At 37.2% G+C, this 144,179-nt stretch overlaps 1 protein-coding gene and 1 long non-coding RNA gene across 5 annotated transcripts; one reads left to right on the top strand and one right to left on the bottom strand.

Moving 5' to 3' along the window:
- Positions 1 to 58,554: 58,554 nt before the first annotated feature.
- On the bottom strand, positions 58,555 to 76,195 carry ZNF658 (zinc finger protein 658). 4 transcript variants are annotated; one of them, XM_059924426.1, is made up of 6 exons: positions 76,100 to 76,195; positions 74,388 to 74,431; positions 73,760 to 73,818; positions 68,388 to 68,514; positions 68,035 to 68,145; positions 58,555 to 61,547 (listed from the first exon to the last, which is right to left on the bottom strand). In XM_059924426.1, exons 3-6 carry the CDS (start codon positions 73,772 to 73,774, stop codon positions 59,209 to 59,211), a joined length of 2,592 nt encoding a protein of 863 aa, XP_059780409.1. In that variant the 5' UTR covers positions 73,775 to 73,818; positions 74,388 to 74,431; positions 76,100 to 76,195; the 3' UTR covers positions 58,555 to 59,208. The 4 variants fall into 4 exon arrangements, with proteins under 4 accessions (XP_059780409.1, XP_059780408.1, XP_059780410.1 ...); XM_059924425.1 differs by lacking the exon at positions 74,388 to 74,431; XM_059924427.1 differs by lacking the exon at positions 74,388 to 74,431 and having other exon boundaries at positions 68,035 to 68,130.
- A 135-nt stretch (positions 76,196 to 76,330) lies between these two features.
- On the top strand, positions 76,331 to 122,967 carry LOC132367722 (uncharacterized). Its single transcript, XR_009503844.1, has 6 exons — positions 76,331 to 76,392; positions 106,868 to 107,353; positions 115,359 to 115,406; positions 117,279 to 117,352; positions 122,686 to 122,711; positions 122,886 to 122,967. It is a non-coding gene; the product is annotated as an uncharacterized LOC132367722 (long non-coding RNA).
- The last annotated feature ends 21,212 nt before the right edge of the window (positions 122,968 to 144,179 follow it).

Below are 144,179 nucleotides of genomic sequence, written 5' to 3'. Positions count from 1 at the left end.
AACAAAGTGAAGGAAGCTCAGGACAGAAGCTCTTTACCAATCAAACAAAAGTGTTGTAATATTGTTACAACTTTACACCTGGTACAGCCACACTGCCTTGTGCCAACAAAAAACCAGCTGTAAGAATATAAACATTGAATCAGTCACTCTGGTGCACCCTGGACATACTACTACATTTCATTTATGTCACTATTATAGACCTCTATAAGTATATAACTTTATATTCAAAGATAAATATTTCGTCCCAGCATAGACTACGTCATCCTTGATGCTAAGGCATATGTAAAGTTTACATTTATATTCACAACATAAGGCCTAGCACTTTGCACATGACAGGAATTCAATAAATGCTTGTAGAATAACTGATTTAAACAAAACAGTTTTGTCTCTATGTGTATAAACATTTACTTTCCATAATTAAACCTGAAACATCTTGAAAGTAGTAAAGTGGACAATGCCTGAATGATAGACCAGTGTTTTCTCAGGAACTGGTATATATAATGGACACCTCTGGGACAGCCCACAAAAGCTGCTTTTCCAAGTGTTCATAGGAAAAAGAGAAAAATAACATTTAACTTTTATATCAGTATAGTATCATTCCAGAAACAGATGGCATGTGCAAGTGGTTTTCTGAAGAACATATAAAGGAGCTGCTTATAGAGCTGTGGGACAGGTAAAGGATCTAGGAAGAGATGGCAGCCAGAGACTAGTAATAGTAGGAAGAACATTCCACCTCCAGATCTGAAGAGGCAGGAGAGAAAATGTGTTATTGGAGCTTGGCTAAGGCTGAAGTCATGAAGCAGGGTAAATATAAAATATTTTTAAATGATTATTTAAATCTCTTTAAAAAAATAATTGACTGTCTAATGTGGTATGGTAAAATAATATGTAAAATGTGTGAGAACAGCACAAAAGCCACGAGGGGAAAAATGGAAGTATACAAGTTTAAAAAATTTTTATACTATATATTAAGTGGTGTAATGTCTCTTGAAAGTAAACTGTGATAAGTTAAAGATGTGAACTATAAACCCTGAAACAATCACTATAAGTAATTAGTCAGACTTATAGTTCATAAGCCAACAAAGGAGATTGAATGGAATCATTAAAAAACAATTAATCTAACAGAAGGCAGAAAAAGATGAAACAATTGAAAGCAAATAGTAAGGTGATAGATTTAAACCCAACTATATCAATAATAATATTAAATGTAAATGCTCTAAACACCCTGGTCAAAACCCAGAAATTCTCAGACTGGATTAAAAAGCAAGGTCTATATATATTCTACCTACAACAAACCTACATTAAATGTAAATATAAGATTAGGTTAAAAGTAAAAGAATTGGAAAATATATATATATATATATATATATACACACACACACACACACACACACACATATATGCACACACTAATCTAAAGAAAGCTGAAGTATATAAATAACAAAGATTTCAGAGCAAAGAATATTATAAAGGACACAGAAGGTTAATTATAATGATAAAAGGGCCAATCAAGCAGACACACACTGTTAAATGTCTATGTGCTTAATAACATGGTTTCAAAGTACCTCAAGATAAAACTGATAGAACATAGAATTTCAGGGAGAAATATTAAAGTTCACAATTATAGTCAGATTTCAATACTCATTTCTCAATGAGATGAAACATGTAGATGGAAATCCAATACTAACATAGAAGACTTGATTAACACTACTAATGAACTTGCTTTAATTGATATTTATAGAATACATCTAAAACCAGCAAAATACATGTTCTTTGCAATGCACATGAAACATTTAACTATTCTAGGCCATAAAATAAGTCTCAATAAACTTAAAAATGTTCAGTTCTCACAATGTATGTTCTCTAACAACAGTGGAATTAAATTAGAAGTCAATAACAGAAAGATCTCTAGAATTTCTTTACATAATTGAAAACAGAATTAAACACATAAATAACTCATGGGTTAAAATAGAGTCAAACAATTAAAATGTATTTTGAGCTGAATAAAAAAGAAAACATATTTTAAGATTAGTGGGATCTCCCTCATTGAGAATGTAGAGGGAAATTTATAGCACTGAATAATTACATTAGAAAAGCTCTCAAGTCAATGACTTCAGCTTCCACCTTAAAAACCAGAAAAAGAAGAGCAAATAAAGCCAAAATATGCCAAATAAAGGAAATAAAAACTATCAGTGTGGAAATCAACAAAATAAAAATGAGCAAAATAAAACTACAGAAAGTTAATGAAACTATAACTTTGTTCTCTGAGAAATTCCATATTTGTAAATATCTATTCAGGCTGATCAAAAAAATGCATAAAAAGACCATATCAGGAATAAGATAATTAACATAACAATAGATTCTACAGATATTAAAAAGATAATAAAGGATAATTATAAACACATTATTCTAATAGATTTGACAACTAAGGTGAAATGCACAAATTCCTCAAAAGACAAGCCTACCTAACTTCACTCAATAAGAAATAGCCAGAATAGCCCCATACCTATTTTAAAAACTGAATTTGTAGTTTAAAATCTTCCCACACAAAAATAACCTCTAGGTCAAGAAGGCTGTTGGGGGAGGTCAGTGAGAAGATGTAACCACAAGTTGACCCTCAAAATGGACCCAGGCAATTGGAGGCTCCCCACCCACTCCTCTGTCTTTGGAATGTGTTCTGCTTGCCACCCCCACTCCCAAAAGTTACCCCAAGGATACAGCCTTGAAATAGAAATATGGTGTTGAAACTATCCAGATGGTATATGTGACTGAACCAGTTAAGGGCTCTATATAAATTTTTAAGATTTAGCAGACAGATGCAGAGATCTACTAATCTTGAGGCCACCCCAGACAAGCCTCATAAGTAAGTTCCCTTGTTTATTAAACCTGTCACTTACAAATCTGAAGTGATCTGTCTCTTTCTTTGGTCTCTCCCTGCCTTCTGCATATGGGGTCAGTTTCATATTATATCTGGGAAACTCCCAAGGAGGTTGTGAAGCAACAGTGGCTTCACTGGCAAATTTTACCAAACATTTAGGAAGAAATAATGTCAATTCTACATAAATGAAAAGAAAATTAAGAGATAGGGCTACTTTTCAGTTTATATTATGAGGTCAACCTTACCCAGATTCTAAAACCAAAGACATTAAAAGAAAAGAAAACTGCAGGCCAATATCCCTCATGAATATAAGTGGAAAAAAATCTTAACACAATTTTAACAAATCAAATCCAGCAATATATAAAAAGGCTAATACATACACAAGTGGTGTTTTTCTTAGGAATGCCAGGTTGGTTTAATGTTCAAAAATCAATCAATGTAATTAAACTTATGAATAGATTACAAAGAAAAAAAAATCTGAATAAACACACAAATGTCATTTGAAAACAACCCATACCTGTTTCTAATAAAATCCTTTGGAGTAGCACTATTTGCAATAGCCAAGACATAGAGGCAACCTAAGTGTACTTGGACAGATGAATAGATATAGATGTGGAATATATATATATATATATATATATATATATATATATATATACACACACACATATATATATATACACACACATATATATATACATACATACCCCCAGCCATGGAAAAGAATAAAATAATGCCATTTGTAGTAACATGGATGGACCTAGAAATTATCAAACTAAGTGAAGTAAGTCAGGCAGAGAAAGACAAATATCAGATGATATCACTTAAACATGGAATCTAAAAAAATGATACAAATGAACTTATTGACAAAACAGACTCACATACACAGAAAACAAACTTATGGTTACCAAAGGGGAAGGGGGGGAGGAATAAATTAGGAATTTGAGATTAACAGATACACAGTACTATATAAAATAGATAAACAATAAGAACCTACTGTATAGCACAGGGAACTCTATTCAATAACTTGTAATAACCTATAATGGAAAGGAATATATATATATATATATATATATATATATATATCTCACTTTGCTATACACCTGAAACTAACACAACACTGTAAATCAACTATACTTCAATTTTTTGAAAAACTTTGGCAAACTAGGAATAAGAGAGAACTTCTTCAACCTGATAAAGGGGGCCTATGAAAAACCTGTAGTTAACATCATAATTAATAGTGAAAAGCTGAATGTGTTCACCTAAGATCAGGTGCAAGGCAAGTATGTCCATTCTCACCACTTCTGTTCAGCATTTTGCTAGAAGTCCTAGCCAGTGCAATAAGACAAGAAAAAGAAATGAGGCATTCAAGTTAGAAAGGGAAGAAATAAAATTGTCTCTGTTTACAGATGACTTCATTGTCTGTATAGAAAATCCTATGATCTGCACAAAAAGCTTTTAGGACCACTCTGTGTGTTTAGAAAGTTTTTTATATAAGATTAATACACAAAAATCAACTGTCTTTCTACATACCAGCAGCAATTAGAAATTAAAAAAATATTCCACTTACAATACCATCAAAAATACGATTTATTAAAAGGTAAATCTGATAAAAGATGTGCAATAAAACCACAAAACATTGTGGAGAGAAATTAAAAAGAACCTAAATAAATTCAGAGATATGCTATGTTTATAGATCAAAAGATTCAATATTGTAATGATGTCATTGATCTCTAGAGTCAGTACAATCCCAATCAAAACCCTAGAATGTTTTTTTGGTAGACACTTAAAAGCTGATTCTAAAATTCATATACAAAGGCAAAGGATCTAGAATATCCAAGGCAACTTTGAAAAAGAAGAACAGAGTTGGAGTCCTTAAACTATCTGACTTCAGACTTATTTTAAAGTGACAGTGCCAAGACAGGGTGGCATCAGTATCAAGATAGACCAGTAGAGCAAAGGAAAAGAATGGAGTCCAGAAATAGATCCACACATTTATAGAGACTTAATTTTGACAAAGGTGCAAAAATAATTATTGGAGAAATAAGATTTTCAACAATGTGATGAAATAATTGAATATCTATACATAAAAAAATATTAACTTCAATCCATACCTAACATCACATACAAAACTAATTCAAAGTATTTAATAAATCTAAATGTATAACCTACAACTAAAATAAGAAGAAAATTCTGTTATTTGCAGCAACCTGGATGAACCTGAAGGGCATAAGTTAAACGAAATAAAGCCAGACAGAGAAAGACAATGACTGCATGGTATCACTTATGTACGGAATCTTAAAAAAAAAAAGAAAAAAAAAAGGTTTTTTTAAAGTCAGAAACATAGAGTAGGAATGTGGTTGCCAGGGTCCAGTGAGGCAAAAAGAGAAAGTTTTGTAAAAGGATATACACTTCTAGTTATAAGATGAATAAGGTCTGAGAATCTAATGTTGACTATAGTTGATAACACTGTATAGTATAATTGTGTATACACACAATATTGTATAATTAAAATTTGCTGAGCGTAGAACTTAAATATTCTCACAAAAAAGTTTTTAAAAAGTAAATATGTGAGATGATGGATGTGTTAATTAACTGAATGGGGGAATCCTTTCACATTGTATACACATATCAAATCATCACATTAAATATTGTCTGACAATGCATTTATTTGTCAATTGTAACTCAAAAAAGCTGGAAAAAGTTAAAGCACACTGTAGGTAAAAATTTCCACTGGTGGGGGGAGGGGGAGGGAAGACTGAACACACCAAGTGCTGGCAAAGATGTGAAGCAAGTGAAGCACTCATACACTACTTGAAGGAATGTAAAAACAATTTTTCAATTTTATAAGAAGGCAAATATACATAGCATATGACCTATCCATTCCAACCTTTGATATTTAGCTTAGAGAAATAAAATTAGATGTCTGTACAAAGACTTGTCCATGAATGTTTATAGAATCTTTACATTTAATAATCAACAACTAGAGAAAACCCAAATGTCAACAAATGACTGGATGCTGTATATTCATGAAATAAATTTTGATACATACAATAACATGTATGAGCCTGACAAAATTTGTTTGAATGAAGAAAAGCTGACAAAAAAGTAAATCCTACCTAATTCTATTTATATAAAAGTCTATAAAATAAAAAATAATCCCAAATATCTAAACAGCTCATACAACTCAACATCAAAAAAAATCCCAGTTATGGTAAAAATGGGCAGAAGACCTGAGAAGACATTTTTCCAAAGAAGACATACCTATGGCCAACAGGCATCTCAATAAAGAGATGTTTAATATTACTAATCATCAGAGAAATACAAATTAAAATTGTAATGAGATGTCACCTCACACTTGACAGAATAAAGGTCACAAACAACAAATGTTGGTGAGGATGTGGAGAAATGGAACCCTCATACACTGTTGGCGGGAGTATAAATTGGTGCAGTCACTGTGGAAAACAGTATGGAGGTTTCTCAAAAAAAAACCCCAAAAACTAAAAATAGAACTACCATATACCCCAGCAATTCCATTCCTGGGTTTATATTCTAAAAAAATAAAAACACTAATTTGAAAAAGATACATACACCCTAATGTTCATAGCATAATTATTTATGATTGCCAAGATATGGAAGCAACCTAAGTGTCCATCAACAGATGAATGGAAAAAGAAGATATGATATATATATATATATATATATATATATATATATATATATATATATGCAATGAAATACTACTCAGCCATAAACAAGAATAAAACTTTGCAATTTGCAACAGCAAGGATGGACTTGGAGGACATTATGCTAAGTGAAATAAGTCAGACAGAGAAAGACAAATACTGTATGATATCACTTATATGTGGAATCTAAAAAATAAAACAAACCAGTAAATGTAACAAAAAAGAAACAAATGCACAGATATAGAGAACAAACTAGTGGTTACCAGCGGGGAGAGGGAAGGGGATTTGGGCAAGACAGGGGTAAGGGATTAAGAGGTACAAACTACAATGGATAAAATAAATGAGCTAGAACAATATATTGTATAACACAGGGAATATAGCCAATATTTTATAATAATTATAAATGGAGTATATACCTGAAACGTATAATATTGTACAATTCTATCTCAATAAAAATAATTATTAATTAATCTATAGTGACAAAAGCAAATCAGTCATTGCCTGAGGATTTAGAGGATGGGGGTCCTGAAGTGGGGTAGCAAAGAGGGATTCCAAAAGAGCATTAGGAAACTTTTAGTGTGATGGACCTGTTCAGCATCTTGGTATGGGTGTGGTTGTATGTAAAAAGTTATCAAACTTACACTTAATAGATGTATAATTTATTGTGTGTCAATTATACTTCAATAAAGCTGTTTAAATAAAGGGGTTGTAAATGTCTTCCTTAGTGCAGTCACTTAACTAATGGAGACACAAAGGCACAGAGATATTCTCCAAATCACACATTTACCCATTATCCACATCTTATAACTCAAGCCAAATACTCCTTTTGTTACTCCAAACAATCTATTTGAAAGAGTATCTTCACTGATAATCCAGTTGATAGATATCCTTAGAATAAAACCTTTCAAAATATCAGAGCATGTTACATATTATATCATAATTTCAATGCACAAAACTAGAAAACAGCACCCTATGCAGGCTAAGTCACAAAGATTTCAAAGTACAGAAAATATTCTTGATAAGTAATTTGTCATTTAAAGGAAATATCAAAGAAACTTGACCTTATTAGCTTTCATGTAATAGCAATGCTGTATGATGTTTTCTACTTCTTGTGTTAATTTTCTATACCTGCATAGCAAATTACTATAATCTAACAGTTTAGAAAAACATAACAAAATTTATGATCTCAGTTGTCATGAGTCAGGAGTCTAGACACAAGTTAACTAGGTCCTCACTTCAGGATCTGACTGGGCTAAAATCAAGGTGTCAGCCAGAGCTATTATCTTATCTGAGTCTCAAGTCTTCTTCCTAGCTCCCTGGCAGTTGGTAGAATTTAGTTCCTTGAGGTTACAAGACTGCCTGCTATTCCTTGCCACAGGGTCTTCTCCATAATTCTATAGTTTGTTTCTTACAGGCCAACAGTAAATCATCTCTGCTGCTTCAAACCTCTCTCTTCAGGAAGGACTCAACTCCTTTTAAGAGCTCACCTAATTAGATCAGGCCCAGCCAGGATAATCTCCCTTTTCATTAACTCAAAGTCCTCTCATTTCAGATTTTAATTACATTTCTAAGATCCCTTCACCTTTGAAACCTAATCACAGTCATGAAATCCATTATATTCACAGTCCTACCCATACTCTAGGGGAAGGAATAATATAAAGTACATACCCCGGTGTGTTGGAATTTTCAGGCCCACCTCAAAATTCAGAGTTACATCACATCTCTTTGGATAAACTTCACTATGAAAAGTGTATATTTCTCTCAATGTTGCTACTGAAATTCTAAGTAATCATAACAGATTCTAAGGGGAAGAGGGATTTTTAAACATCAAAATTACACCAAATCCAGTTCTGAGAGATAACTTCCATGCTTTGTTCCCCTCCATCACAAGCTTGCCTCATACACAGGGAAGCTTCACTGACAGTAGTGGCTCCCAAGGTAGTGTTTAGACCAGGGGTGGCTGAACAAGACAGAACACTGGAATACAGGAAGAAAATATAAAAACTTTAATTCATACTTCTTTTATCCCATCATTTTAAAATTACTTTATATTTGCATAATATTAATAATCACATAAAATTATAGACCAGTACTATAAGCATACAATTTACAAATAAATGAATACACATACATTGGAGATGCACCCTCAAAAACCATTTTCTAATGGGGTGAGTAATACAAATGTTGAAGTACACTGACAGATCCAGATGCCGGGTCTTTTCAAAGGAGCAAACCCAGGATCCACAATAACCATAGGCCCTGGGTTTCTTCACCAGGCCAGTAACACCGGGGACTTTTATTGAGACAGAATGAGGGACACAGATATAACCTAAAGGAGCTATTTCACCAAACTCTGAAACCCAGTGGGCCCCATCTACCCAGCTCTGCGTTACATTCATTTTGTGAATCATTCCCGCCCACGCTTGCTGTGAAAACCACACAGATTTTCAAAGGGACCTTAAATCAATTGCAAGAGTTGTGTCAGGTGGAACAGAAAGATCAGATTTGGTTAAAATAGAATGGAGGTAGAATGGAGCAACCACAAAGCCTGTCATGGCCACAGAGTTGCAAGGGTATAGGGTCCCCAACAGGCATGCAGGGCAGCCTCCTGCTGGAGAATGCTGAACATTAGCATGCACTGGGCCTCCTGAAACACATGACAGAGTTGCAATGAAGACAGAACAGGATGGATAGTGTGGAGAATTTTTAGGGAAAGCCAACCAACAATCGTGCATGTGACAGCTGCCAATAAAGCTTAGTAGTAGGGTCACAGTGACCTAAGAGGTTCACACAAATTAATACAGACTTATACAACCTGGCACATTCAGGTTGTAAGTATCACAGCTTGACTCCAGAAGCTGTGATTGGTAAGAAACACTACTAACTTTTTGTGCTTTTCTTAGCCTTACTGGAATGACCAATTAATGGGGAGAAATTTATATTATTCATAGGTGGATTGGTCACAACCACAGACAGATTTCAATTTCTTTCCAGATTTCTTCATGGGAATATCTGAGAAAAACACAAGAAAGTGCTTCTGAAATGTAAACACTTTCTAGGAATAAAGAAATGGTACTTATATATGATTTTGACAATAGCCTTTGTGACAAAATTGAAATTTTAATGGAGTAATCATTATTCAGGCACACAAAAATGAAGTCGAGTAGCCATTGAGAACCTGGTTTCAGACATGTCCCTACACCACTGAGAAGTTAAACCTTCTGTGAACTATTCCTAACCCAAGAACACCAGCCTTTTAAAAAATGTCTGCTAACTGCAAATTTGTGTCTCTCCTTGTAACTATGCAACCATAATGGACCCCAACCAACTCTGATTAACAAGCACCCTTACTTCTTGCTAGCTCCAATTATAATTCTTGAAAAACAACTCATGTAACTAACTGTAATCTTGTGGTTTTTGCCTTTATAAACTTCCCACATATTGTAGTCCAGCAGAATACAATTGAAGTGCTTCTTGATTCTGTGTCTCTTAGGCTGCAGTCCTAACAACCCCTAAAATAAATACCTTTTTTATTTCAAACATGTCCTCATTTTTGAAATTTTGGTTAATAGCCTCTTACAAAAATGAATGGAAGACATCAATGCAATGATGTGTATTTTTATAGAAATGCATAATATTTTAATTGTTTTTGAAATAAAATTCTAAAGGTAGTTTGCCAATTTTATAAATTTTATTTTCACATATAAGAAAACCCACAGGAAGATTTAATTTACTTGGGATAATGTAAAACAATTCTGGGAGAGATAAGAAAAATAGACTCTCATTGACCACATAATTTGATTAGATGTAGTGACTAAACTAAAAATCAGAGAGGAGGTTGCAAAAAAATATTTGATAAAATTAAACATCAGATCAATATGCCTGGGGTGCAGAACCACTGATCATGCTCACAAACTGGCATATTGAGAAGGGATCCTGGATGCCAGGCAGAACAACTTCAGGGAGCCATCTTAAGCACTGGTGTATCTGAAGTCAATAATCAACAGTCTGTATTGAAAACAGCATCTTTGGTTATCAGTGCTTGTCACAATGAAGGAATATGTACAAAGAACAAGTTCAGCCAGAGGAGTACTTCAATTTATAATGCCTAAATCAGTCACTTTTTGTCATAATACTAGGCATAGATAATGGTTGATCCAGCACAGACGGTCTGCATTACCCCACAATTTCCTGCAGTAGACATGTCATTATCTGGTGCACCCTTTCAATATTAACACATCATAGTACTCAGATATGTTTGTCAATATCAAGCTAAGTGTCAATAGGAGACTCAGTGAAGGTTTGGAACTCTTGCAACTTGTTCTCGGAGACAATGCCAACAGAAAATTTTTTAAAAAATTGTCTTGTGCTACTATTCTCATTTAGGTACCAATAAGTGAAGCCATGCTGGGGAAAAAAAGTCGCTCTTTCAGATACCTGCCCACTCTGAGCTCAGAGCCCTTTCATCTCTGTCAAAGATAGGTACCTAGACACTGCAACCATTTCCTGAGGGGGCTCTTACCTGTGGTTTTTAAAGCAAAATGAGCTCATCTGTGACTTTTCTTCCAAAACTGCTTGTGAAGTGAATGTCCTGTATGCTAGTCATGTCTCTCCACCCCTGCAGTGTTTGTAATACTGTGTTCCCCTTTGTTCTTAGTTGCTGCTATTTCAATAGGATTCTGTGAAGTGGTGGGAGTGGGGAGTTAGTCAACCAGCTTGAATAGAAATAGAAGTTGTAATCTTAATACAAAGAAGAAAAGTGTTTGGGTGAGGGTGAGAGAGTCAAAGTCCTACTGTGCACATGAAATCACAGTACGTATGAAGTTGCCCTGGTTCTAGCACCACATTTTAGTTATTTTATAATATTGAAATAGAACAAATTCTACTAAATTTGAGAATAGTATCTCTTTCACTGTGACAGCCACCACATATGTTGATACTATTTTTCCAGGTAGAGTATAAACAACACATATACAAGGGCATATTTCCAAAAACTTGTATAATGTCTGTTATGTACATGTTTAATAAATACTCATTATTATAATAACACTTTCAAATAATGTGGTGGGACAATGTTCATTGCAGCTCTATTTACAATAGCCAGGATATGGAAGCAACCTAAGTGTCCATCGACAGATGAATGGATAAAGAAGATGTGGCACATATATACAGTGGAATATCACTCAGCCATAAAAAGAAACGAAATTGAGTTATTTGTAGTGAGGTGGATGGACCTAGAGTCTGTCATACAGAGTGAACTAAGTCAGAAAGAGAAAAACAAATACTGTATGCTAACACATATATATGGAATCTAAAAAAAAAAAAAAAATTGGTCATGAAGAACCTAGGGGCAAGACGGGAATAAAGACTCAGACCTACTAGAGAATGGACTTGAGGACATGGGGAGGGGGAAGGGTAAGCTGGGACAAAGTGAGAGAGTGGCTTGGACATATATACACTACCAAATGTAAAATAGATAGCTAGTGGGAAGCAGCCACATAGCACAGGGAGATCAGCTCGGTGCTTTGTGACCACCAAGAGGTGTGGGATAGAGAGGGTGGGAGGGAGGGAGACACAAGAGGGAAGAGATATGGGGATATATGTATATGTATAACATTCACTTTGTTATAAAGCAGAAACTAACACACCATCGTAAAGCAATTATATCCCAAAAAAGATGTTTAAAAACAAAAAAACAAAAAATGCGGTGGGAAAAAATTTAAGTAAAATAGAAAAAATAATCAAATTTAAATGAAGTAAAAAAACTTCCAAATCAGTAAATCCAAGGCTTTTATGGGTAAAATATGAATATCCTTACAGCTTTTGAATAGTCTTAATTGCAAATACCAGCTGTTTATAAAATATGAAGTAAAGAGCAAATTGGTTTCAAAATACTAGTTCTATTGTGCTACTGTCGAGGAGGGAAAAATTTCACCCTTAACCTTCTTTAGTTATTTTGGCTGATCTAATAATTAAATTGACACAAAACAGATTAACAGGAGAAAAAAACAATTTAATTTGTTTGTACAAAGTTCTCATAAAGATGGGCCTAAGGAGTGACCAGAGCAGGCAGATTTTTATACTTTTTAGACAAAGAAACAATACATTTGTGAGGAATTGACAGGACAAAGAAATTTAGGCTGTGGGTGCTTAATTAGTGAAGAATCTAAACAGAGTTGGGCTTAGGGTAGTAAATTAGTAGAGAAGTGACAAGGTTGATTTGTACATTCTTCTCAGCCCTGAATTCTCTATCTCTGGTGATAAGGGTGTCCTTCATGGAAGATTTATTTCCTGCTTTCAGGGAGACAAAGAGGAGGGTCAAGGAGCTCTCTTGCCTTGGACATTTCTTAAATAACTTTACTTCAAAATATGCCACTTTGGCATGTTTTGGAGTGACCTGTCCTAAGTCCCAACACCACAAATTCAAAGTACTGAAGAAGTAGTACCAAAGAAGGTAATCCCTTAAAAATTGCAAATTGAGGATTCTAAATATATGGAGTAACAATCCTTTTTTCTCTTTAAAATTTAATATGATAAAATGTTACTAATATATGTAATAGTGTTGTGACAAATTATTCTATATGTAATTTCTTCTATTTTTTTTCTGTATTAAAATATATAAAGAAAAAAGTTACAAAAATGCCTGTAGGCTTGCTGCCTAATAATTTTTACTTTAAATTATAAATCTATATGTTTTAATATATTTCTATTACTTTCTTCAATAAATGTATATTCTACATATATTGATGCTGAACGTAGACCAGTTTCAATCTTCTACATATCATGACTCCTCAAAGATCCCATCAAAACTGAAATTTACTGAAGCCCAGACAGCCATGTCAGCCAGGTCTGCATGCCCTTGGATTGGGTGAATTTCCTCTATAACTATATATTTCCTGTCAGCATCTCCAACTCTCCTCTGCCACTCAGGTTTCTAATTATGAAGCTTCATGAAGATATTGATTGGATCATTTATTTATCAACTTATGGGTTTATGATACATAATATACATAGAATTTGCCTGTGAATGCTGAAGGACAAATTAACATATGTCCTTTTCCCCCCAAAACTGAAGATACATGTCAATCTATTATTAAAATAATTTTTAAAATCATAAGAAATATTTAAATAATGTTTTTCATGGGTATTACTCTTTTTAATTATTCGACATGCCAAGTTGTATTTAATTTTACTAAAGTGTCCTTGGATTTTTATGGCTATCATATATATTACAGCTGTTGACTGAAAAAAGAACGACAGCCTCTTAGATAGCTCTGAAGAACTGCTCTGAAGATGTGGGGGAAGGTCAGTATATATATGGTTTTGGTGAAGGGGTGCATGCAGTCAAGCACACAACTCATTAGGAGGTTGCTGCTAGTCACTAGGAGCAAATGTCTTCATTAATGATTTTAGTGCTTTTTCTAGGTATGAGAAGATGCAAGAAACTGGGCTCATAACATTTTCCCCTGAAAATATCTAACTATCTGAAGATCTGTTTTGTCAGGTTTTTTCCAAAGCAAAGAGTGCCTAATTCCTGATCTCAACCCCGAACTACTTTCAGGGTGTGTTAAAGGTCAGCAAGTACAGTGGCTAGTGACTTCATTCTTGTAAAACTGGATGGCAAGTGATATTTTTTAATTTGCACAGTATAGTATATATTTCATACTGTAATGTGCCAGGAAAAATGTAATCTAGCTATGTGACAAGGTGAGCTTTGTTTTATTATCAAAATGATATTTAAGGTCTTACATAATTATAGGTATTTTTGTCCAAAATTTGCATCAGAAAGAATTGTTTTAAATATGTTAACTAGTTTGGTGTGCAGCCTGCAGTGCTTCAAGACACTTATTAGGAAGACAAATGGATTATTACTACCCCCACAAAAGTATTTTTTTTGCAGAATATTGATCCAATTATCCAAGAGAAGTAATAAACTGAAGTAATAAAAATACCAGTGTTAATAGGCTCTCATTTTTATTATCAATAGAGGAAAAGCCATTTTTCTCAGTATATTAATAGTTAATAAACCTAAATTGAACATAATTACTGTAAATATCAAAGAAGATTTTATCGCTGAAAAATGGTTCCAGTAAAACTACAGAATTTGAAATATTAAAATAAGAAAAAGAATACTAAAATTAGGAAAAACTACACCTAGAGATAAAAAATAAAGCAAAACTGAAGATTATTTTTGTCTAAAGATGTATAATTTTGCCATAAATTAACTAATGGTAATTTGTGGATAGTGTTATTTAAGCAATATTTGAGGTTTTAAAATATCCCATTCGGTGTAAAAGCTTAACACAACAAGTGTGAGAAAAAGATTTCATCAGCTAAGTTTATCATTACAATATATAAGTACGATTTATCAGACTGAACTGATGAATCTGAGTATGTAATCCTCTCATGGCTGAGGAGTGCCTGAGTCAGCACAGGTAAATCTTTTTTCTCAAACTGAATCTACCTCTTGAACAAAAGAAATACAAGTCAATAAATTGGCAAATTTAACTCCTTTTTCTTTTACATACAACAAAATTTACTCTTTGGGTGTACTCTTTTATTATTGAGAAAAGCATATAGTAATGTGTCCACAACAACATGACTCAGTGTTACCAAGGCTGTTGCCCCAGAATCATTCCCCTATCCCTCCCTTGAATGGAAACCAATTTCTCTTATCTAAGTTTCAGGAGGAAGCTGCAAAGAGAAAAACAAGAACTGGATAGAACTAGGACCAAGATGGTGGAAGATTTGAATTCCAGTAGACCTTGAGCCTCATTATACACTCATTATAATGCGTTAGCATGTTAAGTGACATACCCAACAATGCAGTTGCCATGACGACAACTGGAAATGTCCATACAAGGACTGAGAAAGAGTGTTGCATCAGTTCTGGGTCCAAACCACACCCCTTTTTTTGGATTAGTCATCAATATTCCTCCCTCTCTTTTCAATTTCCTCCCTTTTACCTCAACCCTCCAATATATATGGTGTTTCTGCCCGAATTAAGTTGAGAGTTGATTTGCAAACTAAATTCTAACTTTTCCATTCTTTGGTCGTTGAATAAAACTTGTGCCATTCCAGACTCAGCACCAGTTTCATTATTGGTTGTGCAAATCTGAGCAGAAAAAGAACACAGTAGCCAAGACAAGGGGTCTCCACACGGGCTAAGGATCCCAGAGCAGGTCCAGTGGACCTGTAACCTGTAACATCAGGGCTCAGAACACACCGCCAAGTTGACTCAGGATTAGTAGTGAAATGGCTTAAGCAACTTCACAGTAAAATACCATTCAAAGAGCACCAAGAAACAAGAATGCAAATGCCTGCTCTCAAGGATTATTAACAATAACTCTGTCCTTACTTGGAGTTGGTATCTACATCAAAACTGTTGTCTGAAAAAAAATACACAACCTAAAAGTTGAGAGTTATATTTTATTCGACAGACTTTCTGTGGACTTCAAGCCCAGGAGACAGGACTCTCAGACCACTCTAAGGGACCACTCTGAAGAGGTAAGGGAGGAGCCAGGATACATAGGAGTTTTTTGCAACAAAGACCAGGAAGTTGGAACATCAAAAGATTACGGTTAATTAAAGAAAGCCAGACATCTCAAGTTAAGGAATTTAGCACCTTCCTATGTATGGGAAGATGCAAGAGTCTGGGCTCACTGAAATTATTCCTTTGATATGCACTTCAGCTACCTGGGGCCAGTATCCTGTGCTTTCTCATCCTGAGTCTCCTCAGGGTGCACCATTCGGGTGAGCCTGTAATGTTGGGTCTTGATGGCTGCAATATCCTTTGTTTACAGATATGGCAGGCAGCATTTTTTCCTTTACAATACTGAGGTGCCAGAAGGGTGGAGAAAAAAGGGGAATTGGAAGTTCAGAGGTTTGAATTGAAAAGAAGTTAGAGCTACCACTATAGTCTGTTTTTAAACTGTGCAAGAAGACAGCCAGTGACAGCTTAATTGCCACTCTCTAAAAAAGAGTTGTATCCTAACGGAGTAAATTCATAATGCCAAAATTAACCTCTTGCTGGGATATTTGACTGAGGTTGCGGTTGACATATACTACAGATAGGAATCATGTGTTGGGGAGGAAGAAGGTTTCCTCTACACTTCTAGGTTTGTCTGGCTGGTCTAAAAATAAATTGACATGAGACAGATTAACAGGAGAAAATCAAACAAAAGTTTAATAATATGCCTACATAGGAAAGACCCAGGAGAACTGAGTAACTCACCAAAATGACTAAAACCCTTACCTTAAAATGCTATCTGCAGCTAAAGACAAAAGAAGATGTTGAGGGTAGTGGTTTGGGACTTCAAAGGTGAGGAAGGCAGTCCACAGGGACATTAAAAGCAAAGTCTGGTAAACAAATGTTTGCTGAGCCATGCAGAGACAATGAGACACAGTGTGAACGCTAATTTAAAAATTTCAGAGTTTTCTCCCCACACATAGCCCATATTCTTTGCAGATATTTCTGGCGATAGCTCTATTCTGGGAATAGGGCTTCTTTCTAAATTGCTTTTAGGCAGTTAAGGGGAAGGTCAGAGTTTTTTCCCAAGTCTTCTGGGGCTTGATTGTTTTCAGCTAGAAATAATCTGCATGCCAGAGACATTGGGGGGTGGAAAAAAATTTTTTTAACATCTTTACTGGAGTATAGTTCTTTACAATGTTGTGTTAGTTTCTGCTGTATAACAAAGTGAATCAGCTATATGTATACATATATCCCCATATCCCCTCCCTCTTACATGCCCCTCCCACCCTCCCTATCCCACCCCTCTAGGTGGTCACAAAGCACCAAGCTGATCTCCTTGTGCTATGCAGCTGCTTCCACTAGCTATCTATTTTATATTTGGTAGTGTATATATGTCAGTGTTACTCTCTCACCTCATCCTAGTTTACACTTCCCCCTCCCCGTGCCCTCAAGTCCATTCTCTACATCTATATCTTTATTCCTGTCCTGCCCCTAGGTTCTTCAGAACCTTTTTTTTGGATTCCATATATATGTATTAGCATCTGGTATTTTTCTCTTTCTGACTTACTTCACTCTGTATAACAGACTCTAGGTCCATTCATCTCACTACAAATAACCCGATTTCATTTCATTGTATGGCTGAGTAATATTCCATTGTACATATGTGCCACATCTTCTTTATCCATTCATCTGTCATTGGACACTTATGTTGCTTCCATGTCCTGGCTATTGTAAATAGTGCTGCAATGAACATTGGGGTACATGTCTCTTTTTGAGTTATGGCTTTCTCAGGGCATATGCCCAATAGTGGGATTGCTGGGTCATATGGTAGTTCTATTTTTAATTTTTTTAAGGAACCTCCATACTGTTCTCCATAGTGGCTGTATCAATTTACATTCCCACCAACAGTGCAAGAGGGTTCCATTTTCTCCACACCCTCTCCAGCATTTATTGTTTGTAGATTTTTTGATAATGGCCATTCTGACCAGTGTGAGGTGATACCTCATTGTGGTTTTGATTTGCATTTCTCTAATGATTAGTGATATTGAGCATCCTTTCATGTGTTTGTTGGCAATCTGTATATCTTCTTTGGGGAAATGTCTATTTAGGTCTTCTGACCATTTTTGGATTGGGTTGTTTGTTTTCTTGATATTGAGCTGCATGAGCTGCTTGTATATTTTGGAGATTAATCCTTTGTCAGTTGCTTCATTTGCAAATATTTTCTCCCATTCTGAGGGTTGTCTTTTCATCTTGTTTATGGTTCCTTTGCTGTGCAAAAGCTTTGAAGTTTCATTAGGTCCCATTTGTTTATTTTTGTCTTTATTTCCATTTCTCTAGGAGGTGGGTCAAAAAGGATCTTGCTGTGATTTATGTCATAGAGTGTTCTGCCTGTTTTCCTCTAAGAGTCTGATAGTGTCTGGCCTTACATTTAGGTCTTTAATCCATTTTGAGTTTATTTTTGTGTATGGTTTTAAGGAGTGTTCTAATTTCCTTCTTTTATATGTAGCTGTCCAATTTTCCCAGCCCCACTTATTGAAGAGGCTCTCTTTTCTCCATTGTATATTCTCTCCTCCTTTATCAAAGATAAGGTGACAATATGTGTGTGGGTTTACCTCTGGGCTTTCTATCCTCTTCCATTGATCTATATTTCTGTTTTAGTGCCAGTACCATACTGTCTTGATTACTGTAGATTTCTAGTATAGTCTGAAGTCAGGGAGCCTGATTCCTCCAGCTCCGTTTTTCTTTCTCAAGATTGCTTTGGCTATTCGGGGTCATTTGTGTATCCATACAAATTGTGAAATTTTTTGTTCTAGTTCTGTGAAAAATGCCATTGGTAGTTTGATAGGGATTGCATTGAATCTGTAGATTGCTTTGGGTAGTAGAGTCATTTTCACAATGTTTATTCTTCCAATCCAAGAACATGGTATATCTCTCCATCTGTTTGTATCATCTTTAATTTCTTTCATTAGTGTCATAGTTTACTGCATTCAGGCCTTTTGTCTCCTTAGGTAGGTATATTACTAGGTATTTTATTCTTTTTGTCATGATGGTAAATGGGATTGTTTCCTTAATTTCTCTTTCTGATTTTTCATTGTTAGCGTATAGGTATGCCAGAGATTTCTGTGCATTAGTTTTGTATCCTGCAACCTTACCAAATTCATTGATTAGGTCTAGTAGTTTCTGGTAGCATCTTTAGGATTCTCTATGTGTAGTATCATATCATCTGCAGACAGTGACAGTTTTACTTCTTCTTTTCCAATTTGTATTCCTTTTATTTCTTTTTCTTGTCTGATTGCAGTGGCTAAAACTTCCAAAACTATGTTGAATAATAGTGGTGAGAGTGGGCACCCTTGTCTTGTTCCTGACCTTAGAGGAAATGGTTTCAGTTTTTCACCATTGAGAATGATGTTGGCTGTGGGTTTGTCATATATGGCCTTTATTATGTTGAAGTAGTTTCCCTCCATGCCTATTTTGTGGAGGGTTTTTATCATAAATGGGTGTTGAATTTTGTTGAAAGTTTTTTCTCCATCTATTGAGATTACCATATGGTTTTTATCCTCATTTTGTTAATATCGTGTATCACATTGATTGATTTGCATATATTGAAGAATCCTTGCATTCCTGGGAGAAAGTCCACTTGATCATGGTGTATGATCCTTTTAATGTGCTGTTGCATTCTGTTTGCTAATATTTTGTTGAGGATTTTTGCATCTGTGTTCATCAGTGATATTGGCCTGTAATTTTCTTTTTTTGTGACATCTTTGTCTGGTTTTGTTATCAGGGTGATGGTGGCCTCATGGAATGAGGTTGGGAGTGTTCCTCCTTCTACTGCATTTTAGAAGAGTTTGAGAAGGATAGGTGTTAGCTCTTCTCTAAATGTTTGGTAGAATTCATCACTGAAGACATCTGGTGCTGGGCTTTTGTTTGTTGGAAGATTTTTAATCACAGTTTCAATTTCAGTGCTTGTGATTGGTCTGTTCATATTTTCTATTTCTTCCTGGTTCAGTCTTGAGAATTGCTACTTAAGCTTTCTTTTGATTTCCATTTGCATGGAATATCTTTTTCTATCCCCTCACTTTCAGTCTGTATGTGTCCCTAGGTCTGAAGTCTTTTGTAGACAGCATATATACGGGTCTTGTTTTTGTATCCATTCAGCCAATCTAAGTCTTTTGGATGAAGCCTTTAATTTACAATTAAGGTAATTATCAATATGTATGTTCCTATTACCATTTTCTTAATTGTTTTGGGCTTGTTTTTGTAGGTCTTTTCCTTCTCTTGTGTTTCCTGCCTAGAGAAGTTCCTTTATCATTTGTTGTAAAGCTGGTTTGGTGGTGCTGAATTCTCTTTACTTTTTCTTGTCTGTAATGACTTTAATTTCTCTGTCAAATCTGAATGAGATCTTTGCTGGGTAGAGTAATCTTGCTTGTAGCTTTTTCCTTTTCATCACTTAAATATGTCCTGTCACTCTCTTCTGGCTTGTAAAGTTTCTGCTGATAGATCAACTGTTAACCTTATAGGGATTCCCTTGTATGTTATTTGTTGATTTTCCCTTGCTCCTTTTAATATTTTTTCTTTGTATTTGATTTTTGATAGTTTGATTAATATGTGTCTTGGCATGTTTCTCCTTGGATTTATTCTGTATGGGACTCTCTGTGCTTCCTGGACTTGAGTATTTCCTTTCCCATATTAGGGAAGTTTTCAACTATAATCTTTTCAAATATTTTCTCAGTTTTTCTTTTTCTCTTCTTCTTCTGGGACCCCTATAATTCGAATGTTAGTGCATTTAATGTTGTCCCAGAGGTCTCTGAGACTGTCCTCAATTCTTCTCATTCTTTTTCTTTATTTTGCTCTGCTGCAGCTATTTCCACTCTTTTATCTTCTAGGTCACTTATCTATTCTTCTGCATCAGTTTTTCTGCAATTGATTCCTTCTAGAGAATTTAATTTCATTTATTGTGTTGTTCATCATTGTTTGTTTGCTCTTTAGTTGTTCTAGGCCCTTGTTAAACGTTTCTTTTATTTTCTCCATTCTATTTCCAAGATTTTGGATCATCTTTACTATCATTATTCTGAATTCTTTTTCAGGTAGACTGCCTATTTCTTCTTCATTTGTTTGGTCTTGTGGGTTTTTACCTTGGTCCTTCATCTGCTGCATATTAGTGAATGATAATCTAATGTCTCTGGCAATAATCTAATTATTTAATGCATTTATTTTATATTAATATCATGAAAGAAATATTAACTGGGGAATCTCAAGATTTTGGGGTTCTTAAAAAGAACCAAGCAAAGGCATCTGTGAAAAGATGGTATGAAATTAGAAGTTAGTTACAAGAAGAAAACTGGAAAACTCATAAATATGTGAAGATTAAACAATTTGCTCTTGAACAAACAATGGGTCAAAGAAAAAAACAAAAGAAAAATCAAACTATATCTTGAGGCAATGAGAATGGAAACAAAAAATATCAAAACTTATGTGATACAATGAAAGAAATTGTAAGAGGGAAGTTGGTACATTAAGGAACCTACAGTAAGAAAGAAAAATCTCAGCTAAATGACCTAACTTTATACATTAAGGAACTAGAAAAAGAACAAACTAGGCCCAAGCTTAGTAGAAGAAAGGAATAACAAAGATTAAATCAGAAATAAATGGAACAAAGACTAAGAAGAAAATAGACAAGATCATTGTAAGTAAGAATTGGGTTTTTTTTGAAAAGACAAACCAGAGAGACAAAACTTTAGCTAGACTAACTAAAAGAAAAAAAGAGAGGGGGAGCAAGAGAGATAGAAGACATGAATAAATAATACTATAAATGACAGAGGAGACATTACAACTGATATCACTCAAATACAAAGGATCATAAGAGAATACTATGAACAATTATACACCAACAAATTTGACAACCTAAAAGAAATGGATAAATTGCTAGACACATACAACTCTCCAAGACTGAATCATAAAGAAATAGAAAGATTTGAACACATGAATTACTAGTAAGGAGATTGAACTGTTAATCAAAAATCTCCCAATAAGAAAAGTTCAGGACTAGATGGCTTCACTGATGAATTCTATCAAACATTTAAGAAGTAATACCAATCCTTCTCAAACACTTCCAAAAACCAAAAGTGGAGGGAACACTTCCATTTTAACACATTCATTTTATGAGAGCAGCATTACCCTAACACCAAAGTCAGACAAGGAATTACAAGAGAAGAAAATTATAGGCTAATATCTCTGATAAACTTGATATAAAAAAACCTCAAAAAATTAGCAAATTGTATTCAACAGTACATTAAAATGATCATGAACAATGATCAAGTGAAATTTAGTCCAGGAATTCAAGGATAGTTCAATATCTGCAAATCAATCAATGAGATATACACATTAACAAAATGAAGGATAAAAATCATGTGACCATCTCAATAGGTGCAGAGAAATTATTTGACAAAATTCAACATTCTTTCATGATAAACTCTAAAAAAAAACTGGGTATAGAGGAATGTACCTCAACATAATAAAGCCATATATGACAAAATCACAGCTAACATCATACTCAATGGTGAAAAGCTAAAAGCTTTTTATCTAATATCAAGAACAAGGCAAGGATGCCCACTCTCTCTACTTTTATGCAGCATAGCACTGGAAGTCCTAGCCAACATAATTAAACAAGAAAAGAAAAGAAAAGCCATCCAAATCAGAAAGAAGTAAAATTGTTCCTATTTGCAGACAGTATATTATATATAGAAAACCCAAAAGACTCCACCAAAACACTGTTAAAACTAATAAATGAATTCAGTAAATTTGAAGGATGACAAATCAATATACAAAAAATTAATTGCATATTAATAAATTAATAACAAACAATCAGAAAGAGAAATTAAGAAAACAATCTCATTTACAATAACATCAAAAATAGTAAAATTCTTAGGAATAAGTTTAACCAAGGAAGCAAAATATATGCTGAAAACTATAGGACACTGAAGGGAAACTGAAGAAGACATAAATAAATGGGAAAGTTAATCCCTGTTCTTAGATTGGAAGAATTAATATTGTTAAAATGTCCATATTACCCAAAGTGATCTACAGATTCAATGCAATCACTACCAAAATTCCAATGGCATTTTTATAGAAATATAACAAATAATCCTAAAATTTGTATGGAACCAAAAAAGATCTCAAATAGCCAAAGCAAACTTGAGAAAGAATGAAGCTGGAGGCATCATACTTCCTGATTCAATCTATATTATAAAGCCATAGTAGTCAAAAGAGTATTGCATTGGCATAAAAATAGACATATACATGAATGTAACAGAATAGATAGCCCAGAAATATACTATATGGTCAATTAATTTTTGATAAAGTAGCCAAGAATATACAAAGGAAATAGGATAGTCTCTTCAATATACGGTGTGGGGAAAACTGGACAGCAATTGCAAAAGAATGAAACTGGACCTCTATCTTCCACCATAAAAAAATCAACTCAAAATGGATTAAAGATCTGAATATATGACCTTAAACTGGAAAACTCCTAGAAGAAAACATAGGGGGTAAATTTTATGACAATCGTCTTGGCAACGATTATTTGGATTTGACAACAAAAGAAAGACAACAAAAAGGAAAAATAAACAAGCATCAAACAAAAATGCTTCTGCACAGCAAAGAAAATCATTAACAAGATGAAAAAGCAACCTATGGAATGGGAGAAAATATTTGCAAACCACATATCCAATAAGAGGTTAATACCTAAAATATACATGGAATGCACATGACTCAATAGCAACAAAACAAACAACACAATTAAAACATGGGCAAAGGACCTGAATATATATTTTCCAAAGAAGATATACAAATGGCCAACAGCGACATGAAAAGGTGCTCAACATCACTAATCATCAGGGAAATGTAAATCAAAACCACAGTGTGATATGACCTCATACCTTTTAGGATGTTTATTATCAAAAAGAGAAGAGATAACAAATGCTGGTGAGGATGTGTAGAAAAGGGAACTCCTGTATACTGTTGGTGGAAATGCAAACTAGTACAGCCACTATGGAAAACAGTATGGAGTTTCCTCAAGAAATTAAAAATGGAACTACCATATACAGCAATCCCACTTCTGGGGTATCTATCCAAAGAAAATGAAATCACTGTTTCAAAGAGATATCTGCACCCCTAGATAAAAACACAATCCTTTGAAATTCAGTACAAAATTTTCAACTTAAGTTCACCAAAAGATGTATACATGGATAGTAACTAATTTGAGAGTTATTTCCCTTGAATTGATAAGTACATTCATTTCAAAAGAAATAAGAAAATGTGTACTGATCTGCAAAATAAAGTGATGAAATACAATTAAAATAAGTACTTTTTTATTTTTAAAATATAAGTACTATTTTAATGGTAGTTTTCTGTGTAATAATCTTCAATTCGATACTTTGTTAAGTTTTGAATTTCAGAGCTAACAATGAAATAATAATAATAAACCAGGAACATAGTGTTAAACATACACACAAAGTGCTTTAGAGATTTAGGCTTTTGTATTCACAGAGATGAATGAAGAATAAAGCAATTGTTCTTATAATCCTTTCAGCATTAAGACTATCTGACCTATGATCTCCAAAGGATTATTTTGAGATTGGGGGGAGGGGAGTGGGAGAAAAGCCAATTTATTTTGTGAAAGATGTTAGATAATAGGTTTATAGATTAAATGTAGCAAAATTCATGGTAAGACAATAATTGCCTTTTTATAACTGAAACAGAATGGATAAAATAAGACAGTGATTTGAAAAATAAACATATAGTAACCTGTAGCAGAAGACTGAGCCAATCTATTTGGAGAAAATTATGAAAACATGTAAGCCATCAGTAATGCTGATAACTTATTCAGTGGGCAAAAAGCAATTATTTTTCCACTCTGGAGACTATGTTTGCTAGTCTAATACTGGACTAGATGGTATATAGACTAGACTAGACATAAATCCAATGTACTTATTTTGTTTCGTTTTTTCATTTCTTTAATCTTGGAATAATTTTTAAGAGAAAGAAAACTTTTAGAGTTTGTTTCCTTTTCTTGAAACTGAAATTTATATTATTGAAAATGTAAATAACAGGTCATCATATAAATGCCCTTGAATTTTCAGAGAATAAACACATTCAGTGAACATAGTCAGGACTCTTTAGGATGTAAATGACAAGGGCACAATTCAAACGTGGCTTTAGCTCACTTAATAGTAATGATCAAGAACAGGCTTCAGTTATAGCTGTATCCATGGCACAAACAGTACCTGTAGGATTGGGCATTACCTTTTCCACCCTGTATTCCTCTGTCTTGGTTCTATTTTGTTTGCTTCCTGTGACAGCTCATATCTTGTGATAAAAATAAAAAAGACTGGTGAATATTGACTTCTACAGGACTACTCAGGGACTCTGTCACTAGGGATCTCCTCTGGATATGGATTTGACACTCAAGGCCCAGTATCTTTCTCCCCAAAGCCTTTTTGTTTCTGAACATCATAAAAGATGGTCCATCTTTTTATGATCAAAGTTGTTGCTCAGAGATACAGATATTTAAGGGACCTGGTGGTAGATCAAAAAAGAGTAATTTTCTAAGGTGTTCATATTTTCTAAGCAATTGCAGAGACATCAATCAGGACCCACCAACAGAGTGGGGATAGCCCAGTTAATTTTTGAAAAATCATGCTGGCTCACTTCTTCCCCACATAATAATCAGAACTTTTCATACTGTGTAAAAGATGAGTATCATAGCAATTAGATCAGTTCCCACACACTCAATGAAAATAGTGACTTTAAAAAAATGTTATATGTAAGATAGCTGCATTGAATTCCAATGGATAAATTAGAGACAAACTTTCTTTAAAAGTTAATGCCATGGGTGGAGATCAAGATGGCAGAATAGAAGGACGTGGAGCTCATTTCCTCCCACAAATACATCAAAACTACATCTACACATAGAATAACCTTCACAGAATATCTACTGCACACTGGCAGATCTCATACAACTAAAGCTGCAAGAAAGATCACCATATAACTTTGTAGAATGAAAGGAAGGAAAGGAATTGGTAGGAGATCTGCTCCCTTAGGAGGGAGCAGTGAAAGAGGAAAGGTTCCCTCACCCTGGAAACCCCCTTCACTTTCTCAGAAATCAGCCAGGACAGATAGGGAGCTTCAGAGGCTCAGAGGAGAGTGCAGCAGCAGAACAGAGAGAGACCAGCGCAGAGGCCCTGGCCACCTCACTTCCTGTCCCAGTATCAGATGCATGTCTGCTGGTGTGCACAGGGACTGGGTACTGAAATTCAGGCTTCAGCCCACAGACTTGGGGAGAGGACTGAGGTTGGATGCATGGAAACAGCCTGAAGGGACAAGAGTGTGGTCCTGTCTGCAACCAGGTGTGTGCAAACAATGGAGCCTGTGTCCACAATAGAAGCCCCATTGTTAATTAGTGAGGGGAGGGGTGGGGCCACACCATAGAAGCCTCATTCTCACAGTGGGCAAGGCTCTGCCTCTATAAGCTCTGAGAGCAAGCAAGCACTGGCGGGTTGCCCACATGCAGAAGGGGGCTGAAATCTGAGCCAATTCCTGATGGCTGTGACACTTTGGTGGATTTATACTGCTAGTGGTTTTGTAAGTGCAGCGCCTGTGGGACATTCAAGCAGATTACTGGTGCTTCAATGGCTGGGTCAGGTCCAGTGTTAGCAGTGGCGAACTTTGTGGGAATGTGCATGCAAAGGTGGGGCTGGGGTCTGAGCTGACCCGCATAGTTCCCACCCCAGGTCCAGGTGCATGACTATGGCAGGCGTGGGTGCTGAACTTCAGTGGATCTGTGCCAGTGGCTTTGTGAACTCAGTGCCTAAGGGACATCTGGGCCAATTGCAAGCATTCCCAAGGCTGAGGCAAGGCTGAGGGCAGTGCCAACCACAATGTACTTTGTGAGTGCATGCAATGGGTGACAGGTGACACCACAGAGTTCACTTTGTGGTGGAGAGCCCCTGTGGAGGAATACTCAGTGGCTCCTCTCCCAGTGGTAGTGTTCCAGTCCCACGTACCTCACATTGCAGATTAAAACCAGATCTGGGGGCTTCTACTCCAACAACTGAGGAGCAGACTCTGCCCCAGACAGGGCTGTGACAGTCACAGAGCAAAGAGGAGGCCCTGCTCAACATCCAGTGCAGGCTGTGGTCACCACAACACTGGTCACACTCCCTATCAAGGAGATAATGGTCAGCACACACTGAGGAAAGACGTGGCAGGCATCAATACTAAAAACAGCCCTTGCACCAAAATATTAGACTCACACAGTCTACACAGGTATGCTCCCACATAAAAACAGCCCTTGAAGATCACAGTAGATAACTATTTCCCCTAAATTTATAGAGTTGGAGAAATATAAGTAAAATGAAGAAGCAGAGGAAACAGTCCCAATTAAAAGAAGAGAATTCCCCTGAAAGAACAAATAATAAAACTGACCTCTATATACTACTAGACCCCAAGTTCAAAAAGGAGCTAATAAAAATACTGAGGAATTAAGAAAGGTTATCAATAGAAGTACAAATCACTGTAACAAGGAACTAGAAATTATAAAGAGGAGCCAATCAAAATTAGAAAATATTTGCTGAGATGAAACTGAGTTAAAGGCAATAAATAGCAAACTAAATAATGCAGAAGAATGAATAAGGGATCTGGAAGATAGAAAAATGGAAATTACCCAATCAGAACAGTAGACGGAAAAACAAATAAAAAAAGAAAGCAACATATGAGATTTATGGGATAATATAAAGCATGCTTATCTACACATAATAGGGATCACAGAAGGAGAAGACAGAGAAAAGGTGATTGAAAATGTATTTGAAGAAGTTATGGCTGAAAACTTCCCAAACCTAAAGAAGGAAACAGATATTGAGGTACAGGAAACCCAGAGGGTACAACAAGATGAACCCAAACAGATTGGGTTAAATTATATTTAACCAAGCCATATTATAATTAAAACGGAAAAAGTTAAAGAGAAAATTCTAAAAGCAGCAAGAGAAAAATGAAGAGTTAGTCACGAGGGAATCCCCATATGACTATCAGCTGATTTCTCTATAGGAACATTGCAGGCCAGAAGAAAGGGGAAAGATATATTCAAAGTCCTGAAAGGGAAAACCTTGAAACCTAGGATACTTTACTCAGCAAGATTATCATTCAGAATATAAGCAGAGAAAGAATCTCTCAGACAAGAAAAAACTAAAAGAATACAGCAATACTAAACCTATCTAAAAGAAATATTGAAATGTCTTATCTAAATAGAAGAGAAGCAAGAATCTACAGGAAAGAAAACATAACAATAGGAAAGTAAATCACTTATATAAGTCAGTATATAAATTTTAAAAAATCAAAAAAAAAAATTGTGAAAGTGATTATAACCTCAATGAATAGCGAAAGGATAAACATGAAGATGTAAAAGAGGACATCAAAATCACAAAATGTGGGAGAGGGGAGTAAGAAAACGTAGATTGTTTTTAGAATGTTTTTGAACTTATATGACTACCAGTTTAAAACAAGTAGCTAGAGAAATGGGTTTAAATACTTGAAAACCAGGGTAACCACAAATCAAAAACATACAATAAATTCACAAAAAACAAAAAGAAAGAACTCAGGCATTATACAGAAGAAAACCATCAAACCACAAAAGGAAAAACAAAGAGAAAAATAAAGGAACAAAGAAGAAATACAAAATCAACTGGAAAACAAGGTTTAAATAATAAATACACAACTATCAATAATTACCTTAAATGTCACAGAATGCCAATCAAAAAAACATAGAGTGGGAGATTAGATAATAAAACAATAGCCTACAATGTGGTACAAGAGAATCACTTTAAGATGAAGGACACACAGAGATTGAAAATGAGGAAAGAGAAAAAGATATTTTATGCATATGAAAATGACAAGAAAGCAGGGGGTAGCAGCACTCATGTCAGACAAAATAGACTTTAAAACAAAGGTCATAAAGAAAGATAAAGAAGGACACTATATGATGATAAAAGGATCAATACAAGAAGAGGATATTACACTCGTTAACATATATGCATTCAATATAGGAGGACCTAAATACATAAAACAAATACTAACAGACATAAAGGGAGAAACTGATGGGAATACAATAATAGTAGGAGCCTTTAACACCCCACTGACATCAATGGACGGCTCTTCCAGACAGAAAATCAAAAAGGCAACAGAGATCACAAATGACACAATAGAACAGTTAGATTTTACTGATATTTTCAGGACTCTACATCCCCCAAAACCAGAATACACCTTTTCAAATGCACATGGAACATTCTCTAAGATAGACCACATACTAGGACACAAAATAAGCCTCAACAAATTTAAGAGGCTAGAAATTATTTCAAGCATCTTTTCTGACCACAACAACATGAAACTAGAAATCAACCACAAAAAGAGAAATGAGAAAACAAAATGATTACGTGGAGACTAAACAACATGCTACTAAAAAACCAATGGGTCAACGATGAAATCAAAGAGGAAATTTTAAAATATCTTGAGACAAATAACAATGAAAACACAACCATACAAAATCTATGGGATGCAGTCCTACAAGGGAAGTTCAGAGCAATACAGGCCTTTCTGGGGAAAACAAAACAAAACAAAACAAAACAGGAAAACTCTCAAATAAACAATCTAACCTACCACTTGAAAGAATGAGAAAAAAAAGAACAAACAAAACTACAGTCAGCAGAAGGAAGGAAATAAAAACGATCAGAAAGGAAATAAACAAAATAGAGATTAAAAAAAAATAGAAGAATCAATAAAACTAAGAACTGTTTTTTAGAAAGGCTAAAAAAAATAAACAAGCCTCTAGGCAGATTCACTCAGAAGAAGAGGACCAAAATAATCAACATAAGAAATGAAAGAGGAGAAATAACAACTGATCTTGCAGAAATTACAGAAACAAAAAACAAAAAACAAAACTATAAGCAAATACTATGAACAATTATAACCCAACAAATTAGACAACCTAAAAGAAATGGACAAGTTTCTAGAAACGTATAGCCCACTAAAACTGAATCAAGAAGAAATATATAATTTGAACAGACTGTTCTCTAGAAGTGAAATAGAATCTGTAATAAGAAAACTCCCAGAAAACAAAGGTCCAGGACCTGATGTCTTCACTGGGGAATACTACCAAACACACAAAGAAGAACTTATACCAATCTTTCTCAAAGTCTTCTGAAAGGTTGAAGAGGAGGGCACATTCCTAAAGTCATCACCCTGATACCAAAGCCAGACTAAGACACTATCAAAAAATAAAATTACAGGCAAATATCTTTAGATGAATATAGATGCCCTAAAAGTGTCCTTTCAACCTGTCAATGTGCATAACTAAATGGATATCAGGTCCATGTTCATGAGTAAGATGAATCCATGTATGAAGCATCTCACATCTCAATTTAATCTATATAGTCAATGCCTTTTCTCTTAAAATATCCAACAAGTTGAGTGAGGACACTGACAAACATTTTCATGTTTATTTGAAAGAAAGAATATGAGTACAAGAAAACTCATAATATAACCAAAGAGGAAAAAAATACACTAGGAGGATGTACCTTACTACCAATCAAGGTCAGAAAGTTAGTATCATTTAAGACAGCATGGTATAGGTGCAGTAAGAGACAAAATATCCCATACGGAAAAAAATGGAGGCCTCAGAAACATACTTAGCATTTACAGTCACATGTTTGTTTGTTTACAGAGGGAACACATGTCAGTGAGGAGAGAAGACATAATTTAAATCATAGGATTAGGGTACTTGGTAATTAGGTAACTGATAAAAATAAAGTACTGTTTAATTTAAAATGTTACTAATAAATTAGTATTAATTTGAAATAATACTAATACATAATTATTAAACAATAATAATAAATTGTTTAATAGCAACTTGAAATACTATGAACTTGGGGTCAAACTGACCAAAGATAGAACATATTTTATAGTCACAAGTTACTACTGTAAAATATTTAATTTACCCAGGCTGATGGATACCACCGTCTCACCATTTTAAAGGTGAATTTATTCATAAAAGAGAAAAAGAGAATAAACAAATGGAGATTCATACTACAAGTATCAATATGAAAAGTCAAAATTCATTTTCAAAAAGTCCATTCTACCCAAATTATCAGTGTGATTCCAGCAAAAACCTGGACTATTTCCTGAGGCTCTTCATACACTGAGATTTCCTGAGGATTTTTATACTTTGACAGAAAACTTATCATAGAACAAATCTCCCCTTCCCCCCACCCCCCAAAACCCACAAGAAACACTTATACAGTAATTATGTAAAGAAACATTACTGGATATTAAAATTTATGATAAAAATAAATTAAGACATTTTTGTATTGGCAAGGTAGAGATAAAAAACCTAATGAAATTGAAAAGAAAAAACTGAGAGAGGTTGTACAGCAGAGCAATTTAGAAAGATGAATATTTTAACAGAAGTAGACCAAACAGATATCCACATGGAAACACTATGATCTATACTTTACACTTTACAGTAAAGTCATCCCAGAGGAATTAAAGACTTTAAAAAAACCCACAAATATTTCAGTCATTTGGTAAAATATATGAGAATTTCATCATGAATATTGTCTGAAAATAAATCCCAATAGGAGGGAATAATTGAATTCTTCCACATCTTTCCAGAGAAAGAGAAAATGTCTTCCCTAAAGAAAACAACAAAATGCTGATACTAGTTTCAGACTGGCAGAAAGTATTTGTAATGTTCCATATGCCACAAAGAATACTCAGAAAATATAAAGAATTTCTAATATCAATGAGAAGGACACTCAAACAAATATAACATGAAGTGGAAGACAGAAGTTGGTAATTTATCAAAAAGGCAAATAAACGAGCCTCACTGCATTTCTAATTTTTAAAATTAAAATGAGGTGGCATTGCCTACCCAACAATTTGGCAAATTCTGACAATTCTAAATTTTGAGAAGCTGTTGAACAAAGCAAAACCTTATACATTGCTGGAAACTGATAAAAAAACAAAACAAAAAAGAAACCCTTGTGGCAGACAGATTCTTAGGTAGTCTCCATGATCCCTGCCTCATGTTGTTCACAAACTTGCGTGGTTCCCTCCCTCCCTTTGAGTGGAAGTGGAACCTACAACTTGTTTTTAACCTAGATAACATTGCAAGTGTGATGTGATATTACTACCATGACCATTACATAGGATTGTGACCTCAGTCTTACGAAGAGACTTTGATGAATTCAGCAACCTTGTTGATAGGCCAATATTGGCAAGCAGCTGAGGACAGCCTTTGGCAAACATCCAGGAAGAAATTGAATTCTTTAGTCCAATAGCCACAAGGAAGTGAACTCTAGCAACAAAAACTATGTGAGCTTGGAATTTAATCTTTTCCCAACTTGAGCCTTCAGACAAGACATCTGCCCTGGCCAGCACCTTAATTGTAGTCTTGCAGATGGCCCAGCTAAACCGTGTCCAGACTTATGAGCCAAAGAAACTGTGACATAATAAATTTGTGTGGTTTTAAGCCATTAAGTGAACAGTGTTTCCAGATCCTCTTCAGATTCTTGGACAGCAATACCATAGAAAAGAATATCGCCCCCACAAGATTCTTAGGCAAGCAAAATTTTTATTAGAAGGATAGCTTGTGCACAAGGGAGAAGGCATAAAAGAGTACCACCTCCCTGAGGACTTTCAGGGAAGTGGTTTAAAGGAAGGGTGAGGAAGGGGGCCACATGGTGCTTGATCAGTTGTGCTCAATTCTCGGATTGGTTGGCATCAAGGTGAAGTTTCAAGTATCATCAATCTTCTGGTTTCAACTGATCTGGGGTCTACATGCTTGCAGTCAGCAATTTTCATCTGGTGGGGGTCTGCTTCTTTCAAAAACACCTTAGGAATGTGTGTCAGGACTTCATCTATATCTTTCAGGGAACTGGGAGTTCAGTAATTCTGCTGTATGGTGGATTTATACTCCCACTTTTGTCCTTTGGAAACTATGTACATACATCCGTGGAACAGAGTGAGAGCTAATCTTTTACTCCTGTGGGTCTCTGGTTATTGTTTCAGAAGCCCAAGCCTTTAGGCACTTTATTTTACAGGGCCTGTCAAGCCCACTTGCTTATGCTGTTCCCTATGTCCTTTTCTAAAATGGCTGTACTCTTCTTTCCCTGTAGTGTTACAAGCAACAGATAATAAATATTCCTTTTATCCTGCTCATCCTTAAATAAACACCCCAGAGAAACTTTCTGGGATGTGTCCATAGAGACATGTATAGAACAGGCATGACTTCTGTCTGCTATAATAGTTAGCATTCACCTGTATGCTCCCTCCATTGCCTTAACACACTTTCCCCAGCCCCTCCATACTCTCTCAAATTCTATGCTTAATTGAAACAAAATAAAATAACTGACAATAGACACATTTATTGCAGAGGGATATTTTTGGCCATTTTATACAAGAAAGCTTATGGCATCCCTCTTTATATGATAAAAAATAAACATATAAGTAAATAAATAACCTGACAGTTGATAATCTATGGATATGCCTACATTAGAATACCATACAGCAGAGGAAATGAATAACATACAGAATAGGATTATCACACCTGGAATCTGAAGAAAAAGGAGGCAAGTGGCAGAAGAATGCATACTCAAGCACCTTTCCCAAAGAGTTTCAGTACTTTCCAAAATACAAAATAGTATTATTTAAGGATATGTGCATTTTTAGTACAGAAGAGAAGAAAATATGGGAGAAGGAAACAACAATATCAGAAATATTTTCCCCATTGCAAGATGTCGGGAGGTATACGGGAAAGAGGGCTCCTCTGAGCAATTTAGATGATACAAAAAATGCAGCAAAGGGGAGCATTGTCCTTGATGCTAAGGCTGTGCCTGTTCCCTTGAGCAATCTGGTTAACAGTTGGCAGGAATGTCTAGGAACAAAGTGGACCTCATATTGGCCTAGTCATAGTAAAGGGAGCTTAAGGACCCTTCATCCTCTTATTTCCCCTTTAGCCTCCACCAAACACAGAGTCTTGCTAAACTAGATGCTGTATTTTTCTTCCCAGACTCTGAGGGTCACTGGGGAAAAAATGTAGGCTCTGGGGCCAGAGCTATGAGTTTGGATAACCGCACCTCAAAAAACTAATTATTGTTCTCCAAGATATTTTTAAAGTGTTTCATCATTTCTAAAATATAAATAATAGTATTTCTAATATCATAAGTGTATCCTGGGTATTAGTGATACAATCAATACAATCAATTAATGATTGATTGATAGAATAGGTATAAAGTATACTGATGGTTGTTGATACACATCCTATATAAATGTTCCCAGTTGTTATTAACCAAGGGAAGAGGAGAAAATTCACCTTCCTGAACACCATTCCATTTACGTAGTTAGCCTCACAGTCTCAGAGTGCCTCTGAAATCTCCAGAGAGCATACATCTCTGGATGCCTAGAACTCTCTCCCCTGGAGTCTTATGTGGGTCTCAGATGTCCATGGAAAACCTTAGAAACCCTGTAGGAGTAGTTAGTGGAATGTCTGTTGTGACATGACAATCATGTAAAGCCTGTCTTTCACATGCCATTTAATTAGAAGATGAGGATTTGGCCTTCACCTTTTCTCCCTTGTTCTCTCTTAAACTTCTCAAGTACTTCAGTAAGAAAGACAGATATAATTTGTTGATTCCCTTGACCCATCAATGTGAGCAAGAAACATGGCAATTTGTAGAGCTAAATGAAAATTTATTCTAGGTTCATAAAGCAATAATTTACTATGGGTAAGCATTTTGATTCTCACATTAATATATGTATTCAGTGCATTTTTCCTCAAAATTTCCACTGGGTTTCCTGAGTACATTGACAACTAATTATTACCTTTATATAGAAGGCAAAGGTCCAAGAATAGTTTTTTAAAATCCTCTGTAGAATTAAAAAAAAAAATAAGAAGATGGGAGGAATTGCCATACTTGCCATACTACCAATCAAGATTCATAAAACTAGTCATCAAGACAGCATGATGTAGATGTCATGATAAACAGAATAGATCACTGGGGAAGAACGGAAGCTTAGTAACTGGTCCATCTATTGGGTCCATTGACACTTGATTCATAACAGAGGAGGAACTGCACATCAGTGGGAGGAGATGGATACATAGAACTGGGATACATGCTCTTTCAAATTCTTCATTGATTGCTTCTTCATTGTGCCCACAGGAAGCAGAAGCAGAGGTGACAGATGAAACCATTTACTTTCAAGTACACCTCTCTTCCCACATCTTCAACTAGCCCTCAAAAATTATTTTTTCAGATAAGCTAAGAATATAAAAATGCTATTGTTCATCTTATGTTGTATATCTCTCAAATGTTAATTTTACTGTTCCAATAAACTATGTAACTGATATGTTAGTTGTCATAATTGGCATGAGGTGGATTTTGAATCAAGTTAAGTAACAAACAAGGGCAACCATAGAAAGCCTAATCAGCATATTTCTGATGAATGTTCCAAACTTACTGAGTCTCACGCTTATCAGCATATTTCTTTTGAGAGTTCTTCTTTAAACTTTTTCTTTTGAAGTAATTATAGATTCACATTATTTGAAGTTTCAAAAAATGTACATGGAGGTCCCTTGTCCCCTTAACAGGGTACCCGGTACAGGGTTATTTTTGAGAGTATGACAAATTCATATATTCAGACTTCATGGGGTTCTGCATGGATAAATGTCCTCAGGTCTCTGAGGCTCTCTCTTAGAAAGACATTAAGCATGCTTTAACACACAACATACTAGACACCACTGCAATTCTGGTGATTCAATTATTAAAGTTCATATGACTTCAAAAACATAATATATGACATATTAAAGTATAATATATGATATATACAAATACAGAAAAAGTCTCTTAAAGGTATAAAATCAATACAAGTTTCAAAAGTCAAGCCATTGAAAACAGTGCCCACAAGCAAAAAAAAAAAAAAAGTGATACAAAAAACTCTATTGGTATCAGCACATCTAGGATAAGTAGCTTCTTAGATTAACTACCATAGCTTAGAGGAGAATGTGGTTACTTCTTTTAGAAAATATAGAATTAGGAGACTAGGAAGTTAAGAAATCAGGATGTAAATGCAGAATATAATAAAAATGGCCTATATTTTGTTGCTCCAAATTAGATACAGAGAATTCAAGAGAAACAATCCCCATTTGGACAGTAGACATCCAGATTGTTGGCATGTTTTAAGGACATGTGAGGGAGTTTGGGGAATGGGGTTGTTTTCTCACGTGGAAAGAAACTAAGCTTACTCATACCTAGAGTCATTCATTCTATGTTAGTTCATAGATCTCAATAATCCAATTACTTGTTCCAACAATTTCCTTTTTTTACCAACAGAGGAACAATATGCATCAAACATTCCCAAGATTTTCCTATGTAAGAACCATTCCAAACAATTCTTTGGTTACATTGAAGAGAAACTTGAGTACAGTCCAGTGGGGCCAATGTTTTCCAGCCAGGTCCTATGGCCAAAACCTTCTATTCTTGGCATCTTAAATGCAATTTGCAGAAGGCTGATATCTTCAACAATACAACCAAGTTGCTTAATTAGACTTTTGGGAAGTACTATGGACGGAATGTTTGTTTACTCATCCCCCCAAATTTATATGTTGAAATCCTAACCCACAAAGTGATGGTATTAGGTGGTCAGGGTGTTTGGGAGATAATTAGGTCAAACATGTGGAGCCTCATGAATGAGATTAATATCCTTATAAGAAGAGACATGACAGAGCTTGGTTTCTCTCTCTCTGCTCTTTGCCATGTGAGTGTACAACAAGAAGACTGACATCTACAAGCTAGGAGGTGGGTTGTCACCAGATGCCAGATCAGCTAACACCTTGATCTTGGACTTCTAGCCTTCAGAACTGTGAGAAACAAATTTATGTTTTTTAAACTAGTCTATGGTACTCTGTTTAGGCAGCCCAAACTAACTCAGAAGTCAGTACCAAGAAGTGGGATGGTACTATAACAAATACCTAAAAATGTGGAAGTGTCTTTGAAACAGGCTAATGGGCAGAGGCTGGAAGAGTTTTGAAGTCTGTGCTAGAAAATTTTGATATTGCCATGAAGGGACTTTTAAAGACAATTCTGCTGAGTGCTCAGAAAAAAAAAGAGGAGAGCTGTAGTGAAAACTTTTATCTTTTTAGTGAATACATAAATAAATATGTACAGAATGTTTGTAGAAATGGACAGTAAAAGATATTCTGATGAGGTCTTAGATGTAAATGAAAAACATGTTATTGGATGATGGAGAAAAGAATATCCTTGTTTACAAGTGGCAAGAAGCTTGGCTGAATTATGTTTATGTTCTAGGGTTTTGTGGAAGGTAGAACTTGCTTGTGGTGAAATTGAATATTTAGCTGAGGAGATTTCTAAGCAAAGTATTAAAGGAGTGGTTTGGTTTTCCCTGACTGCTTATAGTAAAATGTGAGAGGAGAGAGATGAATGAAGACAAACTTTAAGCAAAAAGGAATCAAAATTTTAAAATCTGGAAAATTCTCATCCTATCTAATTTACAAAAATGAGAAAGATGTTCTAGAGAGAAAATTAAGGTTTTGGCAGATAATTGATAAGGAGATTAGTGTGGGTGTGAACCATGGAGTTAATCAGCCAACTCAGCTGAATCCAGGAATAGAGATGGGATTATACTAGCAGAAACACTGCAAACTGGGACTCAAGGAAACAGAGAAAAAACAGGATGGAAGGAAGGAAGGTTGTGAATGTGTGCTACACTTAATAAAAAGGGAAAAAGGACCAAAAAAGTTATTTCAGAGAAAATTGGGGCCACTGCTTAGGTTTCAACAGAGCAGATGGCCTCCAAGCAAAGGCATGAAAGTGGGGCCCCCTGAAGTGCTATTAGCAGTATCACCACTTGGCAGAGCCATGGCATGGACAAGGCCCCAGCAGAGAGCCATGGCATGGGTGGAGCCACTGCAGAGAGCTTTGATGTGGGCAGTGCCCAGCCAGCTGTGAGGGTAATATTGCTACCTCAGTGGGTCTGGGAAGCAGAGCATTAAGCCAAAGAAGATTCTTCTAGAGCCTTAACACTCATAGAGTTTGCCTTCCTAGATTTTAGACTTGCTTGGGACACATCACCCCATCCTTCTTTCCTGTTTCTCCCTTTTGGAATGGGAATGCCCATCCTATGCCTGTTTCAATATTATATTTTTAAAGCACATAACTTGTTTGGTTTCACAGGTTCACAGTTGGAGAAAAATTTTGCCTCAGGAAGAATTGTAACTCACCCCTATGTGTCTTTCCAATATATGATTAAAATAAGGAGGTACCTGGAGATTTTTACAATTGGCCCTTTAGTTATTTGCATAGTTCCATAGTTTATGGCCATTAGCAATAAAAAATAAATACCATTAGTAATAAAAAATAAATAAAGTGGCTCTTAAAGTAAATCTCTAGATTAGGAATAATAAAGAAGACTGGTTCTAGAAGAAACATTCACCAGACACAGGTAAACAATAATTCAATACCTGTCTTTGAGACTGTATGTCCATTTTAGTGAATCCTTCAGTACTTAAGACACAATTTCACCACCAAAATAATTGTTAGAACTAATAAATGAATTTAGTAAAGTTGCAAGACACAAGATCAATATACAAAAATATGTTGCTTTTCTGTACACTAAAAACAAACTATCAGAAAGAGAAATTAACAAAACAATCCCATTTACAATTGCATCAAAATAAATAAAGTACCTAAGAATAAATTTAACCAAGGAGGTGAAAGATCGTATGCTGAAAATTATGACATTGATGAAAGAAATTGAAAAAGACATGAATAAATGGAAAGATAGCCCATGCTCATGGATTGGAAGAATTAATGTTGTTAAAAGGTCTATAATACCCAAAGCAATCCACAGATTCAATGCAATCTCTATCAAAATTCCCGTGGACTTCTTTACAGATATAGACGAACAATCCTAAAATTTGTATGGAACCACAAATGACCCAAGATAGCCAAAATAATCTTGAGAAAGAAAAACAAAGTTGGAGGCATTAAACTTCCCAACTTCAAACTATATTACCAAGCTATAGTAATCAAAACAAAATGGTATTGCCATAAAAACAGGCACATATATCAGTGGAACAGAATAGAGAGCACAGAAATAAATCCACATATCTATGGTCAAATAACTTATAAGAAAGGAGCCAAGAATATACACTAGAAAAAGAAAAGTCCCTTAAAGAAAGGTGTTGATCAGAAGTGAAGGGAGAAATTGACAGTAATACAACAATAGTAGGAGACTTTAACACCCCACTTACATCATTGGAAACATCATCCAGACAAAAAATCAATAAAGCAACCAAGGTCCTAAAGGACACAATAGACCAATTGAACTTAACAGATATCTACAGGACACTACAACCAGAAAAGGGAGAATGCAAATTTTTTTCAAGTAAGAATAGAACACTCTCCAGGATAGATCACATACTAAGTCACAAAACAAGCCTCAACAAATTTATAAAACCAGAAATCGACTACAGAAAAAAAAAAAAAAGGAAAAGAACAAACACATGGAGACTAAATGACATGCTACTAAAAAAACCAGTGGATCAATGAGGAAATCAGAAAATACCTTGAAGCAAGTGAAAATGGAAGCACAACACTCCAAAATCTGTGGAAGGCAGCAAAAGCAGTTCTAAGAGGGGAATTCATAGTAATACAGGCCTCCAACAAGAAACAAGAAAAATCTCAAATAAACAATCTTACTTACCACATAAAAGAATTAGAAAACGAGCAAACAGACCTCAAAGTCAGCAAGAGGAAGGAAATAATAAAGACCAGAAAGGAAATAAGTAAAACCGAGATTTTAAAAAATTAGAAATGATCAATGAAACCAAGAGCTGGTTTTTTGAAAAGATAAATAAAATTGAAAAAATCTTTGGCCAGGCTCACCAAGAAAAGACAAAGGACACAAATAAACAAAATAAGAAATGAAAGAGCAGAAATAACAACTGATACCACAGAGATACAGAAAATCATAAGAGAATACTATGAACAGTTATATGTCAACAAATTGGACAACCTAGAAGAAACAGACAAATTTCTAGAAACATACAGCCTGCCAACACTGAGTCAAGAAGAAACAGACAATTTAAACAGACCTATCACTATAAGTGAAATTAAATCTGTAATTAAAAAGAAAGACTCCCAGCAAACAGAAGTCCAGGACCGGATGGCTTCACAGGGGAATTCTACTGAACATATAAAGAAAAACTTATACTGATCCATCTCAAACTATTCCAGAAGATTGAGGAGGAAGGAACACTCTCAAATTCATCCTATGAAGCCACCATCACCCTGATACCAAAACCAGAAAAAGGTACTACAAAAAAAGAAAATTACAGGCCAAAATCACTGATGAATATAGATGCAAAAATTCTCAACAAAATATTAGCAAACCAAATCCAACAATACACAAAAAGGATCATATACCATGATCAATTTCATTCCAGGGTCACAAGGATGGTTCAACATATGTAAATCAATCAATGTGATATACCACATTAACAGAAGAAAGGATAAACACCACATCATCATCTCAATAGACACAGAAAAAACATTTGGTAAAATTTAACATCCATTCATAATAAAAACTCTCAGCAAAGTGGATATAGAGGGAACATATCTCAACATAATAAAGGCCATTTGTGACAAACCCACAGCCAATGTAACACTCAACTATGAAAAGCTGAAAGCCTGCCTGCAAACTCAGGAACAAGACAAGGGTGCCCCCTCTCACCACTTCTATTTAACATAGTATTGGAAGTTCTAGCCACAGCAATCAGGCAAGAAAAAGAAATAAAAAGGTATCTAAATTGAAAGGGAAAGGAAAACTGTCACTATTTGCAGATGACATGATACTCTATATAGAGAGTATCTGTCTACCTTGAAACTGTCAGAACTAATAAATGACTTCAGCAAGGTTGCAGGATACAAGATTAATACACAGAAATCTATTGTGTTTCTATACACTAATAATGAAATACAGCAAATCCCCTACATAATAATGAGTTTCATTCTGAGAGCACATTCGTAAGTCCTATTTGTTCATAAGTCCAACAGTGTTAGCCTATGTACCCCACTAACACAATTGGCTATATAGTACTGTACTGTAATAGGTTTATAATAATTTTCACACAAATAATACATAAAAAACAAACACAAAAAATAAAGATAACTTTTTTCTTTTTAGTGTCAATTCTTTTATTTTATTTATTTTTTAACATACTTATTGGAGTATAATTGCTTCACAATGTTGTGCTAGTTTCCACTGCACAACAAAGTGAATCAGCCATATGCATACATATATCCCCATATCCCCTCCCTCTTGTGTCTCCCTCCCACTTTCCTATCCCACCCCATAACATTTTTAATCTTACAGTACAGTACACAAAAGCACAACTACTTGTAGAGGATGCATACACGTGACAATGTACACCAGACACATGAACTAACTTACATGATTGGACATGTGAATGCACGTTCACATCTTTGAAAGTTGCAACTTGAAGATTCATATCTAGGGGACTTACTGTATCAGAAAGAGAAAGTTTAAAAAAATCCTGTTTAAAATTGCATCCAAAAAATAAATAAATAAATCCAGGAATACACTTAACCAAGAAGGTGAAAGACCTAGACTTTGAAGAATATAAAATACTGATGAATGAAATTAAAGATTATTCAAATAAATGGAAAGATATCCTATGTTCTTGGACTGGAAGAATTAATGTTATGAAAATGGCCATACTACCAAAAGCAATTTAATGCAATCCCTACCAAAACACCCAGGAGAGTTTTCACAGAACTAGGACAAATAAATCTCAAAATTTATATGGAAACACAAAAGATTCTGCATTGCCAAAGCAATCCTCAGGAAAAAAATCAAAGCTGGAGGTATAACCCTCCCAGACTTCACAGACTATACTGCAGACTATACTGCAGAGCTACAGTAATCAAAACAGAATGGTACTGGCACAAAGACAGACACATAGATCGATGTAATGGAATAGACAGTTAGAAATACACACACACCTATGGTCAATTAATCTATGACAAAGGAGGCAAGAATATGCAATGGAGAAAAGAGAGTCTCTTCAAAAAGTGGTGCTGGGAAAACTGGACAACTACATGTAAAAGAATGAAATTAGAACAGTCTCTAACACCATATACAAAAATAAACTCAAATTGGAATAAAGACCTGACACTGTAAAACTCCTAGAAGAGAACATAGGCAGAACACTCTTTGACATAAATTGTGACAATATTTTTTTGAATCTGTCTCCTAAAGCAAAATAAAGAAAACAAAAAATAAACAAATCAGACCTAATTAAACTTAAAAACTTTATACAGCAAAGGAAACCATTGATAAAATGAAAGGACAACCTATGGAATGGGAGGAAATATTTGCAAATAATGCAGCTGAAAAGAGGTTAAAATGAAAAATAGATAAACAGGTCATACAACTCAAAATCAAAAAAACAACCAAATCAAAAAATGGGTAGAAGGCCTCAATTGACATCTCCAAAGAAGACATACAGATGGCAATAGACACATGAAAAGATGCTCAATATCACTAATTATTAGAGAAATGCAAATCAAAACTATAATGAGATTCACCCCACATTTGTCAGAATGGTTATCATCAAAAAGTCTACAAATAGGCAAGGACCTTCAAGACAGCAGAGGAGAAAAACGTGGAGATCATCTTCCTCCCCACAAATATATCAAAAATACATCTACATGTGAAACAACTCCTACAGAACACCTGCTGAACACTGGCAGAAGACCTCAGACTTCCCAAAAGGCTAGAAACTCCCCACGTACCTGGCTGTGTGGCTGACAGAGTCTTGGTGTTCCAGCCAGGTGTCAGGCCAGAGCCTCTGAGGTGGGAGAGCTGAGTTCAGGACATTGGACACCAGAGACCTCCCAGCCCCAAGTAATATCAATTGGCGAGAGCTCTCCCAGAGATCTCCATCTCAACACTAAGACCCAGCTCAACTCAACGATGAGCAAGCTCCAAAGCCCGACACCCCATGCCAAACAACTAGCAACACAGGAACACAAACCCACCCATTAGAAGAGAGGATGCCTAAAATCATAACTTCACAGACACCCCAAAACACACCACTGGATGTGGTCCTGCCCACCAGAAAGACAAGATGCCGCCACCAGAACACAGGCACCAGTCCCCACCCTATCAGGAAGCCTACACAAGCCATTGAACTAACCTTACCCACTGGGGGCAGACACCAAAAACAATGGGAACTATGAACCTGCAGCCTGCGAAAAGGAGACCACAAACACAGTAAGAAAAGCAAAATGAGAAGATAGAGAAATAGGCAGCAGATGAAGGAGCAAAGTAAAAATCCATCAGATTAAACAAATGAAGAAGAAATACGCAGTCTACCTGAAAAAGAATTCAGAGTAATGATAGTAAAGATGATACAAAATATTAGAAATAGAATGGAGAAAATACAAGAAATGTTTAACAAGGACCTAGAAGAACTAAAGAGCAAACAAACAATGATGAACAACACAATAAATGACATTAAAAATTCTCTAGAAGGAATCAATAGCAGAATAAATGAGGCAGAGGAACAGATAAGTGACCTGGAACATAAAATAATGGAAATGACAACTGAAGAGCAGAATAAAGAAAAAAAGAATGAAAAGAATTGAGGACAGTCTCACAGACCTCTGGGACAACATTAAATACACCAATATTCGAATTATAGGGGTCCCAGAAGAAGAAAAGAAAAAAGAAAGAGAGAGAGAAAATATTGAAGAGATTATAGTTGAAAACTTCCCTAATATGGGAAAGGAAATAGTCAAGTCCAGGAAGTGCAGAGAGTTCCATATAGGATAAATCCAAGGAGAAACACGCCAAGACACATATTAAACAAACTATCAAAAATTAAATACAAAGGAAACATATTAAAAGCAGCAAGGGAAAAGCAACAAATAACATACAAGGGGATCCCCATCAGGTTAACAGCTGATCTTTCAGCAGTAATTCTGCAAGCCAGAAGGGAGTGGCAGGATATATTTAAAGTGATGAAAGGGAAAAAATTACAACCAAGATTATTCTACCCAGCAAGGATCTCAATCAGATTCGATGGAGAAATTAAAACCTTTACAGAGAAGCAAAAGCTAAGAGAATCCAGCACCACCAAACCAGCTTTACAACAAATGCTAAAGGAACTTCTCTAGGCAGGAAACACACGAGAATGAAAAGACCTACAATAACAAACCCAAAACATTTAAGAAAATGGTAATAACAACATAATATGGATAATTACCTTAAATGTAAATGGATTAAATGCTCCAACCAAAAGACATAGACTGGCTGAATGGATAAAAAACAAGACCCGTATATAGGCTGTCTACAAGAGACCCACTTCAGACCTAGGGACACATACAGACTGAGAGTGAGGGAATGGAAAAAGATATTCCATGCAAATGGAAATCAAAAGAAAGCTGGAGTAGCAATTCTCATATCAGACAAAATAGACTTTAAAATAAAGACTATTACAAGAGACAAAGAAGGACACTACATAATGATCAAGGGATAAATCCAAGAAGAAGATATAACAATTGTAAATATTTATGCACCCAACATAGGAGCACCTCAATACATAAGGCAAATGCTAACAGCCAAAAAAGGGGAAATCGACAGTAACACAATCATAGTAGGGGACGTTAACACCTCACTTTCACCAATGGACAGATCATTCAAAATGAAAATAAATAAGGAAACACAAACTTTAAATGATACATTAAACAATATGGACTTAATTGATATTTATAGGACATTCCATCCAGAAACGACAGAATACACTTTTTTCTCAAGTGCTCATGGAACATTCTCTAGGATAGATCATATCTTGGGTCACAAATCAAACCTTGGTAAATTTAAGAAAATTGAAATCTTATCAAGCAGCTTTTCTGACCACAACGATATGAGACTAGATATTAATTACAGGGAAAAAAACTGGAAAAAACACAAACACACGGAGGCTAAAAAATACACTTCTAAATAACCAAGAGATCACTGAAGAAATCAAAGAGGAAATCAAAAAATACTTGGAAACAACTGACAATGAAAATACAATGACCCAAAACTTATGGGATGCAGCAAAATCAGTTCTAAGAGGGAAGTTTATAGCAATACAATCCTACCTCAGAAACAAGAAAAATCTCAAATAAACAACCTAACCTTACACCTAAAGCAATTAGAGAAAGAATAAAATAAACCCAGTGGAAGAAGAAAAGAATTCACAAAGATAAGATAAGAAATAAATGAATAAGAAATGAAGGAAACAATAGCAAAGATGAATAAACCTAAAAGCTGGTTCTTTGAGAAGATAAACAAAATTGATAAACCATTAGCCAGACTCATCGAGAAAAAAAGGGAGAAGACTCAAATCAACAAAATTAGAAATGAAAAAGGAGAAGTAACAACTGACACTGCAGAAATACAAAGGATCATGACAGATTACAACAAGCAACTATATGCGAATAAAATTGACAACCTGCAGCCTGCGAAAAGGAGACCACAAGAAATGGACAAATTCTTAGAAAAGCACAACCTTCCGAGACTGAACCCGGAAGAAATAGAAAATATAAACAGAGAAATCACAACCACTGAAATTGAAACTGTGATTAAAAATCTTCCAAAAAACAAAACCCCAGGACAAGATGGTGTCACAGGTCTATTCTATCAAACATTTAGAGAAGAGCTAAAACCTATCCTTCTCAAAATCTTCCAAAACATTGCAGAGGGAGGAACACTCTCAAAATCATTCTAGGAGGCCACCATCACCCTGATACCAAAACCAGACAAAGATGTCACACACAAAAAAGAAAACTACAGGCGAATATCACTGATGAACATAGATGCAAAAATCCTCAATAAAATACTAACAAACAGAATCCAACACCACCTTAAAAGATCATAAACAACAATCAAGTGGGGTTTATCCCAGGAATGCAAGAATTCTTCAATATATGCAAATCAATCAATGTGATACACAGTATTAACAAATGGAAGGATAAAAATCATATGGTAATCTAAATAGATGCAGAAAAAGCTTTCAACAAAATTCAACACCCATTTGTGATAAAAACCCTCCAGAAAGTAGGCAGAGAGGGAACTTACCTCAACATAATAAAGGCCATATATGACAAACCCACAGCCAACATCATCCTCAATGGTGAAAAATTGAAACCATTTCCACTAAGATGAGGAAGAGGACAAGGTTTCCCACTCTCACCACTATTATTCAATATAGTTTTGGAAGTTCTAGCCACAGCAGTCAGAGAAGAAAAAGAAATAAAAGGAATACAAACTGGAAAACAAGAAGTAAAACTGTCACTGTTTGCAGATGACATGATACTATACATAGAGAATCCTAAAGATCCTACCAGAAAACTACTAGAGCTAATCAATGAATTTGGTAAACAGGATACAAAATTAATGCACAGAAATCTCTTGCATTCCTATACACTAATGATGAAAAATCTGAAAGAGATATTAAGGAAACACTCCCATTTACCACTGCAACAAAAAGAATAAAATACCTAGGAATAAACCTACCTAAGGAGACAAAAGACCTGTATGCAGAGAACTATAAGACACTGATGAAAGTAATTAAAGATGATACAAAGAGATGGAGAGATATATCATGTTCTTGGATTGGAAAAATCAACATTGTGAAAATGACTATACTACCCAAAGCAATCTACAGATTCAATGCAATCCCTATCAAAATACCAATGGCATTTTTCACAGAACTAGAACAAAAAATTTCACAATTTGTATGGATACACAAAAGACCCTGAATAGCCAAAGCAATCTTGAGAAAGAAAAACGGAGCTGGAGGAATCAGGCTCCCTGACTTCAGACTATACTACAAAGCTACAGTAATCAAGACATGGTACCAGCAGAAAAACAGAAATATAGATCAATGGAACAGGATAGAAAGCCCAGAGCTAAACCCACACACATATGGTCACCTTATCTTTCATAAAGGAGGCAAGAATATACAATGGAAAAAGACAGCCACTTCAATAAGTGGTGCTGGCAAAACTGGACAGCTATATGTAAAAGAATGAAATTGGAACACTCCCTAACACCATACACAAAAATAAACTCAAAATGGATTAAACACCTAAATGTAAGGCCAGACACTATAAAACTCTTAGAGGAAAACATAGGCAGAACACTCTATGACCTAAATCACAGCAAGATCCTTTTTGACCCAACTTCTAGAGAAATGGAAATAAAAACACAAATAAACAAATGGGACCTAATGAAACTTAAAAGCTTTTGCACAGCAAAGGAAACCATAAACAAGACGAAAAGACAACCCTCAGAATGGGAGAAAATATTTGCAAGCGAAGCAACTGACAAAGGATTAATCTTCAAAATATACAAGCAGCTCATGCAGCTCAATATCAAAAAAACAAACAACCTAATCCAAAAATGGGCATAAGCCCTAAACAGACATTTCTCCAAAGAAGATATATAGATTTGCCAACAAACACATGAAAGGATGCTCAACATCACTAATCATTAGAGAAATGCCAATCAAAACCACAGTGAGGTATCACCTCACACTGGTCAGAATGGCCATCATCAAAATATCTACAAACAATAAATGCTGGAGAGGGTGCGGAGAAAAGGGAACCCTCTTGCACTGTTAGTAGGAATGTAAATTAATAGAGCCACATGGAGAACAGTATGGAGGTTCCTTAAAAAACTAAAATTATAACGACCATATGACCCAGAAATCCCACTGTTGGGCATATACCCTGAGAAAACCATTACTCAAAAAGAGTCATGTACCCAATGTTCATTGCAGCACTATTTACAATAGCCAGAACATGGAAGCAACCTAAGTGTCCATCGACAGATGAATGGATAAAGAAGATGTGGCACATATGTATGATGGATTATTACTCAGCTATAAAATGAAATGAAATTGAGTTATTTGTAGTGAGATGAATGGACCTAGAGTCTGTCATACAGAGCGAAGAGAAAAACAAATACTGTATGCTAACAACGTATATATGGAATCTAAAAAAAATCTTAAAAAAAATGTTTCTGAAGAACCTAGGGGCAGGACAGAAATAAAGACACAGATGTAGAGAATGGACTTGAGGAGACGGGGAGTTGAAGGGTAAGCTGGGATGAAGTGAGAGAGTGGCATTGACATATATACACTACCAAATGTAAAATAGATAGCTAGTGGGAAGCAGCCACATAGCACAGGGAGATCATCTTGGTGCTTTGTGACCACTTAGAGGGGTGGGATATGGAGGGTGAGAGGGAGACGCAAGAGTGAGAGGATATGCAGATATATGTATACGTATAGCTGATTCACTTTGTTATACAGCAGAAACTAACACAACATTGTAAAGCAATTATACTGCAATAAAGATGTTTAAAAAATAAAAGTCTACAAATAACAAATGTTGGAGAGGACGTGGAGAAAAGGGAGCCCTGTGCACTTTTTTGGGAATGTAAATCAGTTTAGCTCTATGGAAAACATTATGAAGTTTTCTCAAAAAAGTAAAATAGAACTACCATATTATCCAGCCGTTTCACTCCAGGGTATATATCTGGAAAAAATGAAAACACGATTTCAAAAAGATACTTGCACGCCAATGTTCATAGCAGCAATATTTACAATAGTGAAGACATGGAAGCAACCCAAGTGCCCATCAACAGACGAATAAAGAAGATGTGAAATATATATATAATGGAGTATTACTCAGCCATAAAAAGAATGAAATTCTGCCATTTGCAGCAACATGGATCGACCTAGAGAATATTGTGCTTAATGAAATAAGTCAGACAGAGAAAGACAAATACTGTATATCACTATATGTGGAATCTAAAAAATAGTATAAATAAATGTATATGTAAAACAGAAACAGAGTCACAGATGTATAAAACAAACTTATGGTTACCAAAAGGGAGAAGGAAACAGGGAGGGACAAATTAGGGATATGGGATTAACAGATACAAACTACTATGTATAAAATATATAAGCAACAAGGATACATTGTACAGTACAGGGAATTATACCCATTATCTTGTCCTAACCTATAATAGAATATAGTCTGCAAAAATACAGTATCATTGTGCTGTTCACTTGAAACTAACATTATATTGTAAACCAACTATACTTCAATTAAAAATAAATAAATTAAAAAATTTTTAAAGGAAAGATCAAATAAATAAATGGTGTTGGGAAAACTGGACAGCCCCATGAAAAAGAATGTAACTAGACCACTATCTTACACCATACACAAAAATAACTAAAAATGGATTAAAGAATTGAATGTAAATCTGAATCCATAAATCTAAAAGATGTAAACTTAGGTGTTAAGCTCCTTGGGCTCAGTCTTGGCAATGATTTTTTGGATCTGACTTCAAAAGAAAATACAACAAAAGCAAAAATAAGTAAATAGGACTACATAAAACTAAAAACTTCACAGCTAAGGAAATCATTAACATAATGAAAAGGCAACATACTAAATGGGACAAAATAATTACAAATCATATATTTGATACAGGGTTAATATTCATAATATATAAAGAACTCATACAACTATTTAGCCAAAGAACAATCTCAAAGAAAAATGCACAGATTTTAATAGACATTTTTCCAAAGAAATCATACAGATGGCCCACAGGTACATGAATAGATGCTCAATATAACTAATCATCAGGGAACTGCAAATCAAAACTATACTGAAATACCATCTCAAACCTGTTAAAATGGCTATTATCCAAAAGACAAGAAGTATAATAATAAGTATGGATGAGGTTATGGGGAAAAGGGAACACTTGTGCACTCTTGGTGAGAATGTAAATTAGTGCAGCCACTATGGAAAACAGCATAGAGGTTCCTCAAAAAATTAAAAGTTAAACTACCATAAAATCAGGCAATTTCACTTCTGGGTATATATCTGAAGAAAACAAAAAAGCTAACTTGAAAAGTTATATGCACCAACATGTTCACTGCAGCATTATTTTAGAAAGTCAAGATATGGAGGTAGCCTAGGTCCATCAATAGATGAATGGATAAAGAATATATATACACACAATAGAATATTATCAGTCACAAAATAATGAAATCTTGCCATTTGCAACAACATGGATGGACCTTGAGAGCATTAGGCTAAGTGAAATAAATGAGACAGAGAAAGACAAATACCCTATGATCTCACTTATATGTAGAATTCAAAATAAAAAAAAAATTTTAAACAACCAAAACAAAAACTAAGCATATAGATACAGACTACAGATTGGTAGTTGCCAGAGGCAGTGCGTGGAGGGTGGGAGAAATTAATAAAGATATAATTTATAGCATGGTGACTATAGTTGATGATACATATTGCATATTTGAAAGTTGCTAAGCAAATGGATCTTAGAAGTCTTCATCACAAGGAAAAAATTTACAACTGAACAGTGATGGATGTTAACTAGACTTATTGTGGTGATCACTTCACAATGTATACAAATACCGAATTATGTTGTACATCTGAAAATGTTATATGTCAATTATACCGCAATCTATAAAAAAGAGACAATTTCACTCATTCTTAAGTCCCTTGACAGCTTTAAGAAGAAGTCTCATTTTCCCTATGTCTGCAATGACTCTGTGTGGTAGCACAGATAGTGTCCAGGAGAAAGAAGCTGGGAAAGTTATTAGACCTAGGTGGTAAGTTCCACAGTTTGTTCAGACCTCACAGGACATTGTCCTGCCACTCTAATGAAGGTTAATATTCAGAGGCTGCCTAATTTCTAAGATCAAAAGGCAAAAGAGAGGGAAAGGGCATATCCATAATTGTTTACATTAGAAGTTAAAAAGAGAAATTACTCTTAAATAAAGTGATTTTTCATATCTTCATTTTGACTGAATTCAAATAGATCTTTGGGCCAACTTAGCCATCACAGTTATGATTGCCACTGCCCCTTAACCCACCCATCTTGTCTGAAGCCCTTGAAAAGAAAATAACATAGGTTGAGTTCAATGAGTAATTTCAATCAGTCTCTCACTCCTAAAGAGAATTGAGGTATAAAGATGTACACCAAACTGCATATGAACAGTTCAGTACGGATGATATTTGACATATGCATAAACACAAAAAACTATCACCAAAAATAGAGATTGTAAAACTATACATCACCCCCAAAATCTTCCAGGCAATCCTTCCTTGGCAATGCTTCTCTTCTATTCCTCCTTGCCAAACCAGGCAATCATTGAGTAATTTTCTAACATTATAGATTTGTTTGCATTTTCTGGCATTCTATATAAGTAAAGTCATGATTACATACTATTGCTTATCTGGCTTCTTTTACTCACTGTCATTATTTTGAGATTCATCCTGTTGCAGGCTGTATCATCAGTCCATTCATATTTACTGGTCAGTAGTACATTGCATTATTACATATTATGGACATATTACATATTATGGATATACCATAATTATCACATTCACCAGTTGATGGACATTTGGGTTCATTCCAGTTTTTCCTAGTAAAAATAAAATTGCTATGAATATTCATGTACAAGTCTCTGTATAGATATATGCTTTTTTTTTTTTTTCTCTTGGGTAAGTACCTAGGAATGGAAAGTCTGGAACAAATTGTGGGCATATATTAATCTTAGGAAACTACCAAGATAACATTCAAAGTGGCCCTACTGTACCATTTTTAAATTTACCAATTTAAAACTATACCAATTTAAAAATTAACATCAGCAATATATGAGAATTCCAGCTTCTGTGCAATTTTTTCAGCAGTCAATATAGTCATTCTTTTTAATCCCTGCCATTCAAACAGGTATGTGGTAATATGTCACTGAGCTTTTGGGTTGCATTTCCCTAAAAATTAATGTTTACATGCATCTTTTCACAGTCTTATTTCCTATCTGTATATCTGTTTTAATGAATTATCTTTTCTAATCTTTTGTCCATATTTTAAAAAATTGAGTTATTTTCTTAATATTATAAGAATACAAGTCCTTTACCAGATATAAATTTTGAAAATATTTTTATTAGGCTGTGGCTTTTCATTCATGTAATAGTGTGTTTTGAAGAGCAGAGGCTTTATAATTTTGACAAAGTCCAGTTTCTCAATTATTTTATGTATTATTCTTTAGGTATTATATCTAAGACATGTTTGCCTTACATTAGGAAAAAAAAATTCTGTTTTCTGCTAGAAATTTTTTAGTTTTAGTTTTTACATTGAGATCTATGACCTATTTTGAATTCATTTTTAAATATAGTGCAAGGTAGGAACCAAAGTTTAAAAAATAGTTGTCCACATATGTGCAGGCTTATTTCTGGACTCAATTCTATTTCATGTTCTACTTGTTTATCTTACACAAATACCACACTGTCCTGATTACTATAGCTTTACAAGCAGCCTCAAAATCAGGTCATGTTAATTCTCTAACTTTACTTTTCATTTCATTTTTCATTTCAAAGCAGTTTTGACCAATCTAGGTCCTTTGCATTTCTATACAAATTTTACTATGAACTTGTCAATTTTTATGAAAGGGCCACCTGGGCTTTTGATTGGATGGAGTTGAAAGTATATAATACAGTCATTGGATGGGATTGAATGTATGTATTATATACATATAATAATATATAATTTGGGAGATTTGAAATCTTAATATTGAGTCTTCTGACCAAAAAACATGGTATATCTCAATATTTATGTCTTCTTTAATTACTCTTAGCAATTTTTTCTGTAGTTTTCAGTAGAAATATCTTACATATTTACATAATATACTTACATAACTATCTGATAGTTTTTAGTGCTGTTGTAAATTGTAATTTTTAAATTATAATTTTAAATTACAACTACTAGTATATAGGGATACATTTGCTATTACCCTTCAACCTTGATTAACTTGCTAATACTAGAGACTTTATTCACTTATTAGTTAAGAATAACCTGTAGCTTATTAGTTTTTAGTTTCTTTTTTGTAGATTCCATCAGAATCTACAAAAGCCCAAGTGAGGTATAGTCCTACTGAAAAACAATCTACCTGCCCTGCAGCAAACAGAAGGCTTCATCATGGACTTACCAGAGTCTGTTGGAACTTCCCTCCCGTCAAGTGGATGGATTAAGGACACATTCCCCAAACCAAAAAGTGCTTGTGCCCAAGTAATTGCACTGTAAAAGTGGCACACATACCTGCAACAACATAGTGTGTACAATTCAAGCCTGCTGTCTGAAGAATTACATGCTCTCCATGGGCCAGTGTCTTATGTAGATCCGGACATGGCTCCTTAGACATCACCCATTGCCACCCTCAGCCAAGTCAGAGAGGGAACCAGGACCCCATGCCTCCCTCTGGAGACATCGTTCACCAATGGCAGCAGTTGAGGCAATACCCTCACTTGACATGCTTCAACAGTTTGCCTGGATTCTGACATCACTTGGTTTGAAGAAGGTACTAAGCACAGCAATCATGGATGAACTGAGGGTGGTATGGATTGTGATCACTCACAAGTCTATGCCCCTCTACACAGCCACAGACAGCTGGGCTGTACAGGAGGGACTGACCATGGATGCCCCAATGGCATCAAGAAAGATTGACTACCTTGAGATGGTCCCTGTGGTGAACTGATACAGACAAACTGGGACGTGTGCACACAACCTGGTGCCACCATCATGATATGGTATGTCTCGGCACATTCTCTAACTACACTGCCTGAGAATCACGAATCAGATGCCTTAGCCATGGTGACAGCTGTTCTGGAAGGGTCATAGACTCTCAGATGTGGCAGTGGCTTCATGGAAAGTCAGGACATCGAGGCCCCAGTACCACTTGGGAAGCCAAAAGGTTACACCTGCCTTTAAAATAGAGTGACCTACGGCAGTAGATAGGAACTTCCATCATTGTACCTGCAGTGACAACCCCTGAGACACACCTTTGGTCATACTGGATGAGCTACTAGGCCAGTGACCAGATGGCAAGTGGACGATATTGGCCCCTGCCCTTAACAGAAGGACACAAGTATGCATTGACCTGTGTGGACCCAGCAACTGGGCTGACACAGACTTTTGCCAGTAAAAGGGCAAATCAAGTAACCACTATTAGGGGTTTGACCAAGTTGGAAAGTATTACAGGGCACCACCCACTTGCATAGAAAGCAACCAAGGGACCCATTTCACTGGACATGACATACAAGAACGGGCTAAAGCCTGCGAGATTTTATGAACCTTTCATCTGTCGTATAACCCCACAGCTGTAGGGTTGGTATTAAGAATGAATGGGTTACTGAAAGAGACATTGAAGTTTTCTCCAGATGGGTCTTTAAGAGGATGATCTCCAAGACTATTAGAGGCCATCTGGCTGTTAAACACTGAGCCCACCACAGGCCACACATCTGCTTGTGAGAGAACGACTACACCTGCTCTGCAAGCTACGGCCTTGAAGGCAGAAGTCTTAGGAGGACTGAGACTCATCCAGCGGGATGCAGGTCTTAAAAGAGTGCCACAGGACCTCCCACCTGGGGAGACTATCTTAGGTTGGAGACTTAAATGATATCCTCCTTCCAAGTGTCTTAGCATCCTTATACCTTGGAGGGAAGTGCTAGCCTGCAGCATATTATCAATATTTCCTCAACCTTTCTAAGTGAAGGCCCAGCCATAACCAAGGTGATCTCTCCCACAGAAACCAGATGGGGGACTAAAGTAGGGCTCCCCTTATGGGCTCCTACTTAAGTTCCCACGTATATCTCCCAGCCCACTTCTGAAATAAAGGGACAAAATGTCTGGTATTTTCCTCCAGGAAAAGTGTCAAAACCTGGGGTGATCCTGGCACAGGGAGACTGGACTGCTACCTAACCCTAACCACGCAGGGACATTTCTTTTGCATACACCTTCACCTGTTGGTTGACCTCCTTTCCTGGCAAATGGGGAACTGCCCTGCTAGGCATTCTCCTTTATCTAGCAGGGATCCTTTGTACTTGGTGTTGTGTATATTGCTGTTGAGGTATAGGCATGCAGGCTACCTCCTGACATCTGGCCGTAGGGTATTTGCGGAAGAATGGTGGATAAGATTGTGCAGGTCATATAGATGTTAGGTATGAAATATGTGGCTGAGCCACACTGACTCCATTTTGTCAGCTCCATCTTAGGCCCGCAGTCCCACCTCCTTCCTTTTCCATGTGGCTGAGCTTTAGCCTAACTCACAAGGAACGTGCCTAAGTCAGCTGAGTTCCCTATCAACTTTTACCCATGCCTTCATCTGATATGAAAACTAGAAGAATGCCTTTTACTGATGCAGATGGTTAATGGTAATGAGACCCCCCCAGGGGGAGGAAAACCCGCTGGCTCCAGTTTGTGTGGACATGTTTCTCACTTGGGAGTCAGATTCTATTAAATTTCCTTGCATCCCTTTCGGTGGTACACAGTGCAGCTGCAAATGCCTCTGGATTTTCCGTCCACCCCATCCTTTCTACCTGTAAGTTACCTACAGTAAACTTCATAATTGCACTGTATGGAACTGCCTACTGCGCTTTTTGGTCTCAAGTTCCTTCTCAGCTCAGAGGATATTATTCAATATCTCCACCTCCCAACACAACACCCATTGTATGTGTGCAATAACATATGGCCACATGTTCTTGCTTCGTTAGTAACTCCTGCTTCTCTATAATCTTTCCATAGTTTACTACTAAGCAACTATCTGGGAGTCACCATCTGCTCCTACATCTATCTCATTATGTCATCCGCCTATAGCCTACATGTCTAAACCTAACTTTCTAATTATAACATGCCCATTCCTTTTAAATCTTACTAGTACCACAAAATTTATCAGTGCTTTTCAGAAACTGTATACCAGCAGTTGGTTTTTGATATCCCATCTTGCTCTCAAGCCTGACTTATTTCTTCTATCATAGTAGATTTCTTAGTTACCATGGCTGGTCATTCTTTGTATCTCCCGACATTATCTGGCTTAATATAAATAACCTCTGGGTTAACTGGTTCATGAAATGCAGAAAAACTTTCCTTCAGTCCTTTTGTTACTCAGTCTTAACTCCAGTAATTAAGAGGTAAGAAGAGTGTGGCATCACTCTCATGATGAGATGTTAAGACAAATAAAATTCCGAAGTCCTGAGGAGCAAAGAAAAGGGCAATGATTCATTCATACTTCAAAAACACTAAAAACCAAAAATGTGGACTGTGAACTGAATCAGCTTGAGGCTCTTTTTGGGTGTTATTCTGGGTGTTATCACTTTTAATCAATCTGCATTTATAGTGTTCCTAACATGAAAAGCAAAAACATATAAAAAGGATTCTGATCTTATTTTATATACAATTTGACAGACTAATAATTCATAAAAGACATTTTTACCAAGTAGCATGTATGATGCTTGCTACAGATGCTTTTAAGTTTAGGGACACTACCTCAACCAGGTGATAAGGATTAGCCTTTTCAGTGATCATTCATGTTGATAGCATATACTTTTAATATGATGAGAATGACATTTTATCTCTATGGTCTTCCAACAAAAAACCTGTAACAGCAATGCAAACATAGAGCTATCAGAAAGCCAAAACTGAGGGATATCCTACAAAATACTTGACAAGTACTCCTCAAAACTGTCAAGGTAACAAAAACATGGAAGGTCTGAGAAACTGTCATAAACCGGTGGAAGCTAAAGAGACATGACAATTAAATGTAATGTAGTATCCTGAATGGGATCTTGGAATACAAAAACATTAGGGAAAAACCAGTGAAATCTGAAAAATTAGTGTTTAGTTAATAATGTATCAATGTTACTGGGTTATGACAAATGTACCAGAGTAATATAAAATGTTAATAATGGGAATTGGGTGAGCAGTATATAGGAACTATCCCTGTAACTCTTCTTTATATCTATAACTATTTGAAGTTAATTTTAAATTTCTTAAAAAATACTCCAGATTAATTTTTTTTGTCTATAATTTTCTGAAAAATCAAGCATGTAGAAAGAGATGCTTTTTGACTATTATTTCCTTTTTTGGCATTGTGAAATAAGCTAAAGTTGCATCAAGGTGTCAGAGACTGAGGAGGGGCAAACATATTCTCTTAGTTGCTAGACCTCTCCTGCCACCACGAGTGCTGATCCAATCTCTTGTGTGCTAGCCCAGCCCTGGTGGTATGATACAGCACTCATCCAATGGTGAACTCTTGATCCTGGATCTTTTCTTTGACAATGATGCCACTAAGTTAAGTGATAACAACGCAGTGTCAAAGAAATGTCTGTTATCCAATTAATGCTAAAGATATACCATCATTTTCCCTCACAAAGTATTAACATATATGGAATAGAAAATTCAGGGAATCAACTTATTGTCCTCATGCTCAATCTACCAGATCATATTTGCAGAAAGCAACATGCCCATGGTAGAAATTCTTAGTGGTTCAGGTTTTAAAACGAGGATTTCATTTACTTTCTTTTCTGTGCTGACCAAACCATGCAGCCTGAAATGATGGCAGATTGATCAAATATTTTCTTGGCCAAGACTATAGTACATACATTGTTTCCTCAAAAGTGAGTCTGTTTTTCAATACCAGTGCAGTGCATCTGACATGGAAGTAGTCCCTATTTTCATTCCAATTCCAAAAATAACAATGGTTTGCAATGCTGCAGTGTGAGCAAGCATCTTGAGGTTGGAAAAAGACCCTAGACAGGATGCTCAGGCTACATGCATATAAGAGGACTTGCTTTATAATTACAAAATAAACCACAGGAGTGGCATAAAATGTAGGCCCCCAAACCTTGTAAGAATCAACACCCACCCCTCCCCCTAAACACACAAGAATGCTTGAGAAATCTAATGGATCTCCCAGAAAAACAAGGCCAGACTAATATTCAGACATAGCAGGCAGGCTATATTAGATACATATATATGGCATCAAGCTGTCAGAGCAAAGCCAACAGAAGGACATAGACTGTCACTCAAAAAAAGGAAAGGGACAGGTCCAGAGCAGGTTTGGCTACTGCCTTCTACTAGAACTCACCAGCAATAATGAATCCTCTGTTACACAGACTCATACAGATGTACCACATAGCTCGGAGACTAGTCAAATATTTATTGGTGTTGTCCACAGAATTCAAGTTATCCCTCCATCTCAAAAACTTCACATTCCACAATGAGTTTGTGTACAGGTAAATATATTCTTACATAGTTTCTATAAAACTTGATATTACATATAAAACACAAGTTTTGGTACATCGATTCTAGCTGAGAATTTTATTTTCAATTCTGAAACTCATACATTCCCTCAGAAAAAATTTCTCTGAAGCAAACTCAGTAATTGTTAAAAAATGTCATTTATCAAAATATAAGATTTTAGTCTAATCTTAACTATTTGATGCTTAAAGAAGTTTACTCTGCAGAAAAGACTTTTGTGTTTTTCCCTGAGATTTCTGATTTTTATTGAAGCCATCTGATCATTCAGGATATTGACAGAAGTTTTCTTCCCCATGAAAAATCTCTGATACAAACCGATAGGTTAAATTCTTAAAGGTCTTCTGACATTTATTATATTCATTGGTTTCATCCAACTCAACAGACAGCTGGCTAAGCTATATGCATTTAACCAACAGGCCAAAATCTGTAAGAGCTCAACAGAATAAAAACTTAATTCTGGCTTAAAAAAAAACAAAAAACCCCAAAAAAACAATTGGTGAAGATCTGTCAGTGGAGAATTGTTTCACTCAGTTATTGACTCTAGCTTCTTTCGCCTTGTGCTCTGCCATATTTAATACACAGCACCCAAATCTGCCATAGAAATCTCTCAATCCCAGTATAACACAGGACAGGAAGAATGTAAGGTGACTTATTGAGGTCATTTATTACTTAAATGTAATAGCATCATACTCCATGACCAGCCCCACCCAGACGAAGGAAAGATTGGGAAACTAAGACAAGCTATGTGCCCAGGGAAAAGGAAACAGTTAAGGAAAATAATTTGCCAGTCTATGTGACATGAGCTTTTCTACTGTGTGTTATCTAATAAGGTGTAACTTCCTTTAGCACATCCCAAATTCATTACATGCAAGGGTTTTCTCTCTGGTGTGCATTCTGGTGTGATGTACTCTAAGAGCTGCCTTACGGACAAAGGTTTTTCCACATTCATAACATTTGTAGGGTCTCTCACCTGTGTGAATTCTCAGGTGTACTCCAAGAGTTGAATTTTGGGCAAAAGCTTTCCCACATTCATTACACTCATAGGGTTTCTCTCCTGTGTGAATTCTCTGATGTGCACTAAGGTGTGACTTCTGGGAGAAAGTTTTCCCACATTCATTACATTTGTAGGATTTTACACCTGTGTGAATTCTCTGATGTACTCTGAGGGTTGAATTATGGGCAAAAGGTTTCCCACATATGTTACATTCGTAAGGTTTCTCCCCTGTGTGAATTCTCTGATGTGCACCAACATATGACTTCTGGGAGAAAGTTTTCCCACATTCATTACATTCATAGGGTTTCTCCCCTGTGCGAGTCCTCAGATGTGCTCTGAGGTGTGATGTCTTGGAGAAAGTTTTCCCACATTCACTACATTCATAGGGTTTCTCCCCTTTGTGAATTCTCTGATGTGCCCTGAGGGCTGAATTATCTGCAAAAGTTTTCCCACATTCCTTACATTCATAAGGTTTCTCCCCTGTGTGAGTTCTCTGATGTGCATAGAGGTGTGTCCTCTGGGAGAAAGTTTTCCCACATTCATTACATTCATAGGGTTTTTCTCCTGTGTGAATTCTTTGATGGACAATGAGGGCTGCCTTATAGACAAAAGTTTTCCCACATTCATTACATTCATAAGGTTTTTCCCCTTTGTGAATTCTCTCATGTCCACTGAGGTATGATTTCTGGGAGAAGGTTTTCCCACATTCACTACATCCATAGGGTTTCTCACCTGTGTGAATCCTCTGATGTGTACTAAGACGTGTCTTCTGGGAAAAAGTTTTCCCACATTCATTACATTTGTAGAGTTTCACCCCAGTGTGAATTTTCTGATGTGCTCTGAGGGTGGAATTATGGGCAAAAGTCTTCTCACAGTCATTACACTCATATAGTTTCTCACCTGTGTGAATTCTCTGATGTGCTCTGAGGGCTGAATTATGGGCAGAAGACCTCTCACAGTCATTACATTTGAAGGGTTTCTCCTTTGTGTGAATTCTCTGATGTGCTCTGAGGGTTGAATTATCAGCAAAAGTTTTCCCACATTCATTACATTCATACAGATTGACTCCCATATGAGTTCCAGGATAATGAACAGGATGTGAATTTGAACAAAAGGATTTCCCACATTCCTCACATTCATAAGGTTTCTCCCCTGGGTGGGTCCTCTGATGCTGAATAAGGTGTGCTTTCTGGTAAAATGATTTCCTGCATTCAGTAAGTTCAAATGACTTCTCTCCTGTGTCACACTGCTGATGAACACTGAGGGCTGAGTTCTGATGGAAGGATTTCTCATATTTATCACATTGATAGAATTTCTCTTCTTTGTGAGTTCTCTGATGTACTGTAAAGTCTAACTTCTGGTAGAAGGTGTTTGTAAATCCATTATAAACACAGAATGTATCTCTAGTTTGTATCTTCTGATGTACTATATGGCCTGAGCTCTGGCTCAAGTTTTCTTCACACTTACTGCTTTCAAAGGCACCTTGTCCTGTAACAGTTCTCTGAGGCTGAGTGAGGGGTGAATTCCTACTGAAGTTATTCCCACTTTCATTACATTCATTGTGTGCCAAAGCCATGTGAACCTCATTGTATTCACAGGATTTACCACATTCATTAAGATCAAAGCATTTCTTCCTTGTGCCAGTTCTCATGTGGTTAAAAAGAGCTGCTTTATCACAATTTCCCCTAAATTCATTATCCTTACAGGAATCCTCTCCTGTTACTGAACTCTTAGCTGTAACACAGACGGTCTTATCATGTAAAACTTTTCCATATTCATTACATTCAAAAGATTGCTCCAGAGTTTGAAATTTATGATGATCTTTCACATAACTGAGAGCTTCCAGATTTTCATTATATTTGTAACACTGCTCTCCAGTATGAGTTTTCTCATGCTGAATATCCAGCTGCAACTTTTCACATACATTTATGTAGTCAGTCTTGTTTCGTGAATAATTCCTATCACTAAGAATTAATTCAGAAACAACTGGCAAATTCATTCTACATGAGTCATGTTTAGAGGGCATTTTTCCTGAAAAATCTGGAGTTATATTGAGATTAAATGGTTTCTCTAAAACTTTCTGCTCTTCTTTACTCAATATTTTGTTATCAATGAATACTACTTGCCACAGAGGTTTCTCTTGTTTTTCCCAGTTCTCCTCAATATGGACATCAACTCTGCAATATCCTAAAATGAGAAAAATTGAAAACATCTTATGAATCCCACATTTCTTATGGAGAGAAGCTTAAGGTCATATGTTTTGTTATTTATTGTATCTATTGTTTCTAGTCATATTTCCAAAGATTAATAATTCACACACAGAGAAGGACAGACACATACACTCTCTCTCTCCCCATCCATGTTATTTAAAAAAAAAACAAAAACGAAAAACAGGTATTATTTCCAGTGCTGGCCGAGATGGAGAAGCCTCATTTTTCCAAGGCCCACCCTCTTACAATTAAAATTTCCTGGACAAAAAAAGCATACAAACAAACAAACAAACAAATGAAGATGCTACAAAATGGAATAGAGGTGAAGTTTAGAAATGACATGGCAAAGAATTCCAAGGCTTTTCTTTCTGTTTCTCATATATCTTATATGGGGTACTGTTGTGCTGGAGGAGCCTATAAAACAAAGTCAACAATAGGTGGAGATAATAAGAGCTTCAAGAAAAATCTGTTCCTTCTTAGTCAAACATCTGAGAAAAAGGTGGTCCCACAGAACAAAAAACTTTTCGACAATATTCACCCTACTCAAGCCAAAAAGAAAAAGGAACACTCTTCCCTATGGTTCTGCTAGATATAAAGGATTTGTACACTCTTCCAAAATTTCCTCTATGAGCCAAACCAACAGTTCACAAGAAAGATCATGAATTCTGAGAAAGTTCAATTCGTGGGACACTCTATGAGATGGTAACAGCAACCACCACCAAAATTCTGCCTGGAACCATATTCCTACTGACTCTACGGACTCTGCAAAGGCAAGAGTAACAAATCTGTTGTTTTAGGGCACTGGTAGCAACTCATAGCAGGTACAGGAAGGAGAGAAGGAAAAAAAAGCACAGAAACAAGAAAAGAGGCAGGAATATATGGTAGGCCCAATATTACAGCTAGAAAAGACGAAGTAGGACTTGTAAAAATTACACCCTCAAACTCAAGAACACAGCATAGTCAAAAACAGCTGAATTCACATTATTCTCAAATGCGTATGAAGCATTCATGAAGACAGACGATATTCTGAACTGTAAGACAAATATTCACAAATATAAAAGAAGTCACATAAAGTATAGTCTCAAGCCATAGAGAAACCATCATACTAGAAATCAGTAACACAAAATTATCTGGAGAAATACAAAATATTTGTAAATTAACAAGCTTCTAATTAACCCATAGGTCAAAGAGGAAGTCTCACAGAAAATTAAAGTATTTTACATATATGAAAACAAAACTGTCAAAAACATATAGAAATTTGTGGGATGCAGCTAAAGTAGTACTCAGAAATAAATTTATAGCTTAAAATTTTTATATGAGAAAAGAAAGCCCTCCAACAATTACCTAAGCTTCTACTTTAAGAAACTAGACAAAGAGAAGGTCAATCTAAAGAAAGCAAAAGAAAAAATAATAAAGATTAGAGTAGACAATAAAATGGAAAACAACAGAGAAAAATCAATCAAACCAAAGCTTATTTATTTAAACATATTTTTTTAAATGATAAAAACCAAAAGAAGAAAAAAGACACACATTATCAATATCAGAAAGAAATGCAAAAGGGGATATAACTACTGACACAACAGACATTAAAGAGATAATAAAAGATTAAGAGAAACTCTATGCCTATAAATTTGACAATTTACATGAAATGGACAAATGTCTTGAAAAATAAAACAAAACTAAACTCACTCAAGAAAAATGAAATAACCCAAATAGATCAGTATTTAAGAAACTGAAAATGTGGTCAAAAAAACATACACTTCCAAGAAACAGCTCTAGGATCAGACTGTTTTAACTAGCGAGTTCCACCAAACATTTAAATAATACCAATTTTATATAATCTCTTCTAGAAAATACAAGATGAGGGAATGTTTCCTAAATATTTTATGAGGCCTGTACTATCCTCACAGCAAAACCAAACAAAATAATTCGAGAAAAGAAACCTAGTGACCAATATCCCTCATGACATCAGTGCAAAAGTCCTGAAAAAAAAAAGTAGCCAAAAGAACAGAGCAATATATAAAAATAATAAACCAGGATCAAGTGGGATTCATCCCAAGAATGCAAACTGTTGGCATGTTTTTAAAAAAAACAATCAACATAATCCATTATATTAATCATCTATGGAATTAAAACCACAAAATCATACGAATTAAGGCAAAAAAATTTCACAATATTCAAAATCCATTCATTAACCTAATAAAGGGAATCTATAAAAAGCCTGCAGCTAACATCATACTTAAGAGTGAGAGAGTGAACACTTTAACCCTAAGATTGGGAAAAAGACAAGGGTGTTTACTCTTAGCACTTCTACTCAATGCAATAAGGCAAGAATAAAAATGAAGATACAGAGTAAGTCTACACAGAAAAATCACATGAAGATCTTCAAAAAAGCTCCTTGAACTAATAAGTTTTGCAAAGGCAAAATATAAAGCCAATATTCAAAATACAATCACATACAAACAATGGTCAATTAGAATGTGAAACCAGGTAAATAACACGATTTACCATAGCACTAAAAAAAACAAAACCCAAAAAAACTTGGTATCTGTATGCTGAAAAAACACTGATAAAAGAATTCAAAGAAATCCTAAAGAAATCCTAAATAAATATGTTGTCTATCGATTGGAAGACTATATTGTTAAGGTGCCATCTTCATTCTTCTTTAAAACTTTAAGTATCTTATATCTGTTTTATATATATGTACTATATATATGCACATATTTAACTGTACTTAGTGGATGGAGTAGGAAAGAATACATTTACTCCATTTTTTCCCTGGTTAATGCTTTTCATATCTTATTAATGCCTTCCTTAAACAGAGTCATAAACATGTTTTCCTTATCATATAGAATATTTCTAGTTTTGCTTTGATAATCAGGTTTTTAAGTCACCTTAATGCAGTTTTTTGATTTGATCCATAAGGTTACCTTGGAATTCTTTCTCCACTTTTCTGTGGGGATAGTGCCACCTGTCAAAGACCAGTTATCTATAAAGCACATTTTTTTTCTTGAGCTTTCTCTTCTGTTTCACTAATTTATTAAACTAGCCCACTCTCGGCTCCATAATACTTAACTACTCTGAGATTTACATAAAGCCTTGATATCTGGAAGAGCAAGTCCTTCCCACATCACTCTTCATTATGAATGGGATTTAGTTTGATATTGCATTAAATCTTTACTAATATACCCCCACTTGAACTTATTAAGTTCTATTTTTCCTTTGTCTTTGTTAGGGTTAGCTGAAGTTTTATCTATTTGATTTTTATTCTAAGAACCATTCTACAATTTCAGTTTTCCAATTTATTAATTTTTTTTGGCTGCGTTTTTTTTTTTTTTTTTGCTTAGTTGTACGCGGGATCTTTATTGTGGCATGTGGGATCTTTCGTTGCGGCATCATGCGGGATCTTTCGTTGTGGCATGCGGGATCTTTCGTTGTGGCATGCGGGTTCTCTCTCTAGTTGTGGCACGTGGGCTCCAGAGCACATGGGCTCTGTAGTTTGTGGCACTCAGGCTCTCTAGTTGAGGTGCGTGGCCTCAGTAGTTGTAGCGCATGGGCTTAGTTGCCCCACGGCATGTGGGATCTTAGTTCCCCGACCAGGGATCGAACCTGCGTTCCCCTGCATTGTAAAGCAGATTCTTTACCACTGGACCACCAGGGAAGTCCCCAGTTTATTAACTTTTAACTTCACTTTTAAGTTCTGTTTTCATTAGTATATTTTTGCTATTGTTTTTGCTTAATTTATTAACATAAATATGAGACTAAAAATTTACCTGTTAACTATTTAGCCATCTCGTAAGGTTTCTAACATGTAACATTTATTATTTTATAAATGTCATGTAATTTTGGATTTGGTTTGCTTTTATGTATTATTATTTAAACAGATAATTTTTAAAATTTTCATGTCCAAAGAATTTTTTTTTTACTCATTTTATCAATTTCTAGATTTATCAAACTATATAGAGAAAATATTATCTGTGGTGATTTTAACTTGTTGGATTTATTGGTATTTTCTTTTTAGACTAACTATATTTTCACTATCTTATGATTATATTCTATGGGAACTTGAAAGGCTTGTTATTTGATTTCAGCATACACATACACAAATATGTTTCACTTTAATAAAATTATCATTTATATCCTCTATAGGCATACATTTTAATGTCCACAGTATCTATTATTTAATCAGATGAGATATAATATCCTACTCCTAGTGAATTTTAAGTTCTTAGAACTCCATTATTTTGTGTTTTATGATCATTGATATAGTATTCTTTGGTGCAGTCACTCCAATGCTTAAAGGTTTATTTTAACCTGTGCTCCTGAGCAAGAGGACTTCCTTTTAAGTTAATGTATTTATTGCCTAAATTCAAACTTGAATAATAGAATATGAAACTCTGAATTATTTTTATTGACTGAATAACTTTATCATTCTCTTATTACAATCTTTCTAAGATACTTATTTAGGGACAACTTTTTTAGCCAGTCAGTATGATCCAATCATTTACATTTAGTGACTGGGAGATATTCTTTATCTAAATTATGTCAATCTTTATGTTATGGCTATTTAAATGGCTTCACAATGAATAAAGAAGATGTGGCACATATATACAATGGAATATTACTCAGCCATTAAAAGAAATGAAATTGAGTTACCTGTAGTGAGGTAGATGGACCTAGAGTCTGTCATACAGAGTGAAGTAAGTCAGAAAGAGAAAAACAAATACCATATGCTAACACATATATATGGAATCTTAAAAAAAAAAAATGGTTCTGATGAACCTAGGGGCAGGACAGGAATAAAGACGCAGACATAGAGAATGGACTTGAGGACACAGGGAGGGGGAAGGGTAAGCTGGGACGAAGTGAGAGAGTAGCCTTGACATATATGCACTACCAAATGTAAAATAGATAGCTAGTGGGAAGCAGTTGCATCACACAGGGAGATCAACTCAGTGCTTTGTGACCACCTAGAGGGGTGGGATAGGGAGGGTGGGAGGGAGACGCAAGAGGGAGGGGATATGAGGATATATGTACATATATAGCTGATTCACTTTGTTGTACAGCAGAAACTAACACAACATTGTAAAGAAAATATACTCCAGTAAAGATGTTAAAAAAAAAATGGCTTCACAACATAAACTTTTAATAAACACACTTAAGGTGATTTTATTTTTTTACTCCAGGAATTATTTTAAAATTATAACTTCTGAAATTCCTGAAATTGTTTATTAGTTTAGACAAAGGTCATTAAGCACATGAAAAGATGCTTGACAGCATTAGTGATCACAGAAATTGTTATGGACAATTTGTTCAATATGTTGAAGCCCTAACCCCAATGTAACTGTATTTGGAGATAAGGCCTTTAGGGAGGTAATTAAGGTTAAATGAGTTCATAAGGGTGGGGTCCTAATTCTATAGGACTGGTATTCTTATAAGAAGAGGAAGAGACATCAGAGCTCTCTCTCCATGCATGCACAGAGGAAAGGCCATGTGAGGACACAGTGAGAAGGTCATCTGCAAGCCAGGAAGAGAGACCTCACAAAAAAAATCAATCCTGTTGCCACCTTGATCTTGTACTTCCAGTCTCCAGAACAGTGAGAAATAAATTTCTTTTGTTTAAGCTATGGTATTTTGTCATGCCAGCCCAGCTGACTAATACAGAATTGCAAATCAAAACCTTAATAACATACCACTTTACATCCATTGGGATGGCTAGAACAAAAATAAATGTTGGTGGAGATGTGGAGAAATCAGAACCCTCACATGCTATCATCAGGAATGTAAAATGGTGCAGCCACTTTAGAAAAGTCTGGTATTTCCTCAGTTACCATATAACCCAGCAATTCTACTCCTAGGTATAAACTCAAGAGAAATAAAAGCATATGCCCATGAAAACACTTGTTAATAAATGTTTATATCAGCATTACTCAATAATAGCAAAAAGGCAGGATCCCAAATGTCCACTGACTGATTAATGGACAAACAGATGTGGTATATCCTGACAATGTAATATTATTTTGCCATAAAAAGGATGAAGTACTGATACATGCTACAACATGAACCTTGTAATGATAAGTGAAAGAAACCAATTACAAAAGACCATATAATGTGTGATTCCATTTATATGAAATGTCCAGAATAAACAAATCTACAGACAGAAAGTAGATTAGTGGTTGCTAGGGCTGAAGGGGACAGGGAGAGAGGGAGGTCATAGCTGAAGGGTATAGGGTTTCCTTTTGAGGTGAAGAAAACTGACTGTGGTGATGTTTATACATATCTGTGAGTCTATTAAGAGCCAGTGAATTGTACATTTTAAATGGGTGGATTGTATGATATATACAATTGTATACTGAATTGTATCTTAGTAAAGCTGTTTAAAAGAAAAGTAAATAAACTTTCAAAAGTCATCCCTTCTAAAGTCTAACTACCCCAGGTACTTCCCTGTGTCAATGCTCACTCACCTGGGTACTTCTGGTTTAGGAATTCTTCCTCTGAGGACCAGGGCTCTTCACCGTGCTCCAACTTGAAGATCACCTGGGGTTTGATAATGCAGTACCCTGCAAATGTAACAACTAAAGCTATATATAGACCAGAACCATGGGCATTTCTGAAGGTGGAGCAAAATGAATGCGCTCATTTGAAGTTTTCAATGGGAAAGTAATGACACATTGTTTCTGCTTCTGTAAAGGTCTCAGTTACCTTAAACTTCTCAATTAAAAGTCTGAACAACAATGTCTATAAATGGTTCATGTGTTTTGATAATTAAAAAAAAAGAAAATATTCCAGAGGGAGTCATATGGTAAGGTCTGCTCACCCAATGAGATGAGGTGGCTGTAGTTCTCCAGCATCACATCTTTGTACAGGGTCCTCTGAGCAGGGACTACATACTGCCATTCATCCTGGGTGAACTCCACAGTCACGTCTTCGAATGACACTGATCCCTGTAACAACAAATTTTGTTCAAAAGTTCAGAATTAGTTGAAAACTATTATTTCTCCTGTTTACTTTTAAGGCTTTAAACCAAATCATTATAAAGAATGCTTATTTTTGACCTAGTTTGTCTCTAACTTTGGAGTTACCCAATTAGTTAAAAAGATTTTAGCAATTCATTTTTAACTTAATTCATTTATATATGTTCACGAATTATAGACTTTTTTTAAGATTAAAAAAATTCAATATAAAGAGACTTCTTACAACTCTTCTATATCCTAAGGGATTATCCTGGGTATTCTAGAGAATTCTAGAATGTTCCATCTCTCCTTGGACATCATCACCGTAAATAATGGGAGACACGTTACAGATATACGTAAGTTGTAGAGATATTAGACATGATGGAATTTATGTATAAATAAATGTATAGAACTCATGAAGAGTCAAGAACAACTTACCAAGGATGGGTGTGAAAGAACACTATCAACACTGAAGTAACAGATATAGGAATAGGGATATAATCAGACAGCAGAAACAGCAACCAATCTGATAACTACTTTCTTGTGTAGCTACCCATCTAGCAGTATGAGCAGCTTCTTTAATGCTGGTTCCAAACACTGATATTTGGGAAATAAAGGGAAAGAAATGTGTTAGAAGTTTAGTGAGACAGATCTGTTCATGTTGCTACTAAAGGGTCTGTGAAACATAAAGCTGGAACAGTTCCTTAAGCAAGTATACACATAGTTTTAGAACACAGAAGGGAGGTCGAGGATGAAGACAAGCTTTAAGGAATTACTAGCAATTTAGGTGGTAACTGAAGTTATCCGAGGCAATCAGACAACAACTTGAGCACATACAGATTGAGGAAAGAAAAGTATCAAAAAACAGCATTTGAGAAACCATGAATATTAAAGAGGCTGGCAGAAAAAGTAGAGGTCACAAAGCCAGAGGAGAAGTTTTCTGGAGAGTAATTATGAGAGAACAGAATCTTAGAAACTGAGAAAAGGGAAAGTTTCCATAGCAAAAGACTTCAAAGAGGCTGGCAGGAGGGAGAAATAGTGAGTAGCTAATTCAATGGGTATGAAGTTTCAGTTATACAAAATCATTAAGTTCTAGAGATCTGCTGTACAACGTTGTGCCTATAGATAACAATACTGTATTGTACATGTAAAAGTGTATTAAAAGGGGGCTTCCCTGGTGGCACAGTGGTTGAGAATCTGCCTGCTAATGCAGGGGACACGGGTTCAAGCCCTGGCCTGGGAAGATCCCACATGCCGTGGAGCAACTAGGCCTGTGAGCCACAACTACTGAGCCTGCGCGTCTGGAGCCTGTGCTCCGCAACAAGAGAGGCCGTGATAGTGAGAGGCCCGCGCACCGCGATGAAGAGTGGCCCCCACTTGCCACAACTAGAGAAAGCCCTCGCACAGAAATGAAGACCCAACACAGCCAAAAATAAATAAATAAACAAATGTGGGGTTTAAAAAAAATGTATTAAAAGGGTTATCTCATGTTAAGTGTTCTTATCACAATTAAAAATAGGAAGAAACAGAACTAGATTAAGAAGTAAAAGGACAGAAATAGCCTTTCCCCAGTGTTATTTATCCAATTATTTGTTCATTCATGTCTTCAGTGTTACTGAGTAGATACCTCCTGTGTGAAGCTCAATGTTAGCAGTTGGTAACTATCAATAAAATAAATGAATAAAAGAACAGGAACACTTCTCATAAAATTTTTTTAATCTAAAAGAAAAATAAAGACAAGTTAACTGTATTTCCCAAAATGAAAAAAATTAATGAGAAAAGTGTCACTATCTTCATTTTTGCCAATCTCTTTAATATCTGGCTTAATAAAACTCAGCTGAATTTTAAAAAAAAGTAAGTTAACAAGTGACATAAGTGAAAATGATGAAGTGGGATCCAAGAAAATTTTCTCCTCCATAAAAGCAATGAAAAAAATTGCAAAAATTGTAGAAGTTAATAAAGGCAATCTATGGAACATTTATACAAGGGAAAAAAAAGGCTGAAGCACACTAAGAAAGTGATATTGTGTCCTTCTAACGTACCCTGTTTCCATTCGTCTCTCGCCATCTCTGAAGTAGCTTAAGAACCAACAGTCTGCAATCACAGTTAAAATTAGCAACCTGGCAACTACTGGAGCAGCAGAACTGGGTTGGAGTTCTGTCAAAGCCTCACTCCAAGAAAACTCATTACTTGCTCTGTTTGGAGGTTCCCTGAAAGACCTCACTTGCAAGTATGTCTTTATTTGAGCTAACTCAGAGCTCACATAGTATGAAGTCTTATCTCAGAGGCGTTTGTCAAAAACATTTAAAGGCATTTGTTTAACTTAGTGGCTACCTGAGGCGGTGGATAACAGTTGGGGCAACCAATGGCCTAATCAAAAAGCTTAAAAGGAAAAGCTGAGGAATGAGATGTCTATAAAGGTTCTGAAAAACTCCCATGTATTCCTGAGAATCTAAAAGGGCACATACATGCACAGAGCTGTGCATATCCCCAGGGCTATGAGCATGCTCCAGAAAGATGTGAGAAGGCCCTAAACTCTCACCTCTAGGTAATATTGAGGTTTGGTGTAAGAAGGAAGTGAAGGCTGATACAGAGTTGTAAACTGCCTGCCTGACTGTTGAAAGAATGCCCTGACATGCACAGAGCCCCTTAGCAAAAACTGGGAGACTTCTTGGTTCCAGGCATTTAAGGAAATTTCTATAGAGACTTCAACAGCCACAGATGACAAGAAATACAGGCTGTACATAATTAGCTCACAAAAGTCACTAAGCAAATACATTTCAACAATGACCACTATGGAGGGGAGAAACTCAGATTCCTGGGGTTGCTATTTTATTTAAAATGTCCAATTATCAATATAACAAGAAAGTAAGACACATATGCAGGAAAAAGTGTAATCAATAGAAACTGCTCCTGAGGAAGATGTTAGACTTACTAGGCAATGACTTTAAATTAGCTATTTTAAATACGGCCAAAGACCTAGTAGAGGAAATAATGTCTAAGGACCAAAGGAAAAGTATGTGAACTATATTTCACTACTTAAAGAATATCAGTAAAGAAACAGAAATGATAAAAAAAAAGGCTAAATAGAAGCTGAAGAGTTGAAAAGTATAAAAACTGAAACAAAACTTTCACTAGAAGGGTTCAACAGCAGATCTGAGCAGGTGAAAGTAAGTATGAACAAACTGGACAATATGCCTATTGAAATTCTACAATATGAGAAACAAAGGTAAAATAATGACAAAAAATAAACTATGGGGTAGCATCAAGTTTACAAACATATGCATAATGAGACTCCCAGACAGAGAGGAGAGAAAAAGTCTGAAAGAACACTTGAAAAAAATATTGGCCAAGAAGTCTCCAAATCTGATGAAAAACAATAATCTACACATTCAAGACACTCAACAAACTCCAAGTAGCATAAACCTCGAGTAAGAGATCCACACCTGGACACATGATAATCAAACTGTCAAAAAGACAAGAACTCAATATTGAAAAGCATTAAGAAGGAAGCAACTCATCTTGTACAAGAGTAGTAAAAGCTGATTACTAATCAGAAACCATGGATGACAGAGGCAGTGGTATGACATATTCAAAGTGCTGAAAGAAAAAGGCTGTCAACCAAGAATTCTACACCCAGCAAAAATGGAAAAATTAAAACTTTCCTAGATAAGAAAAACCAGAATTTGTCACAGGCAAAACTGCCCTATAAGAAATAATACAGGAAGTCGTTAAGCAAATCTGTAGAGACAGAAAGTAGGTTAGTGGTTGCTTGTGGCCTGGGGGGTAAGGGGTGTAATGGGATAACAGGAGGGGGATAGTTGTATATAGTTGTATATAGTGTATACACTATAGTGTATACAGTTGCTTTTTAAGGTAATGGAAATGTTCTAAAACTGATTGTGATGATGTGTGCACACATCTGTGAGCATACTAAAAAAATGAGTTTTCTTACACTTTAAATAAGGGTGAATTGTATGGTGTATGATTTGAATCTCAATTAAGCTGTTTTTAAAAAAAAATGAGATAGGATGAAATCATTCTGAGACAAAAGAGAAGATTAAAGGGCCAAGCATGGAAATGGGATAAGCCATGTAAAAGGACATGGAAAGCAAGATGACTACATGAAGACATTAGCAGGGGAAGGAAAGAGCCAGTGGAGGGTGTCAGACACTAACAGAGAAACTTTCCAGAATGATAATGTGAGAAGTAGAAGCAAGCACTACAGAGAAGTCCAAGGGAAATGATTAGACAAAACTCAATGGATTTGATTATAATCAAGTCTCTGGGCACTGGAGATCACAGGCAAGTGGTGAGAGGAACCAAGGCATCATGCAGAGAATTGAAGTGTGAATGGAAAGCGCCGAAACATTTGAAAGAGAACAGAATTTTAAACTGTCTGCTGAAAAATCTGAATATCATGGGTACTTGAGATATTTATGGAGAGTAAATTTAAGGATATTCAGTTGATTCATCAGAAAAATGCCTAATTCAACCCATGTCTGAGTTTCTGAAAAACAGTACTGATCGAGTTCTCATTTAGCTTTATGCCTTCTACTTTTATTGAAGAACATGTGGAGGCAACATTCTACCAATCTTAGGGTTATCACCTGGAAGTTGTTAACTAAATCACCTATTTGAAGAATAACAAAGATATGTTTTTATCTTCGATTGTCTTTACTTTCTATGAGGAATCAGTTGGCTTTATCTTCCCACCAATGTGAACCTTCAAAGAAGTGTTGTCTGTCTGACACTCTGACATGGCTACCAAAAACCTCAGAAGTAAATTTGGAGCTCCAATTTGATAAATTTGTAATATCAGAGGATCTGCTTATATCCACATACCACCTTTGCTCTGCTATGCATCTGTACAGTTGACCCTTGAACAACTCGGGGGTTAGGGGCACCTGCCCTCTGCAGAGTTGAAAATCTGCATATAACTTATAATCAGTCCTCTGTATACACGGTTTCTCCGTATCTGCGGTTCCACCTCCTTGGATTCAACCAACTACAGATCATGTAGTACCGTAGTTTACCATAAAAAAAAAAAAAAATCCACGTATAACTGGACCTGTGCAGTTCAAACCCGTGTTGTTCATGGGTCAACTGTATTTCTACATGTTCCCTGAATGCATCTGATCCATTTCTATTTCTACTTTTCCATGTTAATGTATAGACACTTAAACCCTTATAAAATCCATTGCAAAACAAATAGGTTATTAAAAACTGAACTCACCTGAGCTATGTTCATTTTCTACTGCTTCTGGAAAAATGTAAAGAACTGTGAAGGTTCAGCTGGGGAGGAGGAAAAAGAAACGGGGTCATGAAAAACCTACTCTGCCTTACAACTCCTATATTCATCTGTCTAACAATCTCATAACACCAGCTGGAGAAAAGGCTTCCCCATGGGAGAATGTTCCTTTCGACATTCTTGAGAAGGGACATGAAAGACCATACAAAGGTAGCACCACCTGAACATGTGCATCTCTGATATGATTATGTTGGTCTTAACCTTGCATTTTCACTGAGTAAGGTAAACTTCTTTTTATCAATGAATTAACAATTTATGTTTCCTTCTAATAATAAACAATAAAAACAACAACAACAAAAGTAAAACAGAGAATTGGTTAAACAAATTCAGGTACACCAGGGGTGACATCCTCTACCTTCATTAAAAATAATGTTGTCAAAAAACTACTCAGGCTGGATTGTTAATCAAGTTCTTGTTCAGTTTACACCTTGAGTTAGAGCTGAAATAAAGATGGAATGCTCTATGCAAGAAATATGTTTTTTAATCCTTTGTTCTAAAATAGTTGCTATTTCTAAAAAAAAAGATATTTTGATAAGATGCTTATAGTACTTACCTGTGTAAGTAAATATCATTGTGCTTGGTTCTGCCCTGGTGACTCTACAAAAACATTCATTTCAGTATTTTGGGGCTTCCAAAAGTGTCCAATATAGAAAACCCTTCTTCTACTACCATTTTATTATTCTCTATGTTCAAATACATAGAAAAAATTCTCTATGTTCACGTCCATCACCAAATGTGGCATCTAATGCTCATGGTGTGAGAGCAGCTCAGAATCTGAAAAGAGTGACGGGAAAATGAAGGAAATGGGGTGCTGTTTAGGATTTCATCAACTCTGGCTGCTTATACCTTCCCTGGACATCATGTCCTTACCGGCCATCCAGTAAAGTGCCTTTTCCTGTGTAGCTTGACAGTCACCCATACCTCTCAACCCCAGGTTACCACCTTCTGCAAGTTGGTCCACAAGTGTCCAATGTCACAGTCTGTGATGGCTTCTAGATGCAATAACATCACCAAGTCTGACTGACCAAATCTGACTCATGCTATACAGGGATCAAGAACTGCTTCTGGTGGAGCAACTCAGAACCCGCTCCTTTCTAGAAATTTTTGCCTCTGCTCTGAAGCTCTGTCAGAAGAGCTGTTCTTCCAAGTGGCACTTGTTCTTGGGACTCCCTCTTCCCTGCTTTAAAAGAGCTACTTTGCTCCAGAGGGACCAGAGAAACAAATCCACTTTATTTGAAACCTTCACCTAACGCTCAAAATCTCTTTGGGCATTCACTAGAAATGTACTATCTAGTATGAAGCCATTAGCTGCGTTCAACTACTACACCCGAAGTGTGGCTAGTGACACAAGTCTAAATAATATTTTGGATGTACTTAATTAAATACACCAGTAAAATTAACTTCACCTTTTTAATTTTTACTGCTGCTACTGAAAAAAATTTAATTACATTTGGTTTGCATTATCTTTCTACTGGCCAGCACTGCATTAGATTATCAGACTATTCTTTTGAGAATGGAGACAGCCTGGACAGTTCAGTAAGGTTCAAGGGCCTCACTCTGAGAATCCACAAATCCCAGTATATATTTCCCACATGGCGACATTCTGTCTGCATTCACTTCACAATCATGTCCCTGGGAATTTGAGGACAGGCTGCCATGAGCTGCTCCGCAGGTTGCAACTCTGGGTCTGAGGCAGGGAGTATATCAGAAAGAGCAAGAGATAGGGAGTAAAATCTATTTGTATTTGCATTCTAACTCCCACCTCCCAGCTTGTATCCTGGGCTATATCATTCCGCACACACGAAATTCCTTTCATTTTTAAAAAAAACGGCGTGTTTTTAAAGACAAGTAGACTTGTTGTGAGGGTTAAACGAAATACCAAACAAAGGGAACAAAGTGTCTTATGATAGCAGCTTACACAGTGATTATTACAATCACTTGACAAAATGTTTTGCAGATGACACCTTATTTAATTCTCAGAATAACTGCACAAGCTACTATTAGTAGCCTCCGGTTTATCGTGAACGTTATCAAGGTGCATTCTCCGCCCGCACCTGGCCGGCACCAAACACCTCCTCCAAACAAGGATTCAGCCTCACCTGCACCCCTGGAGCAGGCAGGGACGGACCTGCCTGGACTAGCGGGCTGGGGGAGGAGCGGGCCCGCCTAGAGGTTCCTGGGACTTCCCGCTCCCGTCCCCCGCACAGAAGCCTACCGGACCCAGCAGGACCCCAAGCCACGCGGAACCGGACCCCGTGCTCTCACCTCCAGTGGGCAGCCTTGGCTTCAGCACGGACTCAAAGACCGGGAGATCTTGTTCCTTTCAGGCTGGAGAGGTCGGACGGCAGCAGACGGGCTGGACGTGCACATGCGCAGAGTGAACTCTGAAAACCGATTCCCAGAGGCCTGAGATGTGAGCCCATAACATTCAAGACTACATTTCCCATAAGTCTTTGAGAGCGTAGGAAGTAAGTTTTGAAGCATTTCCGCTTGGTTAGTAAACTGAAAGTCTTAACGTTTGGAGCCGATTCCTGGCGACTTTGCCTCAATTCCCAGAGGTATGGGTTAGACTTTAACTTTATGACATAACAACATATTGCAGTGTGGTTTTCCATCGGATCTTGGTTGGAAAAAAATAACAGTGCAATAGACAACAATTTTGGAAATATAAATATGGACTAGGTATAAGAAATATTAAGGAAAATTAACATTACTTTGGTTAGTGTGATAATATTTGGACGATGTAGGAAATTGCTCTTATTTTTTAAAGATACATACTGAAATATTTACAATTCTGAAATCATGTATTTGTAATTTACTTTTGAAAAATTCATCAAAACAGTTTGAGGAAACAAATATGGCAGAAGGTTAAGAATCGTTAAATCTGTGTACATGATGCTCATTTTACTATTTCTATTATTCTGAATGTTTGAATTTCTTTTTAACATACCGTAAAAGACGTGTGGCTAGGGGTGGGAACGTTGTGGAGGAGGGTTAGGGAGAGTCTACTGCCCCTCCAGAAGTGTACCTTTTAAAATCAAGCTGCCAAGAGCATTGAAGTTACACACAACTATCTGTTATGAATACGACTGTGAAATAGAACAAATATTAGAAAATGGAGCCAGTATTAACATAAAAGAGTAACTTCTGTGATCAGCAGGGGGGAGGAGGAGGGAGTAAGCTAGTTGTTCAAAATTATACAAGTAATACTTGAAAGTATGTACAACCCAAAATGAGGAGATCATTATCAGTTAATAATTGTGATCAATTACTAACCTGGCTTGTATAGTGGAAATTATGTTCAGCTTTATAAAACTGCCAAACTGTCTTCCAAAAGTGGGTGTATCATTTTGCATTCTCACCAGCAATGAATGAAAGTTCTCTTGCTCCATATCCTCACCAGCAGTAGGTGTTGTCAGTGTTTTGGCTGTTGTACATTCTAATAAGAGTGTAGTGGTATATCATAATTTGCAATTCTGTAATAACATCTGATGCTGGGATTCTTTTTATATGCCTATTTGCCATAAGTATATCTTCCTTTGTGAAGATATTACATCTGAATAGTTATTTGTATATTTTAGATAAAATTTCTTTAGTAGATCTGTCTTTTGCAAATATTTTCTCTCAGTCTGTGACTTGTCTTTTCATTCTTTCACAGAGCAGAAGTTTTTAACTTTGATGAATTCAAATGATTCATTCATGGATTGTGCTTTTGATGTTATCTAAAATTTCATTGCCAAGCTCAGGGTTACCTAGACATTTTCTTCTGTGTTATCTTCTAGAAGTTTTATAGTTTTGCATTTTAGTTTTAAATTTATCATCCATTTTAAGTTAATATTTGTGAAAAGTGTAAGGTCTGTGTCTCCATTTATTTATTTTTGCACATGAATGTCTAATTGTTCTAGCACATTTGTTGAAAAGACTATCTTTTCTTCATTGAATTGTCTTTGCTTCTTTGTCGAAGATTGGTTGATAATATTTGTGTGAGTATATTTCTGGGCTCTCTATTCAGCTTCAATAATCTTTTTGTTGATTCTTTCTCCTGTATCTCACTGGTTTGACACTGTAGCTTTATAATAATTTTTGAAGTCAGGTACTGTCAGTTCTCTGACTTTGTTCTTAAATATTGAGTTGGCTATTCTGGATCTTTTCCATTTCCATGTAAACTTTAGAATCAATTTGTTGGTGTCTACAACATAAGTTGCTGTGATTCTGACTGAAATTGAGTTGAAATTGTTGATCAAGTTAGTTGGAACTGACTTCTTAACAATATTGAAACTTACGAGGGGACCTTCAAGGTGGCAGAGGAGTAAGACGTGAAGATCACCTTCCTCCCCACAAATACATCAAAAATACATCTACATTTGGAACAACTCCTACAGAACACCTACTTCACCCTGGCAGAAGACCTCAGACTTCCCAAAAAGCACAAAAATCCCCATGTACCTAGGTAGGGCAAAAGAAAAAAGAAAAAACAGAGAGAAAAGAATAGGGACAGGACCTGCACCTCTGGGAGGGAACTGTGAAGGAGGAAAAGTTTCCACACACTAGGAAGCCCCTTCATTGGTGGGGACAGGGATGGGGGGCAGGGGGAAAGCTTCAGAGCCATGGAGGAGAGCACAGCAATAGGGGTACAGAGGGTAAAGTGGAGATATTCCTGCACAGAGGATCTGTGCCAACCAGCATTCACCAGCCTGAGAGGCTAGTCTGCTCACCCACTGGGGGGGTGGGGTGGGCTGGGAGCTGAGGCTTGGGCTTTGGAGGTCAGACCCGAGAGAGAGGACTGGGCTTGGCTGCATGAACACAGCCTGAAGGGGGCTAGTGCACCACAGCTAGCCAGGAGGGAGTACAGGAAAAAGTCTGGACCTGCCTAAGGGGCAAGAGACCATTGTTTCAGGGTGCATGAGGAAAGGGGATGACTTCCCTGTGTACCCACAGAAGGCAGAGCACTGCCTAAATGAGCTCCAGAGATGGGCACAAGCTGTGGCTATCAGCTTGGACCCCAGACACTGGCATGAAATGCTAACACTGCTGCTGCAGCCACCAACAATCCTGTGTGCAAGCACAGGTCACTATCCACACCCCCCTGGGAGGCTGTGCAGCACACCACTGCCAGGCCCCCGTGATCCAGGGACAAGTTCCCCAGGAGAACACACGGTGTGCCTCAGGCTGTTACATCATGTTGGCCTCTGCCGCCGCAGGCTCACCCCACATTCCAATTATAACTACTGTACCCCTCCTACCCCCACCCCGGCATGAGTGACCCAGAGCCCCCTAATCGGCTGCTGCTTTAACCCCATCCTGTCTGGGCGGGAACAAATGCCTGAGGGCAACCTACATGCAGAAGTGGGACCAAAACCAAAGCTAAGCCCCAGGAGCTGTGCAAACAAGAGAAAAGGAAATTCCTCCATGCAGCCTCAGGAGCAGCAAATTAAATCCCCACAAGCAACTTGATGTACCCTGCATCTGTGGAATAACTGAATAGACAATGAATCATCCCAAAATTTAGGCAGTGGACTTTAGGAGCAACTGCAGACTTAGGGTTTGCTTTCTGTGATTGATTTGTTTCTGATTTTTAGGTTTATCTTAGTATAGATTTTAGCACTTGTTATCATTGGTGGATTTGTTTATTAGTTTGGTTGCTCTCTTCCTTCTCTTTTTCTTTCCTTTTTTTCCTTTTTAAATTATTTTTTTGTTTTAATAATTTAAAAATTTTTATTATTATTATTACTTTTTTTCTCCCTTTTTTTCTGAGCTGTGTGGCTGACAGGGTCTTGGGGCTCTGGCCTGGTGTCAGGCCTGATACTCTGAGGTGAGAGAGCTGAGTTCAGGACATTGGACCACCAGAGACCTCCCAGCCCCATGTAATATCAATCAGTGAGAGCTCTCCCAGAGATCTCCATCTCAATGCTAAGACCCAGCTCCACCCAACGACCAGCAAGCTCCAGTGCTAGACGCCCCATGCCAAACAACTAGAAAGACAGGAACACAATCCCACCCATTAGCAGAGAGGCTGCCTAAAATTGTACTAAGTTCACAGACACCCCAAAACACACCACTAGACGTGGCCCTGTGCACGAGAAAGAAAAGATCCAGCCCCACCCACTAGAACACAGGCACCACTCCCCTCCACCAGGAAGCCTACACAAGCCACTGAACCAACCTCACCCACTGGGTACAGACACGAAAAATAACGGGAAATACGAACCTGCAGCCTGCAAAAAGTAGATCCCAAACACAGTAAGTTAAACAAAATGAAAAGACAGAGAAATGTGCAGCAGATGAAGGAGCAAGGTAAAAACCCACCAGACCAAACAAATGAAGAGGAAATAGGCAGTTTACCTGAGAAAGAATTCATAATGATTATAGTAAAGATGATCCAAAATCTTAGAAATAAAATGGAGAAAATACAAGAAAAATTTAACAAGGACGCAGAAGAACTAAAGAGCAAACAAACAATGATGAACAACACAATAAATGAAATTTAAAAATCTCTAGAAGGAATCAATAGCAGAATAACTGAAGCAGAAGAATGGATAAGTGACCTGGAAGATAAAATAATGGAAATAACTGCCGCAGAGCAGAATAAACAAAAAAGAATGAAAAGAATTGAGGACAGTCTCAGAGACCTTTGGGACAACATTAAATGCAACAACATTCAAATTATAGAGGTCCCAGAAGAAGAAGAGAAAAAGAAAGAAACTGAGAAAATGTTTGAAGAGATTATACTTGAAAACTTCCCTAATATGGGAAAGGAAATAGTCAATCAAGTCCAGGAAGCGTGGAGAGTCCCATACAGGATAAAATCAAGGAGAAACATGCCAAGACACATATTAATCAAACTATCAAAAATTAAATACAAAGAAAAAATATTAAAAGCAGCAAGGGTACAACAACAAATAACATACAAGGGAATCCCCATAAGGTTAACAGCTGATCTTTCAGCAGAAACTCTGCAAGCCAGAGGGAGTGGCAGGACATATTTAAAGTGATGAAAGAGAAAAGCCTACAACAAAGATTACCCAGTAAGGATCACATTCAGATTCGATGGAGAAATTAAAACCTTTACAGACAAGCAAAAGCTAAGAGAAATCAGCACCACTGAACCAGCTTTACAACAAATGCTAAAGGAACTTCTCTAGGCAGGAAACACAAGAGAAGAAAATGACCTACGAAAACAAACCCAAAACAATTACGAAAATGGTAATAGGAACATACATATCAATAATTACCTTAAATGTAAAAGGATTAAGTGCTCCAACCAAAAGACACAGGCTAACTGAAAGGATACAAAAGCAACACCTGTATATATGCTGTCTACAAGAGACCCACTTCAGACCTATGGACACATACAGACTGAAACAGAGGGGATGGAAAAAGATATTCCATGCAAATGGAAATCAAAAGAAAGCTGGAGTAGCAATTCTCATATCAAACAAAATAGACTGTAAAATAAAGATTATTACAAGAGACAAAGAAGGACAATACATAATGATCAAGGGATCTATCCAAGAAGAAGATACAACAACTGTAAATATTTATGCACCCAATATAAGAGCAGCTTAATACATAAGGCAAATGCTAACAGCCATAAAAGGGGAAATCGACAGTAACACAATCATAGTAGGGGACTTTAACACCCCACTTTCACCAATGGACAGATCATCCAAAATGAAAATAGATAAGGAAACACAAGCTTTAAATGACACATTAAACAAGATGGACTTAATTGATATATATAGGACATTCCATCCAAAAACAACAGAATACACTTTCTTCTCAAGTGCTCATGGAAATTTCTCCCAGATAGATCATATCTTGGGCCACAAATCAAGCCTTGGCAAATTTAAGGAAATGGAAATCGTATCAACTATCTTTTCTGACCACAAATCTATGAGACTAGATGTCAATTATGGGAAAAAAACTGTAAAAAATACAAACACATGGAGACTAAACAATACGCTACTAAATAACCAAGAGATCACTGAAGAAATCTAAGAGGAAATCAAAATATACCTAGAAACAAATGACAATGAAAACACAATGATCCAAAACCTATGGAATGCAGCAAAAGCAGTTCTAAGAGGAAAGTTTATAGCAATACAATCCTACCTCAAGAAACAAGAAACATCTCAAATAAACAACCTAACCTTACACCTAAAGCAATTAGAAAAAGAAGAACAAAAATCCCCAAAGGTAGCAGAAGGAAAAAAATCATAAAGATCAGGTCAGAAATAAATGAAAAAGACATGAAGGAAACAATAGCAAAGATCAATAAAACTACAAGCTGGTTCTTTGAGAAGATAAATAAAATTAATAAACCATTAGCCAGACTCATCAAGAAAAAAAGGGAGAAGACTCAAATCAACAGAATTAGAAATGAAAAAGGAGAAGTAACAACTGACACTGCAGAAGTACAAAGGATCATGAGAGATTATTACAGGTAACTATATACCAATAAAATGGACAACCTGGAAGAAATGGACAAATTCTTTGAAAAACAAAACCTTCTGAGACAGAACCAGGAAGAAACAGAAAATGTAAACAGACCAATCACAAGCACTGAAATTGAGACTGTGATTAAAAATCTTCAAACAAACAAAAGCCCAGGACCACATGGCTTCTTAGGCAAATTCTATCAAACATTTAGAGTAGAGCTAACACCTATCCTTCTCAAATGCTTCCAAAATATAGCAGAGGGAGGAACACTCCCCAACTCATTCTACGAGGCCACCATCACCCTGAAACCAACACCAGACAAACATGTCACAAAAAAAGAGAACTACAGGTCAATATCACTGATGAACATAGATGCAAAAATCCTCAACAAAATACTAGCAAACAGAATCCAGCAGCACATTAAAAGGATCATACACCATGATCAAGTGGGGTTTATCCCAGGAATGGAAGGATTCTTCCATATACGTGAATCAATCAATGTGATACACCATATCAATAAACTGAAGGATAAAAACCATATGGTAATCTCAACAGATGGAGAAAAAGCTTTTGACAGAATTCAACACTGATTCATGATAAAAACTCTCCAGAAAGCGGTCATAGAGGGAACCTACTTCAACATAATAAAGGCCATATATGACAAACCCACAGCTAACATCATTCTCAATGGTGAAAAACTGAAAGCATTTCCTCTAAGATCAGGAACAAGACAAGGTTGCCCTCTCTCACCACTGTTATTCAATATAGTTTTGGAAGTTTTTAGCCACAACAATCAGAGAGGAAAAAGAAATAAAAGGAATCCAAATCGGAAAAGAAGATGTAACACTGTCACTGTTTGCAGATGACATGATACTACTGTACATAGAGAGTCCTAAAGATGCTACCAGAAAACTACCAGAGCTAATCAATGAATTTGGTAAAGTAGCAGGATACAAAAGTAATGCACAGAAATCTCTTGCATTCTTATACACTGACGATGGAAAATCTGAGAGTGAAATAAAGGAAACACTCGCATTTACCATTGCAATAAAAAGAATAAAATACCTAGGAATAAACCTACCTAAGGAGACAAAAGACCTGTATGCAGAAAACTATAATATACTGATGAAAGAAATTAAAGATGATACCAATAGAGGGAGAGATATACCATGTCCTTGGATTGGAAGAATCAGCGTAGTGAAAATGACTATACTACCCAAAGCAATTTACAGATTCAATGCAATCCTTTTCAAACTACCAATGGCATTTTTCACAGAACTAGAACAAAAAATTTCACAATTTTGTATGGATACACAAAAGACCCCAAATAGCCAGAGCAATCTTGAGAAAGAAAAATGGAGCTGAAAGAATCAGGCTCCCTGACTTCAGGCTCTACTACAAAGCTACAGTAATCAAGACAGTATGGTACTGGCACAAAAACAGAAATATAGATCAATGGAACAGGATTGAAAGCCCAGAGATAAACCCACGCACATATGGTCACCTTATTTTTGGTAAAGGAGGCAAGCATATACAGTGGAGAAAAGACAGCCTCTTCAATAAGTGGTGCTGGGGAAACTGGACAGCTACATGTAAAAGAATGAAATTAGAACACTCCCTAACACCATACACAAAAATAAACTCTAAATGGATTAAAGACCTAAATGTAACACCAGACACTATAAAACTCTTAGAAGAAATCATAGGCCAAACACTCTGACATCAATCACAGAAAGATCCTTTTTGACCCGCCTCCTAGAGAAATGGAAATAAAAACAAAAACAAACAAATGGGACCTAATGAAACTTAAAAACTTTTGCACAGCAAAGGAAACCATAAACAAGACAAAGAGACAACCTTCAGAATGGGAGAAAATATTTGCAAGTGAAGGAACTGATAAAGGATTAATCTCCAAAATATACAAGCTGCTCATGCAGCTCAATATCAAAAAAACAAGCAAATCCAAAAATGGGCAGAAGCCCTAAACAGACATTTTTCCAAAGAAGGTATACAGATTACGAACAAACACATGAAAGGATGCTCAACATCACTAATCATCAGAGAAATGCAAATCAAAACTACAATGAGGTATCACCTCACACCAGTCAGAATGGCCATCATCAAAAAATCTACAAACAAACAAACAAACAAAAAATCTACAAACAATAAATGCTGGAGAGGGTATGGAGAAAAGGGAACCCTCTTGCACTGTTGGTGGGAATGTACATTGATACAGTCACTATGGAGAACAGTATGGAGGTTCCTTAAAAAACTAAAAATATAACTACCATACAACCCAGCAATCCCACTACTAGGCATATACCCTTAGAAAACCATAATTCAAAAAGAGTCATGTACCCCAATGTTCATTGCAGCACTATTTACAATAGCCAGAACATGGAAGCAACCTATGTGTCCATCGACAGATGAATGGATAAAGAAGATGTGGCACATATATGCAATGGAATACTACTCAGCCATAAAAAGAAACAAAATTGACTTATTTCTAGTTAGGTGGATGGACTTAGAGATTGTCATACTGAGTGAAGTAAGTCAGAAAGAGAAAAACAATACCGTATGCTAACACATATATATGGAATCTAAAAAAAAAAGGAAGGTTCTGACAAAACTAGGGACAGGACAGAAATAAAGATGCAGACATAGAGAATGGACTTGAGGACAAGGGGAGGGGGAAGGGTAAGCTGGGACGAAATGAGAGAGTAGCAATTACATATATACACTACCAAATGTAAAATAGATAGCTAGTGGGAAGCAGCTGTGTCCCACAGGGAAATCAACTCGGTGCTTTGTGACCACTTATAGTGGAGGGATAGGGAGAGTGGGAGGGAGATGCAAGAGGGATGGGATATATGTATACATATAGCTGATTCACTTTTTTTTTACAGCAGAAACTGACACACCATTGTAAAGCAATTATACTCCAATAAATATGTTAAAAAATAAAATGAACAAGGTAAAAACTGGCATAAGGACTGGCCATTTGAAGGAATGGTGAAAGACCAAAGTGAATCTTTTGCTACCTTCCTAGACAGTGTTCCGTTTCCTTCTAAGCCTAGAGATTATCTGGCAGTCATCATCATTTTGAGAAAATTTCTGTCTAGATTATTGTAAACAAGCTTAACAGACAATGAAGGAATGGCTTTTCTGAAGAAAGAAACTTACTATCCATTAACATGGAACATCTCTCCATTTATTTAGTTCTTCTTAATCTTATTTTATCTGATTTTTTAGTTTTCTTTATATAGAACTTGTACATGTTTTGTTAGATTTATGCTTAAATATTTTATTGTTTTGGTGAATGCAAACGGTATTGTGTTTTTTATTACAAATTCCAGTTACTTATTGCTGGTTTATAGGAAGACAATTGACTTTTCTAAAATAACCTTAAATCCTGCACCCTTGCTGCAATCACTTTTTAGTTCAGGACATTTTTTGCTCAATTGTTTGACATAGACAGTAATGTCATATCTGAACAAAAGTAGTTTGTTTCTTTTTTCCCAATCTCTATGTCTTTTATTTCATTTTCTTCTGCTGCTGCATTAGTTAGGACTTCCAGTATCATGTTGAATAGGAGTGATGACAGAGGACATTTTCCCCTTTTTTCTATCTTGGGGGAGCTCATTTATTTTCTCAACATGAAGTATGATGTTAGCTGTCAGTTTTCTGTAGATGTTCTTTATCAAGTTGAATAAGTCCTCTCCATAACTCATTTCCTTCGAGTTTTTATTATGAATGAGTGTTGGATTTTGTCAGGTGTATTTTATGCAAGTGTATTTTATGTATTGATATGATCATATGCTTTTCTTCTTTAGCCTGTTGATATCATTGATTAATTGATTTTCAATGTTGAGGCAGCCTTGCACACCTCGGATAAATACCTCTTGATTATGGTACATAATTGCTTATGTAATTCAATTTGCTAATAAATTGTTGAGGGGTTATGCATCTATACTCCTGTATCCTGCACTTTTCCTGTCTTCTAATGTCTTTGACTGGTTTTAGTATTAGGGTAAAGCTGGCCTCATAGAATGAGTTAGGAGTTGTGTCTTCTGCTATTTTATGGAAAAGATTGTAGAGAATTGGTATCATTTCATGTAAATGTTTGGTAAAATTTACCAGTAAAACCATCTGGGCCTGGAGCATTTTTTAGAAAGGTTATTGTTTATTGATTCAATTTCTTTAATAGATACAGAGCTATTCAAATTATATATTTCTCTTTGTGTGTATTTTGGTAGATTGTGTCTTTTAAGAAATTGGTCCATTTCATCTAGGTTATCAAATTTGTGGGCATATGATCTATAATCTCCTGCTGTTGTGCAGGAACCCTATCGATATGATGGTGGGAGGAGGGCAAGCCTTCTATAGTTTTATGATTAGGTCTCAGACTCTTAGCGAGCCTGAGTTATGTATTTCCCTTCCTCTTTGTTGAAGTCTAAAGAGGATTGGAGTTGGGTGTTTCCCTTCCCCAGGTTCGTTAGGCTTTGGTGAAACCCCATTAGGTTAGACTCTGGTAAATAGTTTCCTTTGAGGGCAGGTCTTGTTTAAGGAGAAGAGACATATTTCAAAAAATGGTTACTTTTCCTCTCTCTCTGTGGGAAACATTAGAGAATCTTTCTCTGATCTTCATAGTGAGAAATTGGTAGGGTTCTTTCAAGAGAAACTATGGAAAGTTTGGGAGCCTCCCTAACACTAGGGTCCTTCAGAGTTTTAAACTCTAAATCTAGTTCACACTGAGCCTTCAGCAATTCATCAATTACAGTTTAAATATACCAACTTCAGCTGTGGTCTTCTGGCTCTTGATAAGCTATAATTTTCTATAACTGCCTGTTTCTTCAGTTTCCAGGACAATAGTTTGTCTTTTTTTTTTTTTAATTTATTTATTTATTTTATTTTATTTTTTTTAAACATCTTTATTGAAGTATAATTGCCTTACAATGGTGTGTTAGCTTCTGCTTTATAAAAAAGTGAATCAGTTATACATATACAATATGTTCCCATTTCTCTTCCCTCTTGCATCTCCCTCCCTCCCACCCTCCCCATCCCACCCCTCTAGGTGGTCACAAAGCACCGAGCTGATCTCCCTGTGCTATGCGGCTGCTTCCCACTAGCTATCTATTTTACATTTGGTAGTGTATATATGTCCATGACACTCTCTTACCCTGTCACATCTCACCCCACCCCCTCCCCATATCCTCAAGTCCATTCTCTAGTAGGTCTGTGTCTTTATTCCCATCTTGCCACTAGGTTCTTCATGGCCTTTTTTTTTTTTTTTCCTTAGATTCCGTATATATGTGTTAGCATACTGTATTTGTTTTTCTCTTTCTGACTTACTTCACTCTGTATGACAGACTCTAACTCCATCCACCTCATTACAAATACCTCCATTTCATTTCTTTTTATGGCTGAGTAATATTCCATTGTATATATGTGCCACATCTTCTTTATCCATTCATCTGTCGATGGACATTTAGGTTGCTTCCATGTCCTGGCTATTGTAAATAGAGCTGCAATGAACATTTTGGTACATGACTCTTTCTGAATTATGGTTTTCTCAGGGTATATGCCCAGTAGTGGGATTGCTGGGTCGTATGGTAGTTCTATTTGTAGTTTTTTAAGGAACCTCCATACTGTTCTCCATAGGGGCTGTATCAATTTACATTCCCACCAACAGTGCAAGAGTGTTCCCTTTCCTCCACACCCTCTCCAGCATTTATTGTTTCTAGATTTTTTGATGATGGCCATTCTGACCGGTGTGAGATGATATCTCATTGTAGTTTTGATTTGCATTTCTCTAATGATTAATGATGTTGAGCATTCTTTCATGTGTCTGTAGGCCATCTGTATATCTTCTTTGGAGAAATGTCTATTTAGGTCTTCTGCCCATTTTTGGATTGGGTTGTTCGTTTTTTTGTTATTGAGCTGCATGAGCTGCTTATAAATATTGGAGATTAATCCTTTGTCAGTTGCTTCATTTGCAAATATTTTCTCCCATTCTGATGGTTGTCTTTTGGTCTTGTTTATGGTTTCCTTTGCTGTGCAAAAGCTTTTAAGTTTCATTAGGTCCCATTTGTTTATTTGTGTTCTTATTTCCATTTCTCTGGGAGCTGGGTCAAAAAGAATCTTGCTGTGATGTATGTCATAGAGTGTTCTGCCTATGTTTTCCTCTAAGAGTTTGATAGTGTCTGCCCTTACACTTAGGTCTTTAATCCATTTTGAGTTTATTTTTGTGCATGGTGTCAGGGAGTGTTCTAAATTCATACTTTTACATGTACCTGTCCAATTTTCCCAGCACCACTTATTGAAGAGGCTGTCTTTTCTCCACTGTATATGCTTGCCTCCTTTATCAAAGATAAGGTGACCATATGTGCGTGGGTTTATCTCTGGGCTTTCTATCCTGTTCCATTGATCTATGTTTCTGTTTTTGTGCCAGTACCAAACTGTCTTGATTACTGTAGCTTTGTAATGTAGTCTGAAGTCAGGGAGCCTGATTCCTCCAGCTCCATTTTTCGTTCTCAAGGTTGCTTTGGCTATTCGGGGTCTTTTGTGTTTCCATAGAAATTGTGAAATTTTTTGTTCTAGTTCTGTGAAAAATGCCATTGGTAGTTTGATAGGGATTGCACTGAATCTGTAGATTGCTTTGGGTAGTATAGTCATTTTCACAATGTTTATTCTTCCAATCCAAGAACATGGTATATCTCTCCATCTGTTGGTATCATCTTTAATTTCTTTCATCAGTGTCTTATAATTTTCTGCATACAGGTCTTTTGTCTCCTTAGGTAGGTTTATTCCTAGATATTTTATTCTTTTTGTTGCAATGGTAAACGGGAGTGTTTTCTTAATTTCACTTTCAGATTTTTCATCATTAGTGTATAGGAATGCAAGAGATTTCTGTGCATTAATTTTGTATCCTGCTACTTTACCAAATTCATTGATTAGCTCTAGTAGTTTTCTGGTAGCATCTTTAGGATTCTCTATGTATAGTATCATGTCATCTGCAAACAGTGACAGCTTTACTTCTTCTTTTCCGATTTGGATTCCTTTTATTTCTTTTTCTTCTCTGATTGCTGTGGCTAACACTTCCAAAACTATGTTGAATAATAGTGGTGAGAGTGGGCAACCTTGTCTTGTTCCTGATCTTAGTGGAAATGGTTTCAGTTTTTCACCATTGAGGACAATGTTGGCTGTGGGTTTGTCATATATGGCCTTTATTATGTTGAGGAAAGTTCCCTCTATGCCTACTTTCTGCAGGGCTTTTATCAAAAATGGGTGTTGAATTTTGTCGAAAGCTTTCTCTGCATCTATTGAGATGATCATATGGTTTTTCTCCTTCATTTTGTTAATATGATGTATCACGTCGATTGATTTGCGTATATTGAAGAATCCTTGCATTCCTGGAATAAACCCCACTTGATCATGGTGTATGATCCTTTTAATGTGCTGTTGGATTCTGTTTGCTAGTATTTTGTTGAGGATTTTTGCATCTATGTTCATCAGTGATATTGGCCTGTAGTTTTCTTTCTTTGTGGCATCTTTGTCTGGTTTTGGTATCAGGGTGATGGGGGCCTCGTAGAATGAGTTTGGGAGTGTTCCTCCCTCTGCAATATTTTGGAAGAGTTTGAGAAGGATAGGTGTTAGCTCTTCTCTAAATGTTTGATAGAATTCACCTGTGAAGCCATCTGGTCCTGGGCTTTTGTTTGTTGGAAGGTTTTTAATCACAGTTTCAATTTCAGTGCTTGTGATTGGTCTGTTCATATTTTCTATTTCTTCCTGGTTCAGTCTCGGCAGTTTGTGCATTTCTAAGAATCTGTCCATTTCTTCCAGTTTGTCCATTTTATTGGCATAGAGTTGCTTGTAGTAATCTCTCATGATCTTTTGTATTTCTGCAGTGTCAGTGGTTACTTCTCCTTTTTCATTTCTAATTCTGTTGATTTGAGTCTTCTCCCTTTTTCTCTTGATGAGTCTGGCTAATGGTTTATCAATTTTGTTTATCTTCTCAAAGAACCAGCTTTTAGTTTCATTGATTTTTGCTATTGTTTCCTTCATTTCTTTTTCATTTATTTCTGACCTAATCTTTATAATTTCTTTCCTTCTGCTAGCTTTGGGGTTTTTTTGTTCTTCTTTCTCTAATTGCTTTAGGTGCAAGGTTACGTTGTTTATTCGAGATGTTTCCTGTTTCTTGAGGTAGGCTTGTATTGCTATAAACTTCCCTCTTAGCACTGCTTTTGCTGCGTCCCATAGGTTTTGGGTCGTCGTATCTCCATTGTCATTTGTTTCTAGGTATTTTTTGATTTCCCATTTGATTTCTTCAGTGATCACTTCGTTATTAAGTAGTGTATTGTGTAGCCTTCATGTGTTTGTATTTTTTACAGATCTTTTCCTGTAATTGATATCTAGTCTCATAGCGTTGTGGTTGGAAAAGATACTTGATACTATTTCAATTTTCTTAAATTTACCAAGGCTTGATTTGTGACCCAAGATATGATCTATCCTGGAGAATGTTCCATGAGCACTTGAGAAAAATGTGTATTCTGTTGTTTTTGGGTGGAATGTCCTATATATATCAATTAAGTCCATCTTGTTTAATGTATCATTTAAAGCTTGTGTTTCCTTATTTATTTTCATTTTGGATGATTTGTCCATTGGTGAAAGTGGGGTGTTAAAGTGCCCTACTATGATTGTGTTGCTGTCGATTTCCCCTTTTATGGCTGTTAGTATTTGCCTTATGTATTGAGGTGCTCCTATGTTGGGTGCATAAATATTTACAATTGTTATACCTTCCTCTTGGATCGATCCCTTGATCATTATATAGTGTCCTTCTTTGTCTCTTGTAATAGTCTTTATTTTAAAGTCTATTTTGTCTGATATGAGAATTGCTACTCCAGCTTTCTTTTGATTTCCATTTGCATGGAATATCTTTTTCCATCCCCTCACTTTCAGTCTGTATGTGTCTCTAGGTCTGAAGTGGGTCTCTTGTAGACAGCATATATATGGGTCTTGTTTTTGTATCCATTCAGCCAGCCTGTGTCTTTTGGTGGGAGCATTTAATCCATTTACATTCAAGGTAATTATCGATATGTATGTTCCTATTCCCATTTTCTTAAATGCTTTGGGTTTGTTATTGTAGGTGTTTTCCTTCTCTTGTGTTTCTTGCCTAGAGAAGTTCCTTTAGCATTTGTTGTAAAGCTGGTTTGGTGGTGCTGAACTCTCTCAGCTTTTGCTTGTCTGTAAAGGTTTTAATTTCTCCATCACATCTGAATGAGATCCTTGCTGGGTAGAGTAATCTTGGTTGTAGGTTTTTCTCCTTCATCACTTTAAGTATATCCTGCCACTCCCTTCTGGCTTGCAGAGTTTCTGCTGAAAGGTCAGCTGTTAACCTTATGGGGAATCCCCTTGTGTGTTATTTGTTTTTGTTCCCTTGCTGCCTTTAATATGTTTTCCTTATATTTAATTTTTGACAGTTTGATTAATATGTGTCTTGGCATGTTTCTCCTTGGGTTTATCCTGTATGGGACTCTCTGTGCTTCCAGGACTTGATTAACTATTTCCTTTCCCATATTAGGCAAGTTTTCAACTATAATCTCTTCAAATATTTTCTCAGTCCCTTTCTTTTTCTCTTCTTCTTCTGGGACCCCTATAATTCGAATGTTGGTGCGTTTAATGTTGTCTCAGAGGTCTCTGAGACTGTCCTCAGTTCTTTTCATTCTTTTTTCTTTATCCTGCTCTGCAGTAGTTATTTCCACCATTTTATCTTCCAGGTCACTTATCCTTTCTTCTGCCTCAGTTATTCTGCTATTGATCCCATCTAGAGTATTTTTAATTTCATTTATTTTGTTTTTCATCATTGCTTGGTTCCTCTTTAGTTCTTCTACGTCCTTGTTAAATGTTTCTTGCATTTTGTCTATTCTATTTCCAAGATTTTGGATCATCCTTACTATCATTATTCTGAATTCTTTTTCAGGTAGACTACCTATTTCCTCTTCATTTGTTAAGTCTAGTGTGTTTTGACCCTGCTCCTTCATCTGCTGTGTGTTTTTCTGTTGTCTCATTTTGCTTATCTTACTGTGTTTGGGGTCTCCTTATCACAGGTTGCAGGTTCGTAGTTCCCATTGTTTTTGGTATCTGTCCCCAGTGGCTAAGGTTGGTTCAGTGGGTTGTGTAGGCTTCCTGGTGGAGGGAATTAGTGCCTGAGCTCTGGTGGATGAGACTGGATCTTGTCTTTCTAGTGGGCACGTCCACGTCTGGTGGTGTATTTTGGGGTGTCTGTGGCCTTATTATGATTTTAGGCAGCCTCTCTGCTAATGGATGGGGCTGTGTTCCTGTCTTGCTAGTTGTTTGGCATAGGGTGTCCAGCACTGTAGCTTGCTGGTCATTGAGTGATACTGGGTCTTGATGTTGAGATGGAGATCTCTGAGAGATTTTTGCCGTTTGGTATTACGTGGAGCTGGGAGGTCTCTTGTGGACCAGTGTCCTGAAGTTGGCTCTCCCACCTCCGAGGTACGGCCCTGATGCCTGGCTGAAGCACCAAGAGCCTTTCGTCCACACGGCTCAGAGTAAAAGGGAGAAAAAATAGAAAGAAAGAAAGAAAGAAAGAAAGAGGCTATAATATAGTGAAGTAAAATAAAGCTATTATAAAGCAAAGCTATACAGACAAAATCTCCCCCAGAAGCATATACATATACACTCACAAAAAAAAAGGAAAAGGGGAAAAATTAATATATCCTGCTCCCAAAGTCCACCTCCTGAATTTGGGATGATTCATTGTCTATTCAGGTATTCAACAGATGCAGGCACATCAAGTTGTTTGTGGAGTTTTAATCCGCTGCTTCTGAGGCTGCTGGGAGAGATTTCCCCTCCTCGTCTCTGTTCGCACAGCTCCTGGGGATCAGCTTTGGATTTGGACCCGCCTCTGCGTGTAGGTCGCCTGAGGGCGTCTGTTCCCCGCCCAGACAGGACGGGGTTAAAGGAGCAGCTGCTTCGGGGGCTCTGGCTCACCCAGGCCGCGGGGAGGGAGGGGTACGGAGGAGGCAGGGTGAGCCTGCGGCGTCAGAGGCCGGCGTGACGTTGCACCAGCCTGAGGTGCGCAGTGCGTTCTCCCGGGGAAGTTGTCCCTGGATCACGGGACGCTGGCAGTGTCGGGCTGCACGGGCTCCCGGGAGGGGCGGTGTGGAGAGTGCCCTGTGCTCGCACACAGGCTTTTTGGAGGCGGCAGCAGCAGCCCCAGCGTCTCACGCCCGTCTCTGGGGTCCGCGCTGATAGCCGTGGCTCGCGCCAGTCTCTGGAGTTCGTTTAGGCGGCGCTCTGAATCCCCTCTCCTCGCGCACCAGGAAACAGGGAAGAAAAAGTCTCTTGCCTCTTCGGCAGCTGCAGACTTTTTCCCGGACTCCCTCCCGGCTAGCTGTGGTGTACTAACCCCTTCAGGCTGTGTTCACGCCGCCAACCCCAGTCCTCTCCCTGCGATCCGACCGAAGCTGGAGCCTCAGCTCCCAGCCCCGCCCGCCCCGGCGGCTGAGCAGACAAGCCTCTCGGGCTGGTGAGTGCTGGTTTGCGCCGAGCCTCCATACGGGAATCTCTCCGCTTTGCCCTCCGCACCCCTGTGGCTGCGCTCTCTTCTGTGGCTCTGAAGCTTCCCCCCTCTGCCACCCGCAGTCTCTCCCCGCAAAGGGGCTTCCTAGTGTGTGGAAACCTTTCCTCCTTCACAGCTCCCTCCCACTGGTGCAGGTGCAGTCCCTATTCTTTTGTCTCTGTTATTTCTTTTTTCTTTTGCCCTACCCAAGTACGGGGGGAGTTTCTTGCCTTTTGGGAGGTCTGACGTTTTCTGCCAGCGTTCAGTGGGTGTTCTGTAGGAGCAGTTCCACGTGTAGATGTATTTCTACTGTATCTGTGGGAAGGAAGGTGATCTCCGCGTCTTACTCTTCTGCCATCTTCTCTCCTCCCCGCAATAGTTTGTCTTATGATCTCATTTTTCTGGTGAATCTAAGAAGAGTTGTTGGGTTTCAGTTTGTTCAGCTTTATTCTTGTTGTGAGGATGGGAGTGATGACTTTCAGGCTTTATCAGATGGAAACCAGAAGTTTATTTTTGTTTATTGTATTTTGAATTGCATTGTTTTTAAGCTGTATGAACAGATCTTTTGAAATTTAGTCAAACTCCATACATGATGCTCTATGCTTACCTTGGGGGTGCTGATGTAATTCTCAGGATCTCTTTTGTTAGTTTTCAGTATTTTTTAAAAAGTAGTATGAAGTGCTTTGTCATTTCTGTAGTTTACAATTAAAATTCAATCTCTTGATGCTGTAGCCATTTAATTGTTATTTCAAACTAATGATGTAGAATTATTTGACCAAATGAATTAGCTTATGATGACTTTTAAATAGTAGCATAAGGCTTTCCAAATGTGATCAATAAAAATGCTGAGAAGTTGGCTTTTGAAAATAGGCATTTGTGATATTAACAATTTTTTTGGCATAATTTGTAAAATAGTGAAATGTAAGAAGAAAATAATGGTTTGTCTGAAACACATTCTCTGACCATGGAAATTTTAATAAGGCAAATTATTTTAAATATGTACACTAATAGTTACCTCAGGTAGGTTGTGTGCTTTAGGATGTGTATGTTATGATCCCTTGTGATGTGTTTTTATCCTTTTTACAGAAAAAGCCTAGTTGGATGTTCTATTTTCAGTGTAGATAGCATAGCAGTTTTCAGGAGGGAAAAAAAATGATTGAATATTTTGCCATTGTTTTATGCTAATGTTAGTGCTTTAGAATTGGAACGATACCCTAGAACTAGCAAATAGAAAAATACTCTTGCAGCAAAATGGCAAAAATTGTTTTCAAACATAAGCTAAAATGTGAATTGAAGCAGAATGATTGTCTACTAGTTTTCCTTTAAATAAATTTTTAAAAGTTTTAAAAAAGGTAACTGCAACAGAGTAAAGTGCCAAGAATTGACCCCAACTTGTCTCAGAATCACATTTTGTATATTCTTTCTATAGGATCAACTTGCAGTTGGACTCCTTTTTCATACCTTTTCATTTACACTTTTATTTTAACGATTTTTGGACACACACACACACATACCCCCCCCCCCAAAGATCTGAATCCACACTGTGTCACAATTTATATCATCAATATACATGTTAAATGTAAAGGAAAGTCAATGAAAAATTCCTGACTCATAAATACAGATATTTCTACTTTAGTGTATATTAGATAACTTTTATTGAAATTATTATTTACTTATTTCAACTTTTATTGAAATTTTAAGTTAAAATACATACTTTTAAAACTTTAGTGAATTAAGTTGAATTCTAAAACTTGTACTTGCGTAGTCAATGGTGGATGATTAGTTATCTACCTCAAATATTATTTCTTTTTGTTCTGGGGTGGGTTACTAGTTGTCCCTGTTTTCATAGACTAGGACCTCCTATTCAGGAGGTAAAACTGGGCAGTTATTTATTTATTCATAGTATTTTTAGATCTGAATTTTTTTGCAAGTCCTTGCGCATTTGAATTGTATAGTTTCTGATTAAAATTATATGACCACGGGGAAATGTTATCTTTTCTTTTTTTCCCATTTTAAAATTGTGATGTTATTGTTTCTGTGCATCCCAAATAGTTGTTTTGTTCAGGTACAGACTTAACATTATGCCTTCCCTATACATTTATAAATACATAAATACAACATATACATTCATATTTTCTTAGTACATTCGTTAATCTTGGTCTCTCACTTATGGATATTTTTCTAGAAATCTGATAGCTCTTTATAAGATGGGGAATTCTGCCACTAGAACTATCTGGGTTAGATGCCTTCCTTGTCTAGGTAAGATTTGGAAATAAACCCTGAATTTAGAGTCAGTTAAACGTGTGTTTCAATGCCTGTATACAGTGTGACGGACTTTTAGACAGATTGATAAAATAATCATAAAGCCATCTGTCAAAAGTTAAGTTTTTGTTTTATTAACACCACACATTTGTATCTATATACATGAATATTTCTCAATAGACCCATGTGACCATTCCACAGCTTGGGAATGAATAGCAGCATATTTATTCTCCATCACTTAAGCTACAATTATCTGAGGAAAGAGAGCCCAGGATATCTCTTCCCAAAACAATCTCCTTCTGCCTTAATTGTCCAAGAATGCTCACAGCTTGCTCAATCCAAAGGGGCCAATCTAATTTTGAACATGGAACTATCTGGGAATGACTGTTCCACTGGAGGAAGCTATTGCTTCATTTTGCACAAGGTTTGGGGATCAAGACCTGGCCTAAGGCTTTAATAGTCATTGGTCTAAAGCCAATCATGTTGACCTCCTTTCCCTTAACAAATATTTGCTTACATGTAAAAATGTGACTTGATTCGAGCAATCAACTATGAGCAACAGGCTCTAGAGAGTTCTCAGAAATCTTTTCCTCACAGACAGTGGTATGGTCTGCAGAGACAGATGGTCCCCCATCCAAATACTGATTTGGATGTAAAGATCAATGATGCCACAGACACACCAAGATTGTATGAAAAGTTTTATTACTTACATAATTGAGGTCCTTGGGGAGAAAAGAACAGGCCTCTCAAGATCTAAAATGGCTTGAGAGAGCAAGGAAAGGAGACCAGCCTGGGTTATTATTGGCGGTTAGAGAGTGGGTTGGGGTGAAAGTTTCCAAGCCTCAGTAGGGGACATTTTGCTGCCAGTACCAAAAGAAGGATCACTCAGGCTTTCTTATCAGCTTACCTAGATGTGGGCACAAAGGGTAGAGGGAGAGGTGAAGCTTAAAAGCTGTCAGCAAACATTAAAAAATGGTGTCAGACTCTTTATTACAGAAAAATACTCAAAAGAAATAAACTGTCCTTTGCTCCCTTTAGTCATTATTATAGACTGTAGTGTAGTCTCTTATAACCATAAGAAGAGCTCAAAGGTTAAGCCAACATGATGAGTAGATATAAGAGTCTTGTTGTCATTAGTTCATTGAATGACCAAATCCTGAGTGACTTACCTCCAGGCTTCTAGTTATTTCAGGAAATATATTTTCATAGAAGTAAAGCTAATTGAGTTGGCGAACGTTCATAGTAGCATTACACCCCTCAGTTACTCTTATCTTTCTTTTTCCCTTAGTTCTTTCACTTCATAAAGTTTCCTAAGTGTGTCTATTGCAACAGAAAGTCAGCTTCCTGAGGACAGGGATCTTGTATCTGTTTCACTGATGATGTGTATTTACAAATATTTCCTCAGTAAAGAAAAACTATCTACATCTGCCAGATACTACTAAAAAGTTGATTCCTGGTGATAAACAGGACATAGCTTGCCTTCCTGGAGCTTAGAGTCTAGAGGTGGAGATAAGGACTATGTTGGGAGCAGAAGGCAAGGACAGGAATTCTCAAGGTAGTCGGAGAAGGTTTCTCTGAAGAGGTGGCACTTAAACTGAGATTTGAAGGATGACATGGAGGAAACCATGTGAAGAAGAAAACCATGTGAAGAATGGAGGAGTAAGCCCCCAAGCAGGAAAAGCAAGAGCCCTATATGGGAGATTTTGTTACAGTTATAGAAAATATAAACGTCAAGCTTAGACACTTGAGGCCTTTAACGATTTTCCTTTGATTTACTCAGAGAGAACAAGTCAGACTATTGAACTACTTCCTCTTTTGTCTCAGCTAGATTGTTAAGCAAATTTCAGTAATAAAGAATGCAAAGCAATGTGCACTTCTTTCCTTTATAAAGTCACTATTTCTTATTTTTTAAAAAGTTCAATATATGAAAATGTTCATCTCTCCCAGTTTAACTAGACCAAGACAAGGATAATCAAAGAAATGGAGAGCAAGAGCAAGAACTAGTGAGAAAGAATACCAAAATCCTATTGTGTACCACCAGAAAGGGGGCTATTTAGAAGTCTGGTGGGATATAAGTTGGCCTTAGCTCTTTGGAGAATCATTCTGAGTTATTTAGCATTTATATAATGGAAGAGATATGTACCCTACACCCTGTCTTCCAACCAACCCAGGAGGACGTAGGAAAAAAATCCTGCAGGGATCAGATCTCCAGGATAACTGGGGCATGTGAAGGGGTTTGTCAGGCAGAGACCTGAAAAGGTGCATCACTTAGTTGTTTGGCACTTTCTCTAAATTGCCTGACATGGGCGAAAAGAGGAGAGTCTACTCCCTGCCCTTATCCCAGAGCTCTTCATGCATTTCCCCCCTCCCAACACATCCCTTTCTCTGCCTCCCCCTCTAAGTGAGGCTTCTTTTAAAACCCCACCATCATGGAAGGAAACTGTGGGGGGAAAAATGAGAGACCTCTAGACTCCCTCTACCTCCAACCCCTCCTGCAACTGCCCAGAGCCCTGAGATCCCACTGGGAAAGTGGGGAAGAGGAGGGTGTTTATATGCATGTGTACGTGCATGCGTGTGTGTTGGAGGAATCAGTGTGGGTAGAGGGAAATTGGTGAGAATGGGACTATAGAGGGTGAAGGAGAAAAGTGGAACTGGAAAAGGCCAAGGACTACAAGCCCATCAGATCATACCTGGTTCTCTGGGCTCTCCCCACTTACCTCCAGTCCCCAGAACTTGTCCTTAGAAGCAGAAACCAGGGGGGGAGCCCCAGATCTGGCCCTGTGCCTCTGCATTTAGATGTTGCTCTCTTGCTTTCGGTCAAGTGACTGTGACTTCCATGGAAGGTGAGTGAAAAAATGGGGAGTTATTATTTAATGAGTATAGAGCTTCAGGTGGAGAAGAGCAACCCAGGCCCAGGACATCACCACTCTACTTTTTATTCTATGAATTTGACGACTCTAGGTACCTTGTATAAGTGAAATCATACAATATTTGTCCTTTTATGATTGGTTATTTCACCTAGCATAGTGTCTTTAAGATTCATCCATGTGGTAGCAGGTATCAGAATTTCATTCTGAATATACTCCATTGTATGTGTATATCATATTTTGTTTAGCCATTTATCAGTTAATGGACACTTGGTTTGCTTCCACATTTTGGCTGTTGTGAATAATGCTGCTGTGAACATGAGTATATAAATATTCGAGTTCTTGCTTTCAGTTCTTTTAGGTATATGCCCAGAAGTGGAATTTCTGGATCATGTGGTAATGCTGTTTAATTTTTTGAGGACCGACTATATTTTTTCCTACAGTAGCTACACCTTTGCAGCAATGTACAAACATTCCAATTTCTCCACATCCTCATCAACACTTGTTATTTTCCAGTGTTTTTTTTTGGTTTTGTTTTGTTTTTGAATAATTACCATACTAATGAGTATGAAGTATTATCTCTTGGTTTTAATTTGTATTCCTTAAGACTAATGATATGGAAAATCTTTTCACTTGCTTATTGACCATTTGTATATCACCATTGGAGAAACGGCTATTCAAGTCTTTTGCCCATTTTGAATCAGATTGTTTTCTGTTAATGAGTTTTGAGAATTCCTTATATGTCTGGCTATCAATCCGTTATCAAATACATGATTTGCAAATATATTCTCTGATTCCATGGGTTGCCTTTTTACTGTTGATAATGCTTTATGTACAAAACTTTTTGATTTTTATGAATTCCAATTATCTATTTTTTCTTTTGCTGCCTGTGCATTTGGTATCATATTCAAAAATCGTTGCCAATGCCAATGTCATGAAGATTTCCCCCTGTTTTGTACTAAGAGTTGTATAGCTTTTGAACTTAAATTTAAGTCTCTGATTCATTTTGAGTTAATGTTTGTATATAAGATAAGGGACCAATTTCATTTTTATTTTTGTATGTGAATATCCAGTTTTCACAACACCATCCGTTGAAAAGACTGTTCTTGCCCCATTAAATGCCCTTGGCTTCCTTGTCAAAAATATTTGACCATGTGTGCAAGGGTTTATTGCTGGGATATCCATTCCATTCCATTGGTCTATTTGTCTGACTTTATGACAGAACCACACTATTTTGATTACAATAGCTTTGTAATAAGTTTAGAAATCAGCAAGTGTGAGATCTCCAACTTGTTGTTTTTCAAGATCATTTTGGCTATTCAGGGTTCATATGAATTCTAGGAGATGAACCTAGGAGATTTCATATGAATTTTAGGATTAATTTTTCTATTTCTGCAAAAAAAAGTCATTGTGATCTTGAGGAGACAGCAGTGAGTGGCGGCTTAAAGCGAAATCTTAGTTCCCTGCCCAGGAATTGAACCTGGGGTAGCCTGGGTGAAAACCAGGAATCCTAGCCACCAGTCCACCAGGGGCTAGAGGCTAGAAGCAAAGTTGCCCTGATTCTTGCCCCCATTGAAAAATGAATTTCTCAAGGAGGCAAAAACTGTAAAAACAGAAAAAAATGTTTATTGTTAGAGACACAGCACAACATGTGGGAGAACACACAGAGAAACAGTTTGTTTATTTAAAACAGAAGCAAGGCAGAGATACATACCTGGAGAGAAATGGTGTGGGCGTCCTCCCTAATGAGGAGGAGCGCACCAGAAAAGTGATTCAAATCACTTATGTGGGGCAGTTCTTCTGGGTCTTTGTTTACCTTTGGCCATTTATCTCATTTCTTTTCCTAGGGCCCTATCCAACATGCATGCGCATCTTTTTGCCAAGATGGATTCCAGCACAGAGGCCTATGGGGAGGTTGACACCACCTATTATGGGGTGGCACTCCCACCCTTCTTGACCCCCCAAGGGGGTCTTTCTGCACATATGTAGTCGGGGAGGTTTCCTTGACCTCAAGAATGAGAAATATGAGAAATATGTGGTTTCTTTATCTTTTATCCAAGCGGGACTCAGCTCTTCCTTGCTCCTGCCATTATCTTTATCTTGGAGTATCTGTCCACAGGGGACAGATTCCAGCTGCTCAGCCTGGTGGCCCATCTATCTCCTGTCTCAATTGGGAATTTGATAGGGATTGTATTGAATCTGTAGATAGCTTTGAGTAGTATTGTCATCTTAACAATACAGACATGTCTTGTTTTACTGCACTTTGGCAATCCTGCATTGAGCAAGTCTATTAGCACCATTTTTAAACAGCATTTGCTCACTTCATGTCTCTGTCACATTTTGGTTATTCTCACAATATTTCAAACTTTTTCATTATTATTGTATTTGTTGTGGTCATCTGTGATCAGTGATCTTTGATGTTACTTCTACAACTTGCTGAAGGCTCAGATGATGGTTAGCAGTTTTTAGCAATAAAATTTTTTAAATTAAAGTATGTATATATTTTAGACATAATGCTATTTCACACTTGCTGTACAGTATAAACATAGTTTTTTATGCACTGGGAAACCAAAAAAATCCATATGCCTCACTTTATTGCAGTGTTCACTTTATTATGGTGGTCAGGAACTAAACCTGCAATGTTTCTGAGGTATGCCTGTAATAAGTCTTCAAGTCTATGAACATGGGCTATCTTTCTATTTATTTGTGTCTTCTTTAACATCTTTCAGCCACCTTGTAGTTTTCAGTCTACAAGTTTTCACCTCCTTGGTTGTTTATTCCTACATATTTTTATTTTATTTTTTTGATGCTACTGTAAGTGGAATTACTTTTTAAATTTAATTTTTTAAATTTCCATTTTAATTGTTCATTGCCAGTGTATTGAAACACAACTGATTTCTGCATGTTAATTTTGTATTCTTCATACTGAATTTGCTGAATTTGTTTATTAGTCCTAACTAGTTTAATGTGGAATTTTTAGGATTTTCCACTTATAAGTTCATGTTGCCTGTGAACAGTGATAACTTAACTACTTCCTTTCCACTTTGGATGATTTTTATTTATTTTTGTTGCCTAATTACTCTGGCTAGGACTCACAGTACTGTTTAATAGAAGTATTGCCAATTTAATGGAAGTGGCAAGGATATCCTTGTCATGTTTCTTATTGTAGAGGAAAAGCTTTCAGTCTTTCACCATTGAGTATGATATTGGCTGTGGGTTTTCATATATGGCTTTTGTTTTCTTGATGTAGTTCCCTTCTAGTTCTAGTTTGTTGAGTTTTTATATTATTAAAGGATGTTAAATATTATCAAATGCTTTTTCTATAGCAATTGAGATGATCATGTGATTTTTTTTCCTTGTCCTTCTGTTAATGTGGTGTATTACATTGATTTTTATATCTTGAACCATCCTTGCATTATAGAATTAAATCCCATTTGGTCATGGTGCATAATACTTTTAATAAGTTGCTCAATTTGGTTTGATAGTATTTTCTTACGAATTTGTGCATCAACATGCATATGGAATGTTGGTCTGTACTTTCCTTATACTGTCTTTGTCTGGCTTTGATATGAGGGCAATGCTGACCTCTTAAAATGAGTTAGGAAATGTTCCCTCCTCTTTAATTTTTTAGGAAGAGTTTGAGACGGGTTAGTGTAACTTTTTCTTTAAATGTTTAGTAAAAATCACTAGTGTAGCCATCTGGTCCTGGGCTTTTCTTTGTTTGGAAGTTTTTGACTTGATTACTAATTCAACTTGATTTAATTTGATTTAGTCTGATTACTGATTCAATATTTTTATAATACTTATAGGTCTCTTCAGATTTTCTGTTTCTTCATGATTCTATCTTGGTAGATGTCTGTTTCTAGGAATTTGTCCATTTCATCTAGGTTTTTCAATTTGTTAGCATACAATTGTTCATAGTACTCTCACAATTCTTTTAATTTCTGTAAATTTGGTATCTTCTGATTTTAGTTATCTGAGTCTTTTTCTCTTAATCAATATAGTTAAAATTTTGTTGATTTTGTTGAACTTTAAGAAGAACCAACTCTAGTTTTTACTCATTTTTTCTATTCTCTGTTGTTTATCCCTGCTCTAATCTTTATTATTTCCTTCCTTCTGCTAGCATTCGCTTTGACTTTTGCTTCTTTTTCTGGTTACTTCAGGTGTGAAGTTTGGTTGTTAATTTGAGACTTTTCTTTATGTAAGGCTTTTCAACTATAAATTTCTCTCTTAGTACTGCTTTTGCAGCATTTCATAAGTTTTAGTATGTTGTTTTCATTTTCATATGTCTCAAGATATTTTACAATTTCTCTTGTGATATCTTCTTTGACCAATTTGTTGTTAAAGAGTGTGTTTAATTCCTACATATTTGAGAATTTTCCAATTTTCCTTTTGATATTGATTTCTTGTTTCTTTCCTTTGTGATCAGAAAAGATACTTTGTATGATTTGTCTTTCAAAATTTATTAAGACTTGTTTTGTGTCCTAACATGGTATATCATGGAAAATGTTCCATGTACACTTGCAAAAATGTGTATTCTGCTGTTGTTGGATGGTATATTCTGTATATGTTTGTTGGATCCAATTGGTCTATAATGTTGTTCAAATCCTCTATTTCCTTGTTGATCTTTTGTCTGGTTGTTTAATACAGTGTTTAAGTCTCCTAATATTAGTGTAGAGCTGTCATTTTCCCAATCAATTCTGTCAGTGTTTGCTTCATAATATTTGGTGCATATGTATTTATAATTTTGACATATTCTTGGTGAATTGACTCTTTTACCATTATATAATGTTCTTCTTTGTCTCTTGTAACACTTTTTGACCTAAAGTCTATCTTTTCTGTTTGTATAGCCACATTTGATCTCTTTTGATTAATATTTGCATGGAGTTTTTTTTTTTCTATCCTTTCATTTTCAAGTTATATATGTCCTTAGATCTAAAATGAGTAACTAGAAGAGTATATACAACATATAGTTGGATCTTGTTTTCTTTATCTTTTCTACCAGATAAAGAACTAGAGATTTTGATTCATTTACATTTAATGTAATTACTGATAAGCAAATCAGTCTGCCATTTTATTTGTTTTCTATATCTTTTTTGTTCCTCACTTCCTCCATTAGATCTTCTTTTGAGCTTAATCAGTCTTATTTAGTGTACTGTTTTGATTCTGTTCTCATTGCCTTTTTCTGTGTATTTTACACTTATATTCTTAGTGGTTATTCTGGTGATTACAGTTAATATCTTAAATTTTAACAATATATTTTGAATTAATACCAACTTAGTTCAATAATATAGAAATTAGTCTCAGTAGTATACAATTGAACTCCTTTACAGCTCAGTCCCTTCCACTTTATGTTTTATTGTTGCAACATACATCTTTATACATTGTGCCCATTGACGTAGATTTGTAATTACTGTTTTATGCATTTGTCTTTTAAATCATATACAAAAAAAAGTTACAACCCAAAATACAACAACACTGGCTTTTATATTTACTTATTTAATTATCTTTATCAGTATTCTTTATTTCATCATTTGGCTTTGAGTTAATGTCTAGTGTCCTTTTATTTCAACCTGAAGGACTCCTTTTAACATTTTTTAGGACTGGTGTAGTGAAAGCAAACTCCCTATTCTTCTGTTTATCCTGGAATATATTATTTCTCCCTCATTTCTGAAGAACAATTTTGTTGGATATAGAATTCTTGATTGATGGTTTACTTCTTTGAGCACTTTACATATGTCTTCGCACTGCTCTCTGGCTTCCATGGTTTCTGATGGGAAATTTGTTGCTAATTTTATTGAGGATCCCCTGTACTTGACAAGTTACTTCTCTCTTGCTGCTTTCTAGATTCTCTCTTTGGCTATGGCTTTGGCTTTTGACAGTTTGAGTATAATGTGTCTTGGTGTGTATCTCTTTGTGTTTATCTTACTTGGGACTTGATTGAGCATCTTGTATGTGTAGTTTCATGTCTTTTACCAAATTTGGAATGTCTCAGCCATTATTCAAATATTCTTTATCCCTCTTTCTTTTTCTCTTCTCTTTCTGGCACTCCCATTATGTGTATGTTTATATGTGTGATGGTGTTCCACAGGTTTCTTAGGTACTACTCACTTTTGTTCGTTCTTTTTTCTTTCTGGTCCTCAGACTGTAGAATTGAAAATGTCCTGTCTTCAAGTGTGTTTATTCTTGATTCTGCCTGCTCACATCTGTTGTTTGAAAGCCTCTAGTGGCTTGTTCATTTTTGATTATTGTACTTTTCATGTCCAGAATTTCTATTTGGTTCCTTTTATAGTTTCTATCTCCATATTTATATTCTGTAATTTCTTCATACAGTTTGTTCCCAGTTTTATTTATTCTTTTGTCCATGGCTTCCTTTAGCTCTTTTACCCTATTAAGACATTTGGTTTAAAGTCTAGTAAGTCCAACGTCTGTTCTTCCACAGGGACACTTTCTCTTAATTTCTCTTTTCTTGTAAACGGGCCATCCTTTCTTGTTTCTTTGCATGCCTCATCATTTTTGTTGTAAATAGGACATTTAAAATACTATAATGTGGACACTCTGGAATAAAATTATTTCCTATCCTCAGGGTTTGTTACTGTTGCTTCCTGTAGGTTGTAATTGTTTTGTTGTTGTTGTTTAATGGCTTTTATAAATTAATTTTTAAGACTACATTCTGTGTCTTGCATAGCCTCCGAAATGTGTTTCTTAGCTTGTATTCATCTAGTGGTTTGACAGAGATTACTTAAACACCATGTTTAAGTTGTCTCTTTTTTGGCTTAGCATTTGTGTGGTTGCATTGTTGACTATCTTCCAGAGTTTTGATAAAGTTGATTCTGAGTTTTTGCTATTAATTAATTTATTTAAATTTTTTGGTGTTTCTATGAAGGGATTGGCCCTTGAGGCCCTCCACTCCCCCATTTTCACTGGCATCATTCAACGGTTCTAAAGGCTTTAACATTTTGACTATCCTTATAGGATATGTTTCCAATATGAGTCCTCTGATCGCTAATATTGAGGAGCCATTTCACTTTTTCAAATATTGATGGTGTAGTGTCATATTTATGGGCCATTTTTCTTGAAGAAAATATATTTATGCCCAGATTTCATGTTTCCTTAGAAACTTTCTCTTGCTCTGTAGAAAGTTTTTTTGGTGGTGAATAAAACTTGTCACAAGTATTTTCTTTATTCTTTGCTCTTTTGTAAGAGATTATCAGGTTGATAGTCTTTTAAAAATGAGGAAAATATTAAAATTTCTTAGGAATCTTAACATCTTTCTTATGGAGTTGGGCTTATATATCTAGGCCCTATTGTTAAATAGACACTTTGATTTCTGGTCTAGCATCCGGATAACAACATAATTATAAGTGTATATTTTCTATACTCTCTTTGTTTGGAAAAAATCTGTCTGGAAAAATTTTCTGTGTTTGAAAAGTGGAGAAGAAACTGGCACTGAATAACCATAGGTATTTAGCATTTTAGAAATAATAAGTTTTGAAGCCTAGTAATGAAGGAAAATAAGGGAAGGGGGGGTCAATGAGTAGAGAACAATGGGTTTTAGGATTGGTTAATTGTGGGAACTGGCAAATCAGACAATAGGATGAATTAAACAAAGATTATGAACAGTAAGTAGAATAAAAAGGAAAATCAATGCATGATCAGGATAAGGGTATTATTGGGAAGGAATAATAGGGTCTATATTCTCAAATTGTCACATACAGATTATAGTGATAGGATACTTATTAGTCTATATGCTTACAAGTTTCATTTCTCTCTTTTCCATTCTATACATCCTCAAAATAAAGTTAAAATGGGAAAAATTACCTATATTTAAGAGACTAGACTTACAGCACAAGCTCTAATTTTCTTGGTTTTTATTCACAGATACACAAATGCAGAAGAGGAAGTATAAAACTGGTGGAAGTAAAAGTCATCTTTCCACCTGGACTGGGTTTTTTGCTCTATCTTGGCTCTGATATCTTTATTTATTATATCAGTGTTGTTCAACAGTGATCTTCCTCATCATCAAATTTTAATTTCCCTCTTTTTAATTTGTTCACTCATTTTTGCCATTCCAGTCATTCTCCTGACTGGTCTTTAACTCTTTTATCCATCTACTTCACAAGATATCTAGTTTTGTTATGTTTCCCAGACTTTCAAAAATTTATTTTGATACTGATGTTTCAAGTTACATGTGGCGACAGTCTTTCAAAAGATATGCCCACCTGATTATACCTGTCCCACTGTGGAAAATGAATTTTTGTTTCACACACATTCTCAGATTACAAATTCTTGACTCTGTACATTGAACCCACAGTCATAACCAGGAATTATAATCCTCCCTATCAACCACTTACTTGATGACTTGAGGTAAGTTATTGAATGTTTTCATATTATATAGAAAAATATAAATTTCCAGTTTGCCACTTACTAGTCACGTAACTTAGAAGTATTGAATGTCTCTGAACTTCAGTGTCTATTAAACTGCGGATGAGGATACATATCCTGCACTTTTGTCAGGTAGTATTAGATGTGAGTATAAGAACCTGACACAAAATAGGTACTTAGTAAATGGAACTTTCTATTACGTAACCACATATAGCATATCACACACATATATACATACACACTTTATTTTTTCAGGGGATATAACTTCAGCTCTGAGCGTCTTTATTTTTTGAAGGTTATTGAGTTATTGCTGATGAATAAAAATTGTATACATTAGAAGTGATGGATATGTTAATTAACTTGATTGTGGTAATTATTTCACAAAGTATATGTATATTAAATCTTTGAAAAATCATTGTACGTTGTACATCTTTGAAAATCATGTTTTACAATCAAGCTATCTAGTTTTTATTGACTCTGAGAATCTTATACATACTCTTTATGTTTATCATAAAAGTTTTTGTGTATACTTGATTTTTATTATCCTGCTACTACCCACATTCCACAGAACAATGTCAGGCCTATGATAAAGACCTAATATGGCCCTGAGCTCACTGCTTTAAGTACCAACAAATGGAAGAATTAAGAGACAGCATTCTAGAAAAAGTTTTATACCAACTGCATGCACATTAGCTGTCATGCCACCACTCCAAAGTCCACTTTGTTATCTGTTCTAGTCTAGACAAGCTATTTGTCCCTCTTAAATTTTTCATTTCCAAACATAATCTTGTACTCAGAATATCTAACAAGCTCTGCATTCCATCCAAATAACAAAAACTTGATGGTACTCTGGATATTTTTATTGCTTCATTGCAATGAAGTCTTTTGTCTTTGACCTGGAGTCTTTTATCTTCTGCCAACATCCATTAAACTAGTTTGTGTATAGGGTAAAATTTCATACCTTTTACAGTTCTTAAAAGTTGTAAACTAGAATCTTATATAATTCCAAAGAGTATCTATTTGTGTAGATTTTTGCTATCTGCTGATGTAGCCACTAGCTACATTGAACATCTTTACATTTAAATTATTAAATGCAATTAAAAATTCATTTCCTCAGTCACACTAGCCACGTTTAAAATGCTCAGTAGCTACAGGTAGCAAGTAGCTACCATATTGGACAGTGCAGGTATAGAACATTACCATCATTGGAGCAAGTTTATTAGACAGCTTATTTAGACATTATCTAACCAATGAAAAAATTAGTACATTTACTCTCTTTTCCTATCCATACTTTAATCTCCAAATTTAGTTGCCTTCATATTGTTCCTTAGTTTTTATCTTTTAATGTTATGTATAGTTATATTATTTAATTTATCAGATTTAAGTCATATTCTTGGTGTCTACCTTTGAAAAAATGAGAAAATAAGAAATTTTATGTTCCGTACCCTACCATATACCTTACTCTTTCACTTTAAATATGTTTTTCTAAACTTCCAACAGTAAGGATTATAAAAGGAGCATCTTTAAAAATGTTAAGTATCCACTTCTTACTATTCTAGGATTTAATTTACCCCAAATACTGTAATGTAAGTGCCTGATATTAAGCTTTTGATTGCCAAGGCATCTATTTTAAAATATATCCTTCTTGAATAAACATACTGCCATTTGTATGACACAGTTACTAGTGAAAAAGCCAGATAAGAACTTAAGCTTCCCCCACCCACTTTCAGACCCTGGGTAACCTAGGTAACTGATGGCTTGATTGACCCCCTCTTCTCCTTTCTTATACCCTAATTCCCACTCTTGTGCTTTCAATTAGCCAATAAAGAGTGAACCTGCAAAACTCTAGACACCCCACCGTTGGACCCTAATAAAGGCAAATCCCAGGTCTGCTTATGCTTTCTCTCTCCCTCGCTCTCTCTCTGCTACCTGAAATCTCACTTTATGGCCCTTAGGCATGCCATGTACCCTCTAGTACCTATGAATAATAAATCTTTTCCCTCAAAGGTCCCTGATGGTTTGTGCTAAAGTATGTCTTGCAATTATAAGAACCACAAGGGTAGGTTCAGCCACAACTTTGAGCCCAGTGGAGGAAATATCTGTGGGAGCTTGATGTGAGTAATATTGGGCCAGGTGCATGCCCAAGAGCATAAACAAGAGCATCACTATTTTTTTTAAGACTTTTTTTTTTTTTTGATGTGGACCATTTTTTAAAGTCTTTATTGAATTTGTTACAATATTGCTTCTATTTTATGTTTTGGTTTTTTGGCCACAAGGCATGTGGAACTTAGTTCCCTGACCAGGGATTGAACCCATGCCCCCTGCAGTAGAAGTGCAAAATCTTAACCACTGGACTGTCAGGGAAGTCCTGAGCATCACTATTAATAGGCTGAGACTGACACAACAGATACTTTCTGCCAGTATTCAATAACTCATCTGGGCCCTTCTCTTCAGAAATTCTTCCTCTAATAACAATGGAGGTTCTCCTTGATCCAACTTGAATATCACTTAAGGTTTTGTAAAACAGATTTGTTATTTTATTTTATTTATTTTTTATTCTGGGAAGACTACAACATGAGATCTACTCTAACACATTTTAAAGTGTATAATACAGTATTGTTAACTGTAGGTACAATGTTGTACAGTAAATCTCTATCATCTTGTATAACTGAAGCATTATATATGTTGAACAGCAGTTCCCCATTTCCTCCCTTCCCAAGCCTTTGGCAACCACTATATTACTCCCTGTTTCTATGAATTTATTTTATATTTTTTAATATACATGAAATTATGCAGTATTTGTCCTTTTGTGACTGTCTTAGTTCACTTACTATAAGGTTCTCTAGGTTCATCCATGTTGTCACATTTGGCAAGATTCCTTTCCTTTTTAATGATAATATTCCATTGTATGTATATAACACATATTCTTTGTTCATCTATAAATGGACATTTAGGTTTTCATATCTTGGCTGTTTTGAATAGCACTGCAATGAACATGTAAGTGCAGGTATCTCTTTGAGATCCTAATTTAAATTTTGAATACATACCCATAAGTAGGATAACTAGATCATATGGTAGTTCTATTTTTAATTTTTCTGAGAAACCTCCATACCATTTTCCATACTGGCTGCCCCATTTTACATTTCCAGCAACAGTGTACAAGGGTTCCAGTTTCTCCACAGTGCAGTTTAAATGAAAAATAATTTAGGTTATTGTCCAGCCACATGGATTTTGATGCTTCTGAAGGTAGAGAAAGATACAACTTCAGTACTGGTCAAATGAAGTTTTCATATTAACTTTTTGGGAGGAGGTGACAACAAAAGCATTTTTGCGTTGTCCAAATGGGATCAATCATCTTAGACCCCTGAATCACAAGCCTAAATGACATTAAACTTTAATAAAAGTCCATGTGTTTTTAAAAAAAGGATTGGAAAATGACTTCACTTCTGGCCATAATGGAATTATAGGAAAGACCTTTATTTTATCATTTTAAACAACTGGAAAACTATGAAATAAAGGTGTTAGACATCAGACAACAGGCAGTGCAGGATGGTGATCTCTTTGACAAGGAAAACAAATGAAGTGGAAATATATGGTTGTCACAACCTACTACCTGGAGCTTTTCCAGGCAATAGGACACAAAAAGGAAACTAATAACCTCCCTGGTAATTTCACTGACTTAAGGAGACAGAATTCAGAGTTGATATAGGTGAATGGACTAGAATTTATATGAAAAAAAATCACAGAGAAAAAAGAGATGACCAAAGGAAAAGCTATGAGAATTGGCAGAAAGTTCTCTTTGAGTATTTGGCAGAATATTGGCCTGTGTATACATGTAAGGAAACTATCCAAGGTCAAGGAAAGAACTACCAGAAAGGAATAGGCTGAAAAACCAAAAACCAAAACCACATACAGCTGAAAATAGTTTGTGTTTCCACCAGCCAGTATAGAAAGACCTCTTATATATGGGTGACTGTGTAGAGTTCTCATAACTTTGTTGCCTTAGTAAAGGGGCCAAAGTAATCCTAGAGTAAAGGATGGTCCAGACCCTTCATAATGAACCCTAAAAGCCATTCTTGAAAGGATCAAACTGATTCCAAGTGACTTAACTGCATGTGAAAATAAAGTTCCAAAATACTTTAAAAATTAACTCAGAATATAGCACTCAACAATGTAAATTCACATTATCTACCATCTAATAAAAAAACTACCAGTTATGCGAAGAAGCAGAAAAATACAACCTAAAACCAGGAGGGAAAAAAAAGTAGAAACAGAACAAGAAATAAACCATGTGATAAAAATTAAAAGACAGGAGCTTCAGTGTCGGGCACAATGGTTTTGCACTAGGAACTCTGGTTTGAGGGGTTGGGGCAAGGCCTCTGCCCACGGCCCCCTACAAGCAAGTGAAACTAGACGAAACACACACACACACACAAAAATTAAAAGACATAGATGTTAAAATAACTCATAAATATACTCCATATGTTTAATAAGATAAAGGAAATTATGAACATGAGAAAAGATATGGAAGGTATAAAAAAGACCCAAATTGAACTTTAAGAAATTAAAAATAATTTTTCAAAAATCCAACACTGGATTGGATTAACAGATCAGACACTGCAGAATAAATGATTAGTGAAGTTATAAAGAAGATGTGAGATCTATCTATCTATCTATATAGATAGATAGATCTCACATCTAGATATATATGGAATATTACTCATCCATAAAAAAGAATAAAACTTTGCCATCTGCAATGACATGGATAGACCTAGAGGACATACTAAGTGAAATAAATCAGAGGAAGATACTGTATGATCTCTCTTATATGTGGAATCTAAACAAAAGAAAAGGAAAAAAACAAGCTCATATATAAAGAGAACAGATTGGTGGTTTCCAGAGGTTGGGATGGGTGTTGGGAGAAGTGGGTGAACTGTTTGTTTTTTTGCTGTTGTTTAAATGTTTTTAAAAAGACAGCATAAAAAATTACAGACCAATATCGCTTATGAATACTGATGCAAAAATCCTCAAGAAAATACTAGCCAACTGAATTCAGCAAACTATTAAAAGTATCATGACCAAGAAAGATCTACTCCCAGAATGCATGGATGGTTCCATATGAAATTCAATCAATTTAATACACCATATTCCCTGAAGGAAGGGAAAAAATAAACACAATTGATGTATAAAGACATTTGACAAAAGTCAACACCCTCTCATGATTAAAAATCTTAATAAATGAGGAATAAAAGGAAACTTCCTCAACATCATAAAGACCATATATGAAAAATTCACAGCCAACGTCATATTTGATGGTGAAAGACTTTTCCATGAGATCAGAAATAGGACAAGGATGCCTGCTTTTGGCACTTCTACTCAGCATAGTATTTGATGTTCTGGCTATAGCAACTGGATAAGAAAAGAAATAACAAGAAGTCCAAATTGGAAAGGAAAAAGTAAAATTATCTCTGTTCACAGAAAACATAATCTTTATGTATAAGACCATAAATATTCCATTACAAAAACCTATTAGACCTAATAAATTTGACAAGTTTCAGGATACAAAATAAACACACAAAAATCAGATGCATTTCTATACACTAAAAATGAACAAGCTGAAAAGGAATAAGGAACCAATTCAATTTACAATAGCATCTAAAAGAATAAAATACTTAGCAATAAATTTAATGAAGAAGGTGAAAGACTTGTACACTGAAAACTAAAAAATGTTGCTGAAAGAAATTAAAGAAGATATAAATAAATGCAAAGACATCCTATATCCACAGGTTAGAATATTTAATATCATGAGGTTGGAAATACTCCCAAAGCTGACTACAGTTTCAATACAATCTCTAGCAAAATCCCAGTGACGTTTTTGCAGAAATAGAAAAACCCATCCTAAAATTCATATGGAATCTCAAAGGACCATGAATAGTCAAAGCAATCTTCAAAGTAACAAAGTTGGAGATCTCACACTTGTTGATTTCAAAACTTACTTCAAAGCTACAGAAATCAAAAGAATACTGGCATAATATAGACATATGGACCAGTGGAATAGAATATAGAGCTCAGAATTAAATCCTCATTTATATGGCTAATTTATTTTCAAAAGTGTTACCAGGACTATTCAATGGGGCAAGGAGAGTCTTTTCAACAAAAAATGCTAGAAAACCTGCATATCCACATGTAAATGAATAAATTGGATCCTTATGTTACACCATATACAAAAATTAACTCAAAATGAATCAAAAACCTAAATGCAAGAGCTAAAACTATACGTCTCTTAGAAGGGAAAAATCTTCATGACATTGGTTGGGGAAATGTTTTGAATATTGTACAAAGAGACAAGGCAACAAAAGTAAAGAGTAGATAAATTGGATTTAATCAAAATTTTTAAGTTTTGTGAATCAAAGGATACTATCAAGAGAGTGAAAAGACAACCCACAGAATGAGAGAAAATATTGGCAAATCATATATCTGATAGAAGTTTAGTATCCAGAATATATAAAGAACTACAATAAAAAACAACAAGACAATCAACCTAATTAAGAAATGGGCAAAGGATTTTTAAAAATTTATTTATTTTTATTTATTTCGTTGCTGCACACGGGCTTTCTCTAGTTGCAGCGAGTGGGGGCTACTCTTCATTGTGGTGCACAGGCTTCTCATTGTGGTGGCTTCTCTTGTTGCGGAGCACAGGCTCTAGGTGTGCGGGCTTCAGTAGTTGTGGCTTGCAGGCTCTAGAGTGCAGGCTCAGTAGTTGTGACGCACTGGCTTAGTTGCTCCGCGGCATGTGGAATCCTCCTGGACCAGGACTCAAACCAGTGTCCCCTGCATTGGCAGGTGGATTCTTAACCACTCTGCCACCAGGGAAGCCCTGGGCAAAGAATTTGAATTAGACGTTTTTGCCAAAGAAGATACACAAATGGCCTATAAGCACAAGAAAATATGCTCGACATCACTAGTCATTAGGGAGATGCAAATATATGTCACAATTAAAAACCAATTCACACCCATTTAGGATGGCTATTATTGAAAAAATGTAAAATAGCAAGTGTTGGTGGGGGGAAATTGGAACCCTTGTGCAATGCTGGTGGGAATGTGAAATGGTACAGCCTGTGTTGGAAGACAGTTTGGTAGTTCGTCAACAAGTTAAACATAGAATTATCATATGATTCCATTTCTAGGTATATACCCAAAATAATTAAAAGCAGAGATTCACACAGATACCTGTACACCAATGTCCATGGCAGCATTATTCACAATAGACCAAAGTTGAAAGCAACCCAAGTGTCTGGCAATGGGTGAATGGATAAACAAAATGTGATATACATATACCACAGAATGTTACTCAGCCTTAAAAAAGAATGAAATTCTGCTACTTGCTAGAACATGGATGAACCTTGAAACATCATGCTAAGTGAAATAAGCCAGATACAAAATGACAGATAACATATGGTTCCACTTATATTAAGTACCTAGAACTCATAAAAGCAGAAAGTAGAATACAGATTACTGATACATACGGGTGTGCACACCACACGTCACCTGAGATATCTAAACTTTTTTCACCTGGATGATGAAAATAGTAAAAGTATGAATGTAAAGTCTTTTACCTGCCTCTGAAGGCCTCTAAAAGTACTATTTTGAATTTTTTTAATATGAGAAGTTTAACTTCTAAGCTAGAGAAGGAATGAATTGGGAATAGTTACTTAATGGATACAGACTTTCTGTTTGAGATGAGCAATTTCCAAAAATGGGTAGTAGTGATGGTTGTATAACATTGTGAGTGTACTTAATGTCACTGAACTGTACACTTAAAAATGGTTAAAATGGTCAATTTTATGTTACATACAGTAAAAACAAAGAAATGAAACATGGCATATGTCCTGGAGGGAGCATGTCTTTTTTTCCCATAGGGTCTATGCAAACTTGCCAGAATTTTCATGCTCTCTTTTCACCATTTTCTAATTATTTTCCTTCCAAGGGATTGCAGGATAGAATTCATTTCAATTTCTGGAGACTTCCTTAACAGGTGAGCCAAGTTTCCCTTTATAAGTTTTGATCTTCAGAGCTCTAATTATTTAAAGTACATATATGTCAAAACAAAAATAAGATGAAAATTACTGGATATTTGTTTACGCTTAGCACCAAGAAAAGGGCCTCAGATGTTAGAAACTTAGCAATAAAATTTTTGTATTAATCTGAATAAATACATATATGTGTCACTGTGTGATCCTAACTTGCTATAGCCTTAAAAAAAAAAAAATTCAACCACCCTTACCATGAGATCTGTTTTATGCTTGGGTTTTCATAAAATCCTTAAGGTCCAAATGAAATATTGCACATTTTAAGTTCAAAACATTGTCCTAAAATAGTGCATTTATTGAGGCTTAGGAAATTTCTACTTAAAACCAAAAGTAAATACAAAGCTATGCTTTCTGGTGGGAGCTGTTCCCTCTGTTCACCCCCCACCCCACCCTGTGGGCTCTAGTTGTGAAGATAAGATGTTCTTCTGGCAGCTGCTGAGTAACTCCTGAAGTGCCTCAGAAAACTCATTGGTCTATGTTTCTGTTGAAAAATGTCTAATAGCGTTTGGGCAAAATTTATAGTGAAGAGAAAAAAAATAAGTTAAATTATGTTGTGAGTGAGTCTCTGAGCTAACTAATTGTATGTATTGTTGTAAAAATGTGTAATTAGAATTCATATGTTAACATGTTTGAACTGAAAATGCTTATAAAGTGTTATCATGTTGGTAAGCAATTTAAAAATCATCTCAGTGACCTTAGCTGCTGGAGTAAGCCAAGGTTGATAAGCCCCAACAAAATTCAAGGGCCTGCTTGGATTTTACTTGCAAAATTTCTTGAAACAATGTAGATGGACTCATAATATTGAATCCCTCTGACAAAGGAAAAAATGCTGTCTTTTACAAAGTAAAGAATTCTCCTGATACAAAAATTGTAACTTCTTCAAAACTTGGTCCATTTTTCTTGAGGTAAAAGAGGTCACACTTAACGGGACTTTGGCCCCACCTACTCCGGATAGATTGACTAGGTCAGACTTTTAACCCCTTTGTCCCAAAAGATGATAAGATTGCAATGCCTTTTTGGCAGGCCAACTACCTAGGTATGGAATAGGACTCTGACAAGCGGACCTGCATCTTGTTGCTGAACTGTTTAGTGACAAGGAGACAAATAGATTTTGACTGTCATCCAGGAGACACCTGGTGAGTTGTATCAATACTTAGAGAATAAGGAGGGAGGATCCCACAAAGTTAAAAAAGAATCCATGGTTGTTGTTCACCCTTCTACATTACCAGAAAGAGAACCCACTTTTCCTCTGATCCATGGTGGTAACTATAGAAAATACTCTCTGGTGATCAAGGGAAGTTTAGTTACTCAGAGATGAAGTGAGGTTCATTCTTTAAATGAATGGGAAAAGAGAAATTAGAGAGAGGTTCTGGCAAAACTCCATTGAGACTATTGAAATTTGGCTTATCTGGCTAGCACATAAAGTAGCCTTGCAAGTTTTGCTGGATGACAAGGAATGGGCATCACTCAGTCGCTAAGTGATCAAGACTATGCTCCAAGCCACCATGCCCCAAGCCACTATCCCCACCACAACATGAGTAGGAAGAACATGTAAAGACTGATCAGCTCTTTCTGAAGTGGGTCTTGGCATCCATTATTAAACAGTAGGGTACCTGACATGATTCTATTATCTGATAAGCATTGTGGGTGGCAATAGGGGAAGCTAAAACTTCCTTAGGATCACCATAACACTGATCTGGGCTTACAATGAAAAACATGAACATCCAGGTAATAAGATAGTCACCCAGGGTCAGACTGACTGGTTTGTTCAATTGATGCTGCCAGACAATCTGAGAAATTTTTCTTTTGTGCCTCAGAGAAAGCCTCCAAAAAACTGATTCAGCCACTGGACAACAAGTTCCCCAGAATAGAAGCTTTAACACAGGTCAAGGTAAGTATTATTCAGGCTAAGGGAGGCAAGAAAGAAAATGAAGAAAAGGATCATGTGGACCTGGCTATTAAGCCAAAGTGTTCCAAAAGAGGAGATTGATAGTTTTTCTTTAGAAATTAGTAACAGAAGTAACTTGGGGAATGCTCAAATATTTGTAAAATAAACAGCACACATCTGTATAAACAATGAATTAGAGAAGACACCAGAAAGAAAAAATAAATATCTTGACCTAAATAAAAATGAAAAGAACATACCAAAATATTTGGGATTCAGCTAAAGGAATGCCTGAAGAAAGTATATAATATTCCGTTGCTTATATTAAAACAGAAGAAATATGTAAATAACTGATCTAGCCTCTATCTTAAAAAGCTAAAGAATATATTAAACTCAAATTATTAGAAGATGAGAAATGGAAAAGACAAGCACTAAAACTTATAAACTAAAAAGACAGAAAAATAGAGAAAAATCAATAAAACCAAAACCTGGTTCTTCAAAAATATTGATACACTTAATAAACATCTAGCCGGACTGATAGGAAAACATGAAGGAAGACCCAAATTACTCAAAGTAGGAATGAAATATGGGGTATCACTACAGATCCTACAGATAATAAATGGAGAATAGGTATATTATAGACAATTATGCTAAAATTTTAGTTACGAAGATGAAATGGACAAGTTTCTTAAAGAGCATAATGTACAAAATTCACTCAAGAAATAGATAAGATGAATAGCACTATATCAAAGAAATTTAATTCATAATGGAAATCATGTACCAAGACCACTGTTTCATGTTTCCACAAAGAAAACTTCAGGCCATGATGGCTTTAATGGTGAATTCTACACAACTGTTAACAAGAAATAATGTCAATTATACACTAACACTTAGAAAATAGAAAATCTGATGACACTTCCCAATGCATTTTCTGTGGTGAGTGTTACCATGAAGTAAGAATCATAAGATATTACAAAAAGAGGAATATATAAATATCCCTTTAAAACCTAGATACAAAAAATCCTTAACAAACTTGCTTATGAGGATGTAGGACAATGGAACTCTCACACTGTTAATGGAAATGCAAAATGGTACAGATACTGTAGATGTTCTCTCTTACCACTTGCATTCAATATTATACTGGCCATCTTAGTTCAATAAAGTTAATAATAATGTTATTATTATTAAACAGAATAAAAACAAAGTAAGAAGTTTATAATCTCCAATGACATTGCCATATATTATACGTAAGATATATAATAGTCTCCAAAACATCTATAACTCTATATTCTACCAACAAACAATCACAAGAGAAAGTTAAAGTTGATCTAAATAAATCTCCCTGGATCAGAAAACTCAATATTGTGATGGTATAATTTCTCCTCACATTGATCTATAGTGTCAAGGTAATACTCCTAATTGGAATCTCAACAGGGATTTTAGAGAAAATGACAAATGATTCTAAAATTTACATGAAAAAAGTAAAAAAAATCATAATAGCAAAACAACAAAACAAACAAGAAGAACTTTACCTGCTTAATTTCAAAACTTAATACAAATGTATATTGATCAAGAGTGTGGCATTTGTGTGAAGATAAATACATAGATCAATGGAACAAATATGAAGTCCAGAAGCAGACCCACATATAACCAATTCTCTGAAAAGATGCAAGGCAAGTCATTGTGGGAAAGGATAATCTTTTGAGGAAATTGCAAAGATATAATTGAATATATATTTTAAAATGACCTTAAACTCTTGCTTCATACCATATAAAGCAATTAAATGGAAATAGATTATAGAACTAAATGTAACACTTTAAAACTATAAAACTTCTAGAAGGCAATTTAGGAGAAAATCTTAATCTTCAGTAAGGCAAAAATTTCTTAAAAAGAGCACAAAAAGTATGAAGTATAAAGAAAACGATGATTAAAAATTGGACTTCATCAAAATTTAAGACTTCTCCTTAAAAACACTGTTAAAGGGCTTCCCTGGTAGCGCAGTGGTTGAGAATCTGCCTGCCAATGCAGGGGACACGGGTTCGAGCCCTGGTCTGGGAAGATCCCACATGCCGCAGAGCAACTAGGCCCGTGAGCCACAACTACTGAGCCTGCGTGTCTGGAGCCCATGCTCTGCAACAAGAGAGGCCGCGATAGTGAGAGGCCCACGCACGGCGATGAAGAGTGGCCCCCACTTGCCGCAACTAGAGAAAGCCCTCACACAGAAACGAAGACCCAACACAGCCAAAAATAAATAAATAAATAATTTTTTAAAAAAAAACGCTGTTAAAGAATCAAGAAGGGAATCCTCAGCCTTGGGGCAGTGGATGAGGAGGGTTATAGGTATGGAGAAATATTTACAATATATTTATCTTGATAAAAAAAAAAAATATATATATATATAGAGAGAGAGAGAGAGAGAATTTATAACATTCTTTAACTTAAAACCAAAAATAGGCCAATATATCAATCAGCACTTGGCATAAAATAGACTTATTAAAGACCATGAAGCATGTGGAAAATGTTCAACATCAGTACCTGTCAGGGATATGAAAGATAAAATCCAATAAGAACTCTATATTTGTTAAAAATAAAATTGGTAATTCCATTCATTGTGAGGAATGTGCAGCCACTAAAATTCTAATACATCCCTGATGGGAATGCAAAGTGACATAGCCTCTTTGGAAATATATGGCAGTTTCATATAAAGTTAAATATACCCTTAATACAAGATACAGCAAACTAAGTCCTCTGTATTTATGCAAGAGAAATTAAAACATTTCCACACTAAAGCTTAGAATTGAATGTTACAATAGTTTTATTCACAAAAGCTAAAAACTTGAAATAACCCAGTCTAGCAAGTGCTGAATAAATAAGCAAATGTGGAATGGCCATACAACAGAGTATTGCTTAGATTAAAAAAAATAAAACAAAACAAAAAATACTTACTGATATATACAGCAAATTGGATGAGCCTCAAAAGCACTATGGCAAGTAAAAGAAGTCAGACACAAAAGAGTAAATACTTTTTTTTGTGATTCCGTTTATATAGACTTCTCGAAAGGCAAAACTATTGTGATAGAAAGCAGACTAGTGGCTGCCAGGGCAAAAGACGTAATGGTGGGAGGCATACAATAAAACTTTTTAGGATGAAGAAAATATTCTATGTCATGGTGATAGATAAAAAAATGATACACTTGTCAAAACTCATTGAATTATACACGCAAAAATACTGAATTTTATTTTGTATAAACTAGACCTCAGTCTAGGTGACAAAAATATTTTTAAGTAAACTACATTGAATTATGTAGGGAATTATGTGGGTTAGTTATATTTACTCACTGAAATGAGGTGGCTGTAGTTCTCTAGTATTACTTACATCTCTGTACAGCGTCCTCTGAGCAGGATCCATTTGCTGCCACTCCTCCTAGGTGTACCCCATAGTCATGTCCTTAAATGACACTGATGGGCATCATAAATGTGCTGTTGGGAACTAATTTTTATTATGTTTACACTTGAAAGTTTAAAACAAAAGTTACAAAGCATATCTATCATGGTCCCAATTTTGTCTTAGACTTTGGGGTCACTCACATAACTAGCACAATATTATTTACATGTCCTAATATATTTTTCTGTTTTTGTTATCTCTAACTATTAAATTTTATTAAAATTTTTTTGCAGGTAATGATATGATCACATGATTTCTCTCCTTTACTCTGTTAGTATGGTGAACTGCACTGATTTTGATTCTTAGCTCAGACTGCATTCTTGAAATAAATGTAATTTGGTCATCACGTGTTAGCTTTTTTATATATTTATTGATTCAGCTTGGTTATCTTGATTCAGAAGTTAATATGGACAACTAAATAAGCATGTATAGCCAGAAACTGTTTAAGCAGTTTTGATGGAGCTGCCCTACCAAATATTCAAACACTTTTTAAAGCCTCAATAATTAAAACAGTGGTCTTGCTACATGATGGAGCATACTGACCTAAACAACAAAAGAGACAATTAGAAATAGATGCAAATATGTACCATTTCTTAAATGTAATAAAGATGATACCTCAAAAGTATGTGGAAAAGCTGGATTTTTCCATAAATGTCATAGGGATAATTTGGTAGCCATCTGGGATAAGAAAGTTAGATCTTTATGCTATTCAGCAGAATAAGCTTCAAATGGATTAGTGTGTAAATGTAAAATAAAGTGAATCAAGTATTAGAAGATAACATGGAAGATTCTTTAACAATTTGTGCCGAAACTGACTATATAAGAAAAGACTTAAATACTTCATTATGAAAATGAAAGCTTTCTTTATGGCAAAGGAAACAATCATAGCAAGGTTAAAATATAAATTATAAATTGAGGTTACTCATCACAGGTAAAGGGCTAATCTCCATAACATATGAAGGGTTAGTAGGCATTGACAAGTGAAAGATCAACAAAATAGTAGAAAATGTGTTACAGAATACAGTACACCAAGAAAGAAATACAAATGGACCACAGAGTGATGCTCTATGTCACTCATGACAAGAGAATTCTGAGAAAAGCTACATGAGACACAACACTTTTAAAATAATTACATTGGCAAACATCCAAAAAGTTTGACAGAACCCTATTTGCAAGGTTGTATGGAAGCAAGCACTCTCACACTCACGCCACTGGTTCCACCTTCAGAATACATCCAATATCAGACCTCTTTAAATTGCCACCACTGCTAAAACTTTAATACCATCATTTCACACTAGGGTTGCTGGAGTAGCCTCCTGTATTGTCCCTGCTTCTATCACTACCACACTGGAGTCTATCATGATACAGTAGAGTGTGTCCTTTCTCACCTCAAAACCCTCTATATCATCTAAATAAATTGGGAAAGATACTGTGTACATGTATTAGAAGGCTTACTAAGATCAAGATTCCTATTCTCCCCCAATTAACTAAAGATTAAATACAATCCAAATCATCTCCCCAAATACATGTTTGTAGCTACTGACAAGCTGATTCTAAAACTGCTAAAAACGCTATTTGGGTGACGATTGAGGAACTTTGAATATGGCCATATTGTACATAATATTATATCCACTATGAATTTTTTAGTGTGATAGTTTTATTTTAACTGTAATAAATGTAGAAAAATGTCTCCTATTTCTTACGAGATATATACTGAATTACTTAAGTGTGAAGTGTCATCATGTTTGCAAATCATGCAAATGTTTCAGCCAAAAAGAAGTGGGAAATGAGCCAAGGAAGTGGAGTGAGAGTAGGGGGCTTGAGAAAGTGACAAAGTGTTGATTGCTGGCTTTAGAAAAATGGTTTTCGTAATACTATAATTTTTTTTCTACAGGTTTAAAAATTTTCAACATAAAAAAGGTGAGAAAAAGGTTTTGGCTTATTTTTCTAGCAGAGTTAGCATAAAAGCCTCGTTTCTGACTTGGATAATGCTCAGTAGAGCAGAACATACTTATTTGATGAACTTCCTGCTAGAATCAGTCTCTTGAAGTTTAAATTTTTTATTCGAAACCTTTTTTTTTTATTTTTTACCAGGGTTTGGAGCATCCATAGCTTTGTCTAGGAAACATATTTCAACAAAGATGTAGTTATTTAACTAGCATGTAGTTATAGTAATATCTTTGTAAACACAGAGATACTATTTTATAGTATATTGTAGTAAAATAGCACATGGAATTATATTGATTCCATAGCTTATTAGAGTAAATATGTATTTAAATATGTTTATGGTTCACAAAAATATTATGTTGTAGACAACTGGCATTGCCATTGCCATTATTAATGAGTGTCTTTTGTTATAAAGCTTGTTTAAAATATACTTAAAAACTTGTTATAAAAATATGACTGCAGTTTGCTATCAAGTACCTAGAGTATACAGAACATCACTAAATTTTTTGGTTTTGAGAACTTTTCAGTGTGCTAGGCTATTATTTTGAACGTAATAATTTTAAAATAATTAATGTATTAATAATTTTAAAATATGTAATACTTTGAATATAGAAGATGAGTTTTAAAAGTTTGGTGACTTCTTTAGATTAAAAGTTGAATGTATTTTTAGCACTTTCCTCAGAAAATAACATATCAAAATGTTAAGTATTTTGACAAACTGGATTTTAATGATTGTACCTTTGATGATTTTTATAGAGGATTTATATTTGAACCACAAGTATATAACAAATCTGTTATATAGATTTATTTTTATTTGGAATAAAAGTCTGTATATTCCAAGTTATGAAGATAGTCTTCTTTGTTATAGAAACATTATTTTTATTGTCTTTCACATTTAGATTTTCAGTACATCTGAGATTGATGTTAGTATATGGTATGAGGTAGGGTTAAAATTCTTTTTTTCCCTTTCAGATATACAATTTACATAGACCATTTATTAAAAAGTCCATACTTACCCACTGCTCTGCAGGGTCACTCTTATCATAAATCATCTAAACATGAATACTCCTATTTCTGTAGTCTGTGTTTTTTCCATTGGTTGAGCCAGTACTAAACTCCTTACATTATTGTTGCTGCATATTGTTTTGTTATTCTACTTTGATCTTCATTAAAACAATCTTGGCTTAACTTAAGCCTGTTTCAGTTCCACAGATTAAGAATCAGTTTATTAGTTATCCTAAAGAAAGTTTTGGTATTTCTATAGGGATTTTATTGAAGACATGAATAAATCTGGGAACAATTAGCATCCTTTCATATTGGTATGTCCAATCCATGAATATTCTACCATTTATATTTTTCACTTTTTACAATAATTCTTGATGGTTTTATATGGAGAGGTCTTGCAGGATTTATTTGTAAGTATTTGATGATTTTTTTTTTACTATCATAATGTGAATGTTTTAAATTATTTTTCCAATATATAGAAATAAGATTATTTTTTTTAACATCTTTATTGGAGTATAATTGCTTTACAATGGTGTGTTAGTTTCTGCTTTATAACAAAGTGAATCAGTTATACATAAACATATGTTCCCATATCTCTTCCCTCTTACATCTCCCTCCCTCCCACCCTCCCTATCCCACCTGTCTTGGTCACAAAGCACCAAGCTGATCTCCCTGTGCTATGCGGCTGTTTCCCACTAGCTATCTATTTTACATTTGGTAGTGTATATATGTCCATGCCACTCTCTCATCCTGTCACATCTTACCCCTCCCCCTCCCCATATCCTCAAGTCCATTCTCTGGTAGGTCTGTGTCTTTATTCCCGTCTTGCCACTAGATTCTCCATGACCTTTTTTTTTCCCTTAGATTCCATATATATGTGTTAGCATACTGCATTTGTTCTTCTCTTTCTGACTTACTTCACTCTGTATGACAGACTCTAACTCCATCCACCTCACTACAAATACCTCCATTTCGTTTATTTTTATGGCTGAGTAATATTCCATTTATATATGTGCCACATCTTCTTTATCCATTCATCCAATGATGGACACCTAGGTCGCTTCCACATCCTGGCCACTGTAAATAGAGCTGCAATGAACATTTTGGTACATGACTCTTTTTGAATTATGGTTTTCTCAGGGTATATGCCCAGTAGTGGGATTGCTGGGTCACATGGCAGCCCCACTTTCACTTCTCTAAGGAACCTCCACACTGTTCCCCACAGTGGCTGCACCAATCCACATTCCCACCAACAGTGCAAGAGCGTTCCCCCCTCTCCACACCCTCTCCAGCATTTATTGTTTCTAGATTTTTCGATGATGGCCACTCTGACCGGTGCGAGACGATATCCCACCGTAGCTTCGATCCGCATCTCTCCAATGATCAATGATGCCGAGCATTCCTCCATGTGTCCGCCGGCAATCCGCATGTCTCCCTTGGAGAAACGTCCATTCAGGTCCTCTGCCCATTTTTGGAATGGGTTGTTTGTTTTTTTGTTACTGAGCTGCATGAGCTGCTTGTAAATCTTGGAGATTAATCCTTTGTCAGTTGCTTCATTTGCAAATATTTTCTCCCATTCTGAGGGTTGTCTTTTGGTCTTGTTTATGGTTTCCTTTGCTGTGCAAAAGCTTTTAAGTTTCATTAGGTCCCATTTGTTTATTTGTGTTTTTATTTCCATTTCTCTAGGAGTTGGGTCAAAAAGGATCTTGCTGTGATTTATGTCATAGAGTGTTCTGCCTAGGTTTTCCTCTAAGAGTTTGATAGTGTCTGGCCTTACATTTAGGTCTTTAATACATTTTGAGTTTATTTTTGTGTATGGTGTTAGGGAGTGTTCTAAATTCATACTTTTACATGTACCTGTCCAGTTTTCCCAGCACCACTTATTGAAGAGGCTGTCTTTTCTCCACTGTATATGCTTGCCTCCTTTATCAAAGATAAGGTGACCATATGTGCGTGGGTTTATCTCTGGGCTTTCTATCCTGTTCCATTGATCTATGTTTCTGTTTTTGTGCCAGTACCAAACTGTCTTGATTACTGTAGCTTTGTAATGTAGTCTGAAGTCAGGGAGCCTGATTCCTCCAGCTCCATTTTTCGTTCTCAAGGTTGCTTTGGCTATTCGGGGTCTTTTGTGTTTCCATAGAAATTGTGAAATTTTTTGTTCTAGTTCTGTGAAAAATGCCATTGGTAGTTTGATAGGGATTGCACTGAATCTGTAGATTGCTTTGGGTAGTATAGTCATTTTCACAATGTTTATTCTTCCAATCCAAGAACATGGTATATCTCTCCATCTGTTGGTATCATCTTTAATTTCTTTCATCAGTGTCTTATAATTTTCTGCATACAGGTCTTTTGTCTCCTTAGGTAGGTTTATTCCTAGATATTTTATTCTTTTTGTTGCAATGGTAAACGGGAGTGTTTTCTTAATTTCACTTTCAGATTTTTCATCATTAGTGTATAGGAATGCAAGAGATTTCTGTGCATTAATTTTGTATCCTGCTACTTTACCAAATTCATTGATTAGCTCTAGTAGTTTTCTGGTAGCATCTTTAGGATTCTCTATGTATAGTATCATGTCATCTGCAAACAGTGACAGCTTTACTTCTTCTTTTCCGATTTGGATTCCTTTTATTTCTTTTTCTTCTCTGATTGCTGTGGCTAACACTTCCAAAACAATGTTGAATAATAGTGGTGAGAGTGGGCAAGCTTGTCTTGTTCCTGATCTTAGTGGAAATGGTTTCAGTTTTTCACCATTGAGGACAATGTTGGCTGTGGGTTTGTCATATATGGACTTTATTATGTTGAGGAAAGTTCCCTCTATGCCTACTTTCTGCAGGGCTTTTATCAAAAATGGGTGTTGAATTTTGTCGAAAGCTTTCTCTGCATCTATTGAGATGATCATATGGTTTTTCTCCTTCATTTTGTTAATATGATGTATCACGTCGATTGATTTGCGTATATTGAAGAATCCTTGCATTCCTGGAATAAACCCCACTTGATCATGGTGTATGATCCTTTTAATGTGCTGTTGGATTCTGTTTGCTAGTATTTTGTTGAGGATTTTTGCATCTATGTTCATCAGTGATATTGGCCTGTAGTTTTCTTTCTTTGTGACATCTTTGTCTGGTTTTGGTATCAGGGTGATGGGGGCCTCGTAGAATGAGTTGGAGAGTGTTCCTCCCTCTGCAATATTTTGGAAGAGTTTGAGAAGGATAGGTGTTAGCTCTTCTCTAAATGTTTGATAGAATTCGCCTGTGAAGCCATTTGGTCCTGGGCTTTTGTTTGTTGGAAGATTTTTAATCACAGTTTCAATTTCAGTGCTTGTGATTGGTCTGTTCATATTTTCTATTTCTTCCTGGTTCAGTCTCGGCAGTTTGTGCATTTCTAAGAATCTGTCCATTTCTTCCAGGTTGTCCATTTTATTGGCATAGAGTTGCTTGTAGTAATCTCTCATGATCGTTTGTATTTCTGCAGTGTCAGTGGTTACTTCTCCCTTTTCATTTCGAATTCTATTGATTTGAGTCTTCTCCCTTTTTCTCTTGATGAGTCTGGCTAATGGTTTATCAATTTTGTTTATCTTCTCAAAGAACCAGCTTTTAGTTTTATTGATCTTTGCTATCGTCTCCTTCATTTATTTTTCATTTATTTCTGATCTGATCTTTATGATTTCTTTCTTTCTGCTAGCTTTGGGGTTTTTTGTTCTTTCTCTAATTGCTTTAGGTGCAAGGTTACGTTGTTTATTCGAGATGTTTCCTGTTTCTTGATGTAGGCTTGTATTGCTATAAACTTCCCTCTTAGAACTGCTTTTGCTGCATCCCATAGGTTTTGGGTCGTCGTGTCTCCATTGTCATTTGTTTCTAGGTATTTTTTGATTTCCCCTTTGATTTCTTCAGTGATCACTTCATTATTAAGTAGTGTATTGTGTAGCCTCCAGGTGTTTGTATTTTTTACAGATCTTTTCCTGTAATTGATATCTAGTCTCATAACGTTGTGGTTGGAAAAGATACTTGATACGATTTCAATTTTCTTTAATTTACCAAGGCTTGATTTGTGACCCAAGATATGATCTATCCTGGAGAATGTTCCATGAGCACTTGAGAAAAATGTGTATTCTGTTGTTTTTGGGTGGAATGTCCTATAAATATCAATTACGTCCATCTTGTTTAATGTATCATTTAAAGCTTGTGTTTCCTTATTTATTTTCATTTTGGATGGTCTGTCCTTTGGTGAAAGTGAGGTGTTAAAGTCCCCTACTATGATTGTGTTGCTGTCGATTTCCCCTTTTATGGCTGTTAGTATTTGCCTTATGTATTGAGGTGCTCCTATGTTGGGTGCATAAATATTTACAATTGTTATACCTTCTTCTTGGATCGATCCCTTGATCATTCTATAGTGTCCTTCTTTGTCTCTTGTAATAGTCTTTATTTTAAAGTCTATTTTGTCTGATATGAGAATTGCTACTCCAGCTTTCTTTTGATTTCCATTTGCATGGAATATCTTTTTCCATCCCCTCACTTTCAGTTTGTATGTGTCCCTAGGTCTGAAGTGGGTCTCTTGTAGACAGCATATATATGGGTCTTGTTTTTGTATCCATTCAGCCAGTCTGTGCCTTTTGGTGGGAGCATTTAATCCATTTACATTTAAGGTAATTATCGATATGTATGTTCCTATTCCCATTTTCTTAATTGTTTTGGGTTTGTTATCGTAGGTATTTTCCTTCTCTTGTGTTTCTTGCCTAGAGAAGTTCCTTTAGCATTTGTTGCAAAGCTGGTTTGGTGGTGCTGAACTCTCTCAGCTTTTGCTTGTCTGTAAAGGTTTTAATTTCTCCATCAAATCTGAATGAGATCCTTGCTGGGTAGAGTAATCTTGGTTGTAGGTTTTTCTCCTTCATCACTTTAAGTATATCCTGCCACTCCCTTTTGGCTTGCAGAGTTTCAGCTGAAAGATCAGCTGTTAACCTTATGGGGATTCCCTTGGGTGTTATTTGTTGTTTTTCCCTTGCTGCTTTTAATATGTTTTCTTTATATTTAATTTTTGATAGTTTGATTAATATGTGTCTTGGCGTGTTTCTCCTTGGATTTATCCAATATGGGACACTCTGTGCTTCCAGGACTTGATTAACTATTTCCTTTCCCATATTAGGGAATTTTTCAACTATAATCTCTTCAAATATTTTCTCAGTCCCTTTCTTTTTCTCTTCTTCTTCTGGGACCCCTATAGATCGAATGTCGGTGCATTTAATGTTGTCCCAGAGCTCTCTGAGACTGTCCTCAGTTCTTTTCATTCTTTTTTCTTTATTCTGCTCTGCAGTAGTTATTTCCACTATTTTATCTTCCAGGTCACTTATCCTTTCTTCTGCCTCAGTTATTCTGCTATTGATCCCGTCTAGAGTATTTTTAATTTCATTTATTGTGTTTTTCATCGTTGCTTCATTCCTCTTTAGTTCTTCTAGTTCCTTGTTAAATGTTTCTTGCATTTTGTCTATTCTATTTCCAAGATTTTGTATCATCTTTACTATCATTGTTCTGAATTCTTTTTCAGATAGACTGCCTATTTCCTCTTCATTTGTTCGGTCTGGTGTGTTTTGACCCTGCTCCTTCATCTGCTGTGTGTTTTTCTGTGTTCTCATTTTGCTTATCTTACTGTGTTTGGGGTCTCCTTTTCGCAGGCTGGAGGTTCGTAGTTCCTGTTGGTTTTGGTATCTGTCCCCAGTGGCTAAGGTTGGTTCAGTGGGTTGTGTAGGCTTCCTGGTGGAGGGGACTAGTGCCTGTGTTCTGGTGGATGAGGTTGGATCTTGTCTTTCTGGTGGACACGTCCACATCTGGTGGTGTGTTTTGGGGTGTCTGTGGCCTTATTATGATTTTAGGCAGTCTATCTGATAATGGATGGGGCTGTGTTCCTGTCTTGCTATTTGTTAGGCATAGGGTGTCCAGCACTGTAGCCTGCTGGTCATTGAGTGAAGCTGGGTCTTGATGTTGAGATGGAGATCTCTGAGAGATTTTCACCGTTTGGTATTACGTGGAGCTGGGAGGTCTCTTGTGGACCAGTGTCCTGAAGTTGGCTCTCCCACCTCAGAGGCACAGCCCTGATGCCTGGCTGGAGCACCAAGAGCCTTTCATCCACACGGCTCAGAATAAAAGGGAGAAAAAATAGAAAGAAAGAAAGAAAGAAAGAAAGAAAGAAAGAAAGAGGATAAAATAAAATAAAATAAAGCTATTATAATAAAAAATAAGTAAAAAAATTATTAGGAAAAAAATTATTAAGGAAAAAAATTTTTTTTAATTTTTTAAAATAAATTTATTAATTTTTTATAATAAAAATAAGAAAAAATTATTAAGGAAAACATTTATTAAGAAAAAATTTTTAATTTTTTAAAATAAAAAATAAGGAAAAAATTATTAAGAAAAAATTTATTAAGAAAAAAATTTTTTAAGTAAAAAAACAAACAAACAAAACGGACGAACCGAACGCTAGGACTAATGGTGAAAGCAAAGCTATACAGACAAAATCTCACCCAGAAGCATACACATATACACTCACAAAAAAAAGGAAAAGGGGAAAAATTAATATATCCTGCTCCCAAAGTCCACCTCCTGAATTTGGGATGATTCGTTGTCTATTCAGGTATTCAACAGATGCAGGTACATCAGGTTGTTTGTGGAGCTTTAATCTGCTGCTTCTGAGGCTGCTGGGAGAAATTTCCCTTTCTCTTCTTTGTTTGTAGAGCTCCCGGGGTTCAGCTTTGGATTTGGACCCGCCTCTGCGTGTAGGTCGCCTGAGGGCATCTGTTCTTCGCTCAGACAGGACGGGGTTAAAGGAGCAGCTGCTTTGGGGGCTCTGGCTCACTCAGGCTGGGGGGAGGGAAGGGTATGGATGCAGGGCGAGCCTGCAGCGGCAGAGGCTGGCGTGATGTTGCAGCAGCCTGAGGCGTGCCATGCGTTCTCCCAGGGAAGTTGTCCCTGGATCACGGGAGCCTGGCTGTGGCGCGCTGCACAGGCTCCCGGGAGGGGCGGTGTGGATAGTGACCTGTGCTCGCACACAGGCTTCTTGGTGGTGGCAGCAGCAGCCTTAGCGTCTCACGCCCGTCCCTGGGGTCCACACTGATAGCTGCGGCTCGCGCCCGTATCTGGATCTCGTTTAGGCGGTGCTCTGAATCCCCTCTCCTTGCACACCGCGAAACAAAGAGGCAAGAAAAAGTCTCTTGCCTCTTCAGCAGCTGCAGACTTTTTCCCGGACTCCCTCCTGGCTAGCTGTGGCGCACTAGCCCCCTTCCGGCTGTGTTCACGCAGCTAACCCCAGTCCTCTCCCTGCGATCCGACGCGACCGAAGCCCGAGCCTCAGCTCCCAGCCCCCACCCGCCCCGGCGGGTGAGCAGACAAGCCTCTCGGGCTGGTGAGTGCTGCTCGGCGCTGAGCCTCTTTGCGGGAATCTCTCCGCTTTGCCCTCCGCACCCCTGTGGCTGTGCTCTCCTCCGTGGCTCCGAAGCTTCCCCCCTCTGTCCCCCACAGTCTCCGCCCGTGAAGGGGCTTCCTAGTGTGTGGAAACCTTTCCTCCTTCACAGCTCCCTCCCACTGGTGCAGGTCCAGTCCCTCTTCTTTTGTCTCTGTTATTTCTTTTTTCTTTTGCCCTACCCAAGTACGTGGGGAGTTTCTTGCTTTTTGGGAGGCCTGACGTCTTCTGCCAGCGTTCAGTGGGCGTTCTGTAGGAGCAGTTCCACATATAGATGTATTTCTAATGTATCTGTGGGAAGGAAGGTGATCTCCGCCTCTTACTCTTCCGCCATCTTGCCCAGCGCCCCCTAGATTAATTTTTGTATATTGACATGTGTAGCCCCTTACCAAACATTTTGGAACTCTTTCAAATTATTTATCTATACATCTTTTGGATTTCCTGCATACAAGATAATGCTGTTTCTTAATAATGATAGCTTCATTTTCTCACCTTGAATAAGCTACATCTCCAGTACAATGTCTAATAAAAGTGTTGATAGTGGACATCTACATTTTTCTGTCATAAATAAATATCTTTCTATACTCCAAGGTCATGAAAATATTTTCCTATTATATCTTCTATAATCTTTATTACCTTCATAAAGAATACCTTTAGTTTTTCTTTTTTTGGATGTACTTGTTAGGTTTTGGAAAAAAACTTTGCTTCCCTAATGAAAAAAAATAGAGAATGTTCCCTTTTTTTCTGTTTTCTGAAAGAGTGTCTTTGTGAGACGTTTTTAAATTACAATGCCATGCCTTTTTTTAAATCAAAATGTAATTGACATGTACCATTATATTAGATTCAAGTGTACAACATAATGATTTGATATTAGCTGTGGCCTCAAAGCTGCCTCATAAACCCTCATGGTGCCCATCTGGTATTCACTGCATGAAGCCTCTGGGAGGAAAAGTGAGTGTGCTCCAAAGAAACCCGGTGCTTGCAATTCCTTGGTAAGAGCTCATGCCACACACTTTTTAGCAAATGGGCTAACTAACCGTGACCTCTAGCCTCCAGGTCAGGTGCTTTTTTTCCCCATCAACAAAGAGAGGCGTGTGGCAGTTTCCGTGACACCTTAGGCGAAGGACAGCTTGAACTCCAGCATGCCTCTAAAGACTCAGGACACTCGCGTATTCCCGAATTTCTGGGGAAGAACCCTGAGTACAGTTAAGTCACTTCTGTGGCTTCTGAGCAACATCAAGCGAAACAGACCTTTGGGAACAACTCCTGATATGCAGATGAATGGGTCATGATGTGCTTTCTTTGTGGGAGAGCTAGAGTTCCAGAGCATTACAAGAGCCTCTGGAACACAGTTCTAGCCAGTCTTTCGTTCCATTCACGTCTGCCACAGTGAGTACATCGGAGCATCGCTGAAAAACACACTGTGCCTACGTTTCTTTCCGCGAACTCTTACCTGCCGTACGTCTCACTCAGGTGCAAACTAGACTTTAGGTCCAGCCTGAAAAAAGTACAGATTGATCAGTAACACTGCGAGGCACTGGGAAGGTTCAAAGTCACCTAGGCCAACCTAGGGCATTAAGACAGGTATCCAAGTAGGACAGGTAGAACTCCCTGCGTCCAGATATTTCTTCATTGAAGGGCGTATTGTGTCCCATGGTCTCTTTTAGCTAGTCGGAAATGACGTCTAGATAACGCTGTGTAATCCAAGCTGAACTAGAGTACAGCCAGGAAAACTGGTATTTTCCGGTTTGGAAAGCTAGGCAGTTGTGGACTGAAAGCTGCCTGAAAAACGTTGATCTTGCCCAACCTCTATTCACTGCCGGAATGCCTCTGCGAAGAAAAGTGACTTTTCTGCGAATAAAGAGCATGATCTCAATTCCTTGCTAGGAGCTCATCCCACAGTACCCTTCAGCTAATGGGCAAACGATTGTGAACTCGAGCCTCAGTGTTAAGATTCAGTATTTCCCATCCGCCTAGTTTGGTGTGCAGCAATTTCCTGAGTAGAAAAAATTAGTTTTCTCGAAAGAAACATGGTGCTTCCTGTTCTGGGTGGGAGCTCTCCTGCCCTGCTCTATAGCTAAAGGGAAACTCAATGTGGGCACTGGTCTCGAAGTAAGGCCCTCATTTGCCATCCAGAAGGGTAGGCAGTCAGCAGTTTCCATGAGGCCTTAGTCACTGTTCTGCTTTAGTTTAAAGGTAGTAAGCCTTTCAGGACTCCTAGGCCCCAATGGATCAGCACCCGTTTCCATACAAGAACACTGAGTTCCCGGCTCCTCTGGGCCTGCTGAGCAAGATCCAGCCCTGTAGGCCCTTCAGAGTACCACTCTGTATGCCGAGTGAAGGGCAACACACTGCGCTATTCCTTGGGAGAGATAGATTTCCTCTGTCTATCCTCAGGTCTCCAACAGCTTCTGGAATACAGTTCTAGCCAGTCCAGAATGCCATGGAAATCTGCCTCATTGCCCTAGTCTGAGCTGTAGTGAGAAAAACACTCTGCTTAGAATTCCTTCTAAGACCTCATACCTGAAGTCAGCCTACCTCAAGGAGAAAGATGGCTTGCGTTCCAACTACAACTAAAGCACAGTTCTTCATACAACACTGCAGGCTTTTGGAAGATGCACAGGCCCCTAGGTTGACCTAGGGCATTCCTTCGTTTAGGCAGTTCGCTACACGCAGAACACCCTGTGTAGAAAAGTTGATTCAGGGAAGGACCCAATGGGTAGATTGTGTCTCTTTTGACTTGTTAGAAGCCACAGTTAGTTGTGCTGCATGTCAACCTGGAATTGCGGGCCTGATGGGACAAGACTTGTTTTCCCATTTTGAAAGTTCCATTCATGTGGCCTTAAAGCTACCTGAAAAACACTGTTGTTGCCAGGCTTCTACTCACTGCAGGCATGGCTCTGAAAAGAAAATGAGTTTTCTTGAAAGAAACAGGGTGCTTCCAGTTCCTGGGGGTGAGCTCATCCTGCCCTGCTCTATAGCTAAAGGGAAACTCAACATGAGCACTAGCCTCGATGTAAGGCCCTGAATTTCATGCAGACGGGTAGGCATGCAGCAGATTCCATAGGCCTTAGTCGCAGTTCTGCTTTAGTTTAACGGTAGTAAACTTTTCAGGACTCCTAGGCCCCTCGCATCAGCACCCGTTTCTGTACAAGAACACTGAGTACCCCCAGGCTCCTCTGGGCCTGCTGAGCAACATCCAACCCCGTAGGCCCTTTGGAGTTCCGCTGTGTATGCTGAGTGTAGGGCAACACAATGCACTTTTCATTGGGAGAGCTAGATGTCCTCAGCTCTCCAAAAGCTTCTGGATCATGGTTCTAGCCTCTCCAGCATGCCATGGAAGTCTGCTCCATTGCCCTTGTCTGAGCTGTAGTGAGAAAAACACTCTGGTTAGCATTCCTTCTAGGACCTCATACCTGAAGTCACCCTACTTCAAGGGAAGTTCGGCTTGCGTTCCAACTTCAACTAAAGCACAGTTCTTCGTGTAACACTGCAGGCATTTGGAAGACCCACAGGCCCCTAGGGTGACCTAGGGCATTGCTTCGTTTAGGGAGTTGTCTACACGCAGAACACCCTGCGTAGAAAAGTTGATTCAGAGAAGGGCCGAGTGGGGAGCTTGTGTCACTTTTGACTTGTTAGAAACCACAGGTACCTATACTGCGTGTCAACCTGGAAATGGGGGCCTCATTGGACAAGCCTTGTTTTCCCATTTTGAAAGCTCCATTCATGCAGCCTTGAAGCCACCTGAAAAACAGTTTTTGCCGGGTGTCCAGTCACTGCAGACATGGCTCTGAGAAGAAAATGAGTTTTCTCGAATGAAACAGGGTGCTTCCAGTTCCTGGGTGGGAGCTCATCCTGCCCTGCTCTATAGCTAAAGGGAAGCTCAACGTGAACACTAGCCTCGAAGTAAGGCCCGGATTTGCCATGCAGAAAGGTAGGTATGAAGCAGCTTCCATGAGGCCTTAGTCGCTGTTCTGCTTTAGGTTTAAGGTAATAAGCTTTTCAGAACTCCTAGGCCACTCCCATCAGCACCCGTTTCTGAACAAGAACACTGAGTACCCCCAGGTTCCCCTGGGCCTGCTGAGCAACATCTAGCCCCATAGGTCCTTCGAATACCCCTGTGTATGCTGAGAGATGGGCAACACACTGCTCTCTTCCTTGGCAGAGCTAGATTTCCTCAGCTCTCCAACAGCTTCTGGAACATGGTTTTAGCCAGTCCAGCATGCCGTTGGACTCTGCCTCATGGCCCTCATTTGAGCTGTACTGAGAAAAACACTCTGCTTAGAATTCTTTCTACGACCTCATACCTGAAATCACCCATCCTAAGGAGAAAGTCAGCTTGCATCCAACTTCAACTAAATCACAGTTCTTCCTGTGACTTTGCAGGCTTTTGGAAGATGCACAGGCCCTAGGCTGACCTACGGAATTCTTCGTTTAGGCAGTTCGCTACACACAGAACACCCTGCATAGAAAAGTTAATTCTGGGAAGGGCCCAGTGGATAACTAGGTCTCTTTCGAGTTGTTAGAAACCACAGATACTTATCCTTCATGTCAACCTGGAAATGGGGGCCTGATGGGACAAACCTTGTTTTCCCATTCTGAAAACTCCATTCATGCGGGCATTAAGCTACCTGGAAAACCCTGTTGTTGCAGGACATATACTCACGGCAGGCATGGCTCTGAGAAGAAAATGAGTTTTCTCGAATGAAACAGGGTGCTTCCAGTTCCTGGGTGGGAGCGCATCCTGCCCTTCTCTATAGCTAAGGAGAAACTCAACATGAGCCATAGCCTAGATGTAATGCCCTGATTTGCCATCCAGAAAAGTAGGCGTGCACCAGTTTCCATGAGGCCTTAGTCTCAGTTCTGCATTAGTTTAACGGAAGTAAGCTCTTCAGGACTCCAGGGCCCTCTCGTCAACACCTGTTTCTGTACAAGAACACTGAGTACCCCCAGGCTCCCTTGGGCCTGCTGAGCAACATTTAGCGTTGTAGGCGCTTCAGGGTACCCTTGTGTATGCCGAGTAAAGGGCAACACACTGCACTCTTCCTTGCGAGAGCTAGATTTCCTGAGCTCTCAAACAGCTTCTGGAACACGGTTCTAGCCAGTCCAGAATGCCATTGACGTCTGCCTCATTGCCCTAGTCTGAGCTGTACTGAGAAAAACTCTCTGCTTACAATTCCTTCTAGGACCTCATACCTGAAGTCACCGTACCTCAAGGAGAAAGTTGGCTTGCGTTCCAACTTCCACTAAAGCATAGTTTTCTGTGTAACACTTCAGACTTTTGGAAGATGCACAGGAACCTAGGCCATCTAGGGCATTCTTTCGTCTAGGGAGTTCGCTACATGCAGAACACCCTGTGTAGAAAAGTTGATTCAGGGAAGAGCCAAGTAGGTAGCTAGGCCTCTTTTGTCTTGTTAGAAACCACAGACACTTCTGCTGCGTGTCTACCTGGAAATGGGGGCCTGATGAGACAAGCCTTGGTTTCCCGTCTTGAAAGCTCCTTTTATATGCCTTGAAGCTACCTGAAAACACTGTTGTTGACAGGCTTATACTCACTGCAGGCATGGCTGTGAGAGGAAATAACTTTTCACGAAGAAACAGGGTATTCCACTTTCTGGGTGGGAGCTCATCCTGTCCTGTTCTATAGCTAAAGGGAAACTCAAAGTGAGCCCTAGCTTCGAAGTAGGGCCCTGATATGCCAAGTAGCAGGGTAGACGTGCAGCAGCTTCCATGAGGCCTTAGTCGCTGTTCTGTTTAGTTGAATGGTAGTAGGCTTTTCAGGACTACTAGACCCCTTGCGTCAGGATCCGTTTCCATACAAGAACACTGAGTACCCCCAGGCTCCCCTGAGTTGCTGAGCTGCATTCAGACACCTAGACACTTCGGAGAACCCATGTGTGTGCCGAGTGAAGGGCAGAATGTTGCACACTTCCTCAGGAGAGCTAGATTTTCTCAGCTCACCAACAGCCTCAGGAACACGGTTGTAGAAGGTGCAGCATGCCATGGGAGTCTGCCTCATTGCCCTAGTCTGAGCTGTACTGAGAAAAACTCTTTGCTTATAATTCATTCTAGCACCTCATACCTGAAGTCACCCTAGCTCAAGGAGAAACTCGGCTTGCATTCCAAGTGCAACTAAAGCACAGGTTTTGGTGTAATGCTGCAGGCTTTTGGAAGATGCACATAAACCTATGACACCAGGTGCATTCGTTCGTTTAGGCAGTTCACTACACGCAGAACACCCTGCATAGGAAATTTCATTCAGGAAGGACCCAATGAGTAGCTAGGTCTCTTTTGACTTGTTAGAAACCACAGATACTTCTTCTGCATGTCAACCTGGAAATGAGGGCCCGATGAGACAAGCCTTGTTTTCCCGTCTTGAAAGCTCCATTCATGCGGCCTTGAAGCTACCTGAAAAACACTGTTGTTGCCAGGCTTCTACTCCCTGCTGACATGGCTCTGGGAAGAAAAATAGTTTTCCCGAATGAAACAGGGTGCTTCCCGTTCCTGGTTGGGAGCTCCTCCTCAATGCTGTATAGCTAAGGGGACACTCAACTGAGCCGTAGGCTCGAAGTAAGGCCCTGGATTGCAACCAGAATGGTAGGTGTGCAGCGTTTCCATGAGGCAGTAGTCGTTTTTTGCTTTACTTTAACAGTAGTAAGCTTTTAAGGACTCCTAAGCCCCTCGCGTCAGCACGCGTTTCCGTACAAGAACACTGAGTAGTCCCAGGCCCAACCTGGGCCTCCTGAGCAACATCCAGCCCTATAGGCCCTTCGGAGTACCCCTGTGTATGCCGATAGATGGGCAGCACCTTGCACACTTCCTTGGGAGAGCTACACTTCCTCAGCTTTCCAACAGCTTCCGGAACATGCTTCTAGCCAACCCAGCATGTCATGGAAGTCTGCCACATTGGCCGAGTCTGAGCTACATTGAGAAAAACACTCTGAATACATTACTTTTACGACCTCGTAGCTGAACTTACACTACCTGAAGTAGAAAGTCGGCTTGCTTTCGAACTGCAACTAAAGCACACTTCTTCGTGTAAAACTGCAGTTTTCTGGAAGATGCAGAGGCCCCTAGGCCGACCTAGGGAATTCTATCATTTTGGCAGTTGACTATACAGAGAACACCCTGCTTAGAAAGGATGCTTCATGGAGGGCCCAGTGAATAGCTCTTTCCCTATTGACTTGTTAGAAACCACAGGTACTTATGCTGCGTGTCAACCTGGAAATGGGGGCCTGATGAGACACGCCTTGTTTTCCCAAGTTGAAAGCTCCATTCATGCGGCCTTGAAACTCCCTGAAAAACACTGTTGTTGCTGGGCTTCCAGTCACTGCAGGCATGGCTCTGAGAAGAAAAAGAATTTTCTCAAAAGAAACAGGGTACTTCCAGTTCCTGAGTAGGGAGCTGATCCTGCCCTGCTCAATAGCTAAAGCGAAACTCCACGTGAACCCTAGCCTCGACGTAAGGCCCTGAATTGCATGCAGCAGGGTAGGCGTGCAGCAGCTTCCATGAGGCTGTAGTCCCTCTTCTGCTGTAGTTTAACAGTAGTAAGCTTTTCAGGACTCCTAGGCTCCTCGCATCTGCACCCGTTTCCCTAAAACAACACTAAGTACCCCCAGGTTCCACTGAGCCTCTTGAGCAACATCTAGCCCTGTAGGTCCCTCTAGTACCACTGTGAATGCTGAGTGATGGGCAGCACACTGCACTCTTCCTTCAGAGAGCTAGATATCCTCAGCTCTCCAAAAGCTTCTGGAACACGGTTTTAGCCAATCCAGCATGCCATGGACTTCTGCCTCATTGCTCTAGTCTGAGGTGTACTGAGAAAATATCTCTGCTTCGCATTCTTCCTCGGACCTCATACATGAAGTCACCATACCTCAAGGGGAAATTCAGCTTGCATTGCAACTTCAACTAAAGAACAGTTCTTCATGTAACACTGCCAGATTTTGGAAGATGCATAGGCCCCTCGGCCAACCGAGGGCATTCCTTCATTGAGGCAGTTCGCTACTCGCAGAACTCCCTGCTTAAAAAAGTTGATTCAGTTTAGGGCACAGTGGGTAGCTTGTGTCTCTTTTACTTGTTAGAAACCACACATATTTAGGCTGAGTGTCAATCTAGACATGGGGTCTATAGCGAAAAGCCTGGTTTTCCCATTTTGAAAGCTCCATTCTTGCGGCCGGAAAAAACCTAAAAAACACTGTTGTTGCTGTGCTTCTAGTCCCTGCAGGCATGGCTCTGAGAAGAAAAAGAGTTTTCAAGAAAGAAACACAGTACTTCCAGTTCCTGGTTGGGAGCTCATCCTCCCTGCCCTATAGCAAAAGGGAAACTCAACTGAGGAGCAGCCTCGAAATAAGGCCCTGAACTGCATGCAGAATGATAGGTGTGCAGCAGTTTCCATGAGGCAGTAGTCGCTGTTCTGCTTTAGTTTAACAGTACTAAGCTCTTCAAGACTCCTAGGCTCCTCGTGTCAGCACACGTTTCCGTACAAGAACACTGAGTAGTCCCAGGCCCCCCTGAGCTTCCTGAGCAACATACAGCCCCGTGGGTCCTTCGGAGTACCCCTGTGTATGCTGAATGAAGGGCAGCAACTTGTACACTTCCTTCAGAGAGTGAGATTTCCTCAGCTCTCCAGCAGCTTCCGGAACATGGTTCTAGCCAATCCAGCATGCCATGGACTTCTGCCTAATGCCCTAGTCTGAGCTGTACTGAGAAAAACCCTCTGCTTAGCATTCCTCCTGGACCTCATACCTGAAGTCACCCTACCTCAAGGAGAAATTCAGCTTGCGTTCCAACTTCAACAAAAGCAGTCTTTCGTGTAACTGCCGGATTTTGGAAGATGCACAGTCCCCGAGGCTGACCTAGGGCATTCCTTCATAGAGGCAGTTTGCTACACGCAGAACACACTTCATAGAAAAGTTCATTCACGGAAGGGCCCAGTGGGTAGTTTGTGTGCCCTTCACTTGTTAGAAACCACACGTACATAGGCTGCGCATCAACGTGGATATGGGTTCTAAAGCGGCAAGCCTTCTTTTACCATTTTGAAATCTCTATTCACGCGGCCTTGAAGCTACCTGAAAAACGCTGTGGTTGCCAGACCTCTACTCACTACAGGCATGGCTGTGAGAAGAAAATGAGTTTTCTCGAAAGAAACAGGGTGCTTCCAGTTCTGGGGTGGGAGATCATCCTGCCCTGCTCTACAGCTAAGGGGAAACTCAACGTGAGCTCTAGCCTCGACCTAAGGCCCTGATTTGCGATCCAGAAAGATAGGCATGCAGCACGTTCCATGAGGCCTTAGTCACAGTTCTCCATTAAACGGTAGTAAGCTTCTGAGGATCCTAGGCCCCTTGCGGCAGCACCCGTTTCTGTACAACAACTCTGAGTACCCAGGGTACCCTGGGCTTGCTGGGCCACACTCAGTCCTGTAGGGCCTTCGGAGTAGCCCTGTGTAGTCTGAGGGAAAGACAACACACTGCACTATTCCTTGGGACAGCTAGATTTCCTCAGCTCACCAAGAGCTTCAGGAACACGGTCCTAGAAAGTAGAGCATACCATGGAAGTGTGCCTCATTGACCTAGTCTGAGCTGTACTGAGAAAACCTTTCTGTGCAGAAATCCTTCGAGGACCTCATACCTTAAGTCAACGCATCTAAAGGAGAGAGAGAGCTTGCATTCCAACTTCCACTAAAACTCAGTTTTCTGTGTAACATTTCAGGCTTTTGGTACATGCACAGGGCCCTAGGAGACCTAGGGCAGTGTTTGTCTAGGCAGTTCTCTACAAATACAACACCCTATGCAGAAAAGTTGATTCAGGGAAGAGCCAAGTAGGTAGCGCGGTCTCTTTTGACCTGTTGGAAACCACAGATATTTCTGCTGCGTGTAAACCTGGACACGGGGCCTAATGGGACTAACCTTGTTTTCCCATCTTGAAAGCTCCTTTTATGCACCTTGAAGCTACCGGAAAAACACTGTGTTTGTCGGGCTTATACTCATTGCAGGCATGGCTGTGAGAGGAAAAAAAGCTTTCACGAAGAAACAGGGTATTCCAGTTTCTGGATGGGAGCTCATCCTGTCCTGTCCTTTAGCTAAAAGAAAATTCAAAGTGAGCCCTAGCTTAGAAGGAGGACTCTGGTATGCCAGGGAGCAGGGTAGGTGTGCAGCAGCTTCCATGAGGCCTTAATTTTTCTTCTGCTTTAGTTGAACTGTAGTAAGCTTTTCAGGATGCCTAGAAGTCTCACGGCAGCATCCATTTCCAAACAAGGACAATGAGTAAGCCCACGATGCCCTGACTTGCTGAGCATCATTCAGACACGTAGACTTTTCGGAGTACCCGTATGTTTCCCGAATGAAGGGAAGCATGTTGCACGCTCCCTCGGGGGAGCTAGATTTCCTCAGCTCACCAACAGCCTCAGGAACACGGTTGTAAGAGGTGCAGCATGCCATGCAAGTCTGCCTGCTTACAGTAGTCTGAGCTGTACTGAGAAAAACTCTTTGCTTACAATTCCTTCTACCAGCTCCTAGCTGAAGTCAACCAACCTCTAGGAGAAAGTCGGCTTGTGGTCCAAGTGCAACTAGAGCACACTTTCTGGTGTAATGCCGCAGGCTTTTGGAAGATGCACAGAAGCCCAGGACACCTAGGGAATTCTTTCATTTAGGCAGTTCACTACACGCAGAACACCCTGCAGAGAAAAGTTGATTCTCCAAGGACCCAGTGAGGAGCTAGGTCTCTTTTGACCTGTTAGAAACCACAGATGCTTCTTCTGCGTGTCAGCCTGGAAATGGCGGCCTTAGGAGACAAGCCTTGTTTTCCCGTCTTGAAAGCTCCATTCATGCGGCCTTGAAGCTACCTGAAAAACACTGTGGTTGTCGGACTTGTCCTCACTCCAGGCATGGCTCTGGAAGAAAATGAGTTTTCTCGAAAGAAAGAGGGTGCTTCCAGGCCCTGGTGGGGAGCATATCCTGCCCTGCACTAGAGCTAAGGGGAATCTCAACGTGCGCCCTACCCTCGACCTAAGGCTCTGATTTGCCCTCCAGAAGGGTAGTTGTGCAGCATTTTCCTTGAGGCCTTAGTCGCAGTCCTGCATTAGTTTAAAGGTACTACTCTTCTCAGGACTCCAGGCCCACTCGTGTCAGTACCCATTTGCGTACAAGAACTCTGAGTACCCCAGGACTCCCCTGGGCTTGCTGGGCCACACTCAGACCCGTAGGCCCTTCAGTGTGCCCCTTTTTAGGCCGAGTGAAAGATAACAAACTGCACTCTTTCTTGGGAAAGCTAGATTTCCTCAGCTCACCATCAGCCTCAGGAACACGGTTCTAGCAAGGCCAGCAAACCATGGAAGTCTGCCTCCTCACCCGATTCTGAGCTGTACTGAGTAAACCTCTCTGCTTTGAAGTCCTTCGAGGACCTCAGACCTGAAGTCACCGTATCTCAAGGAGAAAGACGGCTTGCATTCCAACTTCCACTACGGCACAGTGTTCTGTGTAACACTTCAGGCTTTGGGACATGCACAGGGCTCTTAGAGACCTAGGGCAGTCTATTCTCTAGGCACTTCACTACACGTACAACACCCTGTGCAGAAAAATTGATTCTGGGAAGAGCCAAGTAGGTAGCTAGGTCTCTTTTGACCTCTTAGAAACCACAGCTACTTATGTTGTGTGTCAATCTGGAAACAGGACCTGATGGGGCTAGCCTTGCTGTCCCATCATGAAAGCTCCTTTTATGGGCCTAGAAGCTAGAAGCTAACTGAAAAACACTGTTGGTGTCGGGCTTATACTCACGACAGGCATGGCTGTGAGAGGGAAAAAGAGGTTTCACGAAGAAACACGTATTCCAGTTTCTGATTCAGAGCTCATCCTGTCCTGTTCTCTAGCTAAAGGGAAACTCAAAGTGAGGCCTAGCTTCGAAGGAGGGCCCTGACATGCCATGCAGCGGAGTAGGCGTGCAGCAGCTTCCATGAGGCCTTAGTCGCTCTTCTGCTTTAGTTGAACGCTAGTAAGCTTTTCAGGACTCGTAGACCCCCTCGCGGCAGCACTCGTTTCCGTACAAGGACCCTGAGCACCCCCAGGCTCCCCTGAGCTTGCTGGGCCACACTCAGACCCGTAGGCCATTCAGGGTGGCCCTGCGTAGGTCGAGTGAAGAGTCACACGCTGCACTCTTCCTTGGGCGAGCTAGATATCCCCAGCTCGCCAACGGCTTCATGAACGCGGTCCTAGCAAGTCCAGCATACCATGGAATTCGTCCTCGTTGCCCTACTCTGAGCGGTACTGAGAAAAACTCTCCGCTTACAAGTCCTTCTAGGACCTCATACCTGAAGTCACCGTATCTCAAGGAGAAAGGCAGCTTGCATTGCAACTTCCACTACAGCACAGTTTTGTGTGTAACACTTCAGAATTTTGGGAGAGGCACAGGGCCCTAGGAGTCCTAGGGCAGTCTTTCATCTAAGCAGTTCGCTACACGCAGAGCACCTTATGTAGAAAAGTTGAATCAAGGAAGAGCCAGGGAGGTAGCTAGGTCTCTTTTGACCTGCCAGAAGCCGGAGACACTTACGCTGCGTGTCAACCTGGAGGTGGTGCCTGATGGGACTGGCCTCGTTTTCCCACCTTGAAAGCTCCTCTTATGTGCCTTGAAGCTCCCTTAAAAACACTGTGGTTGTCTGGCTTATACTCACGGCAGGCATGGCTGTGAGAGGGAAAAAGAGGTTACACGAAGAGACAGGGTATTTCAGTTTCTGATTCAGAGCTAATCCTGTCCTGTTTTATAGCTAAAGGGAAACTCAAAGTGAGCCCTCGCTTCGAAGGAGGGCCCTGATATGCCATGTAGCGGAGTAGGCGTGCAACAGCTTCCATGAGGCCTTAGTCGCTCTCTTGCTTTAGTTGAACGCTAGTAAGGTATTCAGGACTCCTAGACCCCTCGCGGCAGCACTCGTTTCCGTACAAGGACACTGAGTACTCCAAGGCTTCCCTGGGCTTGCTGGGCCACAATCAGATGCGTAGG

Source organism: Balaenoptera ricei, chromosome 6 (genome assembly GCF_028023285.1).
Source record: "Balaenoptera ricei isolate mBalRic1 chromosome 6, mBalRic1.hap2, whole genome shotgun sequence".
NCBI lineage: Eukaryota > Metazoa > Chordata > Mammalia > Artiodactyla > Balaenopteridae > Balaenoptera > Balaenoptera ricei.
The sequence above is the reverse complement of the archived record's forward strand: the minus strand, read 5'-3'. Positions and strand labels throughout refer to the sequence as shown.

Bases quoted from the DNA above. Each gene is read 5' to 3' on its own strand.
- ZNF658 (XM_059924426.1), bottom strand. The intron at 68,146-68,387 runs GTGAGCAGACCT...ATATAGCTTTAG, and splicing joins CAGCCACCTCATCTCATTGG to TTGTTACATTTGCAGGGTAC. The intron at 61,548-68,034 runs GTGAGTGAGCAT...TTCTCATTTTAG, and splicing joins CCTAAACCAGAAGTACCCAG to GATATTGCAGAGTTGATGTC.